General features: G+C 39.5%; 9 protein-coding genes and 2 long non-coding RNA genes across 18 annotated transcripts; 7 read left to right on the top strand and 4 right to left on the bottom strand.

Annotated features, from left to right (window-relative positions):
* The first annotated feature begins 2,916 nt into the window (after window positions 1-2,916).
* LOC109203681 (uncharacterized) lies at window positions 2,917-5,032 on the top strand. The gene is made up of 3 exons (XM_019363420.2): window positions 2,917-3,634; window positions 3,779-4,061; window positions 4,189-5,032. The coding sequence occupies exons 1-3, from the start codon at window positions 3,297-3,299 to the stop codon at window positions 4,858-4,860; spliced, it is 1,293 nt and encodes a 430-aa protein (XP_019218965.1). The 5' UTR covers window positions 2,917-3,296; the 3' UTR covers window positions 4,861-5,032.
* Window positions 5,033-25,598: 20,566 nt separating this feature from the next.
* LOC109203680 (uncharacterized) lies at window positions 25,599-30,666 on the top strand. 3 transcript variants are annotated; one of them, XR_003215582.1, is made up of 9 exons: window positions 25,826-25,872; window positions 26,610-26,670; window positions 27,724-27,913; window positions 28,012-28,489; window positions 28,607-28,714; window positions 29,161-29,322; window positions 29,575-29,683; window positions 29,789-29,910; window positions 30,053-30,666. It is a non-coding gene; the product is annotated as an uncharacterized LOC109203680 (long non-coding RNA). The 3 variants fall into 3 exon arrangements; XR_003215583.1 differs by lacking the exon at window positions 26,610-26,670 and having other exon boundaries at window positions 25,599-25,872; window positions 27,729-27,913; XR_003215581.1 differs by lacking the exon at window positions 26,610-26,670 and having other exon boundaries at window positions 25,599-25,872; window positions 30,053-30,665.
* A 1,787-nt stretch (window positions 30,667-32,453) lies between these two features.
* Window positions 32,454-35,879, bottom strand: LOC109203679 (uncharacterized). 2 transcript variants are annotated; one of them, XR_002063432.2, is made up of 4 exons: window positions 35,473-35,879; window positions 34,578-34,727; window positions 34,085-34,143; window positions 32,454-33,135 (listed from the first exon to the last, which is right to left on the bottom strand). It is a non-coding gene; the product is annotated as an uncharacterized LOC109203679 (long non-coding RNA). The 2 variants fall into 2 exon arrangements; XR_002063433.2 differs by having other exon boundaries at window positions 32,454-33,132.
* Window positions 35,880-39,563: 3,684 nt separating this feature from the next.
* On the top strand, window positions 39,564-40,888 carry LOC112843304 (ladderlectin-like). Its single transcript, XM_025901824.1, has 4 exons — window positions 39,564-39,690; window positions 39,868-39,977; window positions 40,089-40,223; window positions 40,296-40,888. The coding sequence occupies exons 1-4, from the start codon at window positions 39,630-39,632 to the stop codon at window positions 40,419-40,421; spliced, it is 432 nt and encodes a 143-aa protein (XP_025757609.1). The 5' UTR covers window positions 39,564-39,629; the 3' UTR covers window positions 40,422-40,888.
* An 18,721-nt stretch (window positions 40,889-59,609) lies between these two features.
* On the bottom strand, window positions 59,610-66,464 carry LOC102076198 (butyrophilin subfamily 2 member A2). The gene is made up of 6 exons (XM_019363419.2): window positions 66,345-66,464; window positions 65,339-65,438; window positions 64,019-64,360; window positions 62,714-62,995; window positions 62,546-62,636; window positions 59,610-60,842 (listed from the first exon to the last, which is right to left on the bottom strand). The coding sequence occupies exons 2-6, from the start codon at window positions 65,427-65,429 to the stop codon at window positions 60,791-60,793; spliced, it is 858 nt and encodes a 285-aa protein (XP_019218964.1). The 5' UTR covers window positions 65,430-65,438; window positions 66,345-66,464; the 3' UTR covers window positions 59,610-60,790.
* Window positions 66,465-67,240: 776 nt separating this feature from the next.
* Window positions 67,241-83,953, top strand: LOC102075956 (selection and upkeep of intraepithelial T-cells protein 1). Of its 2 annotated transcripts, none has more exons than XM_005464657.4 (7): window positions 67,241-67,486; window positions 69,740-70,090; window positions 72,446-72,659; window positions 73,254-73,318; window positions 74,481-74,597; window positions 75,995-78,395; window positions 83,865-83,953. In XM_005464657.4, the coding sequence occupies exons 1-6, from the start codon at window positions 67,438-67,440 to the stop codon at window positions 76,564-76,566; spliced, it is 1,368 nt and encodes a 455-aa protein (XP_005464714.1). In that variant the 5' UTR covers window positions 67,241-67,437; the 3' UTR covers window positions 76,567-78,395; window positions 83,865-83,953. The 2 variants fall into 2 exon arrangements, with proteins under 2 accessions (XP_005464714.1, XP_019218962.1); XM_019363417.2 differs by lacking the exon at window positions 83,865-83,953 and adding an exon at window positions 79,408-79,429.
* Window positions 83,954-84,063: 110 nt separating this feature from the next.
* LOC102076032 (butyrophilin-like protein 3) lies at window positions 84,064-97,443 on the top strand. The gene is made up of 5 exons (XM_019363418.1): window positions 84,064-84,215; window positions 86,043-86,256; window positions 87,737-87,801; window positions 88,405-88,515; window positions 95,002-97,443. The coding sequence occupies exons 1-5, from the start codon at window positions 84,083-84,085 to the stop codon at window positions 95,664-95,666; spliced, it is 1,188 nt and encodes a 395-aa protein (XP_019218963.1). The 5' UTR covers window positions 84,064-84,082; the 3' UTR covers window positions 95,667-97,443.
* Window positions 97,444-98,254: 811 nt separating this feature from the next.
* Window positions 98,255-107,905, top strand: LOC102076107 (butyrophilin subfamily 2 member A2). Of its 2 annotated transcripts, XM_019363416.2 has the most exons (7): window positions 98,292-98,396; window positions 99,589-99,699; window positions 100,249-100,599; window positions 103,630-103,843; window positions 104,184-104,248; window positions 104,413-104,529; window positions 105,763-107,905. In XM_019363416.2, exons 3-7 carry the CDS (start codon window positions 100,428-100,430, stop codon window positions 106,446-106,448), a joined length of 1,254 nt encoding a protein of 417 aa, XP_019218961.1. In that variant the 5' UTR covers window positions 98,292-98,396; window positions 99,589-99,699; window positions 100,249-100,427; the 3' UTR covers window positions 106,449-107,905. The 2 variants fall into 2 exon arrangements, with proteins under 2 accessions (XP_005464716.1, XP_019218961.1); XM_005464659.4 differs by lacking the exon at window positions 99,589-99,699 and having other exon boundaries at window positions 98,255-98,396.
* A 3,923-nt stretch (window positions 107,906-111,828) lies between these two features.
* On the top strand, window positions 111,829-117,104 carry LOC100695711 (Fc receptor-like protein 5). Its single transcript, XM_013266891.3, has 6 exons — window positions 111,829-111,909; window positions 112,101-112,367; window positions 112,501-112,746; window positions 113,009-113,164; window positions 115,569-115,671; window positions 116,456-117,104. Exons 1-5 carry the CDS (start codon window positions 111,879-111,881, stop codon window positions 115,628-115,630), a joined length of 762 nt encoding a protein of 253 aa, XP_013122345.1. The 5' UTR covers window positions 111,829-111,878; the 3' UTR covers window positions 115,631-115,671; window positions 116,456-117,104.
* Window positions 117,105-119,918: 2,814 nt separating this feature from the next.
* LOC109194191 (uncharacterized) lies at window positions 119,919-126,598 on the bottom strand. Of its 3 annotated transcripts, none has more exons than XM_005464653.4 (12): window positions 126,191-126,598; window positions 125,695-125,879; window positions 124,852-124,989; window positions 123,316-123,454; window positions 122,894-123,068; window positions 122,184-122,319; window positions 121,231-121,374; window positions 121,036-121,088; window positions 120,886-120,954; window positions 120,531-120,590; window positions 120,305-120,418; window positions 119,919-120,199 (listed from the first exon to the last, which is right to left on the bottom strand). In XM_005464653.4, the coding sequence occupies exons 1-12, from the start codon at window positions 126,311-126,313 to the stop codon at window positions 120,186-120,188; spliced, it is 1,350 nt and encodes a 449-aa protein (XP_005464710.1). In that variant the 5' UTR covers window positions 126,314-126,598; the 3' UTR covers window positions 119,919-120,185. The 3 variants fall into 3 exon arrangements, with proteins under 3 accessions (XP_005464710.1, XP_025757279.1, XP_005464711.1); XM_025901494.1 differs by having other exon boundaries at window positions 125,695-125,902; window positions 126,191-126,264; XM_005464654.3 differs by having other exon boundaries at window positions 124,852-124,984; window positions 125,695-125,902; window positions 126,191-126,264.
* Window positions 126,599-129,100: 2,502 nt separating this feature from the next.
* On the bottom strand, window positions 129,101-133,524 carry LOC102077243 (uncharacterized). Its single transcript, XM_025905016.1, has 9 exons — window positions 133,513-133,524; window positions 132,944-133,121; window positions 132,392-132,533; window positions 130,861-131,004; window positions 130,713-130,765; window positions 130,555-130,629; window positions 130,248-130,298; window positions 130,017-130,130; window positions 129,101-129,123 (listed from the first exon to the last, which is right to left on the bottom strand). The coding sequence occupies exons 2-9, from the start codon at window positions 133,053-133,055 to the stop codon at window positions 129,101-129,103; spliced, it is 714 nt and encodes a 237-aa protein (XP_025760801.1). The 5' UTR covers window positions 133,056-133,121; window positions 133,513-133,524.
* Window positions 133,525-138,257: the final 4,733 nt, after the last annotated feature.

The following is a 138,257-nucleotide window of genomic DNA, read 5'->3' as shown; positions in this document are numbered from 1 at the left end:
AGTGAAAGAAAGTTACCACGCCCTTCAGGACTTCAGGACTGACACCTTGTGCGTGTACGAGCACGCGCTCATGCACGTTCATGCACGCGTGTTCACTCATCCGAAAAAGTTACGCTTCCGACCTCCGGCCGCACCACGCACGCTTTGTCTCCTAGTGGGGGCATGTTTTAATTAGGTTTATCTGTTTTATAAAGTGCAATGCCTTTGATGTACATTGTCACATTGTAAACAACAGTGCTTTGATGCCTGTTTCAGACTTTATGACACCCTGTATCTCGAGAAATGGGGAAGATGAAGTGTTTTTGTCTGTCTTTCAGGATGGGGGAAGAGGGATAGAGGTGATAAGGGATTGTGAACTCTTTCCTTGGGATTAAGCCTGACACCTACGGACATGTTCGTTAGTTTGTGTATTTCACCGTCTAAATTTCAAATTGTTTAGACCAATGGTTCTCAAACTTTTCACAACGAGTACCACCTCATAAAATATAGGACTCTTGAAGTACCACCCTTATGACTGACATTAAAGTACAGTAGTATAGGCCTATTTAACACCATATACAGTTGGTGTTAAACGAGACAATTTTATTTCTTATATCAGGGGTCGGCAACCTGCGGCTCTTTAGTCCTTAAAGTGCGGCTCCACCTGGTTTGGGCAAATAAATTAGAAGTATTTAGCTGAAGTGTATTTTATTTATGTTAGTTCTTTTTAACTCATAGTTCTAAATTGGAAGATTATTGTGATAATGAAATATAAAAATAAAATTATATTCTATTATTTTTTCATCGCTCAAAATAAGAGTCACACTCGCGGAAGCCGGTGTACCCGCTGACACGCCGTGCATTTATCGAGACTTTCAACCCCAGGTAGGCCAATTATGGATCTTCGGATCCACATTATGTCAGCAGCTGTTCTCCACCGTGAACTATGTTAAAGACAAACACCGTTCACGCCTGACAGATGACAGCTTACAGTCCTGCGTAAACTGACTTCGTATAGCCCCGATTTGCGGACTCTGTGCGCAGAGGTTCAGGAGCAGAAGTCCCATTGTAAACAAATCACGGCAGACCCGATGATGTTTCCATGAACATGTTTTTGAGCATCTCTTTATTGAGCACTTTTCACACACGGTTGCTGTACGCATACAGCCGGCTGTAGCTTTTCAGCTCACAGCCCGACATACACCAACCACCAACAACACAACAGCACAGCAGTGAGGTGTAATTGCGGGTGTCGCTCAGGTGCATCCGCCTCCCCTGCAGCGGCGCCGCAAACCACGCCCCGCCGCACGCATTAACCAGGTAAAATACATATTTAGGCAGAATTTTGCAAATATCTATTTTTCATTTTTCAGCAGCATAGTGCTTTTTTCCAATTATTTTTTAAGAGTCAGGTCAAGGCTCCAACAGCCCAAAGGCGATATAAAGGTGGCGGCTCACAACAGTTTTTGTTTGCTACATGGATCATTTTAGTTCAGCTGGGTGTCTTTCCTTTTGTTATATTTCTTTAAGAGTTCAAAATGTGTTGATTACATAAATATAATTTAATTTTCTCTGTAGCACTTCATGGATTTCATAAGCAGCACACCTTAGTTGTTCACACAAAGCATAAAGATAAAAAACAATATATACAGTGTTATCTTCATTTTAGATGTCAAAAAGTATTTGCAGCTCCCACTGTTTTCTTTTGCGTGGAAACCGGGTCCAAATGGCTCTTTGGGTGTAAAAGGTTGCAGACCCCTGTCTTATATGAATGTTATTTATTTTAACTGTTATAAACAGTATGTGACAAGTGATAATAATAACAACTGTACTGCAGTAAAACATTCACAGCAGGTGGGATATCCAATCTTTAGGTGATGACCTGATGAATCCTGCTTCCAGTTCCAAACTACTCTGAGTTTATTAAGGCTGTTGTGTTTAACTTGTTTTAATGTTTTGTATCTTGTTCTATTTAATCTGAACAAGCCCATAAAAACAGTCAGTGATCACTGTCGGCCTCTCTCGGTTTTAATCACTGTTAATTTTAAAGCTCAGTTTTTAAAACCTTACGATGTAACTACAGCCCCCACCCAAGGGAAATACACCACTCTGAAGGCGCTGCTGCTGTGGCGCTACTCCCTCTCCGACGGAGAGTAGGCCAAGAAACTCCTCTCTCTCTCTCTCGGGCCTGGGTGATGGTACCGCTCTTGAGCTCATGGAGAGCACGCTGTCCTTGCTAGGGACGGATGACGGCGGATTCCTCTTCACTCACCTCTTCCTCAGACAGTTGCTGGTGCGAGCTGGCCTCGCCAACTCCCTGCTGCTGGCCACAAAGGATTACCGCTCACTCGCAGAAGAAGCAGATTGCATTCTCCTGGCGGCATCCAGGCGATAGTTCCAGACTCACCGACGGCATCTCCGGCGCCCCCACTGATTCTCCCGGGGGCCTCCAACTCATCAATGGTGGCTGGGATCGCAGCACGGCGGCACCACGGAAACGGGCTGTTTTTTTACCATCAGCGTGACAGCGCCGTGCCGTCTTTGCAGTTTTAGGGCCCAGGGAAACGAGTCACGACCGCTGGCGATAAGGAAAGGCTGCTATTCATAGAGGACTCATGCTCAGGGAGACGTTTTCTGGTCGACTCCAGCTCCCAGAAAAGCCTCGGGAACTCTCGTATTGTCTTTGCATACCTCCACAATGGTAGATTATTTAATCTTAAAAAATTGGAGATTTCCCGCACCACCAGCGGTACCAGTGGTCTAAACCAGAATCACTGGTTTAGACAAAATACGCATCGACTTTCGATGCCATCTTTAAAACATAGATGTGCAATACATTATTTAATTTTGTTTATCAACCGCTGTGTGTATTTTGGTTTTCAGTGTGAATTTATACAAACAGGAATTACTTTTGTAAATGCAGGATCAAATTATTTTACAGTTTTTCTCGATTGCTTAAACACTATAACCAGGCCTCTAAACTAAAATTTCAAAACCATAAACGCTATTGGTCAAAAAGCTCACCCATTTCCCTGAACTATAAACACTATTCCCTGCTTTGACACATGACTCAAATTTGGTGAACTGGTACTGCAAAACTCTACACACAAATCCCTACATTTTACAGTGCTTACACCATGTAGTCATGTAGAAAGCACTAGCATGCAATAATGTTAACTTAAGTCAGCATAGCTTGAGCCCAATTAGCACACAATTAACCAGGTGGAAACACTAGGAGTCAAAATTTAGCACACACCAATCAGAACCTGCGATGGATAGATAAAAGGGCCAAAGTCAGCTCATTCAGGTTTGAAACAATGGATCCAAAGAGATGCAAAGGAAGAGGACGTGGTGGAGAAAGAGGACGTGGTGAAGGAGGAGGACGTGGTGGAGAAAGAGGACATGGTGAAAGAGGAGGACATGGTGGAAGAGGAGGAGGAGGTGGTGAAGGAGGTGGAGGTGGAGAACGACGGCGACAAGGAAGGGGAAGAGCAAGGGCACGAAGACAGTCAGTCTCGGATGAAATTCGAGCCACTTTAGTTGACCATGTCCTTGTCCATGGGATGACTATGAGGGAGGCTGGGCAACGAGTACAACCAAATTTGAGTCGCTTCACTGTTGCCTCCATCATCAGAACCTTCAGGGAGGAAAACAGGTAGGTGTACTTGCAGTAAGACTGCTTTGTACAGTAACGTTTAAGTTACTGAATTTATGTGTCTTGAGTTTCAGTATGTTTCCATTATTTTCCTGTAAAATGAATGTGTGACAGTTACAGTAATGAGTGCTTCTATTTTTGTAGGACACAGAGACGACCACCTGGTGGAGGCAGGTTAAGGCTTTTGTCGGAGGAGCAAGAGAGGGAACTTGTAAACATGGTAATTGCAAATAATGTAATCCGCCTGCAAGAGATTCAAAGGAGAGTGATTGAGGATGATCATCTTTTTCGAGGCATAAATGCCATCAGCCTCTCCACAATTGACCGCATCCTCCGAAAGAATCAATTCCGGATGAAACAGGCATACCGAGTCCCTTTCGAACGAAACTCTGACAGAGTGAAAAACCAACGTGTGGAATATGTTCAGGTATGAGTTTTGATACTGTATAAGGTATTGTGTACCATCACAGCATGGCAGTTTATGCTGCCATCTCAGCACTCTTGAACTTTGGTTCAGGGTACCGATTGACTCTACTGTGTTATGTGTTTTGCAGAGAATCTTTGAGATTGAAGGACGGCCTGTTCCCCATGAAATGATCTTTGTGGATGAGGCAGGTTTTAACCTGACCAAAAGAAGGAAAAGGGGGAGGAACATAATTGGCCATCGGGCTATTGTAAATGTCCCTGGTCAGCGTGGGGGGAATGTCACTATGTGCGCAGCCATCAGCCAACGAGGGGTACTCCACCGCCATGCCGTACTAGGACCCTATAACACTATGCTTCTCCTTGCTTTTCTTGATGGTTTAAGACAACATATGTTCCAGCTGGACTACAGGGAACCAGCACAGCCAGAGCAGCCTCACTACGTTGTTGTGTGGGATAACGTCAGCTTCCATCGCGCTGCTCTGGTTCGTGACTGGTTTACCAATAACCCAAGGTTTTCTAATATCTTTCTGCCTGCATACTCCCCCTTTCTAAACCCGATAGAGGAGTTATTTTCGGCATGGCGGTGGAAAGTGTATGACCGAGAACCTTATGTCCGCGTTCACCTCCTTCAGGCCATGGAAGAGGCCTGCCTAGACATATCAGTAGATGCATGCCAGGGGTGGATCAGGCATGCAAGAGGATTTTACCCCCGCTGCCTGGCTGGGGCCAATATAGCCTGTGATGTGGATGAGATTCTCTGGCCTGACCCAGACCAAAGACAAGATGCTGTGGTGGGATAATGTTTCTGGTGTGTGTTGTACTGTATAGTACATGAATGACAATGTGCCACTGTACATACATTGGTTGCGTCTTTTGTGTTTATCATGTGACAAGGGTTTTGAAGGGGAGAACCATAAGCAACCTAATTGTTTTGGAACTATTGTTTTGAATTAATTGTACCAGTGTGCAAAACTCTGTTGTAGTGTGTGTGTTTTTGAGGGCTTGTGTTTGATGTCTGAGGGCAAAGTTTGGTTTTTCAGCAGGAGTGAATAGTTTTGGGTGTAGAGCTTCATTTTGACCTGGAAATAGGATGTTTGGGGAATTGAGTGAGATGTTATGGATTTGTGTTTACTGTTGCGCGGATATGAGGCGTAGTTTCAAGAAATGTGTTTTAGCAATCGAGAAAAACTGTAATAGTGCTTTTTAGACACTGATCTGGAAGATAAATGTGTGTGTTAGAAGCAGCTTTGCTGGATTTGTTTATAACTTGGTGAAACGTAGTGTGAAACTTTTTTCTTAATTCAGTATTTTTACAGGTTTTAACTGTGTGGTCTTTCTGTCTTTCTGGAAAATGTAGGCCAACTTGTGAAATGAGAGCATGCACCGCCCCTCAGAACTGCCAGCTTTGCTCATTTCATGTGTCTTCTGTTAATGAAACTAATTTTTTTATGGATCTTAATATTTAGAGACAATAATGAGATACTGACCTGTGTGTCTCTTTAAACTGTAGATGTTTAATTCTAAGGCTACATATTATTTATCTCTCACTGAGTCTGCTGGGCATATGCTATGTATAAAGGTTCTGGACCTTTCCAAAATGACATAGAAGTAGTGATGCGCGAATCATGAACGAATCGTTCAATACTCGAGAATCACTTTACTGACTCGTGAATCATGATTCACAAGCGCAACTGACTCACTGACTCATCCCTGTTGGTGTTAGCAAACTAATTTCATTAGTAGAAATATATCTAGCTTATAATTCAAATTGTGAAGAAAAACACAACATCAAGTATCTTAACAAAAACATTTCTGCTCTGAACTGGAAGAAAAAACCCTGAGTAGAAGCTCACATCAAGACAATAGCTCCTCGGTTCACAGTAGCATCGCTCTGCTAACATGCTAACAGCACATTTGAGCTACTCACCCCCTCCCTTCCTGCGCTGAATCATAGCTTAAGCAAATCACTCAGGACTCACTAACCCCCTCCCTCCTGTGCTGAATCATAGCTTAAGCAAATCACTCAGGACTCACTAACCCCCTCCCTCCTGTGCTGAATCGTAGTGTAAGCAAATCACTCAGGACTCACTAACCCCCTCCCTCCTGTGCTGAATCATAGAGCGCGCGAATCACTCATGACTCGCTAACCCCCTCCCTCCTGTGCTGAATCATAGAGCGAACGAATCACTTACTCACTCACTCACCCCCTCCCTCCTGGCTCGCAGCTACTTCTTCTTCTTCTTGATTGGCAACCAATGTTAAGGCGCACTACCGCCCCCTGGCTCACAGCTCAGTGGACATTTAGATGAGAAAATATATATTTGACACATGTAAGGAAAATACTAATAAAATAAAAATAAACAAAAGAAATGTTCCCTTTAGAAATTCTTTTGCTTTTTTTTGCTATATAAAATAGTTTTCTTTAAGAATCAGTCATCTTAGCAGTAGGATTTATATTAAAAGAGAAACAAATTAAGTTTGAGTGAAAATGTACATTTTTTGCACTCTCTGGTCAACTGACTCAGTGACTCAAATGACTCAAAAAACCCGATTCACTTTGGTGAGTGACTCATTAAAACTCGATTCAGTAAAAAGAATCAAATTTACCATCACTACATAGAGGTGGCTTTAGCGTGATTAATTTATTACAATTTCAGTTTCTGGAAAGTTTTCAATTTTCCCTCCTTTTTTCCGCTTCACTCCGCATGCGAGCCTTGTGCTTTGCGCTGGGCAGAGGGGGGAAGGGCGGTAGTTACACTCGCAGTAGCACAGGAACAGAGTGGGAGGGAGGGACGGAGAAAGAGAGCCAGGGACAACAACGTCACATTAGAAAGGTATAGTAATGATCCACAACTATTTTCAGTTGCAGATGATAAAGGATTCAGAAAGTTCATTCATGCAGGCCCATATGACAGAGAATGTGCATCTACTTTTTGTTTTCATATTTTAATTTATTTTTGTGTTGTGGTTTGCAGTGTTTTGTGTCGTTTCATTTTAAATTTTTTTAAAAGGAAAAAGCTGAAAATTTAAATAGTTAAAAGTTGAACTGTGACTAGTTGGTTTTTGTATTATATGATTTATTTATCACATTTTATGTGGAGTGAATAAATAAAAGTATATTTACGGTGGCCCCTAGAGACAAAGCACGTACAAACTTCAAAACATGTACAAACTTCAAAACACATAAAAACTCCAAAACACGTAAAAACTCCAAAACACGTAAAAACTCAGAAGCACGTAAAAACTCCAAAACAAGTACAAAACACAACAGAAGTGCTCCAGAATGCTAGGCGCAGTGTTGAGCTTTGTTACCTAGTGGCTACACAAGCCAGCAAGTACCAACGACCGAATTTGGTGTGTGGTAGTAACAGGTAAATGAACTTTTTTTTTTTAAATTATTTGAATATATATGAGTGCTTGTGTATAAATACACAAACAATACACATATGCTTTCAATTGTGTAATTTAAGTGATCTAGGTAGCTCTGTTTTGGAAGTTCAGTTAACACTAGGAATGTGTTTTGCAGTTTGTATGTGCTTTGGAATTTGTACGTGCTTTTTGGAGTTGTTTCTTATGTGCTTTGTCTCTAGGGGCCACCACATATATTTATATATAAACATATATAAATAAAACCACTTTCTTTTACATTAGTAATTCCTTTTGTGCATAATTTTATATTATTGTTAATAATAAATTAATTAAAGCAACAAAACAACCTGAAGAGCCGGTTCGGAGCCGAAAGAGCCGGCTCTTTTTACTGAGCCGAGCCGAAAGAGCCGGAAATCCCATCACTAGAAGCAAAGGCAAAAAATTGGAATGAATTTTATGTGACTGTTCATATTAATTCTACCAAAGATTGAAAATCCCAAAACTGCTGCAGTCCTTTGTATTAATGATCTCTCTCTCTGTCTCTCTGTGTGTGTGTGTGTGTGTGTGTGTGTGTGTGTGTGCCTTAGAAGTCAAATTATACATTAGCCATACTTACAAAAAATATTTTGAATTTCATTTGGAACTGAGATTCTAAGTTGTCATAAGTTAATCTTATGCTCAGCCAGGAGCATGTTTCCCCACTTTCACAATGCAAAGGTGTCAAATCCATGACCCCCAACAGATGGTTTGTTACACGTGAGCGAGAAGGGCAAGCCACCCTTTACTGACACAGCCTCACACACTAGAGATTGTTGAAGTTCTTGTGTACAATGGTTTTGCCACAGATGTAACTTCCACTTTTTGAAAAAGATCACTCCATCTGCATATTTCTTAAGAAATGAAGCATCTTTATTAAGCTCTTATTTATTTATTTATTTATTTTTTAATATATATATTTATTGAGATTTTTTGATATAAGAAAAAACAAACAAACAAAACAAACGAAAAAACAACAGACAACACAACAGCAAGGGCTAAAACACACAAATAAGACAAAAGTTTACACTGCAACAACGAAAATATTGCTTCAACACTGGCAATAAACAAAAATAAAACGCTAAGGTGGAAGGCTAAGTTATTGGTGATCGATCAAATAGGACTTTGTTTTAATACATGATCTAAAAATGGTTGCCACACATCAAAGAAATTACTAAGTTTGTCTGCTAATATATACCTAATTCTCTCCATATGTAGTAGAGCAGTCAGTTCTGTGAGCCACATTTTGAATTGAGGTACAATATCCGTCTTCCAAAGAGTCAAAATAATTTTTTTAGCAATTACCATTCCGAACAAAACTGTGGTTTGTGCAGCAGAGCTAAGGTGTAAAAGGGAAGAGGAAGATCCAAACAATGCAATTATTGGGTCCGGCTCTAATGTGCAATTATAGATATCAGAAAAACAGTTAAAAATATTCAACCAATAGTTATACAATTTGGGACAAGTCCAAAACAAATGAGTAAGAGAGCCTTCTCCAAGTTTACAACGATCGCATATCGAACTGATAGAAGGAAAAATCCTGTGCAGTTTAGTTTTTGAATAATGAAGTCTGTGAAGCACTTTAAATTGAATTAACTGATGCCTTGCATTTATAGAGCAAGAATGGATCATACACAGACTCCTCTCCCACACTTCATCTCCAATCAGCAAACCAAGCTCTTCCTCCCATGCCATCTTCAAAAAGTCAGATTTAGAATTTAAATACTCAGAAAAGGCTTTCACAAAACCAGAAACCAACTTTTTAGAATCCGGGGAACTCAGAAGAAGTGTAAAAATTGACCCCTCTTCCGGAAGAGATGGAAAATTAGCAATACTCTGACGGACATAGTTTCTTATCTGTAAATAATGAAAAAAATGTGACGCAGGGAGAGAGAACTTGTTCTGCAACTGAGTAAATGATGCAAACTGCCTGTCAATATATAAATCTTTGAGAGTAATAATACCTTTCTGTGTCCAGATATCAAAAGAGGCGTCTAAACATGAGGGTGGGAATGCATGATTACCGTATATTGGAGTATGGATTGAAGTGTCTGGTAGACCACAACCTTTTTTGATCTGACTAAAGATTTTAACACAGTTCGAAACTATAAAATTATTGACCTTGGTTCGCGAATTAGAGGATGAAAAAAGAAGAGCAGGGAGGGAACTATTCTCAACCCCACCACTCTCTATGACCACCCAAGGTGGGGTATCGGCAGACTTAATTTTTTTGTACCCTTCCTGCCAATAAGCAAGAGTTCTAGCATTTGCAGCCCAGTAATAAAACTGAAACACTGGCAAAGCAAATCCACCCTTAAGTTTTGACTTACATAGATGAACTTTTGATATCCTGTGAGTTTTAAAGCCCCAGACAAATGGTAATACTACTGAGTCGATCACTTTAAAAAATTGCTTATTCAGAAAAATAGGTAAGTTTAAAAATAAGTATAAAAATTTAGGAAGGGAAACCATTTTAATTACGTTAATGCGACCTACCATGGAGATAGGGAGAGCCCTCCATTTCTCAACATCTATTTTCAATTTTTCTACTTGTTCAAGATAATTCAACTTAAAGATCAATTTAGGATCCTTAGGCAAAGTGACACCCAAGTATTTCAATCTGTCTGTGATTTTAAAAGGCAAAACTTTTAAAAAATCAACATCCAAATTTGTAGTTAAAGCCACAAACTCACTCTTCTGCCAATTAATTGTATAACCTGAGATTTCCCCAAATGACCTCACCACATCTAAGAGTACAGGAACAGATCGCTCAGGATTTGACAAAAACAAAACAACATCATCCGCATATAAGGAAATGTAGTGCTTGATATTCCCCAATCTGACAGGGTCAATGGAGGGCTCATTCCTAATGGCTATTGCAAGAGGTTCAATAGAAATTGCAAAGAGCAAAGGGCTCAAAGGGCAGCCTTGTCGTGTCCCGCGGTGTAAAAAAAAAGGCGCAGATCTATCTTGGTTAGTAAGAATGGAAGAAGAGGGATGCCTATATATCATATCAACCCATGATATAAACATGATTTTTTTTTTTCTCACTTAAAATCGCTAGCTGCTGATGTTGTGTATCTTCAGGAAACCCATATGAAACCGACTAAAGAGAGGTTGCTCAGGTGCTCCTGGGCTAATCAGATTTTTCAGTCGACATTCTCTAGTAAAGCTCGTGGAGTGGCTATATTGATCCGTAGAACAGTTCCATTTAGGCATGAGTCCACGGTTAGTGATCCGAATGGTCGATTTATCCTGGTGACGGGCCATATTCATGCAACCCACGTTACTTTATTGAATTTATATGGTCCTAATTTTGATAGCCCAACTTTCTTTCGACAAATATTTAATTTATTATCTAGTCTCGCTGATACTCATGTAATTTTAGGAGGCGATTTTAATTGTGTACTTGATAAACACTTGGATAGATCCACTCAAAGCTCCCAGTTGTTTAACGCTTCGACTGTTCTGAATAATATGTTGAGCTCTACTAACCTAGTTGATGTTTGGAGACTGTGTAACCCTACTGGTAGAGATTACTCTTATTTTTCACAAGTGCACAAATCGTACTCCAGAATAGATTATTTTTTGCTTGACTCTAAATTGATGTCTAAAGTTGTATGCTCATCTTATCATAATATTTTGATCTCGGATCACTCTCCAACCTCTTTAGTCCTGGACTTCTGTGGTACGAAACAACAGGGTAATTGGCGTTTTCACCCGTCACTCCTGTCTGAGACATCCTTTTGCCAATTTATGACAACTAAAATATCAGAATTCTTGGAAACTAATGATAAACAAGACGTTTCTGATTCGATTCTATGGGAAACATTTAAAGTGGTAATGCGAGGAGAAATTATTTCATTTGAATCTTCGTTAAAAAAAGAACGACGGAAACGCCTGTTCGAAATAGAAACTGAATTAACACAGTTAGAACAGGACCATAAGGTTTCTTCTTGTCCCTCTTTGTTTCAAGATATCATTAAAAGGAAGTTTGAGTATAACACAATTTTATCTAGTCAAGTAACAGATCAGCTATTTAGGATTAGACAGAAGCATTTTGAGTTTGGAGATAAGCCCCATAAGCTTCTTTCTCGGCAGCTGAGAGGCCTACAGGCCAGTAGGGCTATACATAAAATTAAATCAAGATCAGGTGAAATTTTAATTAGCCCTAAAGCTATTAATGAGCGATTTAGAGAATATTATGAAGAGCTCTATATGTCAAAATCTTGGGGCAATATTTCTGATTGGTTAGGGAAGTTGGATCTCCCGAAAATGAATGATGCTGCACGAGAGGCTTTAAACTCAGATATTACTATTGAAGAAGTTTCGAAAGCTATTAAGTCATTCCCCAATGGAAAGTCTCCAGGCCCAGATGGGTTTGGCATTGAATTGTATAAAAAATACTCTGAAAAGGTGGCCCCGCTTTTATTGAGAATGTTTAAGCATTCTTTCCATACTCAAGCATTTCCTCGTACGCTATATGAAGCTAATATTTCTTTGTTATTGAAAGAAGGAAAGGATGAAACAGAATGTTCCTCTTATCGACCTATTGCTTTGTTGAATTTGGATATGAAAATTTTCACTAAAATTTTGGCAAACCGATTAAATGGACATGTTGGATCAATTATCCATCCGGATCAAACTGGGTTTATTCCTCAGAGGTTTTCCTTCTTTAATGTTCGAAGATTGATGAATATTATGTATCATAGGCATTGGGGAGCTTCCAAGATCGCAGTACTGAGCTTAGATGCCGAAAAGGCGTTTGACCAGGTCGAGTGGGCCTATATGCTCCGGGTACTGGAGAAGTTCGGTTTAGGCGAACAGTTTATATCAAGCTCTTATTTATAAATGTCTACACAGTAATAGACACCATGTGCTCTATGACATTATAGTCTTCTACTTCTGCTTCCATTGGTTTGCATTTTAAACTTCCAACCTTCCAGGCTGTTATGAACGGCTTATATTTCTAACATTTTGTGATGTAAAAGTGAACCACTTGGCTTTTTTATTTTCTGTATGATGGAATGACTTAAGACACGAGTTATTTAAACAATTATAAATGACATTGTGATGGCAATAGTACTTTATGTGGGTCAAATATGTTAAGGATAATATTTCTCAATGTAAAATTGCAAAGAACCTTTGGACAGGATATAACATTTGGTAAACAGTTACCTCAGAACCTGCTGAACCCCCTCAGATCCTGTACTGTCAGATCTATGTATGTAAAGGTAAAACTTTCCACAGTACGTCCACTTAAATAAGTAACCAAACACATAAAGTCACCCTTGCCAATAATCGACTGTTCCTTCAAAAAAGTAGCACAAACAGACAACTGAATCAGCAATAATAAGTAGAGCTACCCTAGGCTGATATTTAAGCAGAAGAAATTTTTTTTTTTTTGTGCCTCTACAGGTTAACGAAAAACATGTTTAATAATTCAACAATACAAGAGAAATATACAAGCAGTTATGTCCAAAAGAAGAGGAATCTAACAATGGTTGAATGGTTTTTCTACGTTGAACAGTGTTGAAGGAGATAGATGGCGAAAAACGTATGAAATAGATAATAAAATATTATAATATTAAAGATTCAAAGAACAATACTGTGGATGCTTAATCAGCATCCACACTAATAATTCAACAAGACCCGCACCTTCATCACATGTACATTCAAATTTTGGAACAGGCTCAACATTGCTGTTGTTTAGTAGTTTTTAGCTGCTCTCAAAAGTCATTTTATGACTTGAATATTTCCAGCTGATAAGGAGACTTATGACATTTCAAATGTGCATCAAAAGGCTTTAAACATCCACTTTGTCTGTAACGACAGTATCAAACTACAGAGCATTGTTTTTACTAAAATTCAATATTTTCAGATTAAATTTTTTTTATTTTAATGTAAAAACCCCCTGAATGCCATTTTTTTTTATAGTTATGCTTTAGGAGTGAGGGTATTTAATACACAGGTTGTCACTGTGTTTTGTACTACCCACTGTGAGGGCTCTGCTTTTACTTTGAGCAATCTGTTTTTAATTTGTCTTGTGAGTGTGTGTTTTCCAAAGGAGATCTTCATGAGTTTGAATTTGTTAGCACAAACTTTGTGTGAAGTTCACAACAGAGGTATAGAGATTTAACCCTCCAGTCGTGTTCACCTCCCGCCCCTTACTTTAGTGTTCCCAGTCAAAATTGACTGGTCAGTTTTAATAGCTCTTAAATTAACATAAGAAACATTTTTCACCACCAAATTCAGTTCAGTGCGTGGGTCAATGGGTCGTTCAGTGGGTCGTTCAGTCGTCATTCAGTGGGACATTCAGTGTGTTGTTCAGTAGGTCATAAAAGTGGGCCTTTCATTTTGTCATTCAGTAGTCCATTCAGGGAGTCAGAGTCCAAAGGGGGGGATGGATTCCAATTCATTTTCTATGGCGGTCACTTTTGACCGGGAACATCACAGATGTAACAAAGTTGATTAAAACACTCAAAATTCAACGAAAGAGGTGCTCATCACTTTTATATGTTCAAGTGCATAGTGTGGAGGATGTCATAAGGCCTCGAGGCAATCGGATGTAAAACACAATATTTATGAGTTTTTTAATTTGTAAATCGGTCAGATTTGACCCGAACACGACAGGAGGGTTACAACACACCAGTTTAAGGAGGCAGGTGTTGGACCAGCTGCAAAGGAGAGGTGAAGAAGAGAGTGTCAGGGGAGATGTGAAGTAGGAGCAGAGGGAACATGGCCAGAGGTTGGAAGTGTCACTTTTTCAGATGAGTGAACGCGCGTGCATGTACGTGCATGTGCGCATGCTCGTACACGCACAAGGTGTCACTGCTGGAGTTCGTATGGTGGCATAACCCCCACCCACCCACAAAGGTACCAGTCATATACTACTTAGGCTGACCAACCTGTGCACTGCCTGGATTGATTACAACAAGGCCTATGACTCAATGCCACACATGGATCCTAAACAAGATCCGGGCTAGCAACACCTACGCCCTGCCCATGGTCAGGTACCCTGCTGGGATAATAAGCTGGCCAAAGGAGGAGTTAGAAGTCACACACATCAAGGAAGCTCCTTACCATGCATGGAGGTTTCACCCCAAGTCCAGCACCCTGAGGCAGTATGCTAAGCGGAAGGAGGCCGGGGACTGGTGAGTGTCAGCACCACAGTCCAGGATGAGACAACGAACAGCTATGAATACATCAGGAAGATGGACCCAACAAACCGTGTATTCACTGAATACTTCAGGCAACAGAAACTCAAGAAAGAGGAGGAACCATCATGGAAGGTCAGGCCCCTCCATGGTATGTACCACCGGCAGATAGAGGAGGTGGCTAATATTGATCTGATATCCAGAAATCCTACCAGTGGCTGGACAAAGCCGGACTGAAAGACAGCACAGAGGCACTAATCATGGCAGCACAGGAACAATCTCTGAGCATAAGAGCCATAGAGGCTGGGGTCAATCACACCAGGCAAGACTTCAGGTGCAGGCTGTGTAAAGATGCCCCTGAGACAATGCAGCACATAACAGCAGGATGCAGCCTACTAGCAGGTAGGGCATACATGGAAGAAGTTGCCAGCATAGTATACAGAAACATCTGTGCAGAATATGGCCTGGAAGTCCTGAGGTCAAAATGGGAGACGCCCCCCAAGGGTGGTGGAGAATAACCAAGCTAAGATCCTGTGGGACTTCCAGATATAGACGCACAAAATGGTGGTGGCTAACCAACCGGACATAGTGGTGGAAGAGAAAACAGAAGAAGATGGCTGTAGTGATAGATGTATAGATGTAGCAGTTCCGAATGACAGCAACATCAGGAAGAAGAAACACGAGAAGAGCTCGAGAAGATGTGGAGGGTGAAGGTAACAGTGGTCCCAGTGGTAATCAAAACACTAGGTGCGTTGACTCCCAAGCTAGGCAAGTGGCTCCAGCAGATCCCAGGAACAACATCAGAGATCTTTGTCCAAAAGAACGCAGTCCTACCAACAGCTAAGATACTGCGCATGACCCTCAAGCTCCCAGACCTCTGGTAGAGGACCCAAGATAGATAGAGATTGGCCCGACATAAAGTATTTTGCACATTGTGCAAGAACGACTTTTCTTTTTGCCAAAGCACTTCCAGCTTAAAATATCACACTGACGTGAAGCATACGGTAGTCAGGGATGCTGCTAGGACTTTGGCCAACGCATCACCCAGCTTGCGACAAACCACTCACAGACCATCGGGGGCTCAGTCAGTCTACCTACTTGACTGACACAATTGCCAAGTGGATTGCAACAAACTGCAAACCTATTAATATCGTTGAGAACACACGCTTTACACAGCTTTGGATCCTCGTTTCAAGGACTTGAAGTGCCTCCCCAAGAGTGTCAGAGAGAGAGTGGATACATGTTTAATATAGATTTAAATGAATGATATTTAATCGTGATTAATCAAAATTAATCCACAGTAACCCTGTGATGAATCAAATTAAACATTTTAATTGTTTGACAGCACTAATACATATTATATATTAGTGTATACTTACCTATTAGTATATGGAGTTTTTAAAAAGTTGTATTTCACAAGAGAGAACCTGTGTTAAAAGACTGACAAAATCTATTCAAATTCCCTTTGAATTCAAGCATATATTCTTTGTGTTTGTTCTGCATTTACTTCATTATATTGCATAAATGTCAGTTACAAGCTTAAATATAAAGTTGAAAAAATGTAATTGCAACCAGGCTATTGATCAAGTAATTGTGATTAATCGCGATTAATTACAGAAAATTGTTAGATTAATTCGTTAGTGCTGTCAATTTTTTATTGACAGCACTAACTATATATATATCTACACGCATTATTTATATTTATACATTAAGAAGTGTTGTACTAGAAATGTCTAAGTTTAAGGATGACAAAAAATAATTTCATTTTTAAGTGCCACTAAATTTGTAAGAAGCAATATTAAAAATAGTAAGTTGCCACAAAATGTGTATTTTTATGTAGCTGAAATTAAAATGTTTATATCAGTGGAAGTGTATCATTTAGTTATTGCTCCGTCAGAAAAATCAAGTTATTCTATGTACCATGTACTTATAATGAATAACTTGCCCTAACTTTGTGATCTTAAGTAAAGTTTTTCTTTTTTTTTTTTTTGCCTGTCCCGTTTGGTGTTTTAGCCGTCAGAATTGATGTCTGAAAGCCAAACAAAGATACCCAATGGATTTACTTTGCCAAGTGGATCGTCACGGCCTTGCCGTTTTGGTCCATTTGATTGACCTTTGTTGTTATTATTTATTTTATTTTCAGTTGTTACAGCTGGGACAGACATGGCTGGGGGATAGGAAGGGGAGAAAGAAAGATGAAGGAACAGAAAAAGTGCCAAAGTGAACCAAGTTACAGGCCCAGAGGCCTGAGGGCCCCCACACTCCGGAAGAGGCCCGGCCGAGCCACGGGCGGCAGGCCTCGCCATGCAGCCGCCGGGAGTGAGCCGGAACATACCTGAGCGCCCAGCCCAACACCGAGAACCCCCAACGCACCGACGCCTGAGGGCATCAGCCACCGGCAGGAAGTGTGGTGAGGGGAGATAGGCATCCATAGGGCCTGAGATGTTCACAGTGAGGTGGAGTCCGAGATCCGACCTGACATATAGACACAGACAAACATGCACACACATACACAAACGTGCATTCCCACCCTCATGCACACACATACAAATACTCAGCAAATACTCAACAAACACTCATACACCAGCTCCCCCGCTGACCCCAGTAGGCACCCCGCCCCCAGAACCCACCAAGGCAAGGGGCCCAGGTCCGTCCAGACCGGGGCCCCGGCAGCAGCACCGCCAAGTCCCACGGGACCCGGGGCAGCCCACCCAACCCCACCACAGAGGAAACTATACCCGCCCCATCTTTCAATCATCTCCCAGGCTACACATGACAATAGACACCCAGGTTGAGTCCATTCTCCACCTCTCCTATGTCTCTCCCCCACCTGCAGAGTGAACTCCTACAAGAATGGAACAGCCTCCCTGCCAGTTTAAGAGCCCCCAAGTTGGCCGATGAACTAGAGGCCCCCCGCGCCAAGGCTGAGCCCCCACGTACCCACCCACCCACAACCTCGGCGACACACCAACGAGGACCGAAGCCCCCAAGGCCCAGCCAGAGCCCCAGCATGGAGGCGGAGCACCCCCAGAACCCCAAGACTCCACGCCCGCCCTGGACCCATCCAGGGGCAGCAGGCTACCAGGCCAGTAACCCATGTCCGCCAGCACAGACCCTCCCCCAGCCCCGCTGCACGCAGCCACGAGGAAACCATCATCTAGTAGCCACCAGAGCCCCTAACCAAGTCATGACCATAGCCACCGGGTTAAGCCCTCCAGGGATAACGTCCCTAGGGACTCTCCAGATGCCCTAAGCCTGTCCCTATCTCCACATCAACCACAATAGCTAAGGCGGGACCAAACTACAACCCCCCACCCCCCGCTAGGTGATCCAGCCGATCAAAGGAGCCCAGAGGGATTGATCTAATGTGGTGGCAGAGGCTGTTTCGAGACTAATGTGATCTATTAGATTGTTTCTATATTGGTTAGGGTTAAGATTATTTTAATTTTTCCAGTTCATGAGGGCCATTTTCTTGGCAATGCATAGGGCAGTAAAAGCCATGTGGGCTATATTCGTTTCTGTAGTGACATCATCCAATTTCCCCAACAAGCACACTAAATGGGAGGCTGGAATTTTACATTTCAGACACTTGCTGAGAAGTGTAGTTCAGAATTAACATTTCAATAAAAGATTAGATTAGATAAAACTTTATTAATCCCTTGGGTGGGTTACTCCGGGAAAATCAGTAATACTTTACCTGCCCAGAGGAAGACGAAAATGCTGCGAGCAGGATTTGAACCTGCACGGGAAAACCCCATTGAATTTCGAGTCCAAAGCCTTAACTTGAGTTTTTGTGAACCACTCCTTCTAGCTTCTTACATCTGTGATGTCTGAGTGGTTAAGACAAACTTACAAACCTGTTTGTAACACATTGTATGAACTCATTTAAACAAATTTTTGGTTTCTGCACTTGTTCTATGTAGGATGTGAACAATCCATTTTGAAAGATCACTTCAAAATAGGAAAATACAGTGACACATTTTTATTTTATTTATTTTACTTTCTTTTTTGTGTATTTTTGCCTCTGTATAATGCAACACTGAATTTAAATAAAACCATTAGGATGTCACTGAAGTTGTGTTTTCTTCGTCTTTAATATACAAAACATAAAAATAGGGTAGGAAGTCATGTAGGTCTGTGACTTGAAGATAAACTATCTTGATTTCATCAGTTAGCCAACAGCTTTGGTAACATTTTGAAGAAGTTGGAGCTTTTAAAACCACCCTTCAAAACTGAAGTTGAGACATGTCACAAGAGTTTTGGTTTTATCTTTACCACATCACTTTTAACTGTGTTGACAATGGGTACATAAATGTTTGTGAATTTAGTTTTATTATGTTTTAAAATTCACGTTAATTTAGTATGAAGCACTTGTGCACGTGAATTATCATACTGAATCAAACCCATACTGAACATCACTGGTGAAATTTTTGCATTTATTATCTCTGTTGAATAACTTTAGTTTCAAATTTTTGCATACTGCAGAAACAGTCATGAAGGTCTTTGTCTTTCTTAAAAACACTGGGTGCTTCATCTCATAAATTTAGACCAACTGTAGCTTTACCGTCAGTGAGGTTTTGGCACAACTCTTTGACAGTCAAAGTGACACAGAGGAGAATGTGTCAGAAACAGGATTGTGTTGAGGAGGACCCTGATTTTGATGAATTTTCATGTGATAAGAATGACAGTCCTGTTGTCTTATGATACAGCTGTATCATGACATGACTGTAGCCAAATCCAGGCAAATATCCCAGAATGCATTTTGTCTAAAACTCAAACAAGGCAGTTGCAGAGGAACACAGAGTGGTGGAGTGAAATATTAATCTTTCTGGATCACAAAATAAACTTTTAAGATATTTTCAGGTGAGAATGTTGCTGTGTAAACTTCAAATATTTGCAAAAGTGCCCTAATGTTTTCGGAGATGCCTGTTACTTACCAGCTGACCGCACATCTGGACTGGCCATCCGGTGGGCCGATGGTGATTTTTCGTTTTTATGTTTGTTTGTTTGTTTAACGTTATAAACAATGAAAGGTGGCGGATTCGCCAATTGGTCATGATCAACTCTGGACTGGACCAATTACAATACATCGTATTTAGGTGAAAAAGGAGCGCAATTTGTCTTTAAGTGGTAAAATAGAGTTTTGCTTTACAGAAATGTTAGCAGAAAATTGCTTTTTTTTGTGGACCCATTTGTTACGTAGGGCCCAAAATGGCCTCCGTACAAGGAAGTGGTAGCTCTAATACTGACCAGTAATGCACCACCACACGCACACTGCAATGGGTTACACAAGATTCATTTATTCTTTCTCCGGGTAAAACTACTGGCTGAAGACACAACTCTGGCCAGGAATCCAAGGCCCAAAGCCACCGCGGTCAGGATAATTAGCCTGGTTACAAACAGGGGAAAGGTGGTTACTTGGAAGAACAGGCAGCCAAAACGTAACAATCCTGCATCTTCCTCAAAAAGGCTTGCCACCCACCTTTTCAGGCCTGACTTCGTTCGAGGCTGGGTCTCCACATCACATCCTGGGAGCTAGAACTTCCCCAAAACTGGTCCAGTTTCCTTATCAGGGGCACAGAGAGTCTCCAGTCCAGTGTTTGTTTTCCTGCCTCCCAGCACATCCACTCACATCCCAATAAAAATGAGTCCTCCCTCCAACATCCTCAGATTATTTTAAAAGTAAAACCAGGCCAGGTTAAAAATCTTTTCCTTTAAAATGCACACACTTCCTCCTGGAGTCTCTGAGGCTTCCCTACTGCACCAGTGTCCCACAAAAAACAACGACCAACCCCACTTCCTGTTTCCTCTCCCCTTTATAGAGAAGGGCTCCAATCCTCCCCAATCAGCTGTTCCCTGTACTCAACTCCAAATAGCTGGCAGCTGGACTAGAGTAGAATCTCCACTCCCACATGGGTGTGGCCCACACTTCACATCAAACACCAAAAAAAACACCAAAGCATGCAATTAAATACAAAACAAAATCTAACGTGATGCCAGTCCAAAAGCTTAGTGGGGGATTCTCTCCATCCTTTTCCACCATGCTATACTCTGTAACACATTAAAAATATTTTTTTTATAGTCAATAGTGAAAATTAGTGAGGATTTTTTTTCTGTTATTTAATTTTCTATATATTTCTTAATAATTCCTTCATAAGTTTCAAAGGGAAACTCTGTTTGTATTGTGGATGCTGTCTGGGGAGAGGAGGGTATTTTTTTTCTATTTTGTTATTGGTGATTTTCGCTGATTTCGGCTTTTTAACTTCATGTTGTGACCAACCTCTTGGTTCTGTTATATTTCATTTGTTTTATTGGTGATAGCAGCTTTTTTTTTCTTTTTAGTTCAATTATTAATAATAGTATTAATGATAAATCTTGTAATTTGACATTTTTGCCTTCATATCTCCTTTTTTCTTTCATCCCAGAATCTTTCAGATAGGTTCATGCAGGTTCACGTTGTCAAGTTGAGTTGGTTAAAGTCAGAAGTTGATTAGCTGACTAGGTCTTCAGCAACACTTAATTCAATAAACAATTAAACAGCAATTGTGCTCTAATTTGTAACTGAGCTTTTTAGTGAAAAAATGAAGTGCACAGTTAAAGTGTAGCAATTTCTAAGTTATTACTACTCATTTTCCAAAGTAATAAAAACTTAATATCCAAGTCATAGCAACAGTGGTTATAGCTGAGTAATATTACATTAAAATTTATGTGATTGGATAATAAGTGCCCCAAAACTGGGGGTAATAATGTGGAAATACAGCTCAGTAATAAAGTGGTAATAGTGGGTTAACAAGGCAGAAGCCAGAACATAATAATGTGATAATTTGTTAAATTATTACCACTTAATTACCCCTGGCACTTTCTTTGTAACAAGCAGGAAAGTGGGCATCTGGGCAACCTTTGTCAAAGTTAATTTATTGTTTGTTTGTTTTTTTCCTCTCTTTTATTATGTCACTACAAGCAACATGTGGAAAAGCTCCTCTTTTTAAATGTACATGCTGTTACTTAGGAAAAATGCACCTCTGCAGTAATGGATTAAAACCGTTGACTGGTGATAATAAAACTAATGTAAAGTTCACATTGAGGTCATCATTTTGATGAGTTAACCAACCATTTTTCCTAAACTGGTGGAAGCGCTTTAAAAACAGGAAATTGCATGTTTAGGTTAAGTAATACATCAGGGGGTTATCAGAGGATGACTGGGTGTAGTATTACAAGCCATGCTGAAAAAAAAGTTATGCAAAGCTTTATCTTCCATTATCAATGCTTTTATCTTTCACTTTTATTAAGAAGAAAATGACATTGTGTTTCACAGCTGGGCAGCTGTGGCGTGTCCAGCGGGGTGGCCTGGGGGGCACAGGCCACCCCCCCAACCAGACTGGCCACCCCAGGTGCCACCCCGAAGCCAAAACAATAAAATCCAATGAAATATCAAATGTACGATTATGTTTTCACAGTGAAGCTCACATATCCGAATGTAAGTGAATGCAGCATCGGCTTCTGCGCTATGAGCATCATGTTAGCAAAGGTAGGAGAGCCAAGCACGAAAGACAGCACCACAGAAAACAGTTTTTCGGCGAAAGATTAACAGTTTAACATAGCCAGCTATGTTAAACTGGCCATCGAGCATGGCGGAGCTTCCACGGCGGCTAGCAGGTGGATGAGGGAAGGGTAGGCAGGAGGAGGAGAGACCCAAGGCGGCTGCTGGTCCGAGTGTCAGGTGAACTGAACTTCAGGTAAGAAGTTATGACCTGCAGTCTATCTGGGTCAGATATAAACCAAGTTTAGGTGGAGTTTATTTTCCTTGTGCTGACTTTTTACAGTCAGTTACAATAACTGGTACCGCGTACTAGCTAGCATGACGGAGTTTCTGTACAGCTGGGTGGGTGCTGTGATGTTACTGATGTTGAACTTTATTTTATTCATAAGGTTAGTAGAGTTGCCAACGGCTCCTTAAAAATGGAATGGTCCCTCATTCAGAGAAAATATTACAGGTTTTGTATTGAGCTGAGAAGAGACGCAGTTTGTCCTGTACTTAAGCTAGAATGAAAAATACACAAAGCTGGAGTTATTCTGTGTCTTTGCTGCACAGCTGCCTCTTCTTCTCTCATTCTCTCCCCTCTCTCTCCTGTTGCTACTTCAATCATGAAACTGATCAATGATCAGCTGATCGGCTTTTCTCATGTTTGTTTATCGCCCACTTTGCGCCAGAAAGAGGAAACCAGCGGGTGTTGCGCTAAACAACAGCAGCACCTTTAAGCTTGATCAGCTGTTGTTAGAATTTATTTAATATTAATTTCTAGTATCAGCTGATGTTTGCTGGAGCCACAGCTGTAAAAGCTACTGGTCATGATGTCGGTTTGTATATGTGGTGAGAGGGAAACATGAAGATGAAACCAGGAGATGTCCTTACTGAATCATCAGAGCTGAACAGGTGATGGAGAAACAGGTTTACCTTTTAGGTGACATGGATGAGTTGAAGGGAAGTTATGAACTGTTTCTGAGAGACAAATAACACCAGGATCCTTTTCTGTGTAGCTGACAGCTGGTAACTGTGCAGGGGCGGATCTAGCAAAGTTATGCCAGGGGGCCAGGTAGGGCATTAACAGGGAAAGGGGGTCACAAAGAAATACTTTTCTTTCTTATTCTCATTTAAAATATCTAGCTTTTATTAAAGTTTTTATCTGACGTAAAATTGATAGAAATCATACATAAACCAACAAGACCGTGTACATCACTGTCACAACAGCGTTCGTTTTCATTCAAAGGCTTTATGGCTTTAATACCTGGTGGGCCGGTCTCTGGTCAAAATGCCCAATTTTTTTGTCCCAGTTCAGCCCTGCAGGTTAATACTGGCAGTGTCACCATGCCAGCTGACTGTATTTCATCATCAGCCAGTGTTGTTCTTTATACATCAATATTACCAAAGTTTACCATAAGGCAACATAGAAAGTATTTACTTGCTTTCAGGTTTCATTCAAATGTTAGTCTTTTCATTTGTTTCCCCACTTTTTTCCTGTTTCAAAATCAAACACCAGTTTGTAAGAAGATTATCTTCTTTTTTTAATAGGCAGATAAAGTTTTGCATTGGCTAATTTGCCAATTGTATGTTAAAAATGTTTGTATTTTAATATTCAAAAATGTTTTTGCCCAAAACATATGTGCACTATATGTCAGTAAAAATACTATGCAAATATTGCTGTCCTTCAGTGCTGCGTAAACACTGACAAAGCACTGATTGTATCTCTTGTACTTCATCAACGCAGTATCTAAAAACTTTGCACCGTAGTGGTTAAAACCTCATTCTAATAAGAGTCAAAAGCAAATTCAGTTATTAGGTTTACAGGGTTATTGAATGATGGTTAACTGTTGGTAGAATTTTTTTTTTAACATTATCTGCCAATTACATCTGCCACCCTTCTCCAAATCTGTGCCCCTACCTGGCCCCCCCAACAAAAATTTTCTAGACACGCCACTGCTGGGCAGTACAGTTGTGCGGTAGTTGGCACAGTTTCACACTAAGAAGAATGCAGCAGCCAGCTACGCCTTGTATGTTCTCCTTGTTCGTGTGCTCTTTTTGGGTACCTTGCCTTCTTTCCAGAATACAAAAAACATACATGTTAGATTAATTCTAAATAAATCTCTGAAACATTAATTAAGTTGTATTAATGTCAGCCTGTTTATGCATTAATGCATTTTAGAAAGGACATGCAGGCATTCTGATATTTCCCTCTGCCTTATTACTCTAGATCAGCAGTCCCCAACCTTTTTTGCGCCATGGACCGGTATATGTCCAACAATATTTTCGCAGACCAGTCATTAAGGTGTTGCGGATAAATACAACAAAATAAAACCAGTACCGGTACCAAAACAAGAAGATTTATTCATAACACACGGGAAAAGACCCAGGGAAACCGAGTTAACAATAAAAACAATTTTTTAAAAAATGATAAAAACCCTGAAAACCATAACTTTAACACCTGAGCCTCAACTCTCGCGGCCCGGTACCGAACGACTCACGGACCGGTACCAGTCCACGGCCCGGGGCTTGGGGACCCCTGCTGTAGATTTCATTGTCAAAGTTCAAGTAGAGAGTTTATTAAATACCAGCAACAGCAAAATCCATGAATTCGTCCAGAGAATGTTGTGAATATTTTTCACAACATTTTTGCACAAGAAGCAACACAAGTAGCTCCGTTAATCACTCTGAGAGAGAATCATCAGGACAGAATCTAAATCATATGAACTTTCTTTGTTGGCATCACAGACCGTTACATCTTAAATGAGGTAGGTACTGTATGATAACAATAATTCATACTGCATACAACTATAGAAGAGTGAACCAACTAAAAATTTACAGTGAATACTAGTTTTCTGAAGTACTTCATCTGTGCAGTGTCTTTATCTCTGCAGTGTTTCCATATGATGTTTTGAGCACAAGTTCTAGTTTGTGCAGTTCTCTGTGAGAACAATTAGGAATTTTAACTACCACACAGATAAACAGCAGTGAAACTGGGCTAACATGTAGAAAAATGTGTCTCTTTACATTTGCGTTAGCTGAGATCAGAAAGGTCATCATTTTGCTCAACACCTCTGCAAATACTTAATTTACCATCTTACCCTATTTTGTCTTTGCCACTTTCCGGTGTGATAGCTTTTCATCATATACTTTCAACCATGTTAGTTGACAGTTCAACACGTTCTCACTCCCAACTCGTCAAATGTGTGACGCATGGTCAGGCTCCCTCTGCTTCACTTATCGACGCGCAGGGTACCCCCTCGCGTCGAGAATTGACGTGCAGGGTCCTCCTATTGAATACTATACTGATCCCTAAACGTTGTTTATTGACGACAAGAGATTGCCGCGGAAGAGCCTGTTGTCCGTATATTTATACATAGTGACGTGTACTGAACACAATATATTATATAATGTAAACAACTACCTGAGAAACATCAGATACAGTAGATAAATTAATTATAGGCCATTACTTTTGTATCGTTTATTGCATTTATGGAGGGAGAGGTGTATGCTGGGTAATGGCACAGCTAGCGACCGGGTGACCCGCTTCGGATGTTCAGTCCATCAGGCGTTATTAGCACAAATCAGTCCCATAGATATGGGCCATCTCCACCTGCTAGATTGTTCAGAAGGTTGTTATCATCCATCCAGATGGAGGATCAGTAACAGGAGCGTGGGAAGACTCCAGAATCCACTCTGGCTGGAATCCGGTGGATACAGCAGTGTTACAGGTAAGACCATTTAACCGGACAGCATTTATAAAATGACTATTAAAAGTCAGCGAGTGTCAATAATGTTAATGTGGTTATGTTAGTAATACACCGAGTGCTAATATAACAGCTTTAAGATGCATTTGTAGATATTATTACGTGTTTTACCGTCTTTATGGTGCTAGCTTAAAGTTACGGTGTAAACGTTAGCTTATATTGTAGTAAAGCTGTTACTGTTTAAAGGATGTTGGGACAGAAATATTAGCTTCTGTCATGACTGATAAAGTTACTAGTTAATAAAGTTTCCAGTAAAGTGATTAATCGCAGCCACAGATTGACAGTAAATATCTCGATTAGCTTCAATGCATCTGTTATAAATATGTGCAAGTTTCAGTGCTTCGTTTAAACTGTATGATACTTATACTGACCCAGGGTCAGTGTAAATACAATCCTAGCTGTGTGAACAAAGCCTGGCTCCTTTAATCCTGCATGACAAACCTCAGGATGCAGGTTATTATGACTCTTTCCTGCTGGCACACCTGTCACACCTGAGAGTCAGCTAGAAACTTACAGTGACGTGGACATCATGCAAAGACTGCCAGACTCTGTAATACTGTAAATGATCAGTGACTCAGGTTAACACTAAACTTTAAACAGTCCCTCTGTGTCTCTGTGTGTGCTGAACATCTGGAATCAGATTGAGTCAGGCTGCAACAGCTGAATCTGTTATTTGTAAATATCAGTATTTTTTAATTCAGGTGTGGGGATAATATGTAAGACTGCAGTGAAGAGATGTACCAGATTAATCCCTGGCCAAAGGTATCGTACTTAAATCAGACTACTGATCCAGCCACATCAGCCTTTTGTGAGGTCTGTTTAAAGTAGACTTAAAATGAACTGCAGGTTCCTGAGAGGTGGACTGTGAGCACAGAAACACATGTTCATACATACAGCTGCAGCAAGCTTACATTAATTTTAAATAGATTTGTTACTCTGATGTCTGTCTCTCTGTTAGTCCTCTGACAGACTGGTGACCTGTCCAGGTGTGTTCTACCTATGACTACTGGGACAGGCTCTAATAGAAAGTTTCTATTATTCTCATTTAAAGTATTTAAGTGCTTATGCATATGCTTAGTTGTGACACTGTTATAGACTGTTCAGTGAAAGTTTCTAAAACTAGATGAACTTACTTCAGCATCAGCAGTTTGAGAAAACAACTCCCTTTACAGGTGCTGATAAGGCCAAGGGCACAAAACAGCATAACCATTGATCTGTTAGGTTTCATAGCGAGGCGCGTGAAGTGCGGTATGATCAGTTTGTAACTTCCTCCCTCTTCCTTGGAATGCAAAGAGGAGTGTGAGCACCGCTTCTGTGGCAGAGCTGACATGACTGTGAACTTAGATGTTTGATGTGTGTTGGCTCTCCTGCGCGCAGTAATAAATAGCTTGATCACAGCAGATTTTATTTACAAAATTCCACAACACCCCCCCACCCTCCCACTGTGAACCTGAATTGAATATTCAGAAGAAAATGAATGGATAGACTGACATTTGTTTAAATACTTCTAGAAATCTGAGCTGTTGGTGTGTCCTTGGATTGTGTGGTAATAATATTAGAGCTGGCAATCTTTCTTACTGAATCTCTACTCTGAATCATGTTACCTGAGATTAATTCTGTTTACCTGACAGCCTGGACAAATGTGCTGTGTGAAGGATGTAAATGAAATCAGATCTTAACTGCTTACATTTAAGGAGCCTGGTCATATTTAATTGTAATATGAACCAATGATTTTCTGATTGCTGATTCTAAGAGAGTCTTTGTGGAAATCCTGTTTGGCTTTTTGTCATTTTAATTCTCTTTTCCGTTTGCCAGAACAGTTCTCCACAGTCGCTGTCCACATGGGTCAGTGGGACCAAGCAGCACTCTGCTAATGTGAGACTCTGATCAGCAACATCCAGCAAGACCCAGACAGCGTTTTCTATCTCCCTGCTGGAGTTTTTTGTTTGTGACTGGAGAGTCAGATTTTTGTTGAAGCTGGAGGAACAGCCTCACACTTGCAGAGGTAAGTCAGTTTGTAGAGATCCCTCCCACCCTGGCTTTTATGTGGCAGATTTCATATCTGAAACAGTAATATTTCAGTGACTGCTGCTTATATCACAGGTTAATACACGCTACTGATCCCTGATGGGAGAATCATCACCTCTGCCAACAAAGAAGCCTGGTGGATATTTGTTTACAGTCTGATGATGGGACATCATGCTCTGCATCTTCAAAGTTTGTCTCTTGCTTATTATTGATACACAGTAATGTGAAGTATGCTTATATATATCTAGTATAACTGGACCAACCTGGTGCTCTTCATTTATGGAGGCTGTTGAGTCTGAATGTTGGATGTTGGGTATCTCGTGTTCTCTGGGCTTTGTTGTCCTCAGTCTTTTTGCAGGATCAGAAAACAAAACCAGGAGGCCTGTAAATGTTTCTTCTCCAATTGGATGATGATAAGACCGTGACACGGGATGCCACCTTTAGTCTTGTGATGAAGCAAAGCTCAGGAAGAAGTGTGAATAAATGGTACCCACATGTGTGCTGCTGAGGAGGATGTACAGGGGCACCTGCAGCCAAATCCAAGCCGCCTCAGGTTAGTTGTATTTGCAGAATGCTTTAGGACTGAGACAGCTGAGGCATCAAATGTTTGATTAAAGCGATGAAAAAGAGAAGTTTCTTCCCTGTAATTATCACTTTTTAAAATCTTTAGCAACTTCAGGTCTGTCAGCGTGCAGAGGTCACAGAAACAAGAAAAGCAGCTTCAGAGTGTTGTTTACAGTTTTCTGTCATCATGATCTCCCCTGAAGTTTATCAAGCAGTAAGTCCACAATACTGTAATGATGATTCTGACTTTGGTCACAGTTGCATAATATTTTAATAATATACAATTATTTTTTGTAATTCATATTTTTTATGTTAATCAAAAATTTAGTTTGTGAAATTTGTATTTGAGAATGAAGAATGTGACAATATATTTTTGTTCAATATTTAATTTCTTTCAGTTGCAATTGTTAAATCAAAAATAAATAAAAATATATTCTAATTTAGCAAACTAATTTATCAAATATATATATATTACTTTTAATACATTAATTTCACACCTGTATTGACAATACTATATTGTATTCATACAGAATCAGTTTGGTATCATTGTTTGTCTGATTGCTGAAACTAAGAGCAAGTTTGATCTAAAGTATCCAAAGTTGAGCTCTAATGTTTCTTCACCCTTGTGTGTGTGATGTCTGATTTCCTACATGCTGGCAGAGCAGAGCAGCAGTTTGTGCTCACAGATGGTGACGGTGTGGAGAGACGGAGGTGTTTCCTCAGAAGAACTAGCAGAGTCACCAAGGGCACCAGTCCATCTCACCACCTTGACTTACTGACTGATGCTCGTCTGCACTGCACAGAGGAAATCAACTGACCGAGGTTTGTCCAGTGCAGTGTTATGAAATGTATATTTGTTTTATGCTTTCAGATTTGTTTTTCTTGGCAGAGGCTCTGAAGAGGTTAGACAAAGCAGAGAACATATGTGCTTTACATTTTACTGTGATTTATTGAGATATTTGTTGCCTGATGTTTAGCAGGAATGGAGAAATGGAATCAAAGGGAGATGTTTTTGATGTTTTTGTAATGATGTAAGTAAATCTTCAATATTATTTATTTGCTTGGTTATATTAGGACTGTTTCTGAGTGAGGGAGAGAGGAGTCATCATCCAGGTAAAGTGACGTGGATCAGTGGACACACTTGTCTCCCCTTTAAAGGAGACGATCCGAGTCATCCTTAAATGTTAGTGCTTTCAAATACACAAACATTTTTAAAGGACAAAAACAAACATCCAACTTTGACTGTAACACAAAATAAATCTTTGCATGTGTGTTTTCAAACTCTCAGATGGGCAGGATATCAGTCTTGGACTGTCTAACCTGCAGGAGCAGCACTGAATGATCACCACACATGAGCATGTTCCTGCAACATTCAGCATCTGATCTGCCATCTGTGTGCTTCTGCTTTTGGTAAGTAGAGTTACCTAACTACAGTAACTCTAAACACATGCCATCCATTTCTAACGGCCTGGTTACTTCCTGTCAGTTATTTTAGAAACCATGTGGTCACCTGACCTAACACTGTTTCTTCTTCTTCCCCTTAATGTTGAAGTGTCAAATGTCAACCAGCTGGAGAGGAAACTACACCAGTGTACTGGGATGTTTCAGCAACACGTGCCAGATGCTGTTCCTTCATGGTGACATCACCAGAGACAGCCCCGCCCACCTCAGGACCTCGCCATTGATCATGATGATTATAATAATGACAGCGAGCGGAACTAAGACTGTACAAATCCACGACCTGAATGTTTAGATGCTTTCTAATTATTAATGAATACTGAGAGCCTCTTTCTGTGTTTTGTCTGTTTTGGTTTTTTTACCTCATTTGTTACTAACAAAGTTCACCAAACTCACACAGTTTACATTCTGTATGTTTCCATCTTTACCAGCCACACTCTGCCTGCATTTAAGAAAACAAACCTTAGAAATCGTTACTTTTCTCTTTTGTAATTGATGATAATTCAGTGAATATACTGCGCTGCTTCCTTTTATTGTGTCACACATTGCTTTAAGTTTTTCAGTGTCCAATTATTTTTTACTGCTGTTTGAATTCTCTGTATGTTTGACCCTGTAGACTGTTTAATGGACTGCTTGTCTTCCTGTTTGTAACCGCCGCCTGTTTTTGACTAAAGATTTGGATTTCTGACTGTAACACAGCCTCTGCGTGTCCTCCCTTTGTGTCCTCGTCCTCTGTGAATGTGTTGCATGTGTCACAGATTCATTTATTAACAGCTTTCCCACAGTCAGTTGCATCAGCATTCATTCACAGCACATTGCAGAAGGATTCAGATTAATACAGTGATCTTACAGTCAGAATTATCCTGACAGACTGTAAATTATCTTTCATCAGGTCAATTTTAAAGTTCAGTATTTCAAAGCAGGCAGAATCATACTGGCATTAGGACTGTAACAATATGTACTAACAAAGTCAAAGTTTTTTAATTATGCTAGAATATTGGAAGACAATCAACTTTTAGTGTTTTCTGCATATTAATTATACTGAAATAGAGACGGTGACCATAACTGTACAGAAGCACTAAACAACTGACAATCTAACAAACATTATTGGCCTGAGCCATCATGCACAGTGAGTCTGATCCTGTGCTGTGAGAGTCTGACAAGCATGTTTCTGGTCAGTTTGGAAGAAATAACATCACAATGTTGATCTTTTTTTAATATTCCTTCTCTTTTACAACATAAACTGTGATCAAAGCTACTTATGTTCACAGCATGTAATAATACTGACAGTCCAGGGCATTGTGGTCTGTTGAGCTAGGGTTAGGGTTAGCAATTCAGACATATGTAATCAATATTACTCTTGCTGGAACAAATGCCTAGGAATTTGTATTATAATTCATGAAATATTCAAATTCAGTATCAGTCATTTTATATTATAACCACGTATCCACCCAGGCTCATGGTGGGGCAGGGCTCTGTCCTGGGATGCTTGAGTGAAAGGTAATGTACACCCTGACCAGGTATCCAGTCTGTCACAGTTGTTTTCAATATTTGGTTCAAAAATATGAGTGAAAACAAAAATCCAACTAGGATTCTTGCATATGATGAATGAAGTCTGTCTTTGACTGTATTGTCCAGCTGATCCATCAAACTCCCAGCAGGTGAACCTTATTCATGACATAACACAGTAACAATGTAAAAAATTAAACAGCAACAGTCTAAATGTAAAGTGCATTCTAAACTCCTCTTCAATAAATAATACGGATGTGCAGAGAGTCATTCAGGACTGTAAAACGTGAACTACAGAACCCAGAGTCTTCATCATTAAATCTCTGGTTGCTTCATTTTTCTATCCTATATCAGATACTTTAAAGGTTTTAGTAAAGTTGCATTCTCATGGTGAGGCAAAGTGCTTTATGTGTGTGTGCGTGTGTGTCATGAACGGCTTTAAAAGCCCTTTAATTAAAGAACAAAGCGGGTTTGAGTTCGAGTTACGGCAGACTGGCGCTACTTCTAAACGGAACGCAGCCTTCCTACGGCGGACAGCTAATAACAGGAATCGGACGCGGTCCACCCTAGTCCACAGCAACCACCACAGCAACAGCCTAGCATGTCTTTAAAAACATATTCTGTCTTCATAACTATCAAAAACGTGAAATGATTTGCAAAGTGTGAAAGTGTTACAGCTGCAGAGAGCTATGGCGGTATCTTTGGAAGCTGTTTACATAGCTAATAACATACGATGTAACCATGGAGACAGTCAGTCACGTGAGCTAGCGGCGCATGTTTACTACAGTGAACAAGGTGATTGTGTGCACAGCGTCCACACGCTGCACAGGGTAAAGACATTACTTCAGTATTGTTTTATATTTATATATATTTGCCTTGTGCTGACCATCACCTCAGGTTCACCATTACAGTTTCAGCATACAAATGCACACTGTTAAATATGAACACATTCAAAAAAAATCATGTCTCAGAAATAACCACAGCTGTTCATGTTTGTCATTATAGTTTTATTTGTAAGAAAATTGTGAACTTCATATTGTGTATCAAGTCAAAGAACATTTGACAAGTCTGAGTTATTCCTTTGCCCTATGAGAGCTGGAATAAATATATATCCTGACAGTTACAGTTGAAACAGTAGAGACAGGTAGAAATGGGCTCAGATTAATCTTTGCTTAGTCAGATACCTCCTGCGTTCAGTCCATCATGTTAAAAAACAAACAATAGCACGATCCATGTGATTTTGCATCCATTTCCAAATCGTAGTCAAGCAGCCCAGTCTCATACATAGGTAACAGAAATGTCTCTAATGTAGACGTGTACAGTGTAGTGTAAGCATTAAAAGATCATAAAGGAAACACTAACATTTATGTGAAATGTAATAAAAAATGAACAGGTGCTTTACAGATTTAAAAGAAAGAATCTGAAAACAACACTTTTTTGGTCTAAGTGGTCAAAGTAGAAAACAGAACTGATGTTCAAGAACAAACTGTAGCTGCACTAATATTACACATCTCCATTGTTGTGGTGAACAGACATGTTGCTTTTAAAACCACATGCAGTGTGTGACCATGACTGTCCACTGAGACCATGAACGCCACTTTGCTGAAGCATTCTTCTTCTTCTTGCCATCAGAATGGAAGCAGACAGAGCACGAGCTGCTTTGATCTACTGAAAGGAAAAAGCAGAACATCTGAGCTGAAACCATTAAGATAGAAACAATCGTTCAATGCAGTGTCTCACGTAGCTTAGCCTGTTACAACTGTTGATACAAGCTAAATATAGTTAAAACACAGTGTCAGGGAACTCCAGTGTGGGAACTAGTGGCTTTAGGTTTGTAGTCATTTAACTTTCATCCATCCCATCCATTTAATTCAGGAGGAAGAAATGTCAGGTTGGTGCAGGCTGGCATTTGCTCCCATGCTGTCTTTAACTAAATGACTTGGTTCACTTTATGTCTGGGCTGTATGTGGGGTTATATCATGTTATTTGGGCAGGAGTACCTGTCCTCTGTTAGGCTTAGAAAGTTTCTCCATAAGCAGAGCTTCTAACTCTTATAGCTTTTAGCACATCTGTAGCTGTGCAGGCTGACAGGTTTTTGATGGCTCTTTTTACCCCACACTGGTTGTGAGTGTGTAAATAGCCCCACTAGTTCTTTTGGGTTGCAGTTAACTTGGGAGGAAGGGGTGGGTCTGCCATGACTAGATGAATAACAATTATCTGGGATACATAAATTTCATAATGCATGCATATATCTCTATAAACCTGGTCTGAGTGCTGCCATTTTTTACATTCAGTTATTTCTCTTAGAAATGTTGGATCTAAATAATGAATGTGTTACAGTCAAACTGACACTGGTCAGTGTAAATGGCTCATTGGGACACAGAAACCTTTAAATTAAACCCCATCACCTGATATCGAGTGTCAAACAATATCAAAGCTGTAAAAGCTGTTTACAGTCAGAATTTATAAAAACTATGATTGTAAATAAATTCAAACAAGTGAGCTTTTCTCTTTGTGCTGAATATCAACACTGTGACTTCTTAGACTGTAAGCTTTACATCAGCACAGTTGTAGAAGCTGTCACTCCAAATGTCTTTTGATAACAAGAAAAAAATACCTTTTCAGTCCACGGCCTGAAGTTCTTCTCCAAACATCTTCTGCCATCGGCTTTGTCTGCTGGTTTGAAGACAGTAAACCACAAAAAGATAATTTAGTCACTTTGTCTGCATCATGCAGCTCGAATGTGTTGTGCAACGATGTTAAATAGCCGTCGTTATCCCTCTGCTGTGTCAGTAGGATTGTACTGTACAGGATCTCATTGATATGAGAGGAATGCTAATGTAACACGATAACAGACGTCTGGTCTTACATCATTAAAATATAACGGGCAGGAGATATTAAGATATTTTTATATTTATATTTATATTTTATAGCTAACAGATATTACTAAATAGATAGAATTTACTAAATAGCTGGATGAACATGAAAAATATGTCCATAATCACAAATGACCATGAGAGCCAGTAGAATTAATTCAACTAAACACTCAAAAGACGTCCTTAAATGTCCTTTAAGTGGCAGAACAAATGAACAAACAGTTAATCGCTTACTTGAGATAAAATCTGCTTTGAAAACAGCTTCTAACTGGTTCCTCCTTTAACAGGATGACTGCTCAGGGGTAAGGCCATCATGCAGTCCAGCAACCTTTATGGTTCTGCTTTGATTCACCAGGAACTATTAGGGAAACCTTTCAGTGCCTCCTGTGAAAGACACAGGGATAAACACAAACATTTATTAACATGTTCCACAGTCTTCCAGTTTGATTTTCTCATCCTGTGGACAACAACGTACAGAGATGCAGGTTTATGTTAACTTTTGTAAGGTTTCTTTACTGAACATATCCAGCTGCAGCTCCACTGTGATCCTGGATAAGCACTTAAGAAAATGTGTCAATAAATGCACATACATCAACTTACTATATTTATCCAAACAGACGGGACCAATAATGCTTCACTGAGTTAAAGACTTTAACAGTCTCTTCTATGTAAGAATGTCTCGTGCTGATAGACCTGCAAACTTGACAACAAAGGTTTTTCAGACTACATGTAGCTGTCCTCTATGTCAGCTGACACATTTACATTCATGTCACACTTATTTCTGCTTTCCCATTTTTATCATTATTACTTACATTTTGATTGGATACCTTGAGTTTGTAAATGATCAGATTACATAATTGGAATACAATTCAATACAATTCATGTATCCAATTCAGGGTCGCGGGAGGATGAAGCCTATCCCAGCTGATACAGGACAAAGACAGGCTGCCAGTTATCGCAGGGCTAAGACAATACGTGTAACAGAAAATCCACTTAAATGTTTGATATTTCTAATAATAATCATAATTATGACTATTAATTAAAATATTATTTAAAGGTTTCTTTATAAATACATTTCAATTTTTTTATAACCCCTAGAATATAAACCTGAACTGTTTCAGATTCTGACCTCTGACCTCAGTGACCAGGCTGTGTCCTCACTGCAGCTCCCTCTTCACACTGACAAATGAAACTTCTGTGGAAGAAAAATCTGGAATTTTTTTTTATTTCCAATCCACTTAAACTATTAAGGATTAAGCAACAGTGCTCATCTTTGCTCTTCTGAAATCTGTGTTAAACAACAACAAACATAAATTAGTAACAAAAATACAGCTGAGTAGAAGCTTTACACACCACCAGCAGCCATAATGCTAAATTTTAATCTTCAAATGTTTCAGAGCCGTCTTCAACCTGCTTTTAACACAGAAAAGTCCCACAGTCAATGCAGCCTGACTCAATCTTAAATGTTCAGCACACACAGAGACACAGAGGGACTGTTTAAAGTTTAGTGTTAACCTGAGTCACTGATCATTTACAGTATTACAGAGTCTGGCAGTCTTTGCATGATGTCCACGTCACTGTAAGTTTCTAGCTGACTCTCAGGTGTGACAGGTGTGCCAGCAGGAAAGAGTCATAATAACCTGCATCCTGAGGTTTGTCATGCAGGATTAAAGGAGCCAGGCTTTGTTCACACAGCTAGGATTGTATTTTACACTGACCCTGGGTCAGTATAAGTATCATACAGTTTAAACGAAGCACTGAAACTTGCACATATTTATAACAGATGCATTGAAGCTAATCGAGATATTTACTGTCAATCTGTGGCTGCGATTAATCACTTTACTGGAAACTTTATTAACTAGTAACTTCATCAGTCATGACAGAAGCTAATATTTCTGTCCCAACATCGTTTAAACAGTAACAGCTTTACTACAATATAAGCTAACGTTTACACCGTAACTTTAAGCTAGCACCATAAAGACGGTAAAACACGTAATAATATCTACAAATGCATCTTAAAGCTGTTATATTAGCACTCGGTGTATTACTAACATAACCACATTAACATTATTGACACTCGCTGACTTTTAATAGTCATTTTATAAATGCCGTCCGTTTAAATGGTCTTACCTGTAACACTGCTGTATCCACCGGATTCCAGCCAGAGTGGATTCTGGAGTCTTCCCACGCTCCTGTTAGTGACCCTCCATCTGGATGGATGATAACAACCTTCTGAACAATCTAGCAGGTGGAGATGGCCCATATCTATGGGACTGATTTGTGCTAATAACGCCTGATGGACTGAACATCCGAAGCGGGTCACCCGGTCGCTACCTGTGCCATTACCCAGCATACACCTCTCCCTCCATAAATACAATAAACGATACAAAAGTAATAGCCTATAATTAATTTATCTGCTGTATCTGATGTTTATCAGGTAGTTGTTTACATATATAATATATTGTGTTCAGTACACGTCACTACAATGTGATTTCGGAAATGTATAAATATACGGACAACAGGCTCTTCTGCGGCAATCTCTTGTCGTCAATAAGCAACGTTTAGGGAGCTCTATAGTATTCAATAGGAGGACCCTGCACGTCAATTCTCGACCCGAGGGGGGTACCCTGCGCGTCGATAAGTGAAGCAGAGGGAGCCTGACCATGCGTCACACATTTGACGAGTTGGGAGTGAGAACGTGCTGGACAGTTAGTGATAGAGTTAATGGTTTCAGAAAAAAAAGGAGGCAAGCTTTATGGGGATATTCTGTCCACCTAGATTTTAACATGTTCTCTTCACATTATCATACTCAACCATTTTTGACTAAAGAGAAAATACAAACGGTTGAGGAAAGATGTGTATTATTATTATTATTATGTTTTATTTTACATCCAAAATTACAAAATCCCATTAGCCCTGTATAAATCATGATCAAAACGGGGCTTAGGCAACAACCCTGATAAAATTCTGAAGAAGCTTCCACTTTTGAAAATTCCCCTTAAAACTGAAGTTGAAACAAAATGTCACAAGAGTTATTGTTCAATCTCTGATATGTTACATCTTAGGTAACAGGGGCCACTGAGGCCAGTGTCCAAAAAAAAGATCTCTTTGCCTACATTTCAACAGCATTTTTGTTAAGACTACTTGTAAATTTATATTTTAGGGCTGTCAGCGTTAATCGCGTTAAAAGGACGGTAATGCCATAACCGCACTAATGCGGCAAATCTCCGTTAGTGAGTTAACGCAGACCGCCCCGTGTGTGGGGCTGGATGGCACTAACGCGTTAACGAGCTACCTGCACTAACTCGTTGACGCCGTGCACCCCACGCACAGGGCGATCCGCTTTAACTCGCTAACGGAGATTTGCCGCATTAGTGCGGTTATGGTGTTGACGTCCTTTTAACGCGATTAACGCTGACAGCTCTACTATATTTAAATATAAATATATATCATCATCATGGAGGGTGACTAGTCTGGAGTCGCAAACTGGTTACTGTTTGCAAACTGTTTGCAAGATGATAACAAGTGAGCAAAAATAAAGTTACTGTAGCATCTTCTACACCACTCTTTGGCTTAAAGGCAAGATCAAGCCCATGCAGAGTTTTTCCTTACAATTTCTGACCTTGCCAGTTGTTCTCACTACATCTAATATTAGAGCGAACAATCCGAAATAATTTAGAGATTTGAGATAACTGGATTTATAAACTAGGAGCATAACAACATCTTAAAGACTTAATGAAAATGTTATAAAATGCAGGACTGAGCTGTTGTGCGCTTGAGTAAATTACCACAGATAACAACTAACACAACTAATACTAAAACCCTTGCAACAGACTGCTAACCTGTCCAGGGTGTACCCTACCTACAGTTAGATTAGCAGAAGAAAATAGATGGATGATCTTTAGGACAGTGTATTAGACACTTTATTAATTGTTCTGTGTTGGCTCTAGCTGTATTGTGCTGTATTGCCTCCTGTTACTGTTAAAACACTGTGGTGTCTTGTGTCGTTTTTCTGTGTGGCCCACTTTATTAAAAACTTATTTATTTCAGCTTATGTCATGGTGTAATCTTCACTTTCACTTTTTTCACTGCACTTTATCCAAAGCACACTTTCTGCTGAATGACCTGCTAATTATACTCACAGTATTAATTCATTTTGTCTTAAGGGAATAGTTAGTTTAGCTTGGCTCATAACCAAGTCACTAGCAACACGACTTCTTCACTTTCCTTCATACTTTTTCTTGTTCAGTGTGTAAGATGTTTAGCTACTCCCCGGCCTCTTTGGGTATTAAGGATACTTGTAAGAAATGTAGCCTGTCTGCAGCTCTTGAGGCCAGACTATACACCCTGGAAAAACCTGTTACTAGCCACACCTGTGTACTCAGTGCAGGCATAGGTAGCTTAACAACTGCTCTCTCTCCCCCAGCAGATTATCCTGAGCAGTCATCAAAACCGGGCCATATTGGGTGACAGTAATGAGGAAGCGTAGTCCGAAACAGAAGCCCCGGCTATTGTATGTGGGCCTAGAAATCTTAGAAACATTGTGTCAAGCCAGATGCTTACTCTTGATGGCATTATCTTGACCCAGATATTTTTGACCAGGATATTTCCTTCAATGTGCATATTAAACGAATATGTAGGACAGCTTTCTTGATTTGCACAAAATATCAAAATCCAGTCTCAGAGTGATGCTGACAAACTAGTTCATGCATTTATTACCTCTAGGTACTGTACTGCAATTTATTATTATCACGCTGTCCTCAAAACTCCACGATGAAAAGCTTTCAGCTGATCCAAAATGATTCAGCAAGAATACTCACAAGAAAATTTCTCACCGACCAACTGGGGTATCTTTCTGTTAAAAGGAAGCTTTTCCTTCCCACTGTCACTAAAACACTTCTGATTGTCGGGGTTTTCTCTGTATTATTGTAGGGTCTTTACCTTACAATATAAAGCACCTTGAGGCAACTGTTGTTATGATTTGGTGTTATTCCAATGGAATTTAACTGAATTGCTCTGTGCGATGTCCTTTTTGAACATTACTCAATATGTGAAATAAAGTCAGCAAGAGGCATTTTTGCAATAAAGATCTGACTGACAAAAAGGTGTTGTTTTTTTTTAATTTCCTGGTTTTGCAACTACGTAAACATTAGGGGCAGTATATAAGTGCTGGTCTCAGAGCACAGGAACACATATTCTTCAAAAGATCTGTTAAAAACTTTTGTCTTTACTTTGTTGAACTGCCATTGGGGTCTTCTTTTTTCAACAGAGATACTAAACATCGCAATGAAGCTTTTTACTGTGTCTGCAGTTCTTTGCGCAATGATATGTCTGGCCACCACTGCTGGTAAGTATTGGATTATAATATAAATTATGTCTATATCTTGTGTATAAAAATAATAAATAATAATAAATAAATAAATCGATCATCAAAGTCAACAATCACTATTTTAATGTGTCAATTTGTTTGTGTCCATTTTCATAAAAGATAAAAATGAAAGTCTAGCACATTCTTTGTCTCCAGAGGAACATCATCATGATAAGACATCAGCATGTTGTCCCGCGGGTTGGACTCGGTACCGCAAACAATGCTACATCTATGTTTCCGAATACATGACCTGGGCTGAGGCTCAGGTAACAACAGTGACTTGGATTTACCATTTGATAATATTGTGTGACTTTAATTTTGAACTTTTTAGGTTTAAAATCTTAAATACCGATTTTCTTTTGGAAACTCTATTGCAGAAAAACTGTCAGTCCATGAATGCAAACCAGGCATCTGTACAAAGTCTTGCAGAGTACCAGAGGATTCAGCAGGTGATATTTGATGCCACTCAAGAGAACAGACTCGCATGGCTTGGAGGCTCAGATGCACAACAGGTATGCAACTCATTTTTACAGTCTGAGAGTTCAAAGAGGAGTCTATTTATTTAGCACTGTTATGTGTTCTAGGAGGGATATTGGTTTTGGATCAATGGAGCAAAATTCAAATATACTAACTGGTGTCCTGGTGAGCCGAGCAACTATTTGAATACTCAGCACTGTATACAGATGAACTATTCACGTAAGTCACATTAGAAAATTTCAGTAGCTTAACCATGTTTCCATATAATGATGGTTTCAGTTCCTTCTGATTTTTCGTACTTACAGAGGAAAAATGCTGGGATGATCAGATCTGTGACACTCGGCTCCCATCTGTCTGCGTCAAGAAAATCAAACAATTCCTGTACCAACATTAAGACATAGCAAACCTATCATTGTTTCATATTACATATTTACTTCTTTTCCTTTTACTATAACGCTATTTAAGGAACTACATGAAAAGTGCCATGAACGGGAGGTGGATTGTCTCTGTTAATAGGAGCGAATTGAATGTATAATGGAAAGAATGCTTTGAGCAAAACTTTATTTCCCAGAATGAGTTAATCTTTATCACTTTCTGCATCATTAAAATCTTAAGCTTAAGACTGCTGAATCAAACTGGTCTGAGGATCTTTGGCACAAATCATGTGTTCATGGGTCTACAAAATTTTAAATATGTGCGTTTTTATTTTAATTTTGGGGGGGTATATTTTTATATATAGTACTCAGAAGGTGACACTAAATAAGCGTTTTGCAAACAGTCACAATCTTCATAATGGTGTCTAATAAATTGTTATAAACTCTGCTCTGAACATCTATTAAGGCTCTTAAAGAAAAAAAAAAAAAAAGAAAAGAAACAAATGTGTTTTCTCGCTATATTATAATTTTTTTAACAACATGCCAAAAATTAAAGAAGATACTTCAAAAATAAAAGAAAGCACAAAGACAAAGTGTCACGTACTATTTCAGTCAAATACCACAAATACTGACAAAGTGTAACACAGCATTAGCCTGTCCAGCATAACCTTTGAGTCACACAGATACATTTATTCTGTGAGTTGCTGGAAAGCAAGAAAAAAGAAAGCAATATCAGGTAAATGTCTAATTAAAATCTGTCTTATTAAATTCATTTTAAACTGATGATTGTTCTACTCTTAGTGTAGGTTTCCTATGAATGGAGCCTTAGCTTGACGCTCCGCTTAGTCCCTCTTTCCATATGTTACGACCCCCTCTGCTAGGCGTCAGGGGAGGAGTAACATACACAAGCCCCGAACACAATACTGAGTAAAGAAGGGTTTTAATAACAAACTTTAAACAGAAAACCGACAGGGCTGTTCAACAGACTGCTGGGCAAACAATTATTATATAAAGACAAAAGAAAAGACAAGAGTAAAAGCTAAAGGTTAACTAAGGCAAGCTGGCGGCACACAAAATAAACGCTAAGAGTAAACTAAGGTGAGCCAGCATCACAATATTCTACTCACAGCCAGCTAGCAGCTCAAAGCTCTAATCAGGCTAAGTTCAAGCATGCACCAAGGTTTGTCAAAGTTCAGCAATATGAACAAGTTCAACAAAGGTTGACGAGGGAAGCACGAAGGGCAAACTGCATGTTCAGTCCTAAGCAGCAGCCACTGAGTGAAGGACTTCCAGCCTTTTGTATTCCCCGGTAAATGCAGGCAGCCGTGTCATTGGTCCGTTGTGTTCAAGGCTCCTGCAGCAGCCAATGGCGTGAGTGGTCTGGCACACTCTAATCTGCACGTAGTTGAGGCGGGCATAGGTCCGGGGCCAACCAATCCCCCGCGAGTCCTGGAACACTGTGATTTGCATGGAGGAAGGCAGGGCCACCTGAGGCCAGAGGCCGTAACACCCCTCCCCTTAAAATACCAACTATGTTGGGCAGAAGCAGACATTACAGAGTGCGAACAAAAACAAAGAACAAACACACCAAAACATGTTTACAACCGGGACAGACCATCAGCTAAAACATTTTCAGACCCCTTTTTGTGGTGAATACTTAAGTTGTATTCCTGCAACAACAGAGCCCAGCGCATAAGGCGCTGGTTATGATTAAACATGCGAGCAAGGAACACGAGTGGGTTGTGGTCAGTGTACACAAGAGGTAACATGCTGGACCCTAGGTATACGTGAAAGTGCTGAAGAGCCAACAACAAAGCCAGGGTCTCCTTTTCAATGGTAGAGTAGTTTAACTGATTTTTATTGAACTTGCGGGAAAAGTAACAAACGGGGTGGTCCAAACCCTGCAAGTCTTCTTGCAACAGCACTGCCCCAGCCCCGACAGCACTGGCATCAACCTCAAGCTTGAATGGTCGCGTCAAATCAGGTGCAGCTAACACAGGAGTGTGGCAGAGGAGGGCTTTCGCACTCTCAAAAGCATCTTGACACTCACTTGACCATATAAACTCAACCTTTGGGCTGAGTAGGTCAGTCAATGGCTTGACTACAGAGGAGAAATTTTTACAAAAGTTTCTGTAGTAGCCCACCATCCCTAGAAACCTACGCAACTCACGCCTGGTGGTAGGTGTGGGAAACTCTTTAATCACTGCCACTTTGGCATCAATGGGCCGGACCTGTCCACGTCCCACCTCCCTGCCTAAGTACGTCACTGTAGCTTTGGCAAACTCACACTTAGCTAAGTTGAGAGTTAGAGTAGCTTGAGCCAAACGGTGAAATACCTGGCGTAAAGTCTCCAAATGATCTTGCCACGTTTCAGTGTAAATCACTAGATCATCTAGGTAGGCACTGCAGTTGGACAGGCCACGGAGGACTTTATTTACCAGCCGCTGGAAGGTGGCAGGAGCGTTACACATGCCGAATGCCATGACTGTGTATTGTAGAAAATCATCAGGTGTAACAAAGGCAGAGATGTTAGAGGCACGTTCAGTTAAAGGGACCTGCCAGTAACCTTTAAGAAGATCTAACTTGGTGACGTACTGAGCAGTCCCAACACTGTCCACACAATCCTCAATTCTTGGGAGAGGATGTGAGTCAGCCACAGTCACAGAGTTCACCTTCCGGAAGTCTGTAATAAAACGGGGCGAGCCATCTGGCTTAGATTCCACTATACAAGGTGAGCTCCAGGGGCTTTGACTGGGCTTCGCTAAGCCATTTTGCAGCAAATAGTCAGCCTCCTGTCTCATGAGCAAGCGTTTATGGGGGCTGGCTCGATAAGGATGCTGCTTAATAGGTTTAGCTCCCTGGACATCAATATCATGCTCTAGCACTGTAGTGCGAGTTGGCACATCCCCGAATAAACAGGTGTATTCACCAATCAAGACAGTTATGTCTTCTTGCTGCTCTAAAGACAGATGCTCGAGCAAACTCGGCAACGCTTTCAGCATTTCTGAGTTAGACAGACGGGGTCTAGAACAGGTGGGATAACTTAGCTTTAACCCATCAACCTCGTCCACCCCACCTTCCTCTTGGTGGCTTGAGGCTACAATAGGAGCACAGACCCCAGCAGGCTCTGGTGTTGACCGAGGGTGGTATAATTTCAACATATTTATGTGGCAGACGCGTGTTTTGCGTCTGCGGTCGGGAGTGCAAATTACATAATCAGTCTCCCCTCTCTTTTCACAGACTTTAAAGGGATCGCTATACCTAGCAGACAAGGCTGAGCCTGGAACAGGCAAGAGCACAAGAACCTGGTCACCCACCTGAAAGGTTCTTTTAACAGAAGCCTTATCATGATGGCGTTTCATCTTTCCCTGTGAAATGGCAAGGTGCTGTTTAGCCAGAGCGTTGGCTTGGTTCAAACGCTCACGGAAGTGCTTTACATACCTGCTTACATTTACTTTGGAAACTCCAGGTGGGCTCAAAAATGCCTCTTTCAGAGCTTTGAGGGGTCCGCGTGGCCTATGGCCAAATACCAGCTCAGAAGGACTAAAACCAAGTGACTCTTGAACAGCGTCACGGGCAGCAAATAACACAAATGGAACACCCTCATCCCAAGTCTTTTCAGACTTTAGGCAGTATTTGCGTAGCATCGCCTTTAAGGTCTGATGCCACCGCTCTAATGCACCTTGCGATTCAGGATGATAAGCAGAGGACACGATATGTTTGACACCTAGAGTGCTAGCCACTTGTTTGAATAACCTAGACTGAAAGTTTGAGCCCTGGTCAGTCTGTATGACCTTTGGCAGGCCAAACACTGAAAAGAATGTTGTCAACGCCTTAACAACTGATTTTGCTGTAACTTTATGTAATGGGACAGCCTCGGGGAAACGGGTAGCCGCACACATGATCGTGAGAAGGTATTGCTTTCCTGATTTTGTTCTAGGTAGTGGACCCACACAGTCTACTATGACATGGTCAAATGGCTGATCCACTACAGGAATGGGACACAACGGAGCTGGGGGAATGACCTGATTAGGTTTACCTGCAATCTGACATACATGGCAACTGCGGCAAAATTTAGAAACATCACGCTTCATACCAGGCCAAAAGAAATGCTTTAATAGTAGCTGGTACGTTTTAGTGATGCCCAAGTGTCCTGACCACTGGCTTTCATGGGCAAGAGCCAGGATTTTCTCCCGGTACACAGAGGGCACGACAATCTGCTTGACTTTACTCCATTCTGCACCTGCTGCACCTGGTGGAGACCACTGACGCATTAGAACATCATGTTCTACAAAATAGGCTTGTTGCTCTTTATTGACTTGCTCAGCACTTACCGTACGTTTGAAACAGCTCTGCAGTGTTTCATCAGCTAATTGAGCTGCTGACAGCTGGTCTCTAGTCAAGGGCAGCGAAGAGACCTTTGGAAATGGATCAGGCTCCTCAGGTTTCACTGAGTCTGGGGGTGACAAAACATTGTTTCTGTTAGTTGGTACATCAGTCTCCTCAGAAAATGAGGACATCAACACCGAATCAGAGAGGTCAACATCAGTATCTTTACGAGCTTGTGCTCGAGTAATTGCACAGGCTGGATACAGCCCAGGGTGCACGGAAACAGAGGTTTTCTGATTTAGGGGGTTATCTAAAACCTCCAGACGAGGGAGCACTAACCCTCCCGCAACATCATTGCCCAACAACATGGCCACACCCTCTATTGGCAAAGCCGGGCAAACAGCAACAGGGAAAAATCCTGTTACAAGTTTTGATTTTATAAAAACTCTGAACAGGTCTGGGAGCGTAACCCATTTCTATCCCCCGTAGAACAGAATTAAAACCACATTCACTGTCAGCAGAAAAAGGTAAAACACTTGCGAGGATGACAGTTTGAGAACCTCCAGTGTCCCTTAAAATACGCACAGGTTTTAACTCACATGGATTGTCTGTTAGCGATACTGAGCCATCAAAAATGAATGGTTCAAAACAGGGGTCCGGCACCTTACCACCACAACCATGGACCTCATTACGGGCCTCAGCTTTTACAAAACCCACCCCTTTTGGTTGCTGAGCATTTGACGATTTGCGTTTTAAGGCTAAACAGTCAGCAATCACATGGCTAGTTTTATGACAGTAAAAACATTCACGGTTTTCCCTGGACCCAGACACTTTAGCCGTGTGGGGCTGTTGCACAGTGCTAACCCATGGCTTCTCACTGCCAGTAAACGAGGCTTTATGAGTGAGCACGAACTCATCAGCAAGAACAGCAGCAGATGCGAGAGAAGTCACTTTCTGTTCATTTAAATATAGCACAATACGCTCAGGAATGCATTTCTTAAAATCCTCTAACAAAACTAATTCGCGCAGAGCATCATAGTCACTTGCTTTTGAAGCAACACACCACTTATCAAAGAGAATCCCCTTTTCTCTAGCAAACTCCACATAAGTTTGGGTCGGCAATTTCTTTTGCTGGCAAAACCTCTGCCTATAGGCTTCGGGGACTAACTCATATGCCTGCAAAACAGCTGTTTTGACACACGAGTAATCTAAACTGTCCTTTAAAGAAAGCGCAGCCACCACCTCTTGGGCTTTGCCGGACAGTTTGCACTGTAACAAAAGAGGCCAAATATCACTAGGCCACTGCAATGCCCCAGCGATACGTTCAAATGCTGCAAAGTATGTATCAACCTCAGTTTCTCTAAAAGTGGGCACTAAAGAAATGCACTTATCGATTTTAAAAGCAGACGCGGACGAGGAGGTGGGACCGGATGAGGCTTGAGCCTGAGACTCCAGCTCAAGCTTTCGCAGCTTAATGGCTTTGTCTGCCTCTATCTCCAGCCTTCTTATTTCAAGCTCTAACTGAGCCCGCCTGTTCTGGGCCTTCTCCTTAGCCTCCAATTGGAGACGTGCCAGCCGCACCTTCAGCCGAGCTCCTTCTCTGCCTTCTGAACTCCCAGAAGAGAGTGGATCATAGCGAGGAAGCGTGCGCGGCGTTTTTCCCCGCCCATCCCCCTCACCATCCCCACAAGAACCATTTTGGCCCTCTTCAACTACGGCAGCTTGGCTTGGCACACCAGAGACCACAGGCAAAACAGGCGCTTGAATCACACCAGCTTCCACCAACTTGTCCACCACTAAAGCTTTCAAATCACACTTACGGAGGTTTTTTGAGACCTGCAGCTGAAAGTGATCCACAATTTGCAGCAAATCATTTTTGCGACAGCTATTAATAATCTCAATAGATGGGGCATCTAGAAAGTGCTGTAAACAAAACGCAGCCGACATAACGCCTAAAGTGTTAAAGCTACTCTAAAACAAACATCCCCCTTTCTATTTTTTTTTTCTTCCCCCTCCTAGGAACAAAGACCCCCTATGGGGGATCCCGGATGAGCCCCCACTTATGTTACGACCCCCTCTGCTAGGCGTCAGGGGAGGAGTAACATACACAAGCCCCGAACACAATACTGAGTAAAGAAGGGTTTTAATAACAAACTTTAAACAGAAAACCGACAGGGCTGTTCAACAGACCGCTGGGCAAACAATTATTATATAAAGACAAAAGAAAAGACAAGAGTAAAAGCTAAAGGTTAACTAAGGCAAGCTGGCGGCACACAAAATAAACGCTAAGAGTAAACTAAGGCGAGCCAGCATCACAATATTCTACTCACAGCCAGCTAGCAGCTCAAAGCTCTAATCAGGCTAAGTTCAAGCATGCACCAAGGTTTGTCAAAGTTCAGCAATATGAACAAGTTCAACAAAGGTTGACGAGGGAAGCACGAAGGGCAAACTGCATGTTCAGTCCTAAGCAGCAGCCACTGAGTGAAGGACTTCCAGCCTTTTGTATTCCCCGGTAAATGCAGGCAGCCGTGTCATTGGTCCGTTGTGTTCAAGGCTCCTGCAGCAGCCAATGGCGTGAGTGGTCTGGCACACTCTAATCTGCACGTAGTTGAGGCGGGCATAGGTCCGGGGCCAGCCAATCCCCCGCGAGTCCTGGAACACTGTGATTTGCATGGAGGAAGGCAGGGCCACCTGAGGCCAGAGGCCGTAACACCATATCCAAAAAAAAAAAAACAACAGTCCTTGATAGTTTCTCAATATTTACTTCAAAAGTCCAAACAGGTACACAGCAACAGAATTCCAAATTATGAAAACTTATAAAGCTAAATTCAAAATGGATGAAGTGTCACGGTTCTGGGTCAGTGTTGACCCAGCATTTTGAGTTTCTTATATTTTGGTTTAATTTTGTATTATGGATTGTTTTCTTATCCTCTTGTGATGGTGATGATTATTAGTTTCTTGTTTCTGTGTTTAAGGATTTGTGGTTTCATGTATTGTTTGAGTTCCATGTGTTTTCTGTCTCTCGGTGTCGAGTCTGCGTTCTTGTTTAGTAATTCTTGTTTCCTGTTTTATTGTGAAAGTCTTTGTCTTGTGTTAGTGTGTGCAGCTTGGTTCCCCCGTCTCGTTAGCCCTGATCTCTCCCAGCTGTGTCTCCCTCCTGTTGTCCATTCCCTCATTACTACCCTGTGTATATAAACCCTGTGTTTTCCCGTGCTCGGTGTTGATCTGAAGAGTGTGTTGGAGGGTAGTAGGGCACAGGTGAGGGAATTGGTGGGGTTTTTGAAGGCTATAGGTGTTTATGACAGAGTGTAAGGGTTTTTTTTTTTTTTTTTTTTTTTTTTTTTTTTTTTTTGTTTGTTTGTTTGTTTGTTTGTTTGTTTGTTTGTTTGTTTGTTTGTTTGTTTGTTTGTTTGTTTGTTTGTTTGATTTGGATACAGATTGTAAGCTTGCTGTCTGATCCATACTCCGGAACAGTAGGAGGCGGTAATGCTCCTTTACGTTGGTTGCCAACCGCCGTTAACCACGAAGAAGAAGAAGAAGAAGAAGTGCTCGGTGTTGCGTCGTACCATCAGATTATGCCTGTGTGTTTTTGTGTTCAGTATTTTCATGTCAGTACCATTGCTCAGTTTTTGTCTTCTGCCAGCAAATAAAGCTGAGGTTTTTGAGTTTCAAGTTAGTGTCTGAGTCCTGCATTTGGATCCACCTCTTCATCCGCCTGCACACAGAGCCCTGACATGAAGAGAGATTGCGAGGTCAAAAAACCATGTGGCTCCACTCTCCTCTCGCCCAACTTCCTGTTTTTCCTGCACTATCAAAATAAAAGCATACATTTCAAATTAAACTGCATCTACATTACCGGCTCCTAATTGTTATCAGTGTCTTTGAAACAATTACTCCAAAATCTTTAACTTAAATGAAAAGGTCTATGGCTATATTACTTAATTGAACTTCAACTATCTTAAAGAAATCTTCTTTCACTTTCCTCCACTCAGAGGAAACTAGTTCTTGACTTTCGAAGAGTGCATCAATTATCTTCGGCTTCTTGCAAAAGGCACAGCTTTGTAACTGGTCGACAAAGCTCATTGGTCTTGGTCTTTATTTTCACCTGATGCACCAGACCTTTCTGGTCTGGAAAGATCTCTACAATTCTTCCTAGTGGCCATGATTTTCTGGGTGCTGTGTCATATACGATCAGCACAACATCACCAACATGGAAATTTCTCTTAGGTGTAGTCCATCGTTGACGCTCTTGGAGTGTATGAGGTATTCCTTGCACCAGCGTTTCCGAAAAATGTCTGCAAGACATTGGGTCTCCACCTGCGATTTACATATTGGGCATCCTTGCTGAAGATTCCTGGGGGTAATTCTGGCTTAACCTTCAGCAACAGGAGATGGTTGGGTGTTAAAGCCTCCAGGTCATTAGGATCTGAAGATTCCTTTGTAATAGGCCTGCTGTTTATAATAGCCTCAGCTTCACACAGCAAGGTGTGGAGACCTTCTTCATCCAACAGTTCTTTTACTGTGACGTTCAAAATTTTTCTCGCTGAGCGGATGAGTCTCTCCCAGCTTCCTCCATGGTGAGATCCCGCTGGTGGATTGAAATGCCATTGGATCCCCCTTTGCTGCAATGATTTTACGATCATACTGGAGTTCCATTCTTTAATTGCTTTCTTTAACTCACTGTTAGCTGATCGGAAGTTGGTTCCATTATCCGAGTACATCTCTTTAACTTGTCCTCTTCTAGCAAGGAATCTTCTGATGGCGTTGAGACACGCATCAGTGTCAAGTGAAGATGCAACCTCCAGATGTACAGCTCATGTGGTAAGACATGTGAAAATGACACCATATCTCTTTACTTGACTTCTTCCCCTTTTTACCAGGAATGGACCAAAGTAGTCAATACCTACTTTGGTGAACGGAGGGTCATCAGGCAGGATCCTGCATTTTGGTAAATCTGCCATTATTTGTTTGCCAGTACTTCCGTGTAGCCTTTTACAGGTGACACATTTTGACAAGAACCTTCTAATGGCTTGTTGGGATTTAGAGATTCTTTTATTGCTGCCATATAATCTGCCTTATGATAAATGCATTAATAACATGTTCTACAGTATTATTTTATCAGTAATATTGTTTACAGGGTTCATATTGCATTGAATATGTTTGTCATCACATTCATTCTATTCACAGGTTGAGTTCATTCTATACACATTGCATAACTGTGCTTGTTTAGAGTTGATGTTCTATCCAAGAGGGTTTTAAGCTTCACTGGTGAGAGTGTCCAGGTGATACATGTTGAGGGAAGATGAGAACATAGCAGGTTAATTGCATGCATGCTTACAATACACATAAATCTAGTAGCAGGCCTGAGCGAAGGCCCAAGTGTCTTCTGCTTCTTATTTGAGACCTGCGCCAATTCAGTCTACTTAGTGATTGAGGACGAGGGTCCATTATTAGCCCTTAGAGGCCCTGAAGCTTGAAGTTATTACCTTAAAAGGAAGGTGTTATCAAAAAGAGAAGTTATATGTTTGTTTATAGTTATTAGAGATGTACAAAATGTACCCTTGTCTGTAAACAATGACTGGACATAATGTATTTTTGACCTGTATTGACGTGTATGTGGGGGTGTGATCCTCTATGCTATAAAACCAGAACCCAGTGTATTTTTGTCAGAGCAAATAAGCCATATGCTGACGGTTGTTCTCCGTTGTCAATAAACTCATCGTTTGATTGTACTTTTCTGGGCCTCCGTCGTTTGTTGTCTGGTCTACAGTTGATCGATCTCGCTTCAGGCTCCATTTGCTCCAGGGATCCAGAATTTTTGACGCAGATGAGCCAACATGTGATTCCGTCCGGCGTGAGCTGTAACATCATGAATATGTCTTAACACAAGCTGTGTGACATGTGACTCCTTTGGCAAGATGACTTGCTGCTTAGCATCATCTGGCATCGCTGCTCAACTCAACCTTCCTCCAACTCTTATGACTCCATCTTGCAGTACTGGAGTCAACTTGTAGAGAGAGCTACTTTTCTTCACCCTTTGATGTTCTTTCAGCATTGCCAAGTCCTGTTCAAAATTTTGCTTCTGACAGTACTTCACAATTTCCATTACTGCTTCAGCCAAATCATCACAGGTTAGATTTTTTCCCTTGAAGGTTTTCTTGAATTGGCTCATCCTGATTTCCTCACTCATTGTGGTTGCTTCTTTTCTCTTTGCTATTAATTCCTTAAGCAAACTCTTCAGTTTCATGAACCAGGCTACAGCACGCTTTATCTTTGTCCAGGATGAGTAGTGATTCATCAGCTGGTCTACTGAGCATTTGAGCCCTTGCATCTGAATGATATGTGTCTGAGCTTCTCTTTCGACCTCTAAGTCATCAAAATCCAGCATTCTGGGATCTGGATTCTTGGGCCACTGATCTTCTGAGCAGAATAGGAAACTTGGTCCCGAAAGCCAATTGCCACATTTTAAGAATGCTGCAACAGTCTGTCCTCTAGAGACATGATCTGCTGGATTCAAAGTGGTATTGACATATCTCCACTGCCGAATGTGAGAATGGCTCAAGATTACTGAGATCCTATTAGAAACAAAGGTCTTGAATCTTGTGCCTTCACTATTCAAGTACTTTAGCACAGCCGTGCTATCTGTCCAAAAAACAGATTCATGCAGTTCTACTTCTAGTTCCTTCTTCAGAAGTTTATCCATCTTCACTGCAACTGTTGCGGCAATCAATTCCATTCGTGGGATGGTTGGACACTTCAAAGGTGCAACCCTTGCCTTTGCCATTACCAAGGTGGACTGAGTCTCGCCACTTGCATTGTGCAGCAACAGGTAGCTTGCTGTTCCATAAGCATCTTCGCTTGCGTCAGCAAAATGATGCAGCTGTGCAAAGACTGGTACACCAAAATGCTTTGACTTGATGCTCCTGTCAACTCCAAAGTCGTCAAGCCTTTGCAAATCTGCAACCCACTTATTCCAGCTCTTAATTACATCCTCTGGTAGGGGTTCATCCCAGCCGTATTTCCTCCGACATAAATCATGCAAGATTTTTTTTGCACACAGAATCACCGGAGCAACAAATCCCAGTGGATCAAAGATGGAGCTGAGAAGGGAAAGCAGTCCTCTTCTAGTGTTCGGTCTGTCTTTAAGGTTGATCTTGAACTTGAACTGATCCGATTCAGCACACCACTGGATTCCCAATGCTCTTTCCATCGGCAAATTACTCTCATCCAGATTCAGAACTTTAAATCCTTGTGCTCTTTCTTCATCAGGAATTGAGTTGAGCAACTTTCTGCTGTTGCTTGACCATTTTGTTAGTCGAAATCCGCCTTTTGCCAACATGTTCCTCAAGTCAGAACACAAGTTGATTGCTGCATCTTCCTCTGCAATTGACTTAAGACAGTCGTCCACATAAAATTTTTTCTTGACTGTCCTTGCAGCTTCTTGACCAAATTCCCTTTCGAAATCAGTAGCGCATTTCTGAAGTGCAAAAGATGCAACACTTGGTGAAGAGGTGGCACCAAAGATGTGGACCAACATTTTGTGTTCTACAAGCTTCTCCTTGTAATTCCCATCAGGCCACCAAAGAAACCTGAGGAGATCCGTATCTTCTTTGCTGACTCTGTCCTGGTGGAACATGGCCTCCACGTCAGCCATTACTGCCACAGTCTCCTGTTGAAACCTCAGGAGGACTCCCACCAGTGAGCTTGTCAAATCCGGTCCCTGCAAGAGATGCTGGTTCAGCGATGTTCCTTGAAAGCTTGCCCCGCAGTCGAAGACAACACGTAACTTTTGCTTGACTGGATGTCTGACTCCATGATGAGGCAAATACCATGTTCATCCCTCCAGTGACTTACATTCAGCATTGTTCAGTTTGATCGCATAACCCCTTTTTAGGATATCATCCATATATGCAACATATTCCTCGTAAAACTTGACATCTCTGGTGAATCTTTTCTGTAAGTTCAGCGCATGTTGCACTGCAACTTCTCTGTTGTTTGGCAAGCACAGCGCCTTGTCTCTCACTGGAAGACACATAGTATAATGGCCATCCTCCAGTTTTGCAGACTGAGACACCATGTTCAGAAACTGACGATCTTCCTTGGACATTTCAAGATTTTCGTCTTGTCCCCCATCAGGAAAGTCCTGCTTAAACTGTAGCTGCCAGAGCTCTTCCAACCTGGCTACTGATATCCTATTCACAGTCACTTGTGCCAATCTGTTTCTCCCACTCATGTCGCCTCCACTCCTAAGTGGTCCATTTACTGTCCAACCTAATATTGTTCTCACTGCGTAGGGTCCATTGTCCACGCTGTTTACCACCTTAAGCGGTTCCATGGCTTTGGGAACATTCACTCCTATGAGTAATCCAACATCCGCTTGGATAGTGGGAAGTTTCACTTCCGTCAGGTGAGACCACCTGTCAACATCCTCCTGGCATGGGATATTGTTTTTACTTACAGGAATGTGGTTTTGTGCATACACCTCTGAAAGTTTAATAAACTGGCTACCATCCAAACTACTGACTTCCAGTCCAGTCACAATGCAGGTGTTCACAACAGATTCATTTCCCATCATTTGGAGTGAGATTTTTGTAGTTCGTCCGTTCAGGTTCAGTTGTTTTATCAGTGACTCTGTCACAAAGGTGGCTGAGCTGCCTTGATCTAAGAATGCATATGTTGTTACTGCCTTGGTTCCTTTCTGGGCCTTAACATGTACTGGAACGATTGGAAGAATACAATCTTCCTTACCGGCCCCAGTCATGCTGAAAGTTGCTGTTGTTTGTACAAAAGCACTTGATACAAACTGTTGAGCAGTCTCCCTTGATGTTTCTTCTTGTGAGTCCCTATTGGTGATGTGCAGCAGAGTAGGATGCAGTCGAGAGCATTCTTGACAATGGAGCTTGTCTTTGCAGCTGCTACTCATGTGACCATGTTTCAAACAGGCGAAACACAGTCCTATGCTTCTCAAAAACTCAATCTTGTCCTTATGAGGCTTGTCCTTGAGCTTTCTGCAGATTTGGAGGTTGTGTTGCTCTCCCTTGCAATAAACACAAGGTTTGCTGCTTGAATCCACACAGACTGTCGTCTGTGTTTTTGATGCCACTTGTTTGGCACTTTCTGTCTTGTTTTCCATTTGAGGGTCAGTGATGGCTGTTGTAAACACTTTCTTTGGTTTGAATGTCTCTGGGTATTGTGGCTTTGCTCTTTGTCTGAATGAGTCCTTCACACCTGTTGTAGTTTCCCTTATATTTCCATAAAGTGGGTGTAGCACGTACCTAACTTGCTGATTGATAAAGTTGACAAAATCCTTGAACTTAACTCTTTTCTTTGTTTTGTCTTGCAGGTCACGAGCATACTTTCGCCACGATTCTTTAAGTTTGTAAGGAAGCTTGTTAGCTAATGCCCTTAGGTTAGACGCATTATCCAATCCATATTTCTAGTCTTGCAGTCTTCCACAGCCTTCTCAGTCATTTTTACAATCCGTTTTCCACTGTTTTGTTCGTCCATGGCAGCAAAATTCCAAACTCAATCAATACACATGCACCTCAGCAAATTGAAAAAAGGCAAGGCAATTTAAAACTTACGGTTTTCCATCTTCAGTTTTTCCTCAGTTCGGTATTTCCTTCTTTCTTTATAGTTAGGCGTTTTCAAACTCCATTAAACCTAATGTAGGTTTCCTATGAATGGAGCCTTAGCTTGACGGTCCGCTTAGTCCCTCTTTCCATATCCAAAAAAAAAAAAAAACCAACAGTCCTTGATAGTTTCTCAATATTTACTTCAAAAGTCCAAACAGGTACACAGCAACAGAATTCCAAATTATGAAAACTTATAAAGCTAAATTCAAAATGGATGAAGAGAGATTGTGAGGTCAAAAAACCATGTGGCTCCACTCTCCTCTCGCCCAACTTCATGTTTTTCCTGCACTATCAAAATAAAAGCATACATTTTAAATTAAACTGCATGTAGGCTCCTACACTTAGAAAACACCAACCCAAAGGAAATCACTGGTTATCATTCTGATACTCTGCTTCCCTCTAGTGTCCTCGCTTGTCACACATACATTGCAGCGCAATGTAACAGACACTGTTAATTCAGAATACAAAACAGTTAGACTCTTTGAAATTCTTTTATTTATTTACTTACTTATTTGATGTTTATCATACATATTTTATTGCGTAACTGTGGAAGCTCTTATACTCTGATCAGTGACTCATTCAAAGATTCAGCTGATGCTCTGCTACATATCTGCCCATAAACAGGATGCCAGTGGACAACATTTATAATAATTCCTTGATGACTGATTTATTAAAACAGGAAACTAAAATCATATCATCATTTACAAATGATATGCTGGCATGGCATTTATACTGGTACACACAAGGGCAGGAGGGGCGAACGATCAATGGAGGGTATCATTTACATTTATGTGTTAAAAAGAGACAAAAGATGGCATCAAGGGTCTAAAGACAACAGTGGGTTGACAAAATCAAAGACAGAGTTGATAAGGTCTCCAGCAGGTAGCCAACTGCCTTCTGGTTACAGGTGTTAGAGTTACTCGGGAACAACATGTTACACAATATGTTTGCCAAAAAAACAGAAGTGCTCTCAGACCATGAGAAACAAAATTTGCTGGTCTGAAGAAACAAAGATTGTTGCCCTGAATGCAAAGCAATATGTCTAGAAGAGACGAGGCACTTACTGTGCATCAGCTGGCCAACACCATCACTACAGTGAAGCATAGAGGTGGTAGTATAATGCAGTAGGGAAGTTTCTCAGCAGCAGGAACTGAAACAGGAACTGCTCCAAATAATTATTTCTCAGCAGATGATCAGTTAGCTGTTTTTCAACTACGCTGTCAAGAAATTTTGAAATAAAAGAAAGGTGTGAGACTGATATATAATTAAGACAAATGGGTCACATAATCGTGTTTAAGATTGAAGCATTAATTAATGATAGGACTTCTTTGAGTAATCTAGTAGGAATGGGCTCTAACAGTTGAGAGGAAAAAACATAATGAAGTTAACTTGGCAAGATCAATCAGAAAGCTTTAAAAGCTCCTGTACATAATGACATGTCTGTGGGACAGCTATGAATAAACAACAGATACAGTATGCTACACACCCTCTGGAAAATTTAATCAATATTTGCAAAGTAAAAGAAAAGGAAAGTTTGTCTTGTTTGCTTGTTTTGTTTTAATTTTTTTTCATAATTGGTCAATCTGTAACATTTTTTTAAAAAAAAGCAATAATCTATAGGTACTTTGAACTCTCTTTACAAAATCCAAACCAAATGTTTAAAGCTGACAAGATTTCTTTAACAAAAATCTTTTGCAGTTTGGTGGGTAAATATTTTCTGGGTGTTGGTGCATTCTTTCATATGGATCAGCAGACCCCGTCACTTGACAAATACTAATAAATAAACCAGTGAATTGTGTGTAGTCTTTGTATTTGTCAAGAATTTGTTTTTAGGTAGGGTGGCAAAGGGCACTAACCTGCCAAACATAGTTTACTTATCACAGATACCTTAACGTAAGCAATCATCATGTAACACCAAATACCTGCAGGCATTGCACATATGTCTCTTTGTAGGAGCACCTACAAACATTCTGTGTTGTTCTAGCAGAATAACTCAGTGAGAGATGTTCATTTTTGTATAAATGTGCACTGCTACCAGAATAGTATACATTCTGACATGGTCAGCATGTATTGGTGCATTTCATTGTCCTTCTCCAAGGAGTTTGTGAAATTAAAAGTTTAAGCATTTAAAGAACGTGATAACATGTGAGTCAGTGTTTAAATATTGAACTCTGTTTAGGTGAAAGCACACCATAAATCACCCTAGAGCAATTTGGATTAAGTTAGTTATATTAAGATAAGATAAGATAAGATAACCTTTATTAGTCCCACACGTGGGAAATTTGTTTTGTCACAGCAGGAAGTGGACAGTGCAAAAGTTATGAAGCAAAAATTAGAATAAAATAAAATAAGAATAAATACGGTACACAACTGTACAGAATAGAATAAAATAAAATACTATATACAGTAGAATAAAATAGAATAAAATATACAATGAGATAAAAATAGAGTACAAATGCTATATACAATTGAGTAAAAATACAACAATGCCAGAAAAGATTATTGCACATTAGTGTTATTGCACATTTGTGGATGTGTGTGTTTGATCAGTTAAAGTCTTTGTTGTGGAGTCTGACAGCAGTGGGGAGGAAAGACCTGCGAAATCTCTTCGTCCCACACCGTGGGTGCCGCAGCCTGCCACTGAAGGAGCTGCTCAGTGCTGTCACAGTCTCATGCATGGGGTGGGAGATGTTGTCCAACAGGGATGACAGCTTAGCCACCATTCTCCTGTCACTCACCACCTCCACTGGGTCCAGAGGGCATCCTAGAACAGAGCTGGCCCTGCGGATCAGCCTGTTCAGTCTCTTCCTGTCCCCGGCGGAGATGTTGCCGCCCCAGCAGACCACACCGTAAAAGATGGCTGAGGCCACCACAGAGTCATAGAAGGTCTTCAGGAGTGGGCCCTCCACTCCAAACGACCTGAGTCTCCGCAGCAGGTACAGCCTGCTCTGCCCTTTCCTGTAGAGGGCGTCTGAGTTATGAGTCCAGTCCAGTTTGTTGTTCAGATGAACACCAAGGTACCTGTAGCTGTCCACAGCCTCGATGTCCATACCTTGGATGTTCAGTGGTTGCAGTGGAGGACGCTTGTGCCTGCGGAAGTCTACCACCAGCTCCTTGGTTTTACTGGCATTGATCTGGAGGTAGTTCAGCTGGCACCAGTCCACAAAGTCTTGAGTCAGTCCTCTGTACTCCTTGTCGTCCCCATCAGTGATGAGGCCGACTATTGCAGAGTCATCAGAGAACTTCTGCAGGAAGCACTGGGTGGAGTTGTGGGAGAAGTCTGCAGTGTAGATGGTGAAGAGGAACGGAGCCAGAACCGTTCCCTGTGGGGCCCCCGTACTGCAGATGACCCTGTCCGACACACAGCCTCATTAATTGAGACCTCATTAATTTGATAAATACATAGACAACACTTCCCTCTGAGCAACACTTTGTGACAGTGTGAGGAAAAAGCAGGTTGCTCAGGAAATACAACTGATTTACCTATATTACTAAAATAAAGAGTTACAGTTATTATATCATGCAGTGATACAAGTGAAGCATGTTACATCCTGGCCTGAGGAAAGATGAAAAATATTACGTTATTAAAAATAATACAAATCCGACTTGACTCTTTCCAACTCCCTAAACAGATGAATGTTATAGCCAAATCTAGAGTCCAAAACAGAATCGTTAGTTAAAATCAGGGTCATGAGAAAAAAAAATAAAGAAACAAAGAAATAGGCCACTTACCTAGCTTGCTAAATTAAAAAGAAAAAGGCTTCCCACCCTTTAGATACCATAAAGCTATTTATGTTTTGTAAAAGTTGCTAATCTGCCTGTTCTAGGCACAAATACAATTGTTAGCACAGCACTACACTTTGCTTTAAAGTATAGTCTGTTTGATAGTCTCTAGAGCTGTGACCTAAAGTTTACATAATGTAACTCACAAAACAGGATGAACGGCTCCACTCTCTACTACAGAGGAATGAAAATAATAATAATAATCATAATAATAATAATGATACTAATAACACCCCTCCAACAGCCCTCCCTTGCCTCTGGTCCTCTTGGACTCTCATCCTTTGGCCATGGCTGCCCCATCTGGTGCCTCCCTTGTCCTTTTCTGATTGAGATGGGCGTGCAGATGTCAAAGAGATGTGTGGTCTCAGGTTTTCTGTACTTTTAGGGGCTGGGGCCTAGTTTTTTTTTTTTCTTTTCTTCCTGTCGTTGCTTAGACATTGTCATACTTTATACCCCATAAAATTTAATAACGGAAACAACAAATAGAAATGAATAAATAAACAGATAAAAGAAACAAAAGAGGAGCTTATAGGGATTCATAGAGCTGATCAGAATTCTGATTGCAAAAACTGCCAGACAGGACATGAATTTAAAAAAAAGAAAAGAAAGATGGCATTAATTAAGCAGGGATTAGCATGCTGTAGAACAAACTGCATTCATTCCAAGAAGAACGGAAATTGTAATAACGACACAACAACAAACATGTTGCAACTCGTCTCAGTATAAAATGTTTCACTTGAAGCTGAACTGCTAATTGCACCACTAAGTAGCACAGCTGTAACATAGCTGGAGCTGCTCGAGTTACAAGATACATGCACAGTATATGAATAGGCTTATACTGAAGAAAAAATGACACAAACAATGTATTATGTACAAAGACTGTATTAAAAAGTATTCTTTTTCAGTAGAAATACATTAATTTTATATTAAAGGAGAGAGACAGAGGTACATACAGTTAAACAAGGAAGACTATCACAACAATTAAGATTGATGTGTGTCTTTAACATAACGAGTACTTATAGCTATGACATACCAAGAGGAAATGATGATCACAGTCTTTATACATATAAATGACACTGTTACAATGTGCATAGGTCACCATAGGGCAGTGCAAAAAGAACCTTAATAAATAAAAATGTTAACTTATTATTAAACTACAGATTATATACTGCCATGCTTGACCATTTCTAGCATTTAAAGTCATTACAAAAACTCTTTCCAATAAAAGACCTCCTTTATGAATTGTGCCTCACAGAAATTTAGCATTGTAGCTATCACAGATTATTAGATTCAGTGCAAATTTAACAGCTGATGAATGTGACAGTCATCAACTCTAGGTTAGAAATAAGAAGCCATTCTTTGGTTGCCTAGAGGAAGTTAAAATAGTTTGGGTCTTTTGAGGTTTCTACAGGGATTTTGTTTACTTTCTGTATTATGGTTGAGGAAACAGTCCAATCCTGAGACTCACTGCTCACAATAAACCATTATAAACGAAAATAGACTAGTCTAGGATTGTCAGTCTCTGACTTCAGATAAGACCCAAAGTAGCGTCTTCCTGAAATGGTGCATCTACAACCAGAGAAGTACTACTCCTTTGTTTTCACAGTTACAATATTGCACTGAAATGAATCATATTCTGCTCGTTTCCAATACAATATTTTTTATTCTTGGACTCCTAAGCAGCTCTGCATGGTTCACAGTTCAAAATAATTCTTTTTAATCCTGAGTTTGACACTTCAGTTTGTCTGACTTTTCTTAGCACCTCTCCCTATAACCCAACTTTTGTCTGATCGGTTTCCCTCATAAACTTAAGATTTGAGTGGTGAGGGGATCTTTTGTGCTCACGGTCAGAACTGCATGGAAATATTGAGGATATCCACTCTCTATAACGGAATAAAAGTGAGTGTCTAGAGCAGAATGAAGCTTTCGGTTCACAGAGATTACATGACCTCGTTATGTGAAACTTTCCCATGTACAATAGTGAACATTCACAACTACAATTTATGCAGTTTAGGATGGGTAAAGATTTCTTTCATAGGTACTCCCTGGAAGTCAAAGAGCCTTTTTCATCATTGGTACATTTAAGGTTGTGAAACAGTCATGGACGACACTACAGATGATGGAGGTCCTCTAACACAGTAAGAAATGTAACAACCAATTTGTACAGATGAACTGAGGGCTCGTTTCAGTTATCGCCATTTAGAAATCCAGACTCCAGGTCCAGACTGAGAGACTAAAGCCACGCTGAAGACTGTTTAAGCACAGGTGATTTGCTCAGGAATATTGACAATAACAGTCATTGTATTCACATAAGCTCTTTCTCAAAGCTTGTCTTCCTGTCATTAAAATGTGTACATTCTTCAGCTGCTCTCCTGCTTCCTCCAGACATGTCAGAAGCTCCACTTCCTGATCTTACATGATCTGAAGTTCTTGCCCCTTTGGAGTTGTGTGGTTTTCTATCAAAGCTGTTCCTTGTGGTAATTACACATCTGGATTCTTGATCATCGCCTCTTTTTCAGCATGTTCAGGAATCCTAGTGAAATAAAATGTTAACTTGTCATTTTGTCTTCTTTGTGATCACATAAAACAATGTATACAATTCACAGAGGACAGGATTCAGTGTTCTTGTGTTTCTTTAATGGTTAATTCATGTTAGAAAGCCCACTGTTTACACGTTATTTGCTTGGTTGAAGTGTTGTGGTTTGTTTATAGATAGTGTTTGCACTAACATGGACTCGAATCAACCAGCGCCACCTCTGGCCAAGTGCCGCAGCCTACAGCCAGATCAACTTGTGACACACATCTGCACCACGTTTGAATTCGTTTCATGCACAACACATTTGTACCTTTCAATTGTGTCTGTTTGTGCGTCATGCAAATAAACCTTTGAAATGAATGAAATGACACTAATATTTCACTAGGGTTGTAACATCACATGTCGTTAGCGTAGTCTGCCTGTGTCTTTTCTCTGCGAACAAACATTTTAGAGTTGGTTGTTATATACAGTCTGTATAAGAGTGGTCAATCTAATAAACATTTGTAAGGAGATGGCAGTTACTGTGAATGTACAGCAGGTGATTAGTAATAAACAGTCAGACAATGACCCTGACAATCTCATTCAATCTTGCAGATTTAATGCACCTTCTGCGGAAAGTGGTACCACACAGTGTGTGTGGACTTCCCCTGTGCAGAAGGCGACTACAAATGTTGTGGGTGCTAAATAAACAGAAAAAATTGATGCCTGTTGTCTTTGCTTACTGATTGTTTTTAGTGTTGACAATCCACATTGCTGGGATTGCATCTTTCAACATGTTTGTGGGTAGATTTGGATGTACCAGTGGTAAGTGCAGCCACTCAGCCTCTACTCAATGTGATCATAGCAGCAGGTGCAGATGTGTCACAAGTTAATCTAGTAGTAGGCTATGGTATTTGGCCACAGGTGGCAGCAGTGGACTGACCTCCATTTGAGACTGCTCCAGCTGCTATGTGATAGTGGATCTGCTACAAATTGAAGATCATATGCATGTTTTGGAAATTAACCCTTGTATTATGTTGAAAAACAAAAAAATGACTCGAGTCCATGTTAGTGCACAGAAAGTAAACTGCACGCTTTAGTTGTGAAGCAAAAATGCTGAAACCGGAGAAATAAAACGTGCGAGGGGGACGATAACGGCGACAAGAGTCTCCCGATCGTTTACTCTTGCTGTCCTGTGAACAACATTGGCGTGGTGTTAATTGTTTGCTGTTTTCGCGATCGCGTTGCGCATGAGGATATCACCAGGTAAACTAAATTTTGTTGTTCAACGGCATCAAGACTGACGGAGTGTGTTTGAGATAACCTCACAAGTGTCACAGATGACACATTTGGCGGTTTTTTTGCTGGTTTGTCGGTAGCAGCTCCTGAAACGCAAGACTGCCACACATCTGTTCGACCAACGCCATGTCTAAACGCCAGTTGATCTAAACGCCAGTTGATCTGGAACACCGGTCTAAATCAGTTAAACTCCTGGAGACAACATTCTCTCCATTTTAATTCAGTTTACCCCCTTTTTTAAGTTTTTTTTTCCCAAAGTTGGAATTGGTTTTATTTTGATTCTTCATAAATGAAAAAAAGGTTTAGGGTCATGGCACATTGTTGACATGCTTGCCATGTTCTCAGTAGAGACAATTTCATGTTCTTGTAATAACAAAAACTCTATTTTAAAATGAAACTTAAAAAAAGAGAGACATGTTTACCTCAGTCGCCATCTGTGAATGGTCAACAGAACAGACACCAACACAGCGAGTAAGCCCGGAACCAAGACCAATTTCAAATACCAGGACGGGACTGGAAGATATCATGTGACATTATTAACCACAGTAGTTTCACTTACAGCATATGAAGCATTTCATAATAAAATCTACCTGGAACATGTTTGTGTGTCTCTCTGCTCTGGTTGGTGTTCCTCTGTTGGACTCTGCAGGTGATGTTGTTGCTGTGTCTCTTCTCCACAGTCACTCTGCTGCTGACAGTATAGAGGTCATCAGGACCTCTGAGGGTCTCTGTAGGTCCAGCAGAGAGGAGGTTTCCCTCACCGTCCAACCACAGCAGCTCAGGCTCTGGATACCAGCCTGCAGACTCACACTGTAACACCACCCTGCTGCTGGTTTTGCTTATTACAGTGACTGTAGGAAAGGACACAGCACCTAAAAAAAGAAAAGAAAACCAAAACCAGGAGAGATACTTTAAATTCACAGTGCCAACATTGTGGTTATTAGTTGATTATTTTTGTAAAAGGTATCAGTGTGACCTGGAGCTTAGTATAGACTAGAAATTTAGAAAAGTGAACTAGATAAGCAGAAGAAAATGAATGGAAAATAACCAAAGAGACATATATACACTTAATTTAATTATATAAGTTAGTTATTATGAAAGCAAATTACTATCATAGTGTTGCATTTTGAAGCAAATATTATTGCATTTTGACATGGTACACCCTGGATAGTTTGCCAATCTGCTGAAAGGTTAACACATAAAGTCAAAGCATTCACGCCTACAGACAATTTTGAATTGCCAGTTAACCTGACCCCACTAACTGCATGTCTTTGGACTGTGAGAGGAGGTGGGAGTACTGGGAGAGAACCCACACAGTTGTGGGAAAAACATGTAAACGCCACACTGAAAACACCAGTCAAACCCATCAGAGCTAATACCCAAAACACTACTGTGAGGTATCACTGCAACAGCATGCTGACCATAAATGTATTCATTCATTGACTTATTAAGGGGCAATAAATAAATTAACCTCTTAAGCAACACAGAAAGCACAGAAAAAAAAGACTTATTTTAATTTTTGCTTTTTTGACAAAACTTATGGTTTGGGTTTGAGATATGGTTGAGGTCATCACTGCTGGAGAATTAGACCTCTCGAAGTTAATGACATATCCTGAGTCATATCATACTTATTAACAAGAGGATCCCAAGCTTTATTCCCTCAAGGCTGAAAAATCCTTCTACTCCATGCAGGGATCCAGTCCCATGACACTAAAGGATAACTTGATCTGAAGTAGTTTGTAATGTTTCCATGAGAACAAAAAGCCAGTGTCGCCATTCTTTTCTTTCAGTTACATAAGATTTTTCGACTCAAATTGAGCACTCAAAGTACTTTAAAAACACATTAATACATAAAGAAAGGACATAAAAAAATAATATAATGTGTATTTACTTACCAACAATGAGCTTAATGAAGGCCTCTTGACCCACTTGTGGAACAAGGCATCTGTATATTCCCTCATCAGAGATGGTCACATTTGAGATTTTCAGTGAAATGTCTCCATGTTCCAGTTTTTCCTTAACCACTGATGTCCTTCCTCTGTATGACGGCTGTTTGTTCACTACATGTTCTTTTTGGTCTGCCCACTCGTAAACAAACCCGGGCGTCAGGTCAGGTCTCGCCCACTCCAGCCTCATCCCATTAGCATCCATTTCTGGTTTAATGTGGCACGGCAAAACAACCTCTTCCCCAGCTGTGGCCATGACTGCCCGCAATGGAACGACAATGAGAGGCTGCCCTGAGGAGGAAATGGAAACAACGGAGTAAAGCGAGCATTCCTGACAGTGTAAGTCACAGTTACTGTCAAACCTCTTACAGTTTACAAACAAGTTGAAGTTTATATAAAATTAGACCAAACTGGAAATACTACTACTACTACTACTAATAATAATAATCTAACCTATTGTGTGTGTTTTTTTTTACTTTTACTGCTGTTAAACTTTTCAGGTACATTTTGTTGTTTGTTTTTGTTTTTTGTGCACTTTATGTTCAACTTTATTGTTGTGCCTGAAATGAACAAATTAAAAAAAAACAAAAAAAAAAACAAACAAAAAAAAAACTTGTACTTTCTTACATGACCCAAATATGTCCCACGTGTGGGACTAATAAAGGTTTATCTTATCTTAACTTACCAAGATGTTGAGCTCAGAGAAGAAAATGAAACAATGTACAAACTGTACTGTAAACTGAAGTCAAACCACATGACAGTTGTTTACATCCATACCACTTAAGGCATCTGACCCCAGGATCCTGGTATTAGGTTATATAGAGAAGCTGCCAAGGGACTGAAACTTATATTCCATTTATAATAAAAAAAACTACAATATAATATAATATAACATAACATATGACAACAATCATGACCTGTTCAGGCAACCAAAACCAAAAATGTGACCTTTACTTCTGTTTTTTGGTTTAAGGAGGAGAAACACAAAAGGTTGCATAACAAAACATATAGTGCAATTATGCAGTAATAATGTCTAATAATCCAATGGCGACATCAAATGAGCGTTCAGTAGAAAAGATTATTCAAAACACACAAGACTACACAAAGAAATGCTTGATAGGGGTTGTATTGTGAAATGCTTTGTGGGTTGGTTCTTTGATTCTGGAGGAGGAAGTTACTGATCTCATAAAACCGCAAATGTTTTGCATGTAGTTAAGAGGCAGCGTGTGCAAGTGCAAAGACACCATGTTGATAAAACTATGAACTCACCTCTGTGTATCAGGAGAAGGCAGAAAATCATGTGCTGTAAAATCATGGCTCTGTAGCCTCTCAAGGATAACTTGTATCTCCACAGATGCATCTTGGAAATCTTAAAGAAAAAGAAAAGTTGTAAAAGGAACGAGATTAAAGACAATCAAAATAAATCATGCTAATTATGCGATTTCGCTCCAAGAGAAAAAGCATTTTCTGTTTGTTTTGTCCTCTTTTCTTCATCCTTGTCTGTTTTTTTCTCCTTGTTCTTGTCGTGTTTAATTCATTTTTTATATTTGCTTTTAAAACAGTGAACTCCCCCTTACAGATCTTCTCATATAACCCGATTGTTAAAGTTTCTGCATTGGCTTCCAGCTTAGTTTTGTCGCTGTATGAGCTTCTTTGTTTTGCTTTTGTGTTAAAATTAAATGCCATTAAGTATCAAAGTTAAATCAAAATTTAGAATCACAAGAGAGACGCAACTGTGATTTTATTATGTCATATAATGCGAAAAAAAGCTATTCTATTCCATACTATTGTTTTAATCTCAAAGCCAGAAAACGACAAAAACATAGAAACGACGCTGGACGGTTTTAAAATCCCCTGAAGTGCTGCGGTTTTGACGCTTCCCTTCCGTCAGCTGAGAAAAGTCTTTAACATTTAAATCGACTGTCACTTGGATGAGTAACGAAATGTTTCTCCCACTGAAAACGCTACGTCAGGATGAACAGAATCAACCTTTTGGGATTTGCGACTACGTAACGCTGCTGTTGTTTCCTTGTTTACTTACATTCATCTTTTATAAGGCATTGATGCCCCTTTTGTTGTTGGACCCTGTCTGAAAGTTACGAATGCCTCCACCGCTTTCACTTTCACTGTATTGTTGTTTGTTTTGTCTTTGTATTATTTGTTATTTATATCATTGCACATAAACGTGAAAACCTTTACACCGACACTGTAAGCTGTTTTACTTCTATAACAGTTCTGATGAGAATAATCAAAAGTATTTAGGAGGAAGACTTACCTCAAAGACGAACAGAAGTCTACGACTTGCTGCGCAAGAGCTCTGTTGTTTGTTTACACTGTCACGTGCGATCAACCGCGTGAGCTTAAACGAGAAAATCGTGAGGACGATAATATAGCTCAGGGTTTTTAAGCTAAACGTTGTTTTTTTGTTATTATAAAAACTGAATCATTGCAGATGCCATGTATATGTAAATATATAGCAACAGATATATAAAACCTCGTGTCTCAGCGTTACCGTGCACTTTCACTGACGTCACTTAATTTGATATGGCATTTCTGGTGTCACTTTTCTCTATAACGCTCTCTCTCTCTCTCTCTCTCTCTCTCTCACACACACACACACACACACACACACACACACACTGTGGTCTTTGATTTTATCATTTTCATATTTTGACATATTTGTTTGAAGGCTGTAAAAGAAATCGATTTAATAACGTTCTTTTTAAATATATTTTATTTGGGGTAAATAAACACGTTTTTGTACATAAACGTGAAAGTGGACTCCTACAGTCTCTCTCTATAAGAACAGAACCACCCTACAAAAGCTCGTTATCTGTGCAAAATTGCATTGAAGTTTTGTAAATACGACGTGCTTTACTTGCTCTGTATTTCAGTCTGAAACTACCTCAGACCTAATAATAACTAAAGTAATACACGGGGCTTCGACAAAGATAAGTAAACTATATACTCTGGCAGACTCCACGAATCAAACTATGGAGCTGGAAAGTTGACACGTGTCGATGAAGCACCATCAGCCCGCTTAATGTCTGTGTAAATCGAGTGTAATGTTTTATTTTTAACACCAGGTGGCGACTCATGGCAAGGTCAGGAGCACCACCTTTTTTTCCCCCCCTTCTTCTTCTTCTTTTTTTTATTAGTGTTGAAGCGTCAGCAGGTGAGAAACAGCATAGGTGCAGCACCGCCCACAGCCAAACCAAGATCAAAAGTCTGAGGTTGTGAATGTCAGTCAGTGTGTCTGATCACACTGATCTGAAAGGCTTCTGGTGTCTGCAGAGAGAATGATAACTTCCGAAACATTTAATTTGGTTCTTCAGTAATAGAGGGGGAAAGTCTGTTGTCCTTTAAGGATGTATCGTCGTCTTTTCGTGGTTGCCAGTCTGCTGTCATCCTATATGGGTAAGAAAGAGAGCTGGGTTATGCTGATTTTGTTTAGAACAACGATTTAATTCACGTTCAGTCATTCAAAGAGAAAAGTAAAGGAGAGGTGCCAAAGAACGTTAGCGATTTTACTGAAAGGCAACATAAAAAAGGTCATTTAATAACGTTCTTTTGAAAATGACAAAGTATACTTTATTCTGATAACAGCGATGCATGACATTTTCATGACAAAGATCACAGTAGCCAACAGGATTTCTTTAAATTAACTTTTTTCAAGTGGTGAACCGTGATTCCTGGCCGTCAACATGATACTTAACAGCGCAAGCTTTTCTCTCAGCAGGACCTTTCATTGCACGTACCGCGGAAATTCAAGCAACGTAATGCTGCTATTGTTTGTCTTCGACTAGTGCGAGAAAGTGTTTGTTTAAACTTCACGTGCTGCCGTTATCTGTGTAAATCATGACAAACCAGTTAGCTGAAAAAATAAAATCTCGGCGTTCTTATGTCAAGCCTCAAATCTGCAGTGATCTCAGGACGTTGTTAAGAAGATTTTCGGAATAAAAGAACAAAAGGTAGTTTTCAAAATTATAGACAGGATTTCATATTATATATTCTGTAGTGGCGCTGTATAATTACTACAAACATTGCAGTCATAGTATGTTTAACCAGTGCTGAAATTATGATTATTTAATGTAATTACTCACAAAGTTTGAAAAAAAAAAACCCCAAAACATAATGCATTTAACAGTAACCCCAAATCAATACTAATATAATACATCTATAAATGGATAAGAGAGGAAGACAAAATAACAGATATGTCAATTAAATATGCCACAGTCTAGTGCAGAGTGAATTTGGGGGACTTGAAAGAGAAAAACACAAATATAATTGTGAACAGCAATGAGGTGCAATCATTTAATCATAACTGTTCTTTAATTGTTAAAGATGCACACACTGCATGCCTAAATCAAATGAAATGTACGGTTTGTTAACTGGTGCAGAAAAGTGCACCATGTTCAAAGTTTCTGATGCACAGTTTGAACATCACCAGGTTTTCTTAACCATGTCTGCATGTCTTAATGAGTTGCTGCCATGTGATTTGTGTGAATAGATATTTGCACTGACATGCAGTTGAACTGGTGTACCTAACAAAGTGTATTTCTATGTATCTTGCTTATGTAAATGTCACAATTATCTGTGTCCTAACAAAGTGTGGGACATAGAGTATATGTGGGACATTTTCATGTATGTACAAACTATACATCTTACAGGTTTGGGGTCTTCCCCAGCTTACTTCATGAACTATTCCTTTCCTCTTCTGTCAAGCAGTGGAAAAGTGTTGTTCACTGACGTGCACCTCTAATTCAACCTGTGTTTTCATCACTGGCCAATAACTTAATCACCCTGAACCAACCAGGAAAACTGTGCAAATGTCAACAGATGGACTCGTGCCAATAGTTTTATCATTAACCAAATACTATGCATTTCAAAAAAATGCCATCTGAAATGCAGTGCATTCAAAAGTTCATGATTAATTGGATGAAAGAAAATATTTGAGTGACCAAGCCATCATTGTTGCGTCACAGGAAAGTACTGCTGCAATGTTATGCAGGTGAAAAAGATAAGTGCAGGCAGCTGATTGTGGCGCTTAAAGTCCTCAGAAACAAAACATCCTTGTCAGTCTTGCAGCTTTGTTTTCTTTTGGGCTCTTTGGGTGGTAATTTGCTTTCATTTCAATTAAGATAAGATGACCAAACCTGGATGAGAGAAAAAATAAATCAACAATGCCACCAAAACAAACAAAGAAACAAAGACAAAAAAACCAAACAGTTTAATGTGTCAGAATATTATTTTTCTTTCAAAAAGGCCTTTCTCTTTTGGATGTCATACTTTTGCTGTTACATATTTATGCCCTTACAGCTTTAATGTGGCATTAAAATATATGGGATAGATTTGATTGTCTCTGTAATGTAACTGTAATCCTGCTGGCCAATACTCAGAGTATTGATCAGTATTTGAAAAAGACTGGTAAATTGCAGTGTTTGCCTGCTCCACGCTCTCTTCACCTATAACACATAAAATAATGTACAGGAATCAATCCACCTGGAGGCATTGAATACCTTCTAGTAAGGTTTTACTCACATTGTTTAATGTCTACTTCAGTAACTTTGTTTTTTATCATTTTGTTTATCCTTGGTTGTTTATCCTTTTTGTGTTTCCTTTTTGTTTGTTTGGTTTTTTTTTTTTTGTTTTTTGGGGGGGGTTTTCTAGGTGGATCCCGTGCTCAGGATCAGCCACTGCAGGTTCTTGCCTTTGCGGGTGGAGATGTTATTCTACCGTGCAGATTCAATATCTCTGACAAGGAAGACTTTCCGACTGTTGAGTGGTCCAAGGAAGGCTTGAAGCCAGATGTTGTCTTCTTGTACCGGGATGGTTGTGAGGCCTACGAGATGAAGAATCCAGCCTTCGAGTACAGGACAAGCCTCATCATGAAAGCGCTCAAAGATGGAAACATCTCATTACGGATCTCCAATGTGCAGGTTTCTGATACTGGAAAGTACAAATGCCTCACATTCCAGAAAAATGTTGCCAGGAAGGTTACAACAGTGGCGCTGGATGTGGGTATGTCCACTCATGTTCAATTCCACACAAAGAGTTCACCATTGAATTGCCTAAGTGTGCTCCACCCACTTAAATTTAGCTGTCCAATTCAGCTAAATTCATTTAATATGCGATCAGGATCTGGGTTTTACTTTAGAGTCAGACCTCGAAGGGGCACAATTTTGAACTGCAGGAGGAAAAACCATGCTCCACAAAGTTTATGCTAGGCTAGATGGTGGTCCTTGACGTAAGATGTCTCTTAAATACAAACAAACACGCACCAAATTATTCCAGCAAGGTCTCATAGAGACACATGAATTGAACAAATTGCTATCATCTACCCTGTTGTTGGTGACCTTTTTTCAGGTGAGGGATACATTTACTCATTTGGTTTATTCAAAATATTTGTAATTTGTCATACCTAATGTGAAATCTCACAACAGAAGAACTGAAATATAGCCTGACCCTACCCCTAACAGCACAGAGCTCTTGGCTTTAAACATAGACAGTATCTGTGAGCTGCTTCTTTTCTTCATCTGTATCTCATTTGATTTTCTATCCATTTGATTTTACTTTTGAATAAACACTTGAGCTATTAATTATACCTAAAAATCTGAAGCCGATCTTCGGGTCGTATACCAACTGAATAAAAATCAGTGATACGTCCATAAATCCACACACCTTTAGTTTTCAGCTTAGTCTACAACTACTTCAAAATGAGTCTTGATGAGTATCAAGCTTTATTGGTTGATAAAGTTAGCCACTATCTTGCTAGAGCAAACTTTCCTTCTGTTCAAATGTTCTGTTTATGGAGGCCAAACAGAAGAAAGCATAGAAAACAGGGGAAACTGGCTTCTTTTAGACAGTGGAGCTAAACAGAAGAGTCGCACCAATGACCAATAAAAGACGAGTAGGGCATATTTTGACTGTGACATATACAAAGCTGCTCTAGTTGAGTTCAAAGATAAAAACATAGCATAATAGGTCCAAAAAAAGGAAACTTTAAACAGATTTCCAAATGGAAAGAACAGAACAGAGATTAACAAGCCACTACTTTCAGCTATATATCACACGTTAGTGGCAAGTATCCTGAGTATGGGCTGTAAATATAGTAGCAGTTATGAAAAACACTGAGAATCAATTCCACTTTGCTCTTTAAGTAATACATTGTGTACATAACATTTAACCCTAATGGCTGTTTTCTGAGTCATTTCTGAAGCTTAAAGTACAAACCACAGCTTCATCCACAGGAATGTCCTTTGAGTTCAGTGTGTGTACACATTTGACTCTTTTTTTTCTTTTATTTTTAATAGTTGGGTGTTTCATAACAGGTTGAACTGGCTGATCATTAGCCTCATTGCTCATGTAGCACTCGCCTACCTGTGGGCTGGACCGGAAGAACATATCCGGTGTGTCCTCATTTGGTTTCATGTCTCTCTGTTTAAATGTGATTTAGACCAAATGTGGACATTAAATCAAGCTATCACTTCCAATAATGAAAAAGAGGAAATGAGACTATTGCATTTCTTGAAATTCTTGTTTCATTCGTGTCTGCATTAAATCCCTGAAGTTGAGTCACAGTCATTAGACCTTAAACAAGCAACCATTGCATCACCAAACCTCTGCCAAGGGTAGTAGATACAATTCTGTTATTGTTACACATTTGGATATGTTTTTGTCCTTCATGAATGAAAAATATTAACACAACCAGAAACCATGGTGATACCTCCATCTTTTTTTTGGGGGGGGGGGTCTATAAAGTAAATTGTGTGTGCTAAACCTTCAAATGACACCAGCTTTATTTCATTATTTTTTTTTTACTGGGAATATGGCCAGTTGGCTTTCCTCAGAAGTGCATATTATACTATTAATAATATTTGACCAATGTAAGATTTAAAGTCCTGTAAAAGTTGCCATGATTAAGGACTGGCTCACACGAGATAATCTTTCTTTCATCAGAGGAACAGACTTTCAGGAACCAAAGTCTTTTTAGAGGAGGAGACACTACTCATCTACGTAAACACTCAATTTCAAGGAGCTTTAGAAAAGTTGTTTACTTTATAAAAAGCACAGCTCCTTATAATTATCATAGGGTCCTGACCTTACAATTTAAATCGCTCTGAGGCAACTGCTGTTGTGATTTGACACTGTCTATAAATAGTTTAATTTAATTGTGAAAGAGCAGTTTGCATTGTCTGTGTGTATCACTTAGTGTCTTTCATTCTTCTTCAGAAGCCAAGAGTGTTATAATGAGTGGCTTAGACGTCATGGATGTCATTTTAACATAAAAACAATGACAGGTTTATCAGAAATAAGGACAGGTGCGTAGGATGGCAGATTTAATGGTCACACCTTCTGGTTTTGTTGTTTTTACAGTGGCTGTTTCTGACCCAAAGCTTTCAGTGATTTCAGCGGAGGGCGGTGACATAGCACTGCATTGTGAAGCAAACTGCTGGCTGCCAGAGCCTCAGGTAACATTTCTGGATGACAATGGAAACAACATCTATGGGGAAAACCCCAAAGGAGAACAAGATGCCCGTGGATGTTTCACTGTGACACGAAGAGCCACTCTGCAAAGAGCCACCAGCAGGTTATAAATATTTTTTTTAGACATTAATAATTGGATAAGGATTTTTTAATTTTTTTACAGTACTGTGCAAATGTCTTGAATCTCTCTCTTTATATTCTGATAGGACAACAAGAAAACACAGCGTCAGAACTCATTGTTTCTCTCTCTAATCTCATTAAGTAATTGTCAAGAATAGTTTTCATGCAGTGTAACCCTATCAGCCATGGACTGGCCTCCTGAGAGCCAGGACCTCTATATTCACACTGTGAGATCATCATGACAGAAAACAAAATAAACATCCAAAGAAGAACTTTCAATGACCTTCAGGAACCCCGATGAGTATTCTTGAAGACTACCTAAAGAAATTACAAGAAATATTGCCTAAGAGAGTTCAGACTGTGTGCCCATTTGTGCTTGTACTTTTCAATAAATCATTGCACTTTTCCCACATATAATTCTTTAGAGGGGAAAAAGTGCAGTGATTTATTGCACGTAGACTGGCTCAAGACTTTTGCACAATACTGCAGATTATGTTTAACCAACTAACTGTAAAATTTGATTTTCACTTATATAACACTAATGATGTGAGTTATAAACTGTGTATTTGTCAAACAGTGTCACCTGCAGAGTTCATCAACCAGAGTTTAACCAGACCAGGGAAACAAAGATCCTCATACCAGGTATGCCAGAGCTTCACGTGTGCATTCAAACACCCATATTCACATTTTTTTTAATGCATTTGCTATCTATTTGGGGTTTATGTGTAGGTTTTATTGGGATTTCTATAAATTACCGTGTGTGGAGTTTTATCAGATGACCACTATGTTAACCATTTGCTCTCATGTTTGCGTTCCACATGTCACTTCACACCAGGATTGACACCATAATCTGCTGGTGTCTTTATTTTAGCTGTAAGAAATCCACACCAGACCCGGATGTACCCTCATAATTTGCAGCATCTTTTATTATCTCTGTCACGGTTGCTTTACACGGTTGGCTGTGCTGCTGCCAGCCACACACATCAACAAAGAACCCCAAACATAGGACCCTACACAGATTCTAAGCTGGCAAGATGTGATTGCGATGCATAGGTGTGTCTGCCTTCCCTGCAGCGGCACCGCAGAACACACCTATGGTTGATAATGTAGTTCTAGCCAAAATATCTATACTTAGAGACCGCTTATCCTTTTCAGGGTCCTGGGGGGGGGTCTGGACCCTATCCCAGCTGTCTTAGGGTGAGAGGCAGGGTACAGTCACAGGGCTAACACATAGACAAAGACAACCTTTCGCACTCACATTTACTCCTGCATTCGCACCTATGGGCAATTTAGTGTTTTCAGTTAACCTGTCCCCACTAAATGCATGTCTTTGGACGGTGGGAGAAAGTCGGATTACCTGGGGAGAACCCACACAAACACAGGGAGTACATGCAAACTCCACACGGAAAGACCCCGGCCTGATGATGGAACTGAATTCTTGCTGTGAGGCAATAGTGCTAACCACCGTGCCAACGTGCTGCTTAGAGATCATGATAACAAATTATATCTTTACTCCAACGCAGCCTATGTACGCCCTCTGCACCACATGCTTGCCAGTTTACATAGCGCCTCTATTCTTGACATTGTCTGGAGTCCTGTTGAGTTTGTTGGCAGTACAGTTTAGCACGTGTCACTGTCCCAATCTAGTAGCCTGATAAAGAAACCTGCCAGGGCACTGGGTGTGTATTTCCTACCAATAAGGACTCATTAGACTTGAAGAAAAACTTGTAGATATGTGGTATTTTATATTAAGTATAATATGAGTTATCTGTTCATATGTCAACACAATGTTATGTCATTTCAGGTGTCTGCATGAAGTCTGATCCTCACACTATTGCCATCGCCATTGGAGGAACAGCACTGTTTTTCTTAGTTGCAGCTGGGGTCATTGCCCTTTCATGCAAAAAATGCTTCAGATGTGGTAAGTCACAGTTCTGAATTATACAAAAAATGCAAAGCAAGGGCCATTGATATAGACTGCCAGTGAGCAGTTGAGAAACATTTTGAAATGACAGCAAACTGGTTTTGGTGTTTTGTTTTGTTTTTTATTGTTGTTGTTGTTTTAAGGATAAAGAAAAATGTAGTTGCTGTTTACATAGAGAACACAAAGACAAAATTGCATGTGTGTAAGGTGGAATCTCAGGAGTTTTGTGACTTACTCAATAGTATACACTGATCAGGCATGACATTAATGATCACTGACATGGCACCAGTAAGTGGGTGGGATATATTAGGGAGCCAAGTGAACATTTTGTCCTCAAACTTAATGTTAGAAACAGGAACAACTGGTAAGCATAAGGATTTGAGCAAGTTAATTTGGGCCTAAATTGTGATGGCTAGATGACTAAGTCAGAGCATCGACGGGTTCATGGTGAGCCAAGGCTCACTGGTGGATGTGTGGTCCAATCCAAGAGACGAGCTACTGGAGTTCAAATTAAAGAATAAGTTAATGTTGTTTCTGATAAAAGGTGTATGAATACAACCACCTGAATACAAGTGCATTACAGTTTGTTGGATACGGGGCTGCATAGCTGTAGACCACTCAGGGTGCCCATGTTGACCCATGTCCACCACTGAAAGGCACCAACAATGGGTTGAGTTGCTTACCTGGGAAACACCTGGTACCACAATGTACTTTTGGTAAAAGGCAAGCCGGCAGATGCTGTCATACTGTTCTGCTGGAAAATCATTGCTCCTGCAATCCATGTGGGTATTACTTTGATATGTACCACCTACCTAAGCATTGTTTTTGCAGAGCATGTACCCCTTTTGTGGAAACGGTTTCCTGAACCTTTTAGCAACGTAATACACAATGTAATAAACAAAAACGGATCATGAATAGTTTATGGCGGGGATAGCTCAGTAGGTAAAGCGGTTGCCCCATGATCGGAAGGTCGGAGGTTCGAATCCCCTGAACTGCAGCGAAGAATTTTCCCACGGGGATCAATAAAGTATACATTATTATTATTATGAAGCTCAATCCAATCTGTTCGTCTGTGAGATGTGTTTGGACAAATAAGTCCAGTCCATGGAGGACCAACTTCACAACTTCCACGACTTGAAAGACGTTTTGCTAACATCTTGCTGTTTTGACAGCAAAAAGGGGACCAAAACAATATTCAATGGGTGATCATATTGTTTTGCCTGATCTGTGTATTTCTTGGAGTTCCTTTGTCTGTACAGTGATCATAGTTTTTTTGTTTTACTGAAGTCATAAATCAAGTGAAAAGTTGGATAATTTTCTTATAGCCATCTATACAATTTGAATTCTATTTGCCACCAGATGATTCAGATCTTTTTTATGTTTATTTTACACAGCTATTGTAAAGCAGCCAGTGAAAAGAAAGACATCAAATCAAAGCCACCTCCACCCCACAAGAGTTAACAGCACAGACAGCTCGGTAAATGGCAGCATTGGACAGATGAAAAGAGAGTCTGGGTTTCTTATCGAAGATGAGACCCGAAAACTACAGGACAGCAAAGTTGTTTCCTACAGCAGTGGAACAACTGTCCAATGCCATTCCACAACCACAGCAGACGTTTCAAAACCCTCCAAACTACTCTTAACTCACGGCCCTGACAACAAGAGCTTGACCAGTGTGCACAATCCAAACCTATCTTCAGCTTCAAACAGCTTTAAAACTCCAAAATCTGACGACTTACCAAAAAGCTGGGGTTCAAAGCTTATTATCAAAAGGCAAAACAGCTTTCCAGGACCTGGTAACCAGATGATCAACTCCAGTGTCTCACCCCATCAAAGCACCCACCATCCTCAGCGTAGGCGCTCCTCAGGACCTCCACATTTTGGTGAATTTCATAACCGTCACAGCCTCCTGAGAAATTTACCTGAAGAAGATGAACAGAGAAGTTTATTAAAAAATGAAAACTAAAAGAAATGTAAGCTGTACATTTCAAACATAAGTGAAGCATAAGGCAAGGCAATGCTCGCTTGGTTTAAATGACTGAAACTCCTTAACTGAGCAATAACTAGAAACTGAAATTTCACACCAGTGATGAAAGCATGGAGTAGGAGCTTGACCCCTGGATGAACTACAGCAGGTTGTTGGGAACAGGAATGCTGGGCATTTATGTTTAGACTTTTGCTTCTGGGCCTGGAGTCAAATAACTAGAAAAATGGACATATAGTTTAAAAGAACTGAGCCAGCCTGGTGGGCTTACCTGTGTTTCTAGTAAACTAAGCTAACTTAATACTGGTACAGGCCTGTCCTTTGAATGTTTTTAATATTAAGGATGATTTCTTTCTTTTTTTCCTTTCTTTTTTTTTGCATTACCAGTCAAAAAATGGGACCAGACCATGATGTATGGTGCTTGTGATACTTTTGCTTATATATGGGAGGCTCTTTCTTTTTACTTTCATATTAAGGCTTGGGGCTAGTTTGTATGTTTTTGTTTGTTTGCAGAAAAAAAAAACAGTTTTTGTTAACATTGTTAACACTTTGTTAACATATAGGAGTGTCTTTTCCAATAGACGAAATCATTTTAGCTAACTTTCTTCTTGCACTTTAAAGCCTTTTTTTACTTGTTATTGTATTTTTGTGTATAGTGTTACGTATTAATGTGCTTGAGAAAAAAAAATATTTCCAATTATGTTTTTGCATAAACTGTGCAAATGGAAATTGATATCTTTGTATTTTTATAGTTGAAACATTGGACATTGAGCTCTTTTTCAGTGCTAATGTTTTGCACAAGGTCATTTGTGCCTTTGTTTGCTGCCCTGATTATTCCAGTGTACTTTCTGCTGGCATGAATCAGAGCTCATTTCCCTGACTTTACTTTTTACTCAGGAAATGCTTTTGTCGCTGCCCAGATTTTAAGTGTCAGATTATCGCACCAGCAACACTTAACCCAGGTGTTAAGTGTTTATTTATTTTATTGTATCTTTTCATATCTATAATGTATATTGATGTAAGTCTTTGGTATTATTTTTATATCTTCAACTGTGTCTATTATCATTATTATTGTTATTAATATTATTATTATTAAAAAGTTGTAGTTTGTAGGGCATTTGTTGAATTTGCACACACTGACGACAAAGATTGATACATTGAAAAGTACAAACACAAATGGGTACAAAGTCCGAACTCTTAGGCAATGTTTCTTGTAATTTACTTAGGTAGTCTTCAAGAATATGCCTCAGGCTTCCCGAAGGGCATTCACAGTCAAAAATAACCACTTGCACCCATTCATACGCTTTCCCAAAGCATTGTCATGTGACTTGTGTTATCCATGTGTATATTCAGGTTGGAACGCCCTTGTGTGTGGGAAGAAAATGTTCACCCACATTCATAAACAGAAAGAAAGAAAGTCAAGGCATCAATTGGCAAGTTTAGTCCACTGTGTGCATTTGTTTTAGTTTTTATCGTACATCTCACATTTTACTTGGGAAATGCTTTTATCACTGTATTTTATTTTATATTTTAATGACAGTTTAGGACCTTAGGTAGCTATAACCACGCAGTGTTCTTGAACGCACCGCCCAGACACCAATAGTGAAACCTCATGAATGAACTCCAGGCAGTGTCTCTGTGCCTCCTTTCTACCGCACTGTCTTTAATGGGCTCGTCCTGTTTTCAGACTGGTGCACACTTTATATGAATTTTTACACTGTTCCAGTCATTAAAGGGAAACTTCAGCCTTTTCCCCTTGGTGATGTATCAGCGTCTTTTTCTGTGTGCCAGGCTGCTGCTATTTTTTACAGGTAAGGAGGGGAATACTACTTCAGCTGCTATTATTACATTATATTACATGTGTTTATAGCTATATAAATAAGCTGCAAATGTATGTAATGCCAATAGTAATGACAAAAAAGGTTACAAATGAAGTTAAATGGAAGAGCAAAGAGGCAAATGTCCATGATTTGTACGTCTGAGTAACACAAAGTTTAAGGCTAAATAAGAAATAAGCCAAACTCGTTTTACCAGCTTTAGATTCCAAGAACATGAGAGCAAGAAGATCGTTGCAGCCAATGTTTTTTTTTTTCAGTAGGACCTTTCATTCCTTAGACTAGAAACTAGTGTTATTGTTAAAATGATAGTCCTGCTGTTGTTTGTACAAACCTTCTACTACAAGTGAAGCTATTTAATGGAGCCAGAAAACTCATTTCCTGTGCTTAGCATATTAGAATGTCACATCACAGTAATTCTGTTTAGTAGAAAAGTAAAATCTGAAGCAGAATATTTAATGAAAAGAAGTGCTTTACAAAGTCCAGATAGATACACATTAACCAAAACAAAACACAAACACAAGCCTGTCTGAACAGATGAGTTTTAGGCTAGTTCTCCTGTCAGCCTTCAGTCAGCCTACAGAGTGAAGGAGGCCAAGAGTATATGTCAAGTTTATCCAAAGTTTTGGAGCCATGGTCACGTGAAATCACGAGGATGCTCCTAAAAAAGGACCTAAGAAACCAGGTCGGAGAATAGTGGTGAAGTAGTTTGACAATAAGGGTGGGGACCTCACCCCATAAAGCCATAAAGGATAAAAGTAAGAGCCAAGGTTTTAAACTGAAGTCTAAACCTGACACGGAGCCAGTGTAAAAGCCTAAAATGGAGTGATATAAAAATTATTCTGCTCATAATGTTTATGGACAGAATTTCTAGGTGCAGCAAGTGGCGGAAGGCTTTCAACTGGGTGGTCTCAGAATCAGTCAGGGACGAGTTCCTGCCCCAGTTGGAGGAGTTTAAGTATCTCAGGGTCTTGTTCACATGTGACAGGAGAAGGGAGCGGGAGATCAATAGGCGGATTGGTGCTGCGGCTGCAGGGATGTGGATGCTGTACCAGTCTGTTGTGGTGAAGAGAGAGCTGAGTGTAAAAGTGAACCTCCTGGGTGAGTCTTTCAGGCATGTCCCACCAGGAGGAGGACACACTGGAGAGATTAGATCTCTCAGATGTCCTGGCCTCGGTGTCCCGACAAAGTCCCCGATTCTAATCGGATTTTCCTAAACCTTTCTATAAGTGCAAAATGTTTACATGTGAATGCAATTACATTACAAACTGTATGTAGACTGAACCACCTTCTTCCTTTGTTTAGGACTCAAATAATCAATTACTCACATTTTTTTCTTGCTTTGTTTAATTTCTTGCTTTCTATCCTTTAAAACGTAATTAAGATTAAATAAAAGAATGATCTGTTCTATGATAGCATCTGAGTGAATGTGTTATTGCTATTATAACAGTAATTACAGGCTTACAGGCTCACAGAGTGATAAGAGGGAGATATGACTCACACATTCACAGTGTTGGAATATGAGATAAGTTATTGCATAGTTTCCACTGATGAGTCAGACCTGTTTTCACATTTATACCTTGTGGTAGGAAGTATGCAAAAGGTTATTATGTCAACAATACAAATCATTGTTCTTCTGTAAGAGGTGCAAATATTTTTCCGGGAGGAGAGATTTTGCTTTATGTCTCCGGCTGTTTCAGGTGATCATCACTGTAATAATGCAGCTTAAAATATTGCTATATTTTGATATTTTACTACTGCTACTATTATTCCTTACTATTGTCGTTTGAGAGTCCATGCTAGTTTGCTATCTTGGATTAAAGGGCAACAGCCAAATTTTCTGGATCTCATGAGTGGCCCAGAATGTTTGGTGCACCTATGATTTATCAAAGGAACTCCAACCAGGAAACCAGAAAGTGTGCAGCACCACAGTGTTTGTCCCTTGTCCAGACATTCTGAATAGTTGTATGTTTCCAGGGATTCGTGCTATTGCACCTTATCATACTGCATTATTTTTATGGCAGTTGTTTGAGTATCTGACTCTGAGCCATAAATGTGACTGTCAAAGTATCGTTTCAGTCACAAAGGCCAAGCTGCCTTAGGTTTTATGCAGTTAAAGCAAAGGCACACGAGCAATCCAGCACTCAAGGCACCCTTAATGGAAATTTATGGGAAAATTTTGCAACTTCAATCAACATTAATCGGGTCATATTTATAACTTTTTTAAAGAATGTTCACCTGTTTATGGAAAAACATTTAACGTTTAACAGAAACAACTGTAAAATCTACAAAAAATTGGGGACTCTTGAAATGTAAGATCTTTATTTGAAAACTAATCTACTGGTGACGTGGTTGGTATTAATAACAGTGTTGCATTTTTTTAATGTCCTGGAAATTAATGAAGTATAGTTAATTAAACACTCTTTAAAAATAAATGTATTTGATTGTGAAAGCATTTTCCTTGCAGCCAGAAATGTTAGCATAATTTTTATGATTTAATTCCTTTTGAGGCATATTCATCGGAAAATTTCCGAGATGTGCACAATTACATTGCATTTCTCTGGAGTTTCCATCAGTCTCAGAGTCAGAATGAGTGCTATAGGTAAAAAACCCATAGCTTTATTGTTTAGCTATTACTACTAATAATAATCATAATCTTATTATCTTTGTTATGTCACAAGTGAAAAAAGATCTTATTTATTTAATCTCCTACATGCATTGTTGCACTAAGTTATCGCACCATAAAACCGTGAAGCTGTCAGTGTGACGCAGTGGAAATTTCTTTTATACTTTTGTTTATGCTGCTTGATTTTCAAAGTATGAGGAAGCGCTGTCTATCAGCCACGTGAGGTGCTAGCATTTGTCTTTGGTTTTACAGTTGTTTGTAATTCCTCAATCATTATTAATAAACCTTTAAGGTTGCACAAATAAGGTCCAAGGTCTCATTATTGCAAGTAAATGCAATACCATCCTTGGCTACTCTATAGGAGTCAGTGGAATAGTGGTGCTATCCAGTGCAGCTTCATTTTTAAAAAAAATCATGTCTTTGTTTTATTATTTGTCTGATTGTTAACTGCATAACTGAAAGAAATGAAAACAAGCCCAAGTTATATATATAGTGACTGAAAGAATAAGAATTCTGTCAAGGCTGGCGCGGCGAGCCGTGTGGAATTAGTAAAGGACCCAAGATGCAGGCACTGCTGATGTGAGGTAGCTTTATTTGTGGCGATTGAAAATACAAAAAAGGCGAGGGTGGCGAAAAAACAGAACTGAGAAAACCTAAACTGGGAAAACTAAGCATAAAACAAACCTGAAGCCAGAAACAGAGATGCAGGAAGACAGAGAGAAAACCATAAGATGACATAGGGAGATAACACAGACAAACCAGCAACTAACAGAGGCAGACACAAGGCTTAATACACAGAGGGATAACGAGGGAATGAGACACAGAAGGAGGGCACAGCTGGGAGTAACCAGACATGACGGGACAGGGGAAACGTAAAGTGAACACACTGAGATCAGACACGGACCTTCAAAGTAAAACAGGAAACACACACATGGAAACTCAGGAAACTGACAGACCTGGGCATCAGTTCCCTCATCTGCAAATGGTTACTGGACTTCCTGACCAACCGCCCTCAACATGTCCGACTGGATAACCGCTGCTCATCTACAATCACAATGAACACCGGTGTACCACAAGGCTGTGTGATGAGCCCTTTCCTCTACTCCCTCTTCACCCACGACTGCAGACCTGCTGATGGTTCTAACACCATCATTAAGTTTGCAGATGACACCACGGTGATTGGCCTCATCAGCGACAACGATGAGACCGCCTACAGGGAGGAGGTGGATCATCTGGTTGAGTGGTGCGACACAAACAACCTGCTGCTTAACACCGAGAAGACCAAGGAGCTCATCGTGGACTACAGGAGGAATGCTGACCCACATCCACCCATCCACATTAAGGGGACGGCTGTGGAGCGTGTGAGCAGCTTCAAGTTCCTGGGAGTCCACATCTCCGAGGATCTCACCTGGACAACCAACTGCTCCAAGCTGGTCAAGAAGGCTCACCAGCGCCTCTTCTTCTTGAGGACTCTGAGGAAGAACCACCTGTCCTCAGACATCCTGGTGAACTTCTATCGCTGCACCATCGAGAGCATCCTGACCAACTGTATAACAGTCTGGTACGGGAACTGCTCTGCCTCGGACCGGAAGGCGTTGCAGAGGGTCGTGAAAACTGCCCAGCGCATCGCCGGAGCACCACTTCCTGCCATAAAGGACATCTACAGGAAGCGGTGTCTGAAAAGGGCTGGGAAAATCATCAGAGACCCCAGTCACCCATCACATGGACTCTTCACCCTCCTGCCCTCTGGGAGGCGCTACAGGAGCCTCCGGACTAAGACCACCAGGTACCGGAACAGCTTCTTCCCCACAGCTGTCAGACTCCTGAACTCTGCCTCCTGACATCTGACCCACGTTAAACTCATGGACTGAACATACACACACCCACAACCACTAGCACTTTATCACTATCACAATTATCCTAACTGCACTACTGTATAGTTCTGTGTAGATAATCATTCTGTACATATGATAATTTTTCAATCCTACAACTGTTTATAACTTGCATAGTTCACATTTCTGTATAACTGTATATCTCAGATTTCTGTATAGTTTTTATTTCATATTTATATCCTGTTCATAGCCTGTACATAGCTTGTACTCACTACAGCCTGTACATACTTATAGTTATAGAATATTCATAACATACTTCACACCGTGTACATTATAACATACCATAATAGACCCATTTCTGTAATATACTTACACATCTATATTATTGCTAATATATATTGTAATATATCTATATCGCGGCTAAAGCACTTCTGGATGGATGCAAACTGCATTTCGTTGCCCTGTACCTGTGACATGTGCAATGACAATAAAGTTGAATTCTATTCTATTCTATTCTACATGCAAAGACACAGACTCAGAGACTTGACTACACTAGAGGGGATACACAGGCAGGGATGACACAAAACAGAGGGAGCACAGAATAAACACTGGGAAACCAAAACACATCATCAAAAGTAAAAGTACAAAAACCAGAAACACTGGGTCACCGACACAGGACCGTGACAAATTCAGGCCTTCAGAGTCAGAGGAGAACTGCTTCTCCTTCAAAGAAGCCGTTTGAAGTAATTATGACTGGATTGTTCCTAGGTGGGGTGTTTTGGGTGGATTCGGGTATGAGAATTCCTGAGGACACACCTGAAAATAACTGGAGTAATTACATTATTAAGTTGGTTTGGGAATGCCATGGAGATGGAGGTCTGGGCAGATCTGTTTAGACTGCTCGTCCCACACCCAGAGATGGATAAGTAGTATAAAATGTAGTGTAAAATGAATACCTTTATTCATATATTTATTTATTTTTCCTAGGTGAATATGCTGCACATGGTAAACAGGAGCAGGTTCTAGCATTTGCTGGTGGAGATGTTATTCTACCATGCAGCTTCAGGATCTCTGACAGCACTGACTTTCCGACTGTTGAGTGGTCCAAAGAAGGTCTGAATCCAGACGTGGTGTTCCTGTATCGGGATGGCTGTGAGACCTACGAGATAAAGAATCCAGTCTTTGAGTACAGGACAAGCTTGATCATGAAAGAACTGAAAGATGGAAACATCTCATTAAGGATCTCCAATGTAAAAATGTCTGATGCAGGGAAGTACAAATGCCTCAAGCTCTGGAAGAATGCTCCTCGGGAGGTCACAGTAGTGAAGCTTGTTGTTGGTACGTCCTCTCAAGTTCATTAAATAACTGAAGCTAGGAATGCTGAGCAGATTTTGGACTTTGTCGAGTTTATCAAATCATAGGCTGAACGAACCAAGTAATGTGAAGGATTCCTTTTAAACATTTCTGTGAATTATTCAGATTCCAAATAGACCCAGCAACGGCATTTTGATAGATTAAGCCAAGTCACGTCTAAATGATGAAAGAGGATAACTTTCTTAGTATTCCACTCTCAAAACAACATCAAAAAGACTTTTTGGCTGATTGTAAGATTGTAACACATAGTTAGATAGACATTTTTTGCAGTACAGCTGGCTTCTGTGAGGCAACAGTGCTAAGTAGTGCTGCAATGGATCATGGTTGATCTGTAATCCGAACAGATCTCACTCCCCGGTTCGGTACGCACGTAATCCGAAGATTAAAAAAAAAAGGAAAAAAAGTATGTGAATGGTGTGCGTGGTCAGTCTGTGAAGCGGTAGTTATGGTCAGCGCTAGCGGTCCAAGTGGAGGAGCAGAGGAGTTTGCGGCATTTAAGCAGCCCTTTGCTGCCCAATCCAACCGGGCTAAAGCTATTACAAAAGCTACTGGGGTGTTTAGCTGCAGACGGGAGGCCGTATTCCATTGTGCAAAACAAGGGGTTTAAACTATGATGAACGTGCTTGAGCCACGCTATGATATCCCGTTGCGCGTCCACTTCACTGACAAGATCGTACCCAGGCATGTATGAGGAGGAAAAGTTTAAAGTTATGGCTGAACTGTCCCAGGCATCTTCTGTTGCCCTAACTACAAATGGGTCGACCTCCAGGTCAACGGAAAGCTCATTATATCACAGCGGAGTGGTAGATACAAAGCCCTGCATTGCACCTTAATTTGTTTTTATATAATTGCGTGGAATGAGTCTTGAGTTGAATGTTTTTAATAGGCAAAAAATACTTAAATAAGTTAATAAGTAAATGTTAAAATTTTGTCTTTTTTGTCTTTTTTGCTGATCCGAAAATTGATCCAATCCGTGACTTAAAACCGTGATCCGATCCCAACCGTGAGATTTTTGATCCGTTGCACTACTAGTGCTAAGCAATTTTTGACCCATAAAAATGACAAAAATAAACAGCTAGTTGTTAATACTTCAATAGTAATTTCATCATAGAAAACATTTTTTGGGAGCTCCATTACACTTTGTGGGTAAATCTAAACCTGTGTTTATTGTGAGTATAAAATGAAGCTTGTGAATGGATAAGAAGTAACTGACACTTCTAAGCTTGTGTGAAGTACACAACAAAGGCTGAGAGTTCAGTCTGTGCACACATGTGCGTGGGAGCCGTGGTGTCTCAGGTTGAACTGGTTTGTTTGTCCTCATTATGTCGTCATTAAGTGTTCTCTCCAGTACTTTACAAACTGTGTACACATTTTTTCCCATGTAGTTATTCTAAAAATCATATCTCTTTGAAGTTGTTTATCAAGTTTATGTGATTAATTGGTTAAATTTTTACTCTAATGAAGCATAGAAGATTTTTTAGTGTTTAATTTTGTTAAGAAAATAATATATTTATAAGTAAAAATGTAGCACTTTGGTATTTAATGCTTTGATTTACTGTAAGATTTTAATCTTTACCTATTTACCTTTTGATAATTTGGTGATCTTTAGCTACTCACAATGAACTACATTTTGTATAGTGGGTTGCCTGAAGCTTAATTTAAGGTCTGTCAGAGTGCAGATGATGGCTTGAATTATGCACACAAAAACTAGTAATTAAGCTGGATATTCAGGAAGTGATGACAGATGAAAGATTCAGTTGGCACACCTGATTAGATAATTTTTGTTTACAGGGGCAGTCTCGGAGCCAAAGCTCTCAGTGGTTTCGGTTGAAAGAGGTGGGGTGACTGTGCAGTGTGAGGTGAACTGCTGGCCAGTAGAGCCTCAGGTAACATTTCTGGATCACCAAGGAAACGACATCCCTGCTCAAGACCCAAAAAGAGATCGAGATGGCAGCGGACGTTTCGTCATGAAACAAAGAGTTACTCTGCAGGAAGCAAACAGCAGGTTCAACTTACATTATTGCTCCATCTTTCAAAACTCACTAATAATTTATTTTATGTAACATAAACAAAATGTTTTCCTTATTCCTCAAAATATTTCTCAGACACATCAGAAGTTGCTCTCTCATATGCGAGAGGTTATGATGCAGTACATCATGTATCATGAAACAGTTAAGACATCATTAGTGCAATGTGAAGAGGAATAATTTGAAATCTTATGACCTTATTTTGACTGGACATTGGCATTTATGATTTCTTTACAGGTAAAACTTGTGTATGAACGTATTTCTCTCTGTGAAGTCTTAAACTTCCAAAGCAATAGACAGTGCACAAGAGATGTGAAGAAAAGAGTGAGGGCAGAGTGGCATCGGTGGAGATGAGTGTCAGAGGAGGATCCTAGGGTGAGATGTGCATGGATGACTCGCTGCAGTGACCCTTAAAGGGAGCAGCGAAAAAAAAAAAACATTTAAATTTGGTTCTATTAAACTGATCCTGTTTTCTTAAAAGATTTAACCAGTGATATACCATGTTTGGTAAGTAAAACAGACACAAGCAGGCAGTTTCATATTTGTTAAAAAACGTCTATCCATCCATTTATCTTCTTCCAATTATCCGGGGCCGGGTGGCGGGGGCAGCACTCTAAGCAGAGAAGCCCAGACCTCTCTCTCCCCAGCCACCTCCTCCAGTTTGTCCAGGGGAACACCAAGGCATTCCCAAGCAGCTGAGAGATATAGTCTGCCCCGGGGCCTCCTCCCAGTGGGACATGTCCAGAACACCTCACCCAGGAGGCATCCTTGTCAGATGCCTGAACCACCTCAACTGTGTCTTTTCGATGTGGAGGAGCAGCGGCTCTCTGAGCCCCTCCCGAATGGCCGAACTCTCTAGGGGGGAGGCCAGCCACTATTGGAGGAAGCCCATTTCTGCTGCTTCTATCTGTGATCTTGTTCTTGTTCTGAGGGTAGGGACGTAGATTGCTCGGTTAACAGAGAGCTTCACTTTAACACTCATCTCTCCCTTCATCACGACGGACCAATACAGTGTCTGCATCACTGCAATCACTCATGGTGCAGGAACTCGTCCCCGAGTGGGCACTCCACCCTTTTCCAGCTGACGAGCATGGCCTCCGGAATGAGAATCAGGTGCTGATTCTCATTTCCACCGCTTCACACTCAGCTGCGAACCGTTCCAGTGCGAGCTGGAGGCCATTACCCGATGATGCCAACAGAACCACATCATCTGTGTAAAGCAGACATGAGATTCACTGTAAAAGCCTTCCACCACTTGGCTACGCTTAGAAATTCTGTCCATAAAAATGAGAAACAGAATCGGTGACAAAGGGCAGCCCTGGCGGAGCCCATCACCCACTGTGAACGAGTCTGACTTATTGTTAAAAATCATCTGAAAACAAAACCTTTGTTCACATTAAATGTTACTAATTTACTCTAAAACTAACCAATTTGCATGTGCTATATTTGTTCTCACAGCATCACCTGCAGGGTTCACCAGCCAGAGATCAACCAGACCAGAGAGACAAAGATCCTCATATCAGGTACACGGGGACTTTAACATCACACGTCACACATAACATTTACCTGCTGGCTAACAGAATAACAGAAATGCAGCCTGTTGTAGGAAGTTGACTTACTTTTAAAAACTCCAGTCTATCCAGGAACTGCAGATGCAAATTAGTGTTAAACTCTGGAACAGTGCATCAAATGACAACAATCATCATACATTGTCCCTTTTTAACTAAAACAAATAAAAAAGAACTACCACCACACATATCCAACCTCATGTCAAATCATATGCAATTTGATTAATCTGTTCATTAAATAAACAGTTTTCTTGCATTATTTCACATCTGGGTTGTAGGAAGTCGAAGGTGATTAAATTGTTTTCAGGTATAGTCTGAAAGTCTTCCAATAATTAGCTCAGGAAAAATCTTGTGGTAATACAATAAAAACATAAATGTGTTTTATTTTGTATACATGGAGCCATTAACGTGATTATGCAGTGCTTCTTAAGAAAGGAAGCTGATTAGTTTGCCATAGTTACTAGATATTGGAAAACCTGTTGTATGTTGCAGACATCATGTTTGTGATTTAGCAGATAATGTGATGAGATTTTAACATCATGCATGTTGTCACTTCAGCCACCTGCAGCTTTGACATTTGCACCGCTGCCTTTGCTGCTGGAGGGTTGGCTTCTGTCTTACTTGCATGTGTATTAGCTCTACTGATATATAAGGAACACACTAAATCAGGTAAGTCACTGTCTTCAGTTAAAAAAGATGGTAGAGCTAAAAAGTGAAAGCATGAGCGAAGTGGTGAGCATCTAAGTATTTTCTCTGCCTTGAAAAGGTTCACATCTGTAGTGTCATCCAACTGCCACAGGATGGCAGACATGTACCTCTCGAACAAGAACCACATGCTCAAAGAGACCACATACCTCAAAGTGCTGTTACTGAGTACTTACTCGTATTTAAAGACAGCTTGTTTCAGTAGTTAAAAAAAACAATAGCAACAGCTTTGCTTTTAGTGCTATCAAAAACCCATCAAACCACTCTTCAAAAGAAAAAAAATGTCCTGTAAGACTTCTGAAAGTCTATTATGTCACATATTATAAAACAAAAGCTAGAAATATAGTTGGAGTGCTCTTAATGGCCAAAGGGGCACACATAGTGGCAGCTGTGGCTCAGGTGTTAGAGCGAGTCATCTCCCAATCGGAAGGCTGGTGGATTCGTCTGATTGACTACACACTGAGGTATCCGTGTTCAGATATTGAACCCCATTTTGACCCCAGTGCATTCATGTAAATGTACTTAAGCACTGCATGAGCACATGTGATTGGGTGAATGAGACTTAGATGTCTGCTCAACTGAGTAGAAAGGTGATATACAAGTACCAGTCCATAACATTTACTTACTTCTCCATAATCACCAAAATATCTCTATTTGCAATTGTTTCATGTCTATTCAGGAACACCTCTTGAAATTTTTCATACGGGGGCCACAAAAAATATCAGGGTGGCACACCAAAAACAGAACAGTGAGGGACAAATAAAGGGACAAAAATGATATATGCAGGAATAAATAACAAGTTAATGTTTCAACTCATTGTAGGGTGTCTTGCCCTCTCTTGTGTTCACTTGTGTTTTTGGTGGTGGGGTCACTTGGGGGGCCAGCCAATTTTGGTGGGTGCCCAGTGCCTCCCTTGGTGGTGGTCCTGTACCTATCACCAATCGAAAAAAATAAAGTACAACTATGCAGTGAAGTTAAGGACTGCCGACAATCTTGTGAAAAGTTGCCTATAAGTGTTTTAATGTTTTTATTACCTTCAGATTCAAATGTTTAGTGGGAAAATGTTTTTTTTTCTTTCTTTTTTTTTCTTCCATATGAGCTTACCTGTGAGAGCTTCTGGACACTTATAGATCATTAGGACTAAAGTGTTCTTAACAGAAACAGCAACATTTTTATTGTTACCTTATCTTCAGCGCTCCGTGTGTCTGTGGCCTACACACAGCTGAAGCCTGATTACAGCGTCTGGGCACCGAACAGCCTCAATAGCCTGGAAAGGTGCTAACCGCTAGGCTAACTAGCAACAAGATGCCTTCCCTCTCCACAGATGACTACCACAGCCTCCTGCAGAGGATTGCAGTACTGGAGACAAAAATTCATCGCTTAGTGAACGTGGAGGTAAACGTGGAGGTAAATGGACTGTGTGGAAATGAAACAACCTTGCCTTTGATTCAAAACAATGGCGATGAGCAAGCTAGTACACAGCTAAGGAGCACAGATAACATGACCAAGAAAGTAGACTCTGTGAATTATAATAAATTCTCAAGCGATAATCCCCCCTTGGACTGTCTTGGTGCAAAACCAAGACATAAATCAAGTCTCCTGGAAGGGGGGCGGGGGGCGTATCACAGGCAGAGCACAGCGAGCTGAAATCTCTGAAACCGACTGGCCTTCACTTCCTACGAGACAGAGAAACTCTTCTACCCCTGTATACGGAAGGAAACAGGACTGGACAACCGTGAACAGGAAGGTTAACAACAAACCTCCAAAACAACTGAATGTGAAACTGCAGAACAGATTTGCTCCACTATCAAAGGACCCTGGATCTATATCGGACAACCATCCATCTAAAAGTAGCGAAGTAAGGTCTGAAAATCTGTTGAAAAGTAAAAGGCCACAGGGAAAGCTAAAGGCTAGGCCTGAAACTCTGATTGTGGGTGACTCTGCCGTAAAGGATGTACAAAGGATGTGCGGTAAGAACACTAAAGTCCTCTGCTTTCCTAAGGATATGGTCAACAACCTGAAGGAGAGAATTCTTCAAATTGCAGATGAATATCCAACTGTGACAAACATTGTTCTGCATACAGGGTCAAACGATGTGTCCAAACAACAATCGGAGGTTCTGAAACGGGACTTTACTGGATTATTAAATACTGTAAACTCTCTGAATGCAGCTGTATTCATCAGTGGACCTGTACCGCCCGTAAGAGGAGGAGACGAGAGATTCAGCAGATTGTTTGCACTGACAAACAAACAGTACTCCGAGAACAAACAAAGCCCAGCAGAAACCCTGAGGAGGAGCCTCATCTGCCCCCACCCGGGAAGAGCCTCAGAAAGGAGAGACGTCTGAGGCAAGAAGAGGGGTCCCACTTTGCCTCCAACTCTCTCAACAACACCAACGACCAGGACCAGGGACCACGACCTTCCCCAGTCCCCCAAACCCCTGACAGGCCATCACCCCCCCCCCCCCCCTTCTCCCTCCTCCCCACACCTGAAATTCACTGAGGAGATGATGGAGCGGGTCAATGCAGGGCTCAGATCTACCCCCCGGCCCAGTCCCCTTTTGTCCCCATAAACCCCCCACCAGAGCAGCCAAAGGTTCGCCATCGAGCCCCGCCCTCAACAGAGCAATCAAAGTTACACTGCGCAGCCTCTCCCCCCTTAGTTCCTCCTTACCACCTTCATGCTCTGTCTCCGCAGTCTGATGTGTGATGTGTGGAGGGTCCGGGCTGCGAGGATTATGACAGTGGTGACTTTTCCCAGGAGAAGCTGGGACCCTGTTTACTAGAAGGTTTTAAAATTTCTGTACTTTTAGGCGACAGAAGGAGACATGTGGCCTGGTGAAAACACAGAGAGCTGCACTCTAAAAGATCTTTAAATATAGTAAACACACCTCGTGTGCCACAGACTGCTCCCAAACACGAGGGGGCAAATAATACCTCTAAAACACTTAAGTTGGCTTTATTAAATGTTAGAGCTTTAGCTGGGAAAACATTTTTAATTAATGATTTAATCACTGAGCACAGCCTTGATTTTATGTTTTTAACTGAAACTTGGTTGAACCAAAGTAACAGTGGAGCTGTTCTCATCGAGACGACCCCTCCTAACTACAGTTTTATCAGTGAGGCCAGGGTGAGCAGGAGAGGAGGAGGGGTTGCTGTCTTATTTAATGAATCATTTCAATGTAAGCAGCTATCTCCTGGAAGTTTTCAGTCTTTTGAATATGTGGCTTTACAGCTGATGGCCCCATCCAAAGTTATGTTTCTTAATGTTTACAGGCCTCCCAAATACTGCACAGACTTTTTTAATGACCTCAGTGAACTGCTGTCTGTGATCTGTGTTGATTTCGACTGTGTAATTATTGTTGGGGATTTTAACATCCATGTGGACAACCCTCAGGACAAAGGGACTAAAGACCCGAGTAACACTCTGGGCAACTTTGGGCTGACTCAGCATGTAACAGAGGCCACACATAATAGAGGACACACTCTTGACCTATTGATCGCCAAGGGGCCTGAGCATTTCAAAGGTTACTGTGTCTGATGTGGGCCTGTCTGATCATTACTGTGTTTTCTTTGAAAGTAAAATTTCAGCCCACACCAATATATCAACAGCAGTGATCACAAAACGGTGTATAACTGAACACAGTAGTGAGATCTTTAACCAGGTCTTCCCATTAACACCTGACCTGTCCAGAGGTTCAGTCAATGAGCTCGTCAATAGCTTCAATGCTAAAATGTTAAATGTAATGGACACTATTGCTCCCATTAAGGTGAAGGTTATCTCTGGAAGGAAAAAGTCTCCATGGAGAAACTCCACACTGGTGAAAAAAGAAAAAAGAGAGTGTAGGAAAGCTGAGTGCAGATGGAGAAAAACAAACCTCCAGGTTCATTATGACATCTATCAAGAGAAACTTCACAATTATGATTTGTGGGGCGATCGTGGCTCAAAAAGTTGGGAGTTCGGAAGGTTGCCGGTTCGAGTCCCGGCTTGGACAGTCTCGGTCGTTGTGTCCTTGGGCAAGACACTTCACCCGTTGCCTACTGGTGGTGGCCAGAGGGCCCGGTGGCGTCAGTGTTCGGCAGCCTCACCTCTGTCAGTGCGCCCCAGGGTGGCTGTGGCTACATGTAGCTTGCCATCACCAGTGTGTGAATGGGTGGGTGACTGGATGTGTAAAGCGCTTTGGGGTCCTTAGGGACTAGTAAAGCTCTATACAAATACAGGCCATTTACAACTGAGGAGTGCAAGGAGGTCCTACTTCTCTGACATTATCACCAAAAACAGTCATAATGCTTGGGTCTTATTTTCTACAGTTGACAGGCTAACAAACCCTCCTGTGTCAGTGGCAGCTGAACTTCATTCGACCATGGCCTGTAATGACTTTGCCAAATTTTTCACAGAAAAAATCCAAAAGATTAGACAAGCAATTGGTACATCAACAGCAGATTCAGGATATGTACTGTGTCCACCGAAAAACTGTTTAAACACCATGAAACAGTTTCACCCTATTAACAGCAAAGACCTGGAGGACATCTTAGGTCAACTGAACACCTCCTCTTGCTGTTTAGATGTCCTGCCAACAAATTTTTTCAAAAACGTCTCAAAGACTTTGGAGTCAGACCTGTTACAGATCGTCAACTTTTCTTTAATTTCAGGTGTGTTTCCAGAACCACTAAAAACTGCTGTAATCAAACCTATACTGAAAAAGGACAATCTTGACAAGACACAAATGAACAACTACAGGCTGATCTCAAATCTGCCATTTTTAAGTAAGATCATTGAAAAAGCAGTTTCTCAACAGCTCAATTACTTCTTAAAACAGAATAACTGCTATGATGCCTTCCAGTCAGGTTTTAGACAGAACCACAGCACTAAAACCGCTCTGACCAAAGTGTTTAATGACATATGTCTGAATAGAGACAGTGGAAAAATGTCAGTCTTAGTTTTACTAGATCTCAGTGCAGTATTTGATACAGTTGACCACAACATATTACTCAAACGACTGGAGAACTGGGCAGGTCTTTCAGGAACTGTGCTAAACTGGTTCAAAACATACTTAGAAAACAGGAAATACTTTGTATCAATAGGTAACTTCACATCTGAGCAGACAAGTATCACATGTGGAGTTCCCCAAGGTTCCATCTTGGGACCCCTTCTGTTTAACATTTACATGCTCCCACTGGCACAGATTATAAAGAACAACAAAATAAACTATCACAGCTATGCAGATGACACACAAATATATATCACAATGTCACCAGGAGACCGAGGCCCTGTACAGGCTCTTGGTAAATGCATTGAGGAAATTAATGACTGGTTGTGCCACAATTTTCTCCAGCTAAACAAACATAAAACTGAGGTAATAGTCTTTGGTGCCAAAGAAAAACGATTACAGGTCACCAGAGAACTTCAATCTATACACCTAAAAACCACAAACCAGGCGAGAAATTTGGGTGTAGTGATGGATGCAGACCTAAACTTAGAAAAACACATTAAGACAATAACAAAATCAGCTTACTATCACCTCAAGAATATTTCAAGGATAAAAGATCTGATGTCTGAACAGGACCTGGAAAAACTAGTCCATGCATTCATCATTAGTAGGCTTGATTACTGTAACAGCATCTTTACAGGTCTACCTAAAAAATCATTCAGACAACTACAGCTCATTCAGAACTCTGCTGCTCGAGTCCTCACTAAGACCAAAAAAGTGGACCACATCAGTCCAGCTCTGAGGTCTTTACACTGGCTGCCTGTCCATCAGAGGATAGACTTTAAAGTTCTGATGCTGGTTTATAAAGCTCTGAATGGTTTAGGACCAAAATACATCAGTGACCTCCTGACCCAGTATGAACCTTCCAGATCCCTCAGGTCATCTGGATCCAGTCTTTTATCAGTTCCCAGAGTCAGAACCAGACACGGAGAAGCTGCATTCAGCTTTTATGCTCCTTATATCTGGAACAAACTCCCAGAAAGCCTCAGATCAGCGGAAACACTCAGTTTATTTAAATCCAGGTTGAAGACTCACCTATTCTCAGCTGCATTTGAATAAAGCACCAAATCCACACTTTTAAGCTTAAATTTCAAAACTTACATTTTAACTACTGATTGTATCTACTGTTCTGATTTTACCTACTGTTCTAATTTTTGATTTTATATACTGTTTTGTTTGTTTGTTTGTTTGTTTGAATCAATTTTAAATCATGCTTTTTATTTGTTTTTGTTTTTAATGTCTCTGTAAAGCACTTTGAATCACCTTGTTGTTGAATTGTGCTATATAAATAAACTTGCCTTGCCTTGCCTTAAATTTTTTGCTTCACAGCTAAAGTCACTTTAAAATTATGTCTTATTTTACAAAAATACTTTGTGTTGCTTTTACTTTCCCTTCTTGTTAATCCGTAAATTAATGTCACATTATTAATGACACACATTTTTTTTTTTCTGTCTGCACAGCCCAAAAAAAGGAGAGTCTTCACAGGAAGTCATCAGACCAAAGAAAGAATAGCAGCACTGACAATATGTTAAACAGTTTCACTGAGCAGCTAAAAGAAAGAATGGCTGAACTCAAGTCAGAGCTTCAGGAGAAAGAAGAGATCATTCGCCAGCTACAAAGAAATTATCAGCCGTCTCGTGCTGTTGCTACACAGCATGACCAACCAATTTGGGGCCTTGTCACATCCAAACCAGACATCCCAAAAAAACCTTTCTATCATTATTCTGACCTTGACTCCAAAGCCAGTTACTGTGATGATGACTATAATCCAAAATCCACAGCTTCAACCAAAACTTACCCTCCAAAATCTGGCAGCTTACACCACAAAGGTTCAAATTTAGGAGTCAAGAGGCAAAACAGCAATCCAGCACCAGGCCAACCAATCCAAAGAAAACATCGCAACAGAAGTAGTCCAGCTATTATGTCTTTAGAGTTACCTAGCCTATCTTTAACCAGCAATGCAGAGACAATGCTGGACCACATTAGCAGCTCAAAGAGTGAGGCCGAAGCCCTGCTAGATCAAAATGCATTCTCGCCACTGCATAGAAGTTATTCAGGAGGTTCTCATTTAGCTTGCAATAATAACTGCTTTCATGCACTGGAAGATTTAACTGAAGAGTCATGAGCTGCCAATTCACAAAAGGAGAACAAAAACTGGAAAACTTTCAGTTAACATCTACTAATGACTGCATCTTAGCCACATGTTTTACAAGCTTGGTTTCAGAAACTAGAAGATATCAACTTTGAAATTACTTTGGTCTTATAGTTCTTCTTTTACAAGATTTTCATCTGGTGGTGCTATGGGGAAAAATCCATGTAAAGCATGGCTGGCATGCTGATGGATAACACTTAGACAGACATTCATGAACCGACTGTTTTAAATACCTATTAATTCCTATTTGCTTTTTGTATTTTTGTTTATGGATGGTTAAATGTTTTACACTAACAGTTATTTAAAAGGTGAGAGCTGAAAATTAAGTCTTGGGTTTTAAGCTAATGAGCATTAAACATCAACTATTTGAATGAATTAGATTTGGATGTATTATATAACCAAAATATTTTTTTGTGTGTGTATATTGATGTTTTATTGAATCTTAGTACCTTTATTTTGTTTTCTGTTTTACTGTAATGTAAATGTTGCTTTATGTTACCATAACATTTGATGTCAAAGGTTGTATTGAGGGTTTACATTATTTAAAACTGCTTTGTAATACAAATTTAAAATGTTCTATTTGGCTTAATGTTTCAGGTTTCAAAAGCTAAATACTTAATGAAATATTTGTATGTGTTATATAAACAAAAATGATCATTTTCTCAAGCTTATGCTTTGTATGTCTTCCACACTCAAGTTCATTGTTTATTTCTTCAGACAATATTAGTCTGAAACCTGAAAGAAAATAAAGTGTGAACACTGCTGAAGTACAGGAAACCTCCAAAATTCACAGGGATTACATTCATAGAGCACCTGCAAATTGTGAAAAACTGAAAAAAATGCCAATTTTTTATAGTTCAACCCCTAAATGTGTATTTGGGTGGCATCTTTGGGCTTTAATAGGGGAAAAGAACATGAAAGCATTCAGTGCAACACTTAAAATGCTGAACTGCATCTGCCAGAGATGCAACAACATGTTGCGCTGTGCAGCTGAAAAGCCATATCAGAATCAGAGAAACTTCATTAATCCCAGAGGGAAATTGAGCATGTGAAAATGATCCAGAAATACCACCTTCTCTGGGCAGGTTAGACATTTCCTGAATATAAGTAGGCAATGAAGTGCGATACTCTGACTTCAAACATGAATTAATTTGATGCTATGTGAAGAAAGTTTCTGTCACTACTCAGTTACTCACTTACATGCATGCACGTGAGCACACACAGTTCTTGCACAGTTTAAGAGTTTGTTGGATTTTCTAATCTTTATATTTTGACATACCTGTTAACAGTTGAGATGATTTTTAAGTTCTACTGAATCTTTATAGTTAAGAGCAATTTGAAAGGTAAAAAGAATAATACATTTAATATTCATCTGTTTTTCCTCATCTTATTTGGCATAAATTAATTGTTTGTTTGTTTTAATGTGAAACTGAGGAACATTTAAATGATTACCTTAAGACAGAATAAAGAAGAAGAGCACCCTCTTGTGGCGGAACTGAAACATTCCACTGTAAATGACGCTGTCAAACTCGTGACTGATGTTATTAATCTAATCATGTTCTTGCCTGCCTTCTCCGAGCCAACCAGGCTCTTCTTTCCTTGCTTTAGTTCTTAATGTTCTTCTGTCATTCTGCCTTTCATTCTCCAATTCGTGCAACAAGCATCCTCCCCATCGCTGTCTTACCCTGGACCCATCCAAGCTGCAATCTTCATCTTCACTCCCATGTAGAGTCTGGGGATCCTGTCCTAAATCATATCACCACTGGAATTATTTCTGCTATGATGGATCGTTGGAGTCAAATAGCTTAATATAGTTCAGTATCTGAAAAAATTGTTAAGTGTTAAGTTTTTCTATTGAAGTATTATTGTGGATAATTATTGCTGGATTGTCTTATTAAACGTAGAAAAAAAGAATCACTATATTTTAAGATAATTTTTAATCAGATACTGATTTTTCAGGTAGCAGTCACATCACCTTTGATGGCATGTCTCAAAACATTCTAGCCTGTTAGAATAAATGATAGAATTCTCGCTTTGCAGTGTAGTCAGGGTTACACAAAAAGTCTTCTAATAATTAATGAAAGGAAAAAAAATCCAACACTGATCTGTCAGGGAAAGCTTGTCTAGTACTATCATAGTAATGATAAATCTGTATTTTCTCCTTTTTGTAGCTGAGGTCTTTTAATTATTATTTGTGAACCTGCTACATTAAATATTCATAAATATTCATGTGTGTGTGTTTTAATTAGCTCACCTCAGGAAATGCCGCTCTAAATAGAAGAGCGGAAGCACCACCCACCCACTTGACTTGCAAATTCAATATTGTGGACCTCCAGCCATCCTTTAAATGTCTTGGAGTTCAAGTTAGTGTTTTGTTTTGTTTTTTGTTTTGTTGTTGTTGTATTTTACAGGGAAGTTAGAGCTGGTATTGGCGTGTCATGTGTAAGCGAATGAGAAGTAAAAGTGTAGCAATCTTTAACGCACCACCCATAGCACACACCCAAGCCCAGGTCCAAAGTCTGAAGTTGGCAATTCATTTCTCATTCAGTGTGACTGTTTTCGAAAGGCTGATCTTAAAGGGTCGCTTGTGTCTGAGGAGAGGATGATTACTTTCGAAACATTTAACTGGTTTTATTAATAACTGTGTAATGATGATGTATCATCGTCTTTTCGTGATTGCCGGTCTGTTGTCAGCTTATATAGGTAAGAAAGAGAGCCGGGTTGCTTTAAATTAACGTTGTGCATGTCAAAGTTAAATTACAGTTATTCAAATGGAAACGTGACTTGAGAAATACATTAAGCGTTTCTCTGAAAGACAAAATTAATAGAACAGTTGACTGCAAAATGCTTTTTTTCTGCTGTTGGCAGAATAAGAATCACAGGAGCCAATCGATAAAACAACAAGCATGCGTTTCAGGATTTCTTTAAATGTCCTTATTTCTTTTTTTCTTTTTCTTTTTCTAACCGGAAAAGCCTGTTAAAGCCGGTATAGCACATCACGAGGATGTTTCAATGTATGTACTGTGGAAATACAAGCAGTACTGCTACTGTTTATCTTCCACTACTATGAGAAAGTGTTTATATAAACTGGATCACCTGATGCCGCTACCTTTTGTAAGTCATGCCGCACCAATTTGCTGGAAAACAGTTCTTACTTCAAATGTCCGATCAAAACGTTGTTAATAAAATTTGTGGATTATATTTCTGACACTTAGAAGAAGAGCAGAAAAAGTTCCTCTTGGGTGTTATAGATGGGATTTTATATCATGTATGCATACAGTAACAGGAATGTGTGATTATGGCAAAAAAGGAAAAAAAAAGAAAAACGTGTATTTATATGTAACCCCAAGTATAATTCATCTGCATGCATGAACTGAATGAAATGTAAAATTTTAACTGTGTATCAGTTTAAAGTTCCTGAATTTACTTTTCTTTCTCATTTTTAAACAGTTTAAACATCAGCAGGTTGTCTTAACCACGTCTGCATGCCTTAATGCACTAATTTGTCGCCATGTGATTGGTGTGAATAGATATTTGCATTATCATGCAGTTGAACAGGTGTACCTAAAGATTTTCTGAGTCCTAACAAAGTGTGGAACATAGAGTATGTTTGTGTGAGACAGTGTGGGACATCTTCATGTAAAAACTATACATCTTGCAGGTTTGGGGACTTCCCCAGCTTACCTCATGAACTGCTCCTTTCCTTTTCTGTCAAGAAGTGGAAAAGTGTTGTTCACTGATGTGCACCCCTAGTTCAACCTGTGTTTTTTATCGGTGAACAATATCTTAATCATCCTAAACCAATCAGGAACACTGTGCAAACTTCACCACATGGACTCGTCCCAATAGTTGTACCATTAACCAAATACTATGCATTTCGTGTGAACCCCAACAGAAATGTCAGTGCATATCAAAAGTTTATGAGGAAATCGATGAGAAATGCATTCGAGTGACTAAGCCTCCAATGTACTTTCATCACAGAAAACTACAGCTGCAATTCATGCAGGTGAGAAGATCATTAGAAATGCAGCTGATTGTAGCGTTTAAAGTGCTATGAAAAAAAAACAGCCTTGCCAGTCTTGGTGCTTTTTTTTCGGTTGGGCTCTTATTAGGGTGGTAATTTTCAAATATTACATAAATTAACTTCAATTTCAGGAGCCTTGAGAAGTCAAAAAGAATTTTCAAAATTTTTAAAAAGGTGTTTTTCTCCTGTTGAAGTCAAAGGTTTACCTCTATCTTTGTTGTCACAGATTTATGCCCTTACAGATTTAATGTGGGGATAAAAATATATAGGTTATACTTCATTTTCTCTGTAATGTTATTGTAATGCTACTGGTCAATACGCAGAGTATTGACCAGTATTTTAAAAAGACTGGTAAATTGCAGAGTTTGACTTGTAGCTCTTGGCTCTCTTCACCTATAACACATAGAATAATCTAAAGGAGGCAATCCAGATGGAGGTATTCGATACCTCCTAGTAAAGTTTTACACACATTGCACACAGTTTTATTAGTATAAATATGGTTGATTATTCCTCTTGTGGGTTTTTTTCTAGGTGGATCCTCTGCTCAGGATCAGCCAGTGCAGGTTCTTGCCTTTGCTGGTGGAGATGTTATTCTACCGTGCAGTTTTAATATCTCTGACAAGGAAGACTTTCCGACTGTTGAGTGGTCCAAGGAAGGCTTGAAGCCAGATGTTGTCTTCTTGTACCGGGATGGTTGTGAGGCCTACGAGATGAAGAATCCAGCCTTCGAGTACAGGACAAGCCTCATCATGAAAGAGCTCAAAGATGGAAACATCTCATTACGGATCTCCAATGTGCAGGTTTCTGATACTGGAAAGTACAAATGCCTCATATTCCAGAAAAATGCCATCAGGAAGGTTACAAAAGTAGAGCTGGTTGTGGGTATGTCTACTAATGTTCATTTCCACATTGGTAATTTGGCTGTGAACTGTGTGGTCCACCAGCCTGAGAGTTGAATTCTTGCCCATTTATTATATGTATATTAGAGTCAGAGCTCTTAGCAGCATGTAGTTTAATTATGAAGTAAAGCTATGCACCAAGTCTTATAATAGAGGATGTATAAGGCTATAAAAGACCCTTTTTTTGTAACTTACCTGTACTACATTTTTAGTTGATGCTGGGTTAGGGTTTAGATAAATTTAGCTATTTTATTGTTTTCATTTTAATACTATCGTTATACTCTGCATGTTAAAAAGCAAACAAAGAGTATTATATTAGCAGTTAATGTGGAAATCAGAGGCATTAGATGTGGAGGACAGTCATAAACTATATTCAGAATCACCTTGTTCTTTTGGTTAATTAGTACATGCATATGTCGCATTTGATCTTAATGGGCAACAAAATATTATCTTGTTCTGAGTCATTTTTTAAGCTTAAAGTACAGCAACAGATTCATATCTTCTACCAAGCCTCTGAGTTCAAAGTATAGATATAGATCTGACTATATGGTCAGGTGTGGCATCGCAGAGAGAACTGGTTTGTTATTAACCTCATGACAATTACCACCAGTGAATTGGTCTGCAAAAACATATGCAGTATTCCCCCACCTTGTTTAATCTTTGCCAGTGTTGAATGAAGTGTTTCCTCAATGACTAAAAATGTCAACATAACGAAAACCATGATAATACCTCTACCATGTTTAACAGTTGAATTTTGGTCTTGGTGTACAAAAAGTTACACTTTTGTCTCAAGTGTTATGAAACGTCCAAGTATTTTGTTACTTGAATTTTAAATTAAAACGTGCGTGCTGACCTTTAAACAGCACCAGCCTCATGTAGTGTTTAGTCTTAAAGATGGGCATATAACCAGCTATATTTAGTCTCTTGCTGTTGCTTTTTACTACTTGACAGAATTGCATATTTTATGATATGAGTAATATTTGATAAATATCAGATCTAATGTCCTGTAAAAGTTGGCATAATTAAAGATCTGTTCACTCAAAATACATTTCCTTTCCACAGAGGAACAGAATTTGTTTTTTCAGATGAAGGGACACCTTGACAAACCACAGTAGAAACTTTGGCTTGACTCCATGTAGCTTTTGAAAAAAAAAGTAGTTTACTTAATGAAAAGCACAGCTTCTTAAAATTATTGTACGGTTAAAGACCCTTTCAACAATAATAATCTTGAGACAACTGTTACTGTGACATTACAGCCACAAACATAAATCAATTTTATTGGAATTCCACATGAAAGACCAATACAAAGTGGTGTACACGTGAGAAGTGGAACGAAAATCATACATGATTCCAAACATTTTTTACAAATAAATAACTGCAAAGTGGGGTGTGCATAATTATTCAGCCCCCTTTGGTCTGAGTGCAGTCAGTTGCCCATAGACGTTGCCTGATGAGTGCTAATGACTAAATAGAGTGCACCTGTGTGTAATCTAATGTCAGTACAAATACAGCTGCTCTGTGACGGTCTCAGAGGTTGTCTAAGAGAATATTGGGAGCAACAACACCATGAAGTCCACAGAACACACCAGACAGGTCAGGGATAAAGTTATTGTAAATTTAAAGCAGGCTTAGGCTACAAAAAGATTTCCCAAGCCTTGAACATCCCACAGAGCACTGTTCAAGCAATCATTCAGAAATGGAAGGAGTATGGCACAACTGTAAACCTACCAAGACAAGGCCGTCCACCTAAACTCACAGGCCGAACAAGGAGAGCGCTGATCAGAAATGCAGCCAAGAGCCCCATGGTGACTCTGGACGAGCTGCAGAGATCTACAGCTCAGGTGGGGGAATCTGTCCATAGGACAACTATTAGTCGTGCACTGCACAAAGTTGGCCTTTATGGAAGAGTGGCAAGAAGAAAGCCATTGTTAACAGAAAACCATAAGAAGTCCCGTTTGCAGTTTGCCACAAGCCATGTGGGGGACACAGCAAACATGTGGAAGAAGGTGCTCTGGTCAGATGAGACCAAAATGGAACTTTCTGGCCAAAATGCAAAACGCTATGTGTGGCAGAAAACTAACACTGCACATCACTCTGAACACACCATCCCCACTGTCAAATATGGTGGTGGCAGCATCATGCTCTGGGGGTGCTTCTCTTCAGCAGGGACAGGGAAGCTGGTCAGAGTTGATGGGAAGATGGATGGAGCCAAATACAGGGCAATCTTGGAAGAAAACCTCTTGGAGTCTGCAAAAGACTTGAGACTGGGGCGGAGGTTCACCTTCCAGCAGGACAACGACCCTAAACATAAAGCCAGGGCAACTATGGAATGGTTTAAAACAAAACATATCCATGTGTTAGAATGGCCCAGTCAAAGTCCAGATCTAAATCACATCGAGAATCTGTGGCAAGATCTGAAAACTGCTGTTCACAAACGCTGTCCATCTAATCTGACTGAGCTGGAGCTGTTTTGCAAAGAAGAATGGGCAAGGATTTCAGTCTCTAGATGTGCAAAGCTGGTAGAGACATACCCTAAAAGACTGGCAGCTGTAACTGCAGCAAAAGGTGGTTCTACAAAGTATTGACTCAGGGGGCTGAATAATTACGCACACCCCACTTTTCAGTTATTTATTTGTAAAAAATGTTTGGAATCATGTATGATTTTTGTTCCACTTCTCACGTGTACACCACTTTGTATTGGTCTTTCACCTGGAATTCCAATAAAATTGATTCATGTTTGTGGCTGTAATGTGACAAAATGTGGAAAAGTTCAAGGGGGCCGAATACTTTTGTAAGCCACTGTAAATAATTAAATTGAATTGTTTAACAGCAGTTTCTATGGGGGTATGTGTCACTTAGAGTGCCTTTTATTCTTCTTCAGAAGGCAAGAGTTCTATAAAAAGATTTAGGATTAGACATCATATATTTTAGTATAAAAACAAGAGTAGAACAAGTAAGAAATTAGGACACATGTGTGGCAGATATATAAATCTGTTTTTGTTGTTTTTTTCAGTGGCTGTTTCTGAGCCAAAGCTTTCGGTGATTTCAGTGGAGGGCGGTGACATAGCTCTGCATTGCGAAGCAAACTGCTGGCTGCCAGAGCCTCAGATAACATTTCTTGATGACAAAGGAAAAAAGATCTCTGAGGAAAATCCAAAAAGAGAACAAGATGCCTGTGGATGTTTCACTGTGACACGAAGAGCCACTCTGCAAAGAGCTACCAGCAGGTTATAAATATATACTTATACTTTCTAAAACATTTATAAAGTGGTTTAGAAATGAGGAAACAAAATATTCATCTTGGCATTAAATGTTTTACAGTACTCTGCAAAACATTTGAACCTCTCTTTCTATTCTGCCAGGAAGATGGTAAAACACAGCTTAAAAAAATAATTCTTTTGCATGACAGTTCACACAATGAAAAGGTCACGGTCCACGAGGACACTTTTTCCCATATAAATAAAGACTGGCTCAAGACTTTGGCACAATACTACAGATGATGTTTTTACTAACCAACTAACTGTAAAATGAGCTTTTCACTAATGTAACACTAATGATGTCATTTAGTGTCACCTGCAGAGTTCATCAACCAGAGTTTAACCAGACAAGGGAAACAACGATCCTCATACCAGGTATGCAGGAACTTCACTGTCACATGTGTACATCCAAACACCTAAAATCATGTTTTATTTGCATTTTTCATCCATGTGAGGTTTATGTTTATGTTTTAGGGTATTTTATATTTTCAAAATATTCCAAGTTATTTATAAAACCGCACAGTGTTATGTCATTTTAGCTTGCTGTATGAAATCTGATCTTCAAATTGTTGCCATCACCATTGGAGGAACAGCTGGGTTTCTCTTAGCTGCAGCTGGACTGATTGCTCTTTTGTTTAAGCCATGTGGCAAATTTGGTAAGTAACAGTTCTCAATTAAAAGACGAAAACAAAAACAGTGCTACAAAAAGGCAAGCCATGGAGCCATATACTTTTATATATATATTGAGGAGATTAGACATATTTTATAGTGAGGTATGTCCAGTGATCAGTAATCACTGTTGGGAAGTGCACACACTGATTCTTAATAACATTATGACCACTGATTTTGTCTTCATCATAGCACCTGTTAGCAGGTGGGAAACATTATGGAGCAAGTGAACATTTTGCCCTCAGAGTTGATGTTAGAATCAGAGAAAATTGTCAAGTCTAAGAAATTGTAATTGTTAGGCTAGTCAGAGTATTTCCAAAACTGCAGACCTTGCGCGGTGTTTCTAGTCTAGAGTGGTCAAAATCTATGAAAAATGGTCCAGGAAAGGAACAGTGGTGAACCAGCAACATGATCATAGGTGGCCAAGGTTCACTAATTGTTGTGGGAAACACGGGCTCGTCCGTCTAGTCCAATCCAAAACAGGCACGCTACTGTAGTTCAAATTGCAAAATAAGTTAATGCCTGTTCTGATAGAAAGGTGTCAGAATACACGGTGCATTGCAGTTGTATAAGGGGCTGCATAGCCAAAGACCAGTCAGGGTGGCAGTGCTGACCATTGTCCAGCACTGAAAGCACCAACAGTGGACACATGAGCATCAGAACTGCACCTCAGAGCAATGGAAGAAATGTTCAGCTGGATGGCCAGCTGTGTTTGTGTTGCTTACCTGGGGAACACCTGGTATCAGGGAGAAGAGCAAGCTGTCAGAGGCAATGTGATGCTTTGGACAATGTTCTGTTGGGAAACCTTGGGTCCTGCCATCCATGTAGATGTTATTTCGATGTACCACCTGCCTAAGCATTTTTGTAGACAATCACCCTTTCATGTGCAAGGTGTTACCTGATAACTGTGGAACCTTTCGGCAGGATAATGCACCCCTACCACAAAGCAAAAATGGCTCAGGAATGGTTTGAGGAGCCCAACAACAAATTTGAGGTGTTGACTTGCCCTTCAAATTCCCCAGATCTCATTCCAATCTGTTTGTCTGTTTGACGTACTGGACAAATAAGTCCTGGGAATTCCTTTCCCAAAACAGTGATTGGGAAAGTGTTTTCTGAAGTCATAAATAAAGTTAAAAGTAGGATAATTTTCTTATAGCTGTCTATACATTTTGGTTTCTTTCTACAACCATATTCAGCTGATTTGTTTTTAAATTTCACAGCTATTGTAAAGCAGCCAGTGACTAGGAAGTCATGGGATCGAAGTATAACATGTGAAAGTGACTTCCTACTAACAACTGACAACTTGGTAAATTGCCACACCGGGCAGATGAGTGAGTTTCTTATGGACGATGAGACCATAAAAATACAGAACAACAAAGTTACTCACTACGACAGGACAACAATTGTTCGACGCCATTCCACAACCACAGGAGATGGAGATGTTCCAAAACCCTCACAATTATTCTTAAATCATAGCCCTGACATTAACAACGTCACCAGTGTGTACAATCCAAACCCATCTTCAGCTTCAACCAGCATTAACATTACAAAATCTGGCAACTTACCCAAAAGCAGGGGTTCGAAAATTGTTATCAAAAGACAAGACAGCTTTCCAGGACCTGGTCACATATCTCAAAGAAACCACCGTATGTACAGCAGTCCAAATATTTTACAACTACATTCACCAACATCCAACCCTTCTTCTGCTCTCAGTAGCCACCAGATGATCAACTCCAGTGTCTCACCCCATCGAAACACCCGCCTTCCTCAGCGTAGACACTCCTCAGTACTTCCACATTTAGCAGAATTTAATAAGCATCACAACCTCCTGAGAAATTTACCTGAAGGAGATGAACAGAAAAGTTTATTAAGATATGAAAACAAAAGGAAACGCAAATTGTACTAGAATAATTGCACAGCAAGGTAATGCTCACTTGGTTCAAATGATTGAAACTCGTTAACTGAGCAATAGGAGCTGAAATTTAACACCAGTGACTGAAGCGTGGAGTAGGAGCTTGACAGTCAGCTGCAGTGTCTGCAGTGACGTAAGTGTTGCACTGGCTGTTGTGGTGCCTCAGTGTTGTTGGAAAAGGGGGGATCTTGGCATCACTGCTTAGATTGTTACCTCTAGATAAGAGTTCAAATAAGTAGTAGAAAAAATGGAATTTAAAAGAACTGAGCCAGCCCAGTGGGGTATTTCCAGAAAACTGAGCTAGTCCTACAGAATCAGAATCAGAATACTTTATTAATCACTAAGGAGAGTATGTAAGAGATACAGGTCTTTGAATTTTATTTTATTTTTTGCATTACCATTTGCAAAATCACACAGACCATGATGCTTTACCATGATTTGGGGGAAAAAACAAAATGTTCTGTGCTGAAATTAGCATGGATATAGTAGATCTTTTACAAGAACCTAAATCAAGTTAGCTCACTGGCTTCTTTTTTTTTTTTTTAAATTATTATTGAATTATTGTATATAGCATTATGTATTCATGATGCTCATACATTAACCTTTTTGTTCTTTAATTAAAAATATTTCCAGGTTTTTGCATGAAAGTTTCTTTAATTGAAACTTTACATTTGCTAAACTTGGACAGTGAGCTCCGTTTCAGTGGCTCATGTAAAAATGTTTGTGTCATCTATCATCTGTAATCCCAAATGATATCATTTTTGTTTGGTGATGTTTTTGCACAAGGGCATGCATTCATTTAACTTAAAGTAGTTTACAAATCTCTCAGCACAATGTCCCAACAAAGTCCTGTGTTCTAATATGATTTTCTCAAATATGTTTATAACTCTAAACTATATATATATATGTATGTGTGTATGTGTATAGTATTATATTATACTGGGATTTACTGCATTTGCAAGAATGTGTAAAAGTATACAAAAGCTTATGATGTCAACAGAACAACTGAAACTTATTGTCTTTTATTGTTTTGTTTGGGGTGTTAGGTTTTTAAGTTATATTTACATATCATTAATTAGTCTAGATTTTTTTTAACTTTATTATGACTCTGAAAATACAGCATACCATGGGTTTTTTGTTTTTGTTTTTTCTTTACACATTAATTTAATGATATTACTATAATTCTACCTGCTTAGAGTTTAAAGCTTAAAGATTTTGAATAGTTATAGGATATCTGTCATATTCAGATGACATCTATTCAGTGGGTGTTATTAGCAATAATTAGCCATAGATATGGGCCAGTAGGGTCCCTCTACTCCTGTATATGTAAAAACAAAAACATTATTTTTAAAATGTTATTTAGATTTTGCTATTGATTCAAATCTTGCAATTTGTTTTTGTGATAGGTAATGGTTTTTCTTTTAAAATGTTTCTGTGTGTGTTTGCAATAAATCTACATAACCCTACAACCAGAATTGTCAGTGATGTAATATAATGTAAAGTTTTCTGTGATGTAAATACTTTCAAGGTACAGTCATGGGGATAAAAAATCTCATACAGTACCATTTGATTACTATTAGTAATAATAATCTCATTATCTTTCGTATGTCACAAGCTGAAAAGTATCTTATTTATTTAATCTCCAAATGCATTTTTGAAGTAAGTTATCAGATCATAACATTAAGAAGCTGTCAGTTTGACACAGTGGATTTTTTTTCGGGGGGGGGCGGGGGAATTTTCAAAGTATGAGGAAGTGCTGGCTGTCTTAGAGTTGTTATCAGTTAACTTTTTTCTCATTGGTGACTCATACAGCATTTTTTTTTGTCATGCAAGCCATTTCACAGTTTTCACAGATCTTGTCACACGTGTGCAGCCTGATGGCACATTGAATCTTGACAGCATTTTATCTGCTCTCATATCAGGAAAAGGGAAAAAAGCCCATACATAAGCAATGAAAAAAGCAAAAATTAAGAAAATTTTTAAAAAAGATGTTTCACTAAATGGTGTACAATTCCTTTAAATGTCACCAGGTATAGCAAAAAAAATGTCCAATTACTTTAGGGTTGGAGAAAAGCTACAATACCATTTTGGCCACACTGTAGGAGTCATAAGAGCAGTGGCACTGTCATGTAAAATGTAAAACATAGCAGTACAACTGCTGCTTTTTTTCTAACATAAACAGCAGCAGGTTCTGGCTTTTGCTGGTGGAGATGTTATGCTGCCATGCAGTTTCAAGATCCCGGACAGCACTTTGACTTTTGACCGTTGAGAGGCCCATGGAAGGTCTTCCTGTACGTTAAGATCCTGACTCAACATGACTCAAGGGGATTAGATTAAGCCATTGGTGTTTTTGGCCGCTCTACTGCCTACAGTCACTTAATATATTAGTGCAACGCAGGCTGCAGAACTCATGACAATGTTTTGATACAGACAGCTGTTCAAACTCATGGGTTGGGCAAATCATTTGGAAGTCTGAGGATTAAAACGATTTATTGAGAGAAAAACCCTAAAAATCTTCTCAGAGAAATGGAGGAATTGTTTTTTATACAAGTCTTCATTGTTAACGGGGCAACACATTAACAGGTGTAACCCTATGACTCAACGAATCCCATTTCTTGTGACTGTTTAGCACTTTGTGAAATCAACAGTTCCAGCCATCATCTTTTTTTCCACTTACTGTATCCAGTTCTTATCCCAGTGGACAGGACACTGAGCTATCATAGTGCTAACACCATTAATAACTGTGGCCAATTTATAATCACCATTTAGCCTAATCCCATACAGGTCCATATCCCTAATCCCATACAGGTCTTTAGGTCTACAGGCTGGATAAAGACAGATTACTCACAGAGAACCCACCCAAACATGGGGAGAACATACAAATTCCACTCAGAAAGGCTCTTGCTGGCTGGTGGATTTGAACTCACAACCTAATTTCTCTGAGGCAAAAGTAGTAACTAATTTTTGGCCAGTAAAAATGATAAAAATAAACAGCTAGCTGTTAGTAATGAGCTAATATTTCATGATGAAAAGAACATTTAGTCGCAGCTCCATTACACTTTATTGGCAAACCCAGAATCTGTTTAATGTGAATATAGAATGAAACCTGTGCGTTGATAAGATCAGAAGTAGCTAACCCTTCTGAGCTTGTGTGACGTTTGTCAACAAAGACTGAGTTCAGTCTGTGCACAGATGTGGTTGTAATTTGTGGGGACGTGGCCTCTCAGGTTGAACTGGTTTGTTTTTATGTGCTCATTACATGCACTCACCAGCACTTTACAAACTGCACACAAGTCTCGTTCAGTTTTCACAGGTAGTTATGGTATAAATTATATGAAGATTAGAAAAAAAGTAAAAAACTAAACTGATTACATCTTTAAGTGAGGAATGAGATGATCTAACAACCTGACTTATTGGGTTTTATCTTATTTAATATAAAACAAAAAAAAGTAAAAAAAAAAAAAATAATACTTTGGGTTTTAATCCTCAGGTTCACTATGAAATTTGAATCTTTACCTATCTGACTTTTGATAGTCTGATTATCTCAAGATACCCAGAGTAAACTACATTTTGTTCAGTGGGATGCACACAGCTTAATTTAATGTCTTACAGAGTAGTGGCTCTCTTGGAGGACCAAAGGGAAGATTCATTAATGTAGTAAAGAAGGACATGCATTAAAAATTAAATGTGTGAAGTTTTTTTTCCCCAATACATCCTTGTGTTTTTATTTTTTTCTTAGTAGCATATATATAAAAGCTGTATTGATGTATAAGGGGAACAAAAAATGAGGTTAGTCATTGTCTTCAATTAAAAAAAGATGGTAGATGGTAGGCTGAAAAGTGAAGGCATGCCGAGTGTTGAGCAGCCGGGTTTTCCCTCTGCCTCGGAAAGCTTAACATTTGTAGTGTCCTCCAACTACCACAGGATGGCAGACATGCACCTCTCCAAGAAGAATCACATGCTCAAAGAGACCACAGACCTCAAAGCGCTGTCACTGATTTGTCAATGTTATGGTTCATTCTTAATGCTCTCATACTGAATGCACGCCAAAGTATCAGATACTGAACCTCATTTTGACCCCAGTACATTCATGTAAATGTTAAAAAGTTCTGAGACACAAGCCCAGCACGAATGTGTGTGACTGGGTGAGTAAGACGGGTGAATAGATGTCTACTCAACAACATAGAAAGGTGATATACATGTCTATTTACCATTTACTTACTTCTCCACAATCACTAAATATCTCTATTTATATGGGGGCTTATATTATTTAAAACTGCATTGTGCTAAATATCTGTTGTGTAACCAAAACGTTAATGTAGTGTTAAAATGTTAAATTAAGACCTGGAAGAAATAAAATATGAATTCTACTGAAGTTAAAAAAAAGCACTTCTCCAATTTCTTTATCAGTGGAAAAAAACTGTTTCAGTGCAAAAGGATCGGCTGTTATGAAAGTGGTTAGCCATTTTAGTGAAAAGACATTAGCTGTGCTTGCTAGGCTAGCAACTGCTTGAGTGATTATTTGTTGTTTACTAATAGACCATCCAAGACGATGTTTGTGCATCTCACTAACAAGCATTAGTGACAACAGAGCATTCAACTTTTGGATACTTTTAGCTCAAAGAAAAGCCACAATGCTAAAACTGGTGCTTCAGAATGGTAGCTCATAAATCAGCCCACAAATCAGCAGGTGATATTAACTCTTAGATCCACAAGTGACTGGACCCTACGTTCTTAAGTAAGTTAGTCAAACATTGCTGTTTTTTTGCCTTAGCTTCTGGCTGTATTCAATTGTGACAAACTACCTGTTTCGAGCTGTAATCGCTACACACGTACTGTTGACTTTACAACTTTACGACTTTTGTTTCTAGGCAACTTATGATACCTATCTGAGGGTCATTTTTGAGCCACTTATGAAAGTTTCTGGTAGTAATACAAAAACATCAGGTATAACTGCAATAAAAAATAATAACTTTTCATTATGAAGATACTGAAAGAAAACAACCTCACCGGATCATTTTTGACCCACTTACACATTTAAGGGTTAAGGTGGCTGCTCGCATCTTTTAAAAAAAGATCAATTGGTGTATCAGAGATCACAAACAAGTAATGGATATCAAACCGGCATTTATATGCATCAAAACAGATAATAATGTTAATATATGCTTGCATTACTTGCATAGGCAACTTCTTGGGTTGTTTTATAGTTTGGTCTGCTTTCCCCGAAATAAAATCGATGCATTTAGTAAGCAGGTCAGTTGCATTAATCAAATCAATAGCATGCCATGATAACTTCTGATGAGCAAACACATTTCGATGTGTTTCCCCCAGCAGCTACCATCAAACAAAACAAGCACGCCTACCAAAATCTTCAGGAAGTGAGAGATCACCGTCTGTTTTTCTGTTAGTTGGTGGTGATACAGGATGCAGCTAACACCATTCTGCCTGATGCTGAGTGAGTACAAAATTCAACATTTAAAGACATTTTGGACAATTTTTTTCTTATAATCCCTCATTATCCCTGCGTACACTTTAATTTCTTAAACACTGCGTTTATTCGGTCCTTAATATCTTATTTTCATTCTGTTTGTTTTTTAATTTTTCACCCTTTTCTTGTCTCTTTCTTTCTCCCTTCCTTCCCCACAGCCTGTCTTCAGGTCAACCCTGACAGGTCTCAGTTCTTCAGGTATGACAACATCTCTTTGAGCTGTGGCGAACAGTTGAACAACACTGGTTGGAAAGTGAAGAGGAAAACGCTCGCGGGGGGGACCAGACCCTGCTCCTCTGGCTGGGGTTATGCCTCCTCGGGTTCGACTTGCATCATCGGACAAACCTACCCACCAGATAGCGGCGTGTACTGGTGTGAGTCTGTCAGTGGGGAGCAGAGCAATGTGGTCAACATTACCATTACTGGTATGAATAATACTATGTTAAGTTCTGCTATGCAATATTTACACTTAAAGTCACACTGATTAAGGCAGATCATTTAGAAACGAAGCAAAGGAAGCCTGTAATGACAAATCTTGATTTTCTGCATTTTCCAAAGATCAGCCTGTGATTCTGGAGAGTCCTGCCCTCCCCGTGTCCGAGGGTGCCACTGTAACACTGCATTGTACACCTGAGACAAAGTCCTTCAACCAGTTTTTTGATTTCTATAAAGATGGCCACTGCATCAAAAGGAACTCCACAGGAGAAATCACCATTAAAAGCGTTTCTAAATCTGATGAAGGACTCTATAAATGCAGCATTTCAGGAGGTGAAGAATCACTAGGCAGCTGGCTGGCAGTTGATGGTGAGCAACAAAAATCCCATCACATACACAATGTTGAGCAATTTAAAAATAAAGCATTTTAAGAAAAAGGAAATTTAAAAAATGGCTGTTAGAGGAATTATATCTAAAAACTCAAAAATTTGCATATTTGCCTATGTGTTTTGTATACCTGCAAATGATGAAGAGAGAAAAACATTCTACCCCTGAAAAAGACACAATTTAAAGAAAACATGTCTTTAATAAAGCATTTAAATGTATAATTTCCATGTTCATCTCTTTACAGCTTCATCTCAGGATTTTCCTTCATCTACATCTGCAGCTGAACCGGCAGCTCCCTGCTCTTTTTCGGTCTTAAGACTAGTATTTCACCTGTTGGTGGGAACGCCTTACCTGGTGTCCACTGTTCTACTGGGGCTTATATACCGAGACAGGAGGAGAGGTAAAGTAAACCCTGCAAGAGTGTAAGGGGCATTTCTTATGGGTCATAACAACAACAACAACAACATGCGGTATCAGTAGAAAATAGTAAACTATTTTCTGGAGGCTTTTGTTTTTTGTCAGTGACAATTTCTGTTAATCAAAACTGTTGCCTGAAAATAGAATGTTACATAAAACAGATATGTCATCTATAGTTGATTATTTTGTTGTCTTCATTTTTTGCATATTTGGCACAGTGACATGCTTCAAATCGTTAAGAAAATAATAGTCCAATGTATCCAAACCTGTTCATTTTAAGAATTCCCTTAAACAGAACCGTTGTGACAAAGTGAATCAGGCTAAAGATTACAAAAAGCAACAGATCATGCCACAATCTACAGGAACTCTTAAAAATCACAGTAATTGCATCCACCACCCTGGAAATGGTTACAAAGCTGTTTATAATGCTTTGAACTTGGAACATCATTTAACATTCCCAGCAGTGACTACCAAAATTACACCGCAAGCGAGGTCACAAAACACCATCTAAAGAACTGCAGCCTTCACGTGGTTCAGTAAAAGTCAGAATTCATGATTCAACAATAAGAGAATGGATAAAAATGGCATTCATGGGAAAATAAACCCATCCTCGGGATGAAAAAAACAAAAAAAACAAAAAAACAAAAACCAACAAACAAAATCCAATAGGGTCTTGTAATTTGTGATCACAGATGAGGACACTTTTTGATGGCCCTGATTTAGTATTTGGTGAAACAATACCTAATAAATCACTGTTGACCAAAAAGAAAGGCTCATCTCACATCTTGATGATCCCCAAAACTTTTGGCAAAATAATGTCTGGACTGACAAGACAAAACTTTTTGGAAGGTTTTCTCAGCTCACCTTTTCTCAGCATAAGAAGATCATCATGTCAACAGTCAAACAAGGTGGTGGTAGTGTGATAGTCTGGGACAACTTTGCTGCTTCAAGATCTGGACATCTTACCATAATTGATGGATCCATGAATTCTCCTCTCTACCAGAAGGCCCGGCCATCAGATGAAGCTTATATAGCTTATTCCACTCTTACTGCCAAGTAATTATAAGCTTTATACAGCAATTACTTTTTCACATGTGTAGGTTTTTTTCATTTTGCCATATCAACATTTTTTGATGATCTGAAACATTTAAGTGTGACAAATATCAATAAAAGAAAGAAAAACATTGAAAATGAATTACAAATCCTTTTTTTTCACCGTACTGTACGTATAATTTGGCCACTAATTCAACTTCAATTCATAAAAGTCTTCATAAAAGTGGCTGTAGCGGTAGAGCTGGTCATCTACTGATTGGAAGGTTGGTGGTTCGATTCATGGCTTCCCCCAAGTCTGGATGCCAAGTATCCTCGGGCAAGATGCTAACCCCATATTGTTCTCCGATGCATTCATCGGAGTGTGACTTAGAAAAAGTGATTGGGTGAATGAATTAGTTGTATAAAGCACTTTGAGTGCTCAATTAGACTAGAAAAGCGCTATATAAGAACCAGTCCGTTTACGTTAATGCAGAATTTTAGAATTCATAAAAGGGAGACGTTTGGAAACTGTTTGGTTTTAGCGCTTACATCAAATAATCAAATCCTCCATGCCTAGCAGTGTAATGTCACCGCCCTTGTGTTGATATGATGGCAATGGGTAATACCCCTTAAAATCTGCTAACCTAATGCCATATTTGTAGTTTGCTCTATGATATATTGGCTATATATATGTGTGTGTGTGTTGGTGTGTGTGAGATTGGAAATAGAGATAAAGGAAAGTAGATATGTTCGTTTTCATATGTCAAATCTAACGTTTGTATTTTCGTTGTCACATTACACATATGTATTAATGATCGCCAGAGGGGTTTAACGTTCAAAGATTGGAAATTTTTATTTTCTGTCTGGCTTTATCATTTTACAGTATTAACTGAAGATGGAAGGCCTTCACAACATAATACTTGGTTATAAGAACTAATAATTTGGTTTCAAATGGTGCTACAAAAGTGTGAACTTGAGCTTTCATAATGAGACTTTATAAATCATTGGTTGATCTCACGGTGGTTATGTCCATTTTCTTATACTGTGCTCATGACCAATCCTATACATGTTATTGGTAGAAAACAGTCTGTTCTTTAGGTGCCACATTGTTATAAAGCAGCCATGTTTTTCTGATGAGCTGTGTTGTGATCACAGCTGCTGAGGTTATTGAGGTTTGCAGGTAAATTCCAAAGTTACAATGTGGTATTGCAGGTGACCTTTGACAGACAAGTTACTTCTAGAAAAATGAGGCAATCTTGATCTGATTAAAAACCTTGAACTGATGTTTGCTGATGACTGTTAAGACAAAAGCTACAAGAATTCATGTTGCCGTTCTGTTTGTTTTTTCTTCACAGCAGCTCAGATTGCTGCAAAGAGAACACACATGGATCATGTCATCATGGAAATAGTTGTTTAACCAAACGAGCTGATGAAAATGTACCACGGGGTGTCCTGAACGTGGGTATTAATTTTTCACCAGCTTTCAATTGACATTTGCCAGCATTTATCTGTCCAGGGCCAACGGGGACTGTAGTGTCATTCAAAAAAAAAGAGCTGAGGCCAGCATAAGTGGTCTGTTGGTAACACTTCTAGAAACTGACAACAGAGTCTTCTAATAACTAATTTTATTGTCTTGCTGTATTCTGCCACAGTATTTCATGTTTTGCATTGTTTTTTGTGTGTGCAAGCCCATCACCATGTTGTTTACTTTGTTTATCAGGAAAGCAGTGGTTGCTATCTGAATATCGGGCTAATGTTTTAATACGACTTCATGTTCACTATCACTCGAGTATAAACCTTGGTTTTTATCTCAAAGAGTTTTTCCTGTCCTGATGCCACTGCGTGTGCCTGCTGCGCAATCTTTCTTCATATCTTACAACTTATAGCCCTTTCAACAGTATCTCAGGTCGACCCGATCTGGCTCTAATCGACTTTAATCATCCATCCATCCATCCGCTTCCGCTTATCCTTTCCAGGGTCGCGGGGGGCGTTGGAGCCTATCCCAGCTGTCATAGGGCGAGAGGCAGGGTACACCCTGGACAGGTCGCCAGTCTGTCGCAGGGCCAACACACAGGGACAGACAACCATTCACGCTCACATTCACTCACACATTCACACCTAGTGACAATTTAGATTATCCAATTAACCTATCCCCTCAAACTGCATGTCTTTGGACGGTGGGAGGAAGCCGGAGTACCCGGAGGGAACCCACGCACTTTAATCATTTTCCATTAAAATCCAGGACCACTTAATGTGCGTGAGGTCATCATAGCAATATGGACGAAAGACCCATGGCATGTGACGCAAACACCACAACAGGTTGAGGATGCTGAGGCGATGGTTCACCTGCTGCTCGATGTATGACACCGGGTCTTTGGGGACTATTGATGAGTTAGGCTCAGACAGAAAGGTTTGAATTCAGTTAACATCCACTCATTTGAATGGAATTTTTATCTGTTTGGAAAACCAAAATTGAATAACCGGAGTGCAAAACGATGCATACTTAATTTGCTTTTTTAGCATCTAGCTAAAACAAACCAATGGGTTAATAACCCTAGATGGGTCACCAGAGACCTGCTGAATGTTAGGAGATTAAAAACAGAAAGAGCAAGTGTGTGTGTGAGACCACATGGTGGTGTCAAAGATGTGTCTTAGTAATTCCTGTAATTAGTTTTTTTTTGTTTAATTTTTGTTTTTGTTTTATTTGAAAACAGTGGTAAGGTTTTGAGTTAATATTTGATATGTTAGGTTCTTGTCAATAGTTTTTCATCTATTATGATCTTTTTGTACAGATTTAACTGATTTTTTTATTATTTTAGTTGAATTCTTAATTTCATAGCAAGAATAAATATATTTTAAAAATAAATACTTCATGTCTGGAGATGAAGAGATGCCTCTGATTCATTCTTGTGTTGTTGGTTCGTCCGGAGTGGTTCTTTTGTTTTTTGTAGACTCACTATCAAGGTTTTCATGACCAGTTTCTCTGATCACATTATAAACCCTGCCGAGTGACTTTTCTTAAAATCACAGAATTCTTAGGAGTGAATAAAGCGAATAAAGCCCATGTAAGTAAGCTATCCCGGGTTCTGTATTTCGTTGCTCAACAAAGGCTGTTCACATTGCTCAGTTCCTTCCTGTTGTGGTGTGGGAGGGGACAGTAGGAGAGCAGATAGAAGAAATATGAAGAGAAGCATAAAAGCAAAACTGGCCAGTTCTTTTATTGGCCACATGTGGCTTTAGTCAAGTTTCCACTCAGTCATAAATCAGTAATAAGCAGTCAAGGTGTCAAGCATGCTGTGACATTTCTGTTGACATGGAGGCCATAGTAAAAATCCCAGACATGTCTGCTATCTGCTATTTTTGACGTGTGACGCTTGACCTTTTGTGACAATTTTTCTCTTTTTTCATAAGAGCAAGAATGTTTGTTGGGCAAATATCAAACTGTTAGATTACAGAGGATGTGAAATGCATAATCGCTGTGTGTGAAAAGGAAGTGTAGGGGCCTTGAGCGTGTGCTATGCGAAGTGTTTGTGGTTTTATTTTCACCAGCTTTTGTACGGCTTTCTCTTGTTGTTTTTGTCCACACTTTCATCTCCGTACAGCATGGGCTTAAAACTTTACTCAAAATTAATAATATTTCTTTAAATTACAAACATGGAAATGCAATGATTATTGCTTTATCAGCTCTTTCAGCCAATGTGGGTCAGCTGTGGTTAATTGAGCGTATTCAGTCTAGGGGAGTGTAATTTCTGAGAAGACACAGGACACTGTGCCAGTTTAAAAACCCACAACACAAACAGCTCAGCAGTTATATTGAAAGCATGTGCAGTTTAAAATGGCAAAAACTATTAAAAAAATAGAACAAAAAAACAGAAAAAAAATGGAAATGAGTATAAGTGCTTGTTTTGACAGGTAAACTTGAATGACCTATATTTAGTATTCTGCTGTGTGGCTGGAAAATCCTGTGGTTTGGTTTCTGAGTAAAGTTGCTCTCTGTTGTGTTCTGTGGTGGGAACACAATAGGACCTGTCTCAAACACTGAACTAGAGGTTTCTGACCCTGAATAAATATTGATGTCACTATTATGGAGTGTACTGCTGTGTAAATCATAGTGAATCTTCACATCGCAAATTATTTAAATATTGTCCAACATTTTGTACATAAGAAGGGGAAAAAAAGTGGAAATGGACAATGTCACAGGCTCACTGCCAACTGTTTGATTCCACCCTTACTGCCAAGTAATTATTAGCTCTTAAAAAGCAATTGCTTTTGTACATGGGTAGGACGAAAAATTGAGGTAATTTTGTTCTTTTCTTTTTTGTTATTTTATATAACAATATGTCTTGGTCAACACAATCACAGCTGCACTGTGCCAAATACAAATGTAAACCACGACCAAGTCTGTCTGACTGAAACCACTTCCTGCAGAAAAATTTGGCCACATTTGCGAAAACGCTAATATGAAACACTCTTAGGTTTCTGTTGTGTGATACACTTTCAATCTACATTCTCATATTCTTATAGAAGAATCACTAAATCACAGTCATTCTCTGAACAAAACAAATGTCAAACTTGCTCCAGCAAAGAATGTGAAATACAGCTTGGCCAGAAGTAACCAATAGAATTAGCACCATCTGCTTGTTTTCTCTTAATACAAGCAGTCCAAATGATTTAATAGTACAGACATTCATTTAATGTTAAACATAGAAATGAATAAAATACGCACACAAACACACACACACTGGCACAGTAGGGTTTGGGTTACCACCGATAAGCCAAGTCTGTCTATCTGTCTATCTGTCTGTCGATAGAGATAGAGATGTATTGGAACGTAACTGGATGCAGTGGCAAAAAGCACACAGCCAATGGACTCTAGAGCTGTTTCCATTTTAAGTTTCCAACCTTGTCAGAACAGTTTGGGTATGGCCCCTTCCTGTTCCAACATGACTGTGGACCAGAGCACAAACCAAGGTCCATAAATACATGGATGAGTCCTGACATCAGCCTCTTAGAAAACCTCTTTGGGATGAATTAGAATTAAGTGAACCAGGCCTTCTTATCCAACATCAGTTTCTGATCTCACAAATCCACTTCTGGAATAATGATCAAAAATTCTTACATTCCTAAACTTTGTGGAAAGCCTTCCCAGAAGAGTTGAAGCTGTTATAGCTGCAAAGGGTGGGTAGACATCATATTAAACCCTATGACTAAAGAATGGGATGTCACTGTAGTTTGTATGCATGTGAAGGCAGATGAGCAAACCCCTAAAGGTTGTATGCACTCAAAAAAATCTAAAGTGACATGCATTCAAAAACTACTTACATTTAAAAAAAAGATAATAGCTGTTTTGTGTTTGTCTAAATGATGAGATTATGGTCATGTTAGGTTTAGTGTTATCACCAGCACTGATTTCCACCTCACGGGGTTAAAAGAGCTTAATGTGTTTGTCAGCCCTAACAGCCCTGACTTTCCTTCACCATCCAGATCATAAAACTTAAACAATACACAATAAAACAACAGAACTAAAGTGCTTTTAGTGCTCAGTTGTAGCAGAAAGGTGCCATATAAGAACTTTTCTATTTCCTTTTCAGCCTTCAAACCTCAGTGCCTTACTTCCAACCATTTTCTCTGTAGATATTAAACCTTCCTCATTTGTATGTTTACATTTAAGTTTGTAAGATGTTAAATGATGAAATACACACATCTAAAGGCTGCTGTCTGTAGCTTTTATTTACAACTCTGTACATTTATGTCATGCCATCGTGCCACCACCAGATAGAGCCAAAGACTAATATCAGTACACTGGAGAGTGACATGATGGTGTGATTCTTCATCAGTAAAAGATATGCATCTATATTATAAAGTATATACATCTGTAGAAATGTGCTGTAACAACATTTGTGATATCCTTTTCCCAAGTTCTCTAGATTTTATATCCAGTTTTGTTTTTCCTTAATCTCTTTCTTCTTCCATTAGACTACTTTATCTGTAAAAATAAAGAAAAAATACTGTTTAACCACTGACTTTACACTGTTGTTTTTTAAGCCAAAATAAAAGTTAAAGTTAAGAAACAGGAGAACCTTTGACTCACAGAATGCGTGTGGACTTCCCCTCACCACCCACACCACAATGCCAACGATCGCTGCAACACCTACAGCCCCACACACAGCGCCAGCAATTTTGCCAGCACGACTGCTGTCATCACCTGCAATTATGCAAGGCAGAAGGAGAGTAGCTGAAGTAATCAAGTTCATTTTATTCATTCATTTTATACCCTGGCTGCACATTTTCAACCCATTAAAAGTATTCATAGTTACCTGATGCTTTGTATTCATCTGCCACCATAGTTGCTATGCTTAGTGTTTCTGTTTCGGTTACTGTTAAAGACAAACATATCGACATGGTGGGAAAATGGCCACATTCAGATTCATTCCAGTCCTGCACCACCACCAAGGAGAAAAGCATGCATTATTTTGCAGGTATAGTGATGGCTGAATGGCTCTGTCTTGTTGGGCACAACAAACATCTTTGTTTTGATCACTCCTAGTAGAATTACACAAAAAATGCATTTGATAACTGAACGCCACTAATGATAATAACGGGCTACAGTAACCAGACATCAATGATGCAGCCCTTTGACACAATATTAATGCTCTTCTGTGTTTGACGCACCAGTAGTCGTGCTCGCTGGAGTAGTTGAAGGCAGAACGGTTGTTGGCATAGATGTTGTGATGACTGGTTCTGAAAACATGATAATAAACATGTAAAAATAATTGATCCTACAAAGCAATGAAGGGAAAAACATAATGTGAGTGTGCTCACCTGTGCGATAGCTCACAATCACACACCGTAGCTCAGACTGATATTTGGCTGTACTGAGAAAATAAATCCAAAGCATACTGATGAGCAACTGAAATAGTACAAAAACATCAATTTAAAATATTCCAGTCCTCGTGTATTTACTGCATGATGTGCTTTTCACTTATTATTATTAATGGATGCAAATCCCACACTGACTCTTTCTCTGCCTGGACTAAGAAGCAGATGGGATGATCTTCTCCATCTTGATTCTCAGATGGCGTCCAAGTCAGGATAAATTCTCCATGTGATTCAGTGTGTTTTACAACACTGTGCGGTCCACTGAACAAAAGCTTTAAAACCCTTAAAAACACACACACAAAGGAGAGATTGATGCTGCAAAGTATCACATATAGAAATAAAAAGACCAAGATAAACCCTAAACACCAATAACCCAAAAACAACAATATAAGGTAGTACTATATTTATTCTGCCGTTATTCTGCCCTCGAAAGAAGGGAGTATTTAATTGTTTCATTTTGTTTGTCTGTTTGTTAGAAGTCTAGCATCCACAGTTTTGAAGATATAATTTTCCAGTTTTGTGTGATGGTAGATACCAAAAACAGCTGATTTAATTTTGGTCAAAACTGGGTCAAGGTCACACTATCAGTCAAATCAGTAAAATCAGTAAAAAACAAACAAACAAACTTTATATTACCCACAATTTTGTAATGTAATGTTAATTTATTTTCTTCAGACTTCACAACAGTATTCTAGGGACATGAGAACCAAGGTCGGCTAAGCATTTGACCTTGACCTTCATTGTCAGCACTCAAGGTCAAAGGTCAAATTTCAAGAAACCATATCTTTTCATTTTTTTCAATTGGATGTTGCAATGACTCAATAACAGGGTAACATCATCATATTGCAATAAAAACATCATAAAGCATTAAAGTTTTAGTACAGCCCTTCAGTTTTGGGGGAGTTACACTCTCTGAGAGCACTTGTTGCTTGTTTAATTGATTCTTGGGATTTAACGTCTTGGGCGCTTCACCTGTATTAAGTAGAGGGATCTGACAACTAAACTTTTAAAAAACACATGTGTAATGGTGGAAAAATTGTATTTCTTTGTAAGGTAAACATGGCACTCATATATGTTCTGTATTTACTCACGTGGCATTGGTTGCCTCTGCCACAATGGTAATGTTCACTGTGTCATTAGTATACATGCGAGCCCCATTGGCTGGGGTTGGAGGTAGAAACCTGGGCAGGTAAACTCCCTCTGAGCAGGATGGTGCAGGAGGGTCCACTGGAAAAAGATTTTTAGGTCATTACAGTAGATAGCTAGTAAAGTAGTGTAGCAAGCAATTTAACCTTGATATGACATTTATCAAATTTTGGTTGCTAAATTGAGACACTGGTTTGATATGTAAGGTTCCAGCAGACATATTTGAAACAGCAACATTATGTTTCTGGTCAAAACTGGCATTATATTGCACTGGACTGATCCCAAAACTGACAGAAAGTCAGAGTTGATTTGCACATGTGCAGAGGAGGGATACAGGACATATTGGGCAATACATGTTGAAGCTAGAGCTGTCAGGTAAGGGGAAAAGAGGTAGACCACAGAGAAGATTGATGGATGTGGTGAAGGAGGACATGCAGAGGGTTGGTGTGACAGAGGAGGATGCTGGTGTAGGGTGAGATGCAGGAAGATGATCTGCTGTGGCAACCCATAAAGGGAGCAGCCGTAAAAGAAAGTAAATTTAAGTGAGTTCCTCTTCCTTGCAGCACTATGGAGTGTAACATCCCTGTGCTGATTTTACTTTGAATAAACAGGATCCTCCAATGGTAAAAAGCTTTGCAAAAGAAAAAAAACCTACCCATCAGAGCAAATCTGATTGGTATTTTGCTGAGAGCCTCGCTGGGAGTGATGTTTGTCTGCACACCATAATCACTGATGATGACAGTCTTTTTTGGGAAGTCCTCCATTTCCAGCTGTACTGCGTATGAACCTTCATCTTGCCTGCTGACAGGATTAAATGACAATGTGCAAGCCTGCACAAGTTTGGTGAAGACTCGTTAAAAGTGGGCACTGTGTTTGAGTTTGAGGAGTAGAAATTTTTGTGAATTGTGGACAGAGAAACGGATGAATGGAAGAAAGGCATTTTATCAGCGCTTACCACCAGCAGTCCTTCAGCTAGAAGAGCTAAAAATTAATAATTTACAACGTTTGTCTGTTTCTGTGACTAGTTTTTACTGTAGTATCATTCTGTAAGTGTATGTGACAGCGATTGAAACTCACTTGTGAGATGGTCAGAACAGACGGTGGTGTGCAAGGATTACACTCATCTGCGTCTATGTCTCCAAATCTGCATTTAACCTTGTCTCCATCAGGGTCAAAGGCCGACAAGCTGAAGACTCTTTGACAGTTTGAAGGGACTCTGGCACACAGAAATCACATGTAGTACAGTAAATACAACCCCCCCCAAAAAATCAGCAGTGTATCTTTGGTTTTTAACAACTGCAGCTTCAATAAGGCTTCCTCCAAGCAAAAACAAAAAAATAAAATACATTTAAGGACTGTCAAGAATCACCCATTTAACCCTGTTAACATTCACCATGTCACTGGATACACTTTAAGGGTTATAGATCAGGACAGAGCTCTGATATCTCCACATATTTTAAAAATATTGGAAGATGGAAAATCCTGTAACAGCAAAGCTGTAATGCCAAAATGTGTGGTTGAAAGGTGAAAAGAGCCTTTAAAATTAAGTAGCCTTAATGTTTTGCTGGTGTCCCATTGTATGCTACTGACTTGGTTTTATGTGAAAAAAAAAAATCATGCAAGTCATATCTTATTTCCATACTTTCTGAGCAGAGTTTACGTATACTCCTTGTGCCTGTGCAGGTTCTCTTCCTCCCACAGTCCAAAGACATGCAGGTTAGGTTAAATGTCATTTATTAATGAGCTATTTGTGTGAATGTGAATGCAAACGTTTGTCTGTCTCTCTGTGTTCACTCGGTGATGGAATGACAACCTTTCCACAGAGTACCCCACCTCTAGACAAGTGACAGATACATGATGTATTCTTTTTTTTTTTTGCCTTACCACAGTGCAAACACATAAGAGACGATCATGTCCCAAGAAAGTTGCAAATACTAAAATCATGGTCATGCTTCTGGGTCCTTGTGACCCAGCATTTTGAGTTTCTTACTTTTGGTGATATTTTGTATTATGGTTTATGTTCTTGTTCATTAGTAGTCTTAGCTTGTTTTGAGTTTCTCATGTTTCTTGTTTAAGTCTTTGATGATTAGGCTTCCTGTTGTGTCTTTCTCCTCTATGTCTTTCTTCGTGTCCATGTTTATCCATGTTTCCCCAGCCCGTCATGTCTCCTCTCGCCCCCTCTCCTCCACTCCTCTGTCAAGCTCATTTGTCAATCTTGTGTTCCTTTGTTTCCTGTTTTATTGTGAAAGTCTTGCGTTCCTTGTTCAGTGTGTTTAGTTTAGTTTTCCCAGTCTCGTTGTGTATAATTCGTCTCAGCTGTGTTCCCCATGTGTTTTCTGTTGCCTCATGATTTTACTGTGTATTTAGGCCCTCTGTTTCCCTCTGTCCAGTGTTGCGTTCTCCCTCATCTGTCGTGGCTGTGTGCTTCTACATGTGTTTCTTCGTTAGTTTAGTATTCCTGAAATTTCCCTGTTTAGTTTTGTATTATTTATTCCACTCAGCAAATAAAACTGTGTTTTTGGGTTAACGTCCTGCCTATGAGTCTGCATTTGAGTCCTTTCCTGCTCTTCATTACAGCCAGTTTATGACAATAAAAACAATAAAGAGGCTTACCGCAGGGCTGGCAGGATGGTGGTCTGAGGTGATTTGTTTGGCTGATATGTGTCGAGACGAGTCCTCAGGTCCACGTTAGTCAGAGCTCTCCATTTCTTTACCTTGTTTTTGGTTTGAATCCAGTCACCGCCATCTAATCTTTGGGGTTTCACAGAAGGTAATTTGTTTATTTTCTATAGTACTCAACTTATACTAAGACCTTGTACAACATATACTAATTAGTATACATCCATACAAGAAATTCTGATGGGGTATTGTTATTAACCCGCCGGGGGGGTGGGAACCTGATGGACACTTAATGTTGTGAACATGAGAATTAGGTGATGTAGGAGTTCAAGGTTAAAGTACAAGTTTTCAGAAATCTTGTAAACACAAATTGATGTATGTAAATAGATTTTTGACAAATAGCAGGCATTGACGTATGATCATGTTTCAGGTAAGACTACACTGTATATGAAAAAGGGTTTATATACTCTATTAAGGTGTGATGCATGTGTGTTTTGGACAAACGTGCAAGGAGGTACGTGACATTTGATGCATTGTTAATTGTTGTTTTTGGTTTTTAATGTGTGTTAACTAGAATTCTTACCCTGATTGCCACGACTAGGGAGAACATAGAAATCCCTTTTGTGTTGTGTCTGGCAGGACATCTGGCATTAAATCAAAATCAAATATGCAGTGCTACCTGCAGCCCAATGTAAATGTGGGAGGAGATGACAGTAGCTCTGTTACATAATCTGATTGCCTCAAGTTAAGATTAGGGGCTGGTTTGGAGTTATCAGCTATGATAATTTAGACCTGAGAGGATTAAACATTTCTTTTTTTATCTGATGTGTTACTGACCGTAGCTGAAACACAGCATTGCTGGAAACCTCCCGAGTCATGACTCCTTCCCTCTGACACCACTCTTTGTCCTCCTCATCCACAATGCTCAGCTCCACACTCTCACTACCACAGTCACCGCTGACACAGCTCCACGTGTCTTGATCGGTGCATGAGCGAAAGCTCAGCTTGTAGTGAAAGACCACCTGTAATATTGTAACAATAACACCTGTTGTGATATTATAAAGAGGCCATGCACTGTTCAAATAAAGTCAGTGCTTTTAGGAGCCTTTTGAAATGTCAGTGAATAATAATTAACAACAGCAATGCCAACAACATATCAAATCCTTGGCTTAGAGAGTGCAGTAAGGATTGCACTGTGGGTTCACACTGTGTTGTGCACAGCAGAGAAGTGCTTGCCTTTAATTCAATCCTCCTTAAGTAATGAGTAAAAATCTGAGCCCCTGTTTCAGACTAAAATAAAGAGTCCTGGCATTAATGTTATAGGTACACCTACCGTGAGGGAGCCATTATGTGTCTTGTCTTTGGGGGTAAAAGTCATCACTGTCCCAAAGAAATGGTTAGCCTGAGAACCAAAGAGCAGCAGCAGTAGAAAAAGGAGCAGCATGTTTATATCCATAGTTGTGATCAGTCAAACTGTGCAGCCCTAAAATAAAGTTTAAAATAGAGTAAAAATAAAGTCCTTGACCCAGTAATGTATGCCTCTGAAATGAAACAAACAACGTGTGTTTCTCCCAGTACTCCTCCTACTTTTGTCTCCTCCCTTTACAACTATAACTATAACACAGTTAGGCTGTAAACTGAGAGCAGACAAACGGAGGCTGTCTGTTCAGTCAAGGCTTCATCGTACAAGCATGACTTTTCTCTTGATCCTGTTTACTTAGAGTTAACTAACTTTTTGCTCTAATCAATCTGATTTTGTATTGAGGAGCCCCACCTTTAAAGTCCACATGTCTTTCTCTCCCACTCTCTTGTTTTTGACAGAGTAGCAGTGGAAATATGATATGTGGCTTCTGCCATTCATGAGCGTGAGAAGGAAGCAGAAGGGTGTGCCAACTGCTACCACCATCCAAACATTCTGGCACTGCAGGAAGCTGACTCACCCACTTTTACAAGCTTTAATTATTCCCACAATAGTGCTGTGATTATGTGCAGATTTACTCTTAAATCATGCAGTCTGATTCAGTGTGCACTACTATGTTAAACAGCAACTACACATTACTTATAGGTCCTAAAGTACTTTTTCTATCTTTATGTAAGACATTCCATTTCATTTGTATGCAGATAATGGATTCTGGATTTTCAGGCCATTCTCACTTGCCTGGGTCTAAAATGATGCAGTTTTGTCTCAGCCACTGCTCTGCCACAGTTAGGCTCTCCTTTGGCAGTGGTGCAACCCAGTGGGAACCTCTGGGAATGGAAAGTAAAGTCATCACGAAAGTGCCAATAATGGCTCAGCAGCACATCAGACTACAATTAAGTGTAGCTGACAAAGATTGAGTGTGTAATGTTTTCCATTGTGAGGTGATTATACAGGTGATATGGTGTATTTTGAAGCTGCCAGCTGACTGTAAGTGGTCACCAAACTAGTTATAAAGCAACCCTTTGAAAGGTAATGAGATCTTAAGTTCCTTGCACAGACTCCCATGATAAATGTCCAACTTAACACCAGGAAAAAGGAGCCAGTAGGCATCATTTTCCCAAAGATGGTGCAAAACAAAACAAAATTGAAAAGCAGCAGGAAATTGACTTAACTGTGCTATTTAAATTGTAAATAGCACAGTTGTCAGAGTCGGCCTAATGTTTTTCAAATGTTTAAGTTGGGGGAAACAAGCTTTTCCCTTTTTCAAAAACAGCTGCAACATTTTAGTACCAAGGAAATGCTGGACACCAAACTGGAGCCACAGATGTCAGTGGCTATTGGAGGACCTGGCACAAGAATTTCAGCAGTGACTCACATCTGCCCACATATTCTGTCTGCCACGATCTCTTTCCTATTTAAATTTCTCCAACATCTGGAAGACATGCTTTGTAATATTTAGCTCTGGAATTTGTTAAAATGTGGGTTGGTCTTCAAAAGGCATCAGAACAGAATTGGCTTCACGTTGTATGAAATGAGGAACAATGGAAATAACTTTAGTTCTCTAGTCATCACTTTTATAGTCACCCACATTAAAACATAGTATGATGAACTTAGACTGCTTTACTTAGGATACTTTTTAGCCTTTTAACTGCAGACCTCTGAGGGGGGCGGGCAGTCCCTAGACTGGAAAATGACAGACAAAACTATCCAATTGTATGTTAACTAGAAAACGTTTGCTCTGCTCCAAAGAGCTCCAAGAATAAAAAATGCTGCTCTATCTGCAGAACAATCCCTCATATAATTGATACTTATGGTACAACTTGCTGGCAGCATTCCTGCATGTTTGGCTTTGATATAAATGCTAGAACCTTTAGCTGTTGGCATAGGTGTGTCTTTATTTATCATACTTACAGTGTCTCCATTGTGAGCAGACACATACAGACATGTCCATGTATGATCATGTACAAACTTGCTCTCATGTTGCCAGGCAGTGAAAATAACTAGTTGATAAATATCTGGTCTGATCGGTACATGCTGACCTCAGTACTGAGGTAGTTTTTAGTTGAAGAACCCAAATATTAACATTGTCAGTGTGTAATCTACCACAGATGTGTCAAACTCAGTGTCACTAAAGGCAACACTATGAAATGAGAATCAGAGAATGAGTTAAAATGTGCACAGAAATTCCCTCTCTGGTGGAAAAGGTTTGGTGCACTGAACACTGAATAAATAAGGAAACCAATAACATAGGTTCAAAGGTCATTGTCATAAAATGCAGTCAAGGAGTTAATAAATGAAAAGCTCCTGTTGATAACAGTTCAACAGGGACTACTGTGAGTGTTAGGATACCGACAGACATCAATGTTGCCATAACATGTAAATGTGTTAATCAGCTGAGAATCAATGACAGCTGCACCAAAGTATCCAAAGAATACATCAGTGAGCAAAATGTTTCTTGAGCTAGAGGACATGAGGCTCTTAAACCAAAGTAATCATTTCAAAGTATCCGTTTCATTTTTTTGAGCATATATATGACTTGTAAAGAGTCTGGACTGCCCAGAAAAGTTAATGATAGACAATTTGTCAGGAAGATTTAATGATGACAGTGAATTAAATAATTCCAAAATTATCTGTGTATTTTTTTTTAAAGAGATACAGATAACAAATCCAAAAAATGACAAAGAAGTTCACATAGGAAATAGAAAGATCTTGTTAAGGCCAACATGAAATGGTACATTTCCTCATTTCAAGCATCTAATATGATCTGGTATTCTGTTCAGTTCAATTCATTTTTATTTATACAGCATCACAAGAACAGGTGCCTCAAGGTGTGTAAGGTAGAGACCCTACAATAATACAGAGAAACCCCAACAATCAGATGACCCCTTATGAGCAAGCACTTGGTGAAAGTGGAAAGAAAAACATGTTTTTAACAGGAAGAAACCTCCAGCAGAACCAGGCTCTGGGAGGGCTGGGAGGGCTGGGAGGGCTGGCCATTGCTGCAATCAATTGGGCGTGAGTGGAGGGAGAGCTGGTATCTTCTATCGTAAATAAAATAATTTTTTTACTGTTTATTTTTTTAACAACTGTGAGCCAATTTGGGATTAGGATTATGGTTTAGAATGTCCAACATAAAAATGTCCTCAGCGAAGATCGACTAACAAAAAAACCTCAGTGGTGAGAAATACCCACCCTCTTGCAACACTACATTTTGTACCATATTGATTGAATATTTTCATATTTTTTGAGGTTTTTAGCTCTGATGCATGACGTTTTACTTTCACATATTGTCTCTGTAGATATTTCCTTTTGCCAGTATTTAAATTTTTCTCTGATAAAACAGAGTCACCAGCATCTGGGGGAGTCTGCCTGTAGCTTTAATGAACAACCTTGTACATTAATGACATCATTTCACCAACAGATGGAGCCAAAGACTCAAAACAGTTCATTGACCATTTATGTGAGGCTTTGACAGTAAAATGCAGATCTGCATTATATAACATTTACATTTGTAGAAATTGGATTGGGACACAAGAAGCGAGCAGCTGAAAGTAGCTAGAAGACCAGTGATATCCAGATTCTACAGGTTTGTTTTTCCCATCTTCATCCAAAGCTCCAACTTTTTTCTGTAAAATTCAAAAACACACCAAAAAGACAGGTGAACCACAGCCTTAAATAATGTGTATCATCAGAAAATCCTTTTAAAAAGTTTGGAAAAGTAGCAAATGTTGTGACTCACAGAGCACAGGAGAACTTCGGTTCAAAGCCCACAAGGCAACGCCAACAATGGCTGCGACGGCTCCAACACCAAACACAATACCAACAACTTTGCCAGCACCCATGCTGTCGTCACCTGTATGTAGAAGAAGGATAAACATAGAAGCTGACAATCTTTAAACTGCTTTTAAGCTCAAACAATATTTCCATGACAGCTACACACTTTCAAGCTATGAAAAATAATCACATTTACCTGATCCTGTGGACTCATATAGCACCTTCTCCTGATCTTCTGTTTCATTTACTATTAAATAACAGAGAGATGTAGTGAAAGATGTGGTAAATCCAAACATCAAACATGAGATTTTACTTCAACACATCAAACATCTAAAAGAATCTCATGTTGCAAAAAACCCCAATATGACAGGAAGTACAATTGTTAACCGTCTTTGTGCCACTGGTTATAATTAATAACTAATAATAAGAGTTTGAACTGCCATCATGATACAGGCCTTTGGCAATATTCATGATCTGCATCAGCTCCTCTATATTTCACGTACTGAACAGAAGAGTGGTTGTTTGTTCTGGGGTGGTTGAAGGCAGAACAGTTGTTGGCAGAGGAGTGGTGATTGGTCCTGAAAATATAATACACAAATATGTTAAAATAAACAGTTACAGAAATCATTGAAGGAAATGTACATTTTTGAAGTTTACTCACTAATTTGAATGCTCACAATCACACAGCGTAGCTCAGAGTGATACTTGGCTGTACTGAGAGAAGAAATCCAAAAAAAGTAATTAAAAAATGAAACAGTACAACATATATCCATAAAAATGGTGGTGCGAAAATGTTTAAACCATCTGACTTTAACTCTGCCTGGACTACGAAGCAGATGGGATGGTTTTCTTCATATTCACTGTCAGATGGTGTCCAGGTCAGGATGAATTCTCCATGTGATACAACATGTTTCACAGCGGTGTGTGGTCCACTGAACAAAAGCTTCAAAACCCTTACAAAAACACACAAAATAGAGATTTGGCATATACGGGTAAATCAGAGTGCAAACATCAGAATTACTGCAGACTGTTTCATTACCGTTCTTTTTATTGTATCATTTTACAAAAAGAAATACATCTTAAACAATATGTTCAAAGAGGAAACGAGCAAGCAAAGACAGCTCTCCATCAATGCCTCTGCTAAATAATTTTCCCGTTCCTGCATCTGATTTTTTCAAACACATCTATTTATTTATTTTTGACCTGCAATTCAAAACATTCTACATTGCAAACAAAAATCAAAGAAAAAATGTCCTGTACTGTCAAGGCCATCATGTAGGGCTTCTATGTAGCAATGCAACATAGGTGACATTGCATGGGTAGTGTAGGGTGATCCAGATCAAGTTATATCCCAACTTGCCCTTTCTTGGGTAAATTAAATGTATATTTGGTAACCTAGATGGACATCAAAATTGGCCTTCCCATGACTCACTGTGAGGTTGTAGAACCACATGGATTTTGTCCCAGCTAATGAGCAAAGATCAGGTTATGTGGCTGATATTGACATTATTGCATCTGGCCAACCAATAATGACCTAAAGTTTGTCAGAGTTCAGTGTCCCTCCAGAATTTAAGAAATTGGGTTTTTCACCCCGACCTACTCCCACTCTTGTGGTCATAGCATCAAAACTAAGAGTAGTAATTTGATTAAACTCATGTATTATATAGTTCAATAATTATTCTGCATGTTGAAATTAATCTTGTTTGTTCTGGATTTCTAAAATGTTTTTATGTCACAAAATGGTCGTACCATATTTGAATACATGCCCTGTTCACCTCAAACTATTACAGGTGATGGATTGGATGTTGCCACCACTTCATGTACGACTTTACAGAGATCCAGTGAGAAATGCAATTTTTTGTTTGTTGGTTTGTTTGTTTGTTTTTTAACTATAATTCTTATTGTTGTTAAAATGTATTTAATAACTTAATGTTTGCAATTTATTTATCTATCTTCAGTAGATCTAGACATCAATTTTACAATTTTTCCTCAAATGTGACTACACAGGGATGTACTTCGATATGTGCATTATATTTACTAAAAGTATATTGTAAATCAAGACAAATGTTCATGAACGAATTCTTTCTTAAAGTTATGTTTTTCATATAGTTTTTATAAACACAATTTTTTGGAAAGTAATGTATATCCTAAACAAGCAATGAATCATAAATGCAGCGTTACTGACTTTGCTTTGTGCAATGAAAATGAAAAACACTGAAAAGAGTCAGAGACGTTTAAAAAAAAGGTTCTATATTATGCTCACACACACTCTAGGAGAAAGTTTGAAACAAAAATATTCTTTACATATGCCAGTGTTTTGTGTCTTTCTCTTTAACTCACATGGTGTTGGTTGCCTCTGCCATAATGGTAATATTCAATGTTTCATTAATATAGGCCAACAGTTGAGCCCCACTGACGGGAGTTGGAGGCAGAAACTTGGGCAGGTAGGCTCCCTCTGAACAGGATGGCACAGGCGGGTCCACTGGAACAAAACAAAAATGTGGCATATTAAGTTAAGATCATATTAGTTAGTGACTTAATTAGGCAAGCTAGGATTTCAAATGAGATATGATTTTGAAACTTATTTCAACAACAAAAATATAGCCAACTAGCTGTAAATGTAGCTGTATGTGCTTCAAATGTAACAATGTTGGAACTTTGTGTGGGTCATGTATTGCTGTGTTAGCTGGTTATTGTGCACCCAAATGCAAAGCACTTGAGTCAAGAGTCATAAGTAGTGCAGAAATGCAAATCAAAGACCTACAGAGTAAGCATTTGATTACTGTTATGATGTCAGATGATTGCAGAAGAATGAGATGATCCACAGATCTAGACAACTGCATCTGTAGGAGTTTTCATCCAGGACTCTGAAGGACTGTGAAATGGTCCTACCTATTAGACTAAATCTGATTGGTATTTTGCTGAGAGCATCACTGGGAGTCCTTGTTGTCTCCACATCATCACTTTGATGGAGAAAGATGGTCTGCTTGGGGAAGTCCTCCATCTCCAGCTGTATTGCATATGCACCTTCATCACTCCTACTCGCAGAATGAAAGGTCAGTTTGCAAGACTACAGGAGAAGGAAACACGGAGAGAAACCAGTTATATGTTTATAAAGCTGAATTTGTTGGGGTTTTTTTTAAGAAGAAGCCATTTTGAAATAGTTTTGCTATGGCCATTTTTAGGACATCTTTGAAATTGTCAGAAATTGGAAAGTGGCATGACTACGAGTCAAAACTCAATAAAGTTTGTTCTAACCCACAGAGGTTGCAGCAATGACCCCAAATCTATATTTGGGGGAGTAACCTTTCAGATATATGTGAGTTATTACTGTATTTTATAGTGACGTAGAGTTATTCATTATTTAATTAGATTAAATAATGATTTAGATCTCAGAAGAATAATAACGTATTAACTTTGTGACAATTGGCTTGTGTCAGATGAAAATGCTTTTAACTCACTGGTGTGATGGTTAGAAGAGATGGTGGTGTACAAGGATTACACTCATCTGCTGCTGTGTCTCCATATCTGCATTGAACCTCGTCTTCATCAGGATCAAAGGCCAACAGGCTGAATTCTCTCTTACAGTTTGACGGAACTCTGGCATCGAGATATCACAGGTCAAAAATACTCACCTAAAAGGTAGAACTGTCTTGTGGTTTTATTAAAAATAATGTGTATTGGTACTTAATCCCTGGCCAGTGAATGTATTTCAGCACACTACATGTTACATTTACTTGTTTTGTTGCTCTGCAAAATGTTCTGAAATGCATTTTCACCCGTTTACCATACTAAAGGCTACAGTCCCAAACAATAACACAAATCCCTACCCTAGTAAGGAAACACGTGGGATCTATTTTTCAGTTCCTAGTTATGAACACAAAACCAACAAAGATGAAAAACCAGGACCCAGATCCCCAAAGTGATTCTACTTTAGAAACATGAAAAGATACAAACAGAGGGCACAGCCTGACTGCTCATCACTGTCTTGGTCAACTGTTGAAGATCAGGCTCTGCTATGCTGGGGTCAGCATGCATTGAGATTTAATATCACTCTGGGCTGTTGGCTAGCTTAGCATTAGCATGCTGTCTGTACAGATGATTGCAAAGAGCCAAATTTCTGATAGCAGTACAATGAAGTTTCTGTCCTAGTTTCCATTTTACCATCACACACATGTTTCATGTAATAAAAGTAATGCCCAAAAACTCAACTCAAAAACTATATGGCTGTATCATTGTACTGCTCTACCATTGTCTTCCTGCTGCACACCAACTAAAATTTTTTGACTGTAGCAGATAGAGAAAAAAAATATATTTGTTTTACTTTTTTTCTTTCTATCTGGCCCACAGATAACTGAAGAACCTTTGTAACACAATAACAACATAGTAACTAATGTAACTACTCAATTTCGTACAATAACACACTTCATTACTATGTTGCTAAAAAAACAACCAACGCTGGCAAAAATAAAATTAAATCCTACCCCTAAACAGGCTAATGGTGCCATGATTATTATCATGATTCTATGTAAAGAAAAAAATCTAATTTTTCACGAACCCATATTTCAGTTACATGTTTTAGGACACAGGTGTTGAACTCCAGGTCCTGAGGGCTGATGTCCTGCAGGTTTTAGATGTGTCCTTGATCCAACACAGCTGATTTAAATGGCTAAATTAGCTCCTCAACATGTTTGGAAGTTTTCTAGAGGCCTGATAATGAACTAATCATTTGATTCAGGTGTGTTGACCCAGGGTGATCTCTAACACGTGCAGGACACCAGCCCAAATAACAAAGTTAATAGCTTTACCTAAGAGCTGGCAGGATGGTGGTCTGAGGTGATTTGTTGGGTTGAGCTGTGTCAGATCGAGTCCTCATGTCCACCTGAGTTACAGCTTTCCAGTTACTAATACCGTTTTTGTTGTTAATCCAGTCACCACCAGCCAAACTGTGGATTTGAATTGAATCTTATAAGGTAATTCATCCATAGTACACACATTAATATACTAATTTGTACATGAATCCAAGTAATGTATAAGTACAAGACATTTCTAAGATATGGGAAAGACCATTTTTACAGATCAAGAAGCCCCCAAAGCCTGGAGACTTTAAACAATTAGGGATGTTTAACCTCTTAACCATAATTGTTACTTCGATAAAATTCCTTTCACCACAGCAGAAAAAATATAAACTTAAGGTTTTTTCTTCCAATGGGGACAGTTGTTGTCAAAACTCTGTAATTCTTATTGTGAGTAACCGATCTACAGTGTGCAGTACTATGTTTTAGTCAAGTGATACATACAAGTTTGATCACTGAGTGAATGCAATCAGGTCAGTGGCATTTTGTTGAATCTGCTGTTTCATTCGATGTAAGATAAGATAAGATAAGATGGCCTTTATTAGTCCCACAGGTGGGAAATTTGTTTTGTTACAGCAAAAGTGCAAAGTTATGTAGCAGAAATTAGAAAACACTGGAATGCAATAAAATACAATAAAATAAAATAAAATACTATATACAATGTGTTACTGACCGTAGCTGAAACAGAGTTGCTGGAAACCTCCCGAGTCATGACTCCTTCCCTCTGACACCACTCTCTGTCCTCTTCATCCACGATGTTCAGCTCCACACTCTCACTACCACAGTCACCGCTGGCACATTTCCACTTGTCATCATCTGTGCATGAGCGAAAGCTCAACTTGTAGTCAAAGACCACCTGTAATATTGTAAAAAAAAAAAAAAAAAAAAAAAAAAAGAAAGAAAGAAAGAAAGAAAAGATGATGCTATTGTTATATGATTTTATAATATTATAACAAGATTGTTGCAACTTAAAAAATTAATAGACAGTACTGTGTTGTCCACTGGGTAGCTAATACCCTGGTTATGTTGTAATAACAAATTGGAAGGCACACAGCTTCATGATCACCCTCTGATCATGGAATTCATGGCACTTCACACAATAAAACCACTGCATACTAACACATGTGAAAAGTTACATTTGGCTTACATATATTACACAACAATGAGAGCACTGTATTTTTTCTATTCACAACTTTAAGCAGACTGGACCATATTGTGGAAAGAACAACAAAGAAGAACTGAATGCAAGATAAATCCTGGTCTTTACCTAAGCTGTCAAATTTATCCAGAGAGCAGCTGTCCCATCCTGCAAACGCTTGCACAATTTCTAACAATTTCTAATAGAAAGGTTACATAAAAAATAGAAAATATATGTTGATTCTTCTTCAGCTGCCACACTGAGATGGATCTGTAAAATCTGGAATTACTTGGCCTCTTTGTATATAAGTTCGCACATTGTCAGTAGTTCACCCACAGATTTTGACACTCCCATGTGTGGTTGATTTACACTCACGACATCACGTTAATTCCCCCCATTTCGTAAATCAAACAAAGCTGAGCACTTTTTCACTTTTTTTTACAAATACAAATTTTGTAAAAGAACACATTATAACAGCAATCAATATTTTTGCACTATGCCCTTACCCTTAGAGATCCGTCATCCCTGCTTTCTTTAGGTCATCACTGTCCCAAAGTAATGGGATGCCTGAGAACCAGAAAGCACCAGGAGAAGAAGAAGCAAGCCTGTGGTCATTATGTCCTCAGTTTAACTGCTGCTTTATACAGTCAGATACTCGATACAACACAAAAACTGACTCGGCTCGAGTATGCATCTGAAATGAAACGAGTGCAACGGTTAAAAAGAGGATTGTTTCACTGCTCCTCCTTCTTTACTCCCCTCCCTTTGAAACATCATTTATGTCCCACTCAGTAGAGGAGACACAGTGAGACTTCTGGTTGGGTTTTACATCATCACTCATAGATACAAGCAGAGATTTGTCTCATGATCCTATTTAATTAAAGTAGAGTAAGTTGTAGGAACACTGGTTAGACGTTTTTCATGGTTTGGTTCTCTCACAGCTTTATTATTACTGTTTGATTTCATCAGTACTCCAGCAAAAGAGAAAAAAAGTTTAAGGTAGCTCAAAACAAAACTTCACACTATGGACTGCAATACTGTTACAGAACTCATGCAGCCTGGGCTGACTAACTGTTAGAGATCAGCTTGTGCTTTGCTTAGTTTAATCAGACATGGACTAAAGACGACATTACAAATGTATTATATGGAAGGCTGTTTTTTATTTTAATACCAACAGTGAAAGTTTACAGAAAACAGTAAATTACTGACTGTTTTATTGGGGAAAATAAAATAATATAACATTTTTTTGAAACAGTATTTCTTAAAAAAGCAAGAATTATATTTCTGAATAACAAAAGTGATGGAGGGAGCATAAATGTGCTCTGTTTTATATTATATTATATTATTATATAAATTCAACAAAATAAATAAATAGCATATGAAAGAAGCTTGTTTATGTTCATTTCTTATGCATTAATGGAAAACTCTATTCTTTCTTAAAATAGTGTGATGCTAATATAAGAATTTCCTTCAACTGCCTCTATACCAATAAAATAAAAGTAATAATGTTTTAACAGAATAGGAAACATATCATTTTCATTGCGTTGATTTGCCCTGACGAGCATGTGAATGTAATAACTGCCATCACATTACAGACATTCCTGAATGAAGCACTTCAGGAAAAGAACTCACCAGTTTTTAGTGTCAATAACAATGTGGTTATCTTCAGAGATGTCAACGTCTAATTTACTGTACTCTCCCATGTAGGACAACAACCTGCTGATAACCCTTTCAGACGTTATAAACCTACTTGATTTTAACGTTTGAAAAGCTTTCATTTACCTGTGCAAATAATGCCTACTTTTTTTCCTTTGGTCAAACATAAGACAGCTATGTTGTCAAAATGTCTTAGTTATACATAATTTCTTTATAACTGCTCCGTTTTGGTAAAGGCTAAGCCAAGTCACTGGGGCACAGTGAGGCAGATATTTAGGTTCTGACAATAGTTTAATTTTATTAGTTGAAATAAACTATATTGACCTTTAGTTCAAGAACAGTGTGTGGGGAGCTTAATAGAATGGGTTTCTATGGCTGGATCCAAGCCTTACATCACCAAGCACAATGCAAAGTGCTTCTTGTTCCAACATGACTGCGCTCCTGCACACAAAGCAAGGTCCATAAAGACATGGATAGGCAAGATGGGTGTGGAACAATTTGACTGGCATGCACAGAGTCCTCACCACAACCTGACAGAACACACAGTTGGGATGAA

Source organism: Oreochromis niloticus, linkage group LG3 (genome assembly GCF_001858045.2).
Source record: "Oreochromis niloticus isolate F11D_XX linkage group LG3, O_niloticus_UMD_NMBU, whole genome shotgun sequence".
NCBI classification, from domain to species: Eukaryota; Metazoa; Chordata; class Actinopteri; order Cichliformes; family Cichlidae; genus Oreochromis; species Oreochromis niloticus.
The sequence above is the reverse complement of the archived record's forward strand: the minus strand, read 5'-3'. Positions and strand labels throughout refer to the sequence as shown.

Excerpts from the sequence above, each read along its gene's own strand:
- LOC109203681 (XM_019363420.2), top strand. The coding sequence starts at position 3,297 with ATGGATCCAAAGAGATGCAAAGGAAGAGGACGTGGTGGAGAAAGAGGA. Across the intron at positions 3,635-3,778 it reads ACCTTCAGGGAGGAAAACAG|GACACAGAGACGACCACCTG; the intron begins GTAGGTGTACTT and ends CTATTTTTGTAG. Across the intron at positions 4,062-4,188 it reads AACGTGTGGAATATGTTCAG|AGAATCTTTGAGATTGAAGG; the intron begins GTATGAGTTTTG and ends TGTGTTTTGCAG.
- LOC112843304 (XM_025901824.1), top strand. The coding sequence starts at position 39,630 with ATGAAGCTTTTTACTGTGTCTGCAGTTCTTTGCGCAATGATATGTCTG. Across the intron at positions 39,691-39,867 it reads ATGTCTGGCCACCACTGCTG|AGGAACATCATCATGATAAG; the intron begins GTAAGTATTGGA and ends CTTTGTCTCCAG. Across the intron at positions 39,978-40,088 it reads TGACCTGGGCTGAGGCTCAG|AAAAACTGTCAGTCCATGAA; the intron begins GTAACAACAGTG and ends ACTCTATTGCAG.
- LOC102076198 (XM_019363419.2), bottom strand. The coding sequence starts at position 65,429 with ATGCATCTGTGGAGATACAAGTTATCCTTGAGAGGCTACAGAGCCATG. Across the intron at positions 62,996-64,018 it reads CTTCATTAAGCTCATTGTTG|GTGCTGTGTCCTTTCCTACA; the intron begins GTAAGTAAATAC and ends TTCTTTTTTTAG. Across the intron at positions 62,637-62,713 it reads GACACACAAACATGTTCCAG|TCCCGTCCTGGTATTTGAAA; the intron begins GTAGATTTTATT and ends GATATCTTCCAG.
- LOC102075956 (XM_005464657.4), top strand. The coding sequence starts at position 67,438 with ATGTATCGTCGTCTTTTCGTGGTTGCCAGTCTGCTGTCATCCTATATG. Across the intron at positions 73,319-74,480 it reads AACAAAGATCCTCATACCAG|GTGTCTGCATGAAGTCTGAT; the intron begins GTATGCCAGAGC and ends ATGTCATTTCAG. Across the intron at positions 74,598-75,994 it reads CAAAAAATGCTTCAGATGTG|CTATTGTAAAGCAGCCAGTG; the intron begins GTAAGTCACAGT and ends TATTTTACACAG.
- LOC102076032 (XM_019363418.1), top strand. The coding sequence starts at position 84,083 with ATGAAAGAACTGAAAGATGGAAACATCTCATTAAGGATCTCCAATGTA. Across the intron at positions 86,257-87,736 it reads CTGCAGGAAGCAAACAGCAG|CATCACCTGCAGGGTTCACC; the intron begins GTTCAACTTACA and ends TTGTTCTCACAG. Across the intron at positions 88,516-95,001 it reads TAAGGAACACACTAAATCAG|CCCAAAAAAAGGAGAGTCTT; the intron begins GTAAGTCACTGT and ends CTGTCTGCACAG.
- LOC102076107 (XM_005464659.4), top strand. The coding sequence starts at position 98,342 with ATGATGATGTATCATCGTCTTTTCGTGATTGCCGGTCTGTTGTCAGCT. Across the intron at positions 103,844-104,183 it reads CTGCAAAGAGCTACCAGCAG|TGTCACCTGCAGAGTTCATC; the intron begins GTTATAAATATA and ends GATGTCATTTAG. Across the intron at positions 104,530-105,762 it reads TAAGCCATGTGGCAAATTTG|CTATTGTAAAGCAGCCAGTG; the intron begins GTAAGTAACAGT and ends TAAATTTCACAG.
- LOC100695711 (XM_013266891.3), top strand. The coding sequence starts at position 111,879 with ATGCAGCTAACACCATTCTGCCTGATGCTGA. Across the intron at positions 111,910-112,100 it reads ACCATTCTGCCTGATGCTGA|CCTGTCTTCAGGTCAACCCT; the intron begins GTGAGTACAAAA and ends CCTTCCCCACAG. Across the intron at positions 113,165-115,568 it reads ATACCGAGACAGGAGGAGAG|CAGCTCAGATTGCTGCAAAG; the intron begins GTAAAGTAAACC and ends TTTTCTTCACAG.
- LOC109194191 (XM_005464653.4), bottom strand. The coding sequence starts at position 126,313 with ATGGATATAAACATGCTGCTCCTTTTTCTACTGCTGCTGCTCTTTGGT. Across the intron at positions 121,089-121,230 it reads TTAGTCCAGGCAGAGAAAGA|TACAGCCAAATATCAGTCTG; the intron begins GTCAGTGTGGGA and ends TTATTTTCTCAG. Across the intron at positions 120,591-120,885 it reads TCCAGCGAGCACGACTACTG|TAACCGAAACAGAAACACTA; the intron begins GTGCGTCAAACA and ends TGTCTTTAACAG.
- LOC102077243 (XM_025905016.1), bottom strand. The coding sequence starts at position 133,055 with ATGGAGGACTTCCCCAAGCAGACCATCTTTCTCCATCAAAGTGATGAT. Across the intron at positions 132,534-132,943 it reads AATCAGATTTAGTCTAATAG|TGGACCCGCCTGTGCCATCC; the intron begins GTAGGACCATTT and ends GTTTTGTTCCAG. Across the intron at positions 130,630-130,712 it reads GATTGTGAGCATTCAAATTA|GACCAATCACCACTCCTCTG; the intron begins GTGAGTAAACTT and ends TTATATTTTCAG.